This window comes from Cryptomeria japonica, chromosome 6 (assembly GCF_030272615.1).
Source record: "Cryptomeria japonica chromosome 6, Sugi_1.0, whole genome shotgun sequence".
Taxonomy (NCBI): Eukaryota; Viridiplantae; Streptophyta; class Pinopsida; order Cupressales; family Cupressaceae; genus Cryptomeria; species Cryptomeria japonica.
In genome coordinates, this window is record NC_081410.1 from 509,183,533 (window position 1) to 509,327,711 (window position 144,179).

Sequence of the window (144,179 nt, forward strand, 5' to 3'; positions counted from 1 at the left end):
TAAAATTGACCATAAAACAATTCAATACCCATAAATTTAACCCCATTCATAGTTCTAATGGCGATCACCTTCATTGTGGATTCAGTTGGAATAACTATGCTGCTCCAGCTTGATAAACTGGAGGGCCATGGTGGACCTGTTAAATCCATGGCGGCCACCGTAGATGCTTTTGGGTGGACCACTCGGTAAAAGTGTGGCGGACTCATAGTGACAATGCCGATCCTGCGAGAGATCTGGTGCTGTCGCCCACTTGGGTCACTATAAATCTCTCATGATTAAGGAGCTCCTTACCAATTGTTATAAAGAGAGCTACTGATAATCATGACATGAAAATGAAAGAGATTGACAACCTACAAAAATATTTTGGCGACTTCTGCCAATATATGCCACCTTGAATGGAAACTGGTCGACCTGTAAAAGGCGCACCGGTTACATCCATCGCGTAAATTCTGTGTTAGTTTTATTTTAACTGAAGTGATGTGATTCTCATGTAATGTATACGTGACGTGCCTCTTATCCTTCTGAACTTTTTTTTAGTGCGCAAATCTTTCCTGTGCCAGCAACATTTGTGGTGATCTTTTGTATTGTTCGATCCACTATAAAGTTAAGTTGCAAAACATATCAAGAAATCACTCAGTAATTATTATTTTTTATTCTTCCTCCCATTCTTCCACATTTCCAAAATATTTAGGTAGTCCTAACATGTAATCCACCATGCAGTTTGTATGGAGGAGAAACTTTGTGCGTCTTCTACTTCTTTTTCATGCGTCAGCATATCTATAGCAATAATAAAAATCTTACATCTACCATCGTGGCCATTATGGCCTTTATATTGAATGACTTTAAATGGAGGTAAAAGGTCTTTTTATCTCTTTTGGTAGTTTGTTCAAGAATTTTGACATAGATATGAATGTTTTTCATGATCTAAAAATAATTTACTATAAAAAAATCTATTTAAAATAGAATAAAATTTATGGAAGATTTGTAAGTCTTATCGTAAATTAGTTATTTAATGATAGTGGAGCTATAGAAAAAAATTCTTATACAAATCAATGAGCAGAGGTATATGCAACTATATTTAATCTTTGTCAGTACAAATATAATATATAATTATAAAATATATCATAGACAAGGTGTAATAGACAAGGTGTACATGAAGAAAATATCCTCTTCAAAAGAAAGACCTATTGTAAGTAATTTTGATACAATAACAATACCTATAAATAAATATTACTAATTACATCCCTAAGTACCAATAAATAGATGAAAAAAAATACAAATTATAAATGGTTCTACACAACTACGAACAAATTATATGACCTCAAAATATAACAAATTATAATGTCTAGGTGGTTTCGGTATTCATGCAATATTTCAAATTTCCCTATAGTTTACCACATTGTTAGAAATTGTCATAATTGACCACTTAACTTTGGTGCCTATTTTGTTCACTTTCTCAATTCAAAGATACTTCACGACATGCATCCTGAGGCTACTATAATGTTGATCAAGATCCCCATATAACACACCTATTATCATGCTATTACTTGGTATCATACAATGGTTTCACTTTTGAGAACTTATTTCAAACTTTATTTCAACCATTAGATTGTACTAAATATAAGATGATGTCTACATGTAAGAGAGTATACTCTTGACATATACATTGATATGGTGAACTCTTGAAATTAATCCTCTACAATGACGACTACCAAACTTCATGTACCAAGATCCATCTTCTAAGATTGAAACGTAGATTCTCTAGGAAATTTGGTAGTTTATTAGTGTCCTAAGGGAGAGGCTACCACATGTAATATAGGGTCCTCATTTAAATCATTCATAACATTCTATGGAGGTGCACATTTTATCACTTTAGGAGAAAATATAGGAGTCCTCCATTCAATTGAGTGCAACATGTAAATGGGGTTGATGTGGAGTTAATTCAACTTTACTCACTACAATAGATGTAGCTACAAAATTTAATGAAGATTTCCCTTGATAGAAGGGGATAATATTAGGTTGCTATTATGTTTGTAATTGCCTGTCATTTTAGCCACTATGACTACATCGAGGTGGTTGTATATTTGGTGTGTCAAGATTGTAGTTTGGGGCTTGGAGCCTTCACTACATTAGTTGACCTTCAAATGATTCCCTTGGGTTCTTATAAAGTGGTGCTAGGTATATATTGGCTTGACACTCATCAAGTTAAGATAGATTATTATCAAAAGGCAATTGAGTATGTGGACAATCATGGTGTTGAAGGTAAAGGCTTAAGAGTGTATAGACATATTTATCTTTGCATGATTGTAAAGTGTGCATCTTATGTCGTGTATAGAGAAGGGGAATAATTTGGTACTATTTAATTTAGCTATATAATAGACTATGGACTAGGGATTAACCTTAATAATCACCATATTCTTAAATTTTTTTATAAATATCTCTCTATTATAATTAGTTTGGATTCCATCTTAGCAATGTCTATTCCAATAATTCTAATGGAAACTAACAAATTTGAAATATAAACACAATCTTTGCCAATCATATCTTAAATAATAACTATTAATTACACTTAATAGTGTGTATGTGAAAAGTAGACCTTTCTGTATCTAGAATACACAACACTTCAATTAAGTCATTACATATATGGCTAGACAAATATATGCATGAATAATAAAACCATTACAAATCGACCCATTGCCTTCTAAAAGATGCAAGTATAAGATTGCTCTCAGATTTCTATAAGTAATACCAATGACTAGACTACAACAAGATGAAGGATTTAATCTATATGAGCATGATATTAAGCTAAATGGATGCAAGATGAATGAAAGATTCAAGCAATATGGCGTAACTAATATGCAATATCTCAATGCAAATTCTCAATGAATTTAGAGAAAAAACAACATAATAACAATATCTTCTCCAGGGTTTTTGAATGAGAGATGAGAGCATGAATTTATAGAAAATTCAGAAAGAAACAAATGGCTGAGATCAAATGATGATGAGCGGTCAATATTTTCCAAGAGGAAGCACAATCGAGGTGAATTGATGTGATTGGATGCTTTTCTCAGTTTTTAAGGAAATTGAACTAAAATTAAGATTAAATCAGGAAAAAACTGATTTATTCTCTGTTTCATTCAATTTTAATATTTAATTGTTTTAATTTCTTTCTTTGAGATTATTTATCAATTTTTAATTCGTTTTTCAAGATTATATCCAATTGATTTCTTTTCTCAATTTTTAATTCTTTTTTTTTTCAAATCAATTCCTCTTTTTGATGATTTAATGGCAATTGATTTATTTAATTAAATATGCAAAAGATATTTAATTAAAATAAATAAGATACTTTTTCAAAAAATGATTTACTTGGGATGATCAATTAATTAAATAAATATTTAATTAATATTGGTTCATTAATTTTCCATGTGACATTGATGATTTTAGAAACTAATTGTGTGCTCAAGATTTATTTAATTGCATTTGGTTAGGATCTTGGTGATGGAATTGAGATTAGGGGCTCATGGTTTAGATTACCATTTTTAGGGTATTACATTTGCCCCTCTTTGAATTAATGTGCGAGTAGTGCATTGGTTCAAAGAAAATTTGATGTCTATGAAATACTAGTTATGAACTTGATTGATCACGAACTAGATAAAGAACGAGGTATTCAACTTGTTTTTAAGTGATGAAACTAAACAGAGTTGATTAAAGAGAAACCGATCCCGAACTTGATTGAACTAGGACCGATGAAGAGAAAAGATACCAAACTTGAACTTGATTGATCAAGAAGGGGATCTTACTGATCTAGAACTTGATTGAACTAGACACAGTGAGGGAAGAGAAAACCAATCTTGAACTTGATTGATTAAGATACGATGAGCGAAGATAAATTGTCCAGCTTGATTCAATGTGATGAAAATGAACACCTGCTTAGATTGAGTGTGTGATCAAAGATACTCTTTAAACCCTTGATTGAGTTTAAACGAATAATTAGCTTGATGAAAAGTGATGAAGCTGATTAACGTTAAGAGACTGATTCAGACAAAGACAACATCAACTTGATATGAAGCGATAAAATTGACATTCCCCTAGAGATTGATTTGATGAAGCTTAGCTGCTCGACTTGTAATGAAGATTTTTGAAAGAAATTCTTGACTTTGAGGTCATGAGTATACCCCTTCGGGAGCGAAATCAAAAGATAGCGAGGGTACATGATTATAGGCAATTTCTTTAGCAATGATAATGATTTGAGCACGAATGTGATTCAGAGGAATATTAAAAAATTTAGTCTTGATTGATGAGAAATTGAGCGCAAAGTTGATTTGTAGAATAAAATTGAGATTCCGCATTGATTCATTAGAAAATGAGCGCAAAATAGATTTGTGAATTAAAATTGAGATGTAGTGTCGATTCATTAGAAAATGAGCTCAAATTGAAGAAAAAAAGAGCTCAAATTGAATAAAGAATGAGCTTTTGATGAAAAGCGCTAAGTGGTCCAGATTTTAGAAATTGACTAGAAAAATGATCTCAGATTTTGATTTCAATCCCAAAAATGGAATCAGGTCGAGCAAATTAGCTAAGGGTACAATTTTCATGTCCATTGGAGCAAGTTGAAAAATAAGGGTTTTGGCTATATATGGGGTAAAGGTGTCATTTTCAATTCATTTTAACCCTCCAAGTTTGAAAATTCAAAAAGCCTTCTGCGAAGAAAAATGGTCCTTCTGATCCAAGAGCATCGATTCCAATGCCAGAGATGTCATAAACGACCTTGAAACTATGAGCCAATGGTAAGTGATCAATCTTAAGCTTGTTATTCATTTCAATTTTGAATTTTTTTGTTGATTTTTTCATGTTTCGGCATGTAGAAGTCAGTTTTCATAATTTTGTCATGTGAGACAGGATCCTGTCTCATATGACAAACTAATTAAGTCTATTTTGTCGTTTAAACCCACTAGTTTTGTCATCTCATATCTACCCTTGTATTATACGAGCTTGTTCAAAATATACCATTTTGCCATTTAAGGGCTTGTTTTGTGTCTTATCAGAGTCTTTTGTCGTCCTATACCCATTCCTGACTCGTACGAGTTTCTGCCTCGGTGATGTTTTATCGTTTGAAAAACAGTGAGCATTTTTTGAAGGTGTAAACTTGAAATTGTGATTTTGCAGTTGATGTAGTTAGATGTGCATAATGTTTTGCTATGCTTTGAGGCTATCTGATGATCTTTTGTTTGATTTTTGCAAGTTCGATTGCCCCATGTGTTATTCGGATGTGCATATACACTGACCATGACATTATTTTGTCAGTTATCAGATATAGACTGGGCACATATTTATGCATGCAGATTGACTCATCTTCTCAGGTTACTTGATATCCATGTGAATCACGATATGCTTACTACATTAGTGGAGAGGTTCCATTCAAAGCATAATACCTTTCATTTGCCAGTTGGGGAGATGACCATCACTCCTGAGGATGTATACATGATTCTTCATATTCCTTTTGTTGGGGATAAGGTAGATTATGTTTCAACACAGTGTCCTGGACTTCTAGCCCTGAGGCAAGTATTTCATGATGCAGACCTTCTGACACAGTCCATCAAATGGGATGAGATGATGACTAGATATAGTGAGGACTTTCCACTGGCTTGCGTCTTGGCAAGTTTCATCGGTTGTTTTCTTATGCCAGACTGGGGACAACAAGGGTTTTTATGTGGATGGGGCAGGATGTTGCAGAGACTGGTTGAGCACCCCTAGAGATTAGGATGGGGTTCATGTATATTGTCACACATGTATCATGAGATGCATGATATCGTCTACTGGGAGGGGAACAGTATGGTTGTTGGAGTGTTGATTTTATAGGTATGGGCATGGGAGCATCTCCCAGTATGCAGATTGATTGTCTATGAGGCCAGACATCCACATCAGCCCATTATTTATAGATATGCTGGATATGTGACATAGCCCCATCTAGGAAAGACAAATTATTGGAGGTGACAGCTGGACAATCTTATAGTTGTCATGTGGAGACCTTATAGGGGTCTAGAGCCTTGGGATGATTGGAGAGCTATGCGCAGAGACCTATTCATGACCTGACCTCTTATTGGTAGATCAACATCAGTAGTCGATAATTTTGTTGTTACTCGAGTGATGAGGCAGTATGGAAGACCTTAGGGGATCTTGTAGGAGTTTACTGCATACGCGCATTATGCAGATGAGGAGAGGCGGGGATGGGGACCGAGGCTATCATACGCCTTGGTCATGCAAGAGATGACTGGGTTACATTGGCTTAGGTGGGATTACCTAGATGATGTTGCAAATGTGAGGGTATTGCCTCAGTATAGGGATTGGCTCCAGCAACATCCTTTCCCAAGATTTATGGATCTGGCTAAGCAGGCACCTCGCATAGAGGAGGTAGAGGATGATGCCCTCACATAGGGGCAGGGACATGGATAGAGGTAGGGACAGAGAGCTAAGGCTCCAAGGTGGGCAAGTGGTGATCCTAGCACTAGCAGTAGTAGGGTACCAACTGGTGGTAGGCAGCAATAGAGAGGAGAGGGTGGATCCCTAGGTGTTTTTGGGGTGAGACTTAGCAGAGTGAGAGTAGTAGAGGGTGGTGGAGAGGAGGAGAGAGAAATTCCAAGACATGTTCGATAGAGGAGAGAGAAGTAGGGGGAGCTGGAGGTGGATATGGAGGAGGTGATGAAGGAGGAGATGGAGGCAGAGAGCCTGCAAGGGACCAGGGGGCTGACACAGCGTGGTCGATGAGAGCACACCTAGCCAATTTTCAGTCATAGCTGACAGTGGCATAGACAAATTTGGTGGAGTGAGACCGATATCTAGTAGAGCTTAGAGTAGAGAGGGATCGTCAGTTAGTTGAGCTCAGAGCTAAGCATGATCGCTAGGGCACAGCAATGAGGGTAGAGCGAGATGCTCTTCAGGAGGAGGTTCTCCATCAGATGAGTCTGGCAGCCTATTAGGTTGCGGCTTATAGTATGGCAGTTCTAGTAGCGTAGCAGGTTGTACCGTATTCATAGTATATGGATCGATCAGAGGGAGCTTGGGCACCTAGGCTGGATCTAGGTCAGCAGGCTCCACCTCCTCCACCACCTGGCAATGAGGGAGAGGCAAAGAGCTAGATCTTTTTCTGTAGCTCTTAGATTTTTTTTGTAGACACACCCATTTTTGTGTAGCCCTTACGATTCTTGGTCTGATGGGAGTTTGTATATGTCAGTTGACACTATTTTGTACCCTGAGACTTGATCATTATATATACGAGATCTTGATTTGACTTCATTGTACTTGTGTCAATTGAGTTATGAGATGTTTTTCTATATGATTTATTCTATATGTATGCATTTCCTTGGAGTATGGATGTATGTAATGCAAATGAATATGTATGTTTATTTTTGTTTCTTTTTTCATGCAAATAAATGATGAAAATGAGTAATGAGGAGAATGAGTAACTAGTAATGCAAATTTGTTTCATTTTTCAATACAATAAGATGAATGCAAATGAATGATAGTGAATGTACGAATCAATATAAAATGCTTATGTATGCAGCTAAACATCTTAATACACAAGTACTTGATTAGAGAAATGGTGAAGAAGAGACCACTTAGCTAAGAAATGATGAAGCTTCCAACACTCATTCAGGAGATAAAGAGATCATTTGTTACCATACTGAAATCAATCTAAATTCAAAAAATGCAAAATGAAATGCAAAATGAGATGCAAAATGAGATGCAACTGAAACCTAGTCACTCGATTGGGAAAGCTTAATTTTCATCATTGAGCGTTAACAAACATAGCAGGCAAAATAGAGTTCCTTCCTTTTCATATGAAATATTAATTATCTTGTCTGCAATGACCCTTTTTTTGTTCATATCCTTGGACAGATTTCATAGGGACCTGGATTGCATGATAAATAAATTCTCTTAAAATAGAAAAAGAAATGATTTGAACCTCCCTTTAGCATACAAATAAGTGAAGTCGAGGTATGTGTGGCGATTTCACCTTGATGTGAAGGCACTTATCATAGACACCTAGCTGATTAGATGTTTCTAGATCATCAGAATCATTCCTACAAGTAGAAAACAAAGAAAAGTATGATGCCCCCAATCCTTGCTCCTCTTAGTAAAGATAGACTTCCTTAAGTTACTCAGAGGGATAATAATCGAAAACCAATATAAAAGACAACACACAAATAAAATTTCATCCATATCTCAAACTATTTACTGATTGTTTTTAGTAATGTTGGTTTGTTTGTGTACTTACTAATAAAACTCTTCAGTGGTAAGGAGACAGGTGACTGACTTAGAGTGGATGACCAGGTTTCACTAACGTAAAGTTGACTTGGTTGATACTGCTTAGGACATGTAATATGCTCTGTTGATTAACCTAAGACTAGGACATTGATCAGTTTCAAGCCATGAGGTTTCTAAAAGAACCAAGATGTCACAAAAGTGACTATAAGATATGTACAAGTGAAAACAGAAATGCATGAAAGCGGGAATGCCAACGTTGCATTGATAGATGGAACGCTTGAGTACAAGAGGCGCCTGTTTGCCAAGTTTTCACCTGCTTGGCAGAGATTCATTTTTTTATTTTTTTACCAAGGTTCCTGTTTACCAAGTTTTCACCAAGGCATTTTCTCTCTTTTTCCTTTTTTTTTTCTTTGTTTTTTTTTTGGACTTCTTCAAGACTTTTTTTTATTTTTAAGATTTCTTCAGGACTTTTTCTGATTTTTAGGATTTTTTCAGGACATTTTGGTTGTATAGGCTACTAGAGTAGAGAATATTTAAGTGAAGAATTTCTTTAGGTGGATGGTGTTGATCAGTTCACGGAGTTGTTCTCCTTCCAATGTTGAGAGTTGATAGGTACCAAAGCCAAAGATTACAATAACGATGTGGGGACCCAACTAGTTGGGTTCAAACTTCCCTTTGTTGTCTCGAAACTGTTGATTCTTAGGATTTTCTCTTTGAACAAGGTCACCAACCTGAAATTATCATTGTCAAACCTTTTTGTTATAACCTCTAGACATTATCTTTTGATATGCTCTTAGATGATCAGATGCCACTTCCTGATGTTCATCCAATAATTCAAGTTCTTGCAATCTAGATATTCTGTAGTCTTCATTAGTAACAAGACCCTACAAAGAAACTCTTAGAGATGGTATTTCCACTTAAATAGGTAATACTACTTTGGACCCATACACCAAAGAAAAAGGTGTAGCCCCAGTAGGTGTTCTGATACTTGTTCTATAAGCCCACAGGGTAGGATTGAGTTGCAGATGCCAATCCTTTCCAGATTTATTGACTGTTCTGTGTAAGATAGTCAATAGATTCTTGTTAGATGCTTCAGCTTTTCCATTACCTTTAGGGTAGTACACAAATGACTAGAGTTGTTTTATTTTGAATTTTTCACAGAGTTCATTTAGATCTTTGTTCTTGAACTATCCTCCATTGTCAGTTATGATGGATGAAGGTATACCATACCTGTAGATGATATACTTAAGGATGAACATAGATACTTGTTTATCGGTTGCTTTGATGAGCAGAACTGCTTCTACCCACTTAGTGAAGTACTCAGTGGCAGTTATAATAAACTTGTGTCTATTAGATGATGCAGGATATATTTGGCCAATTAGATCAAACACCCACTGTTGAAAGGTCCAATGTGTAACAAAGGGTATGAGCTCCCTTGCTGGAGTGTGTATAAGGTGCCCATGCAGCTGACACTTTTCACAGGTTTTAGCAAATTTTATAGCTTCTTTCTCCATGTCTGGCCAGTAGTAGCTAGCCCTTAGTAGTTTTCATGCTAAAATTAGACTGTTCAAATGGGATCTAAGAAAAGTACTATCCAAACCTTGCCTAAATAGGTTGTTAGCAATGATGACATACCATGACACATTTTAGATGAGGTTTCTTTTTTCATTTCAAGAAAGATTAGCAGGGACAACGTGGTCACGCAGGTAAGAGTAAATGTGGATATAGCGAGATGAGTCATGTCCAATAATATAACAGACCATCTAGGACTCAGAAGAGTCATAGGAAAGATAATGTAACTCTTCCACCAGGAATTCAAAGCAAAAATTAGATTCTTGTAGCTGTGGTATAGATGCCAAGGTGGCCACTACATCCGCTGCTCTGTTTGTTGATTTGGGGATCTGTTGGAATGAGACAAAGGTAAAGTATTTCTTGAGATCATCCACCATTCTCTTATAAGGCATCAATTTCTCATCTCTTATCTAATATAGATCACTGATCTGGCTGATAATGAGTTGATAATCTCCATAGATGTGTAATTCAACAATCTTCCACTCGATGGCCAGCTTGATCCCATTTACCAACACTTCATATTCTGCAATGTTGTTTATGCAAGGGAAGAGAATTTTGTAAGCTTTTGGGATTGAATATTTTTGAGGAGTAACAAAAAGTATTCCGGCACCAAAACCATGTTGAGTGAAAGACCCATCAAAGAACATCTTCCATGATTGTTGAATAAGGTGCATGATTGATTCATCCAGAAATTCTATATGCAAAGGTTGATTGTCTTCAAGTGGAGCATCAACAAGTTGGTGCAATAACTTGTCCTTTGATGGCTTTACGTTCCACATATTCAATATCAAATTTCGTAAGAACCATGACACATTTAGCCAGTCTACCTATAAGCATTGCTTTGCTGAGAAGATATTTGAGTTGATCAATCTTAGCCACCAACTTAATAGAGTTTGCTAACATGTAGTGTCATAAGCATGATTTTTCTATTATAGTGTAGTTGATTTCATAAGACACCAATGTTCTGTTGATGAAATATATAGCTCTCTCTTTTTTATTTTCATCTTGTTGTGCCAGAAGTTCCCCCAATGATGAATTAGTGGCTGATATATATAAGATCAATGGTTTACCCTCAATTGGTGGCATCAATATGGGTGGAATAGAAAGATACTCTTTGATTTTTTTATATGTTGTTCACAATATTCATCCCAGTTGTATTGAACTCCTTTCCTTAATACCTTTGTGAAGGGTTGAGCTTTGTCTGCTAGCTGAGATATAAAGCGCCTTATTGAATGAAGACGTCCTTGTAAAGTTCTCATTTGACTGAGATTCTTGGGCAGAGGCATTTCCAATATAGCTTGGACCTTTTTAGGGTCAACCTCAATTTCTTTCTTTGAAATTATGTAACCAAGCAATTTACTAGATGTCACTCCAAATGCAGACTTTTTTGGATTTAGCTAGAGTTTCAATTTTTTCATTTTGTCTAGTATAGGGCCTAGCTCTTGAATATGTGTCGATCTCTTCATAGTGTTTACTAAAGTTTCATCAACATAATCTTCCATATTCTTATGCATCATATCATGAAAGATAGTAGTTACCACTCTTTGGTAAGTTTCTTCTGCATTGTTTAGCTTGAATGGCATGACATTCTAGCAAAAGGTTCCCCATGCACATGCGAAACCTATCTTTTCTTGATCGCCAAGAGCTATTTTGATCTGATTATAGCCAGAGAATACATCCATTAGTGAGTACATCTCATACCTAGCAGTCATATCAACTATCATATCAATGTTTGGTAATGGAAAGTCATCCTTCGGACAAGCTTTGTTGAGATCTTTGAAATTTGTGCAAACTCTAATAGATTTATCTTCTTTTGATATAGGTACTATGTTTGATATCTATTCTGCATAGTCTATAGCTCTGATAAATCCATCTTTTAGCAATATTTCTAGCTCATCCTTGACTAGTAGTGCCACATGAGGATGCATCTTACGGATTTTTTGCTTGACTGGTTTAACTCCTGGTGTAATAGAGAGATGATGCATGATGAGATAAGGATCTAGTCTCAGCATATCGGAGTATGTCCATGCAAAGTTGATCTTCTTTTCTGAAAAGAGGTGAGTGAAATATTTCAATTCTTTTGTTGATAATGATTGAGCTATATGAATGATGTGTGGTGTCTCTTGACTCCCAATGTTCACTAGTTGAGTTGGCTCGATCAATAAAGAAGACCTCTCCTGGAAATGACTTGGCTGTATATCAAGTATCTCACCTTCAGGTGCCTTAGAGAGGTTTTCACCCTTAGGTACATCCTTTATTTTTACTATTTTTGATTCTGACACTGCCACAATGTGGTTTTTGCCATCAGATTTCTTATTTTTATTTTATTGATTTTTGTGAATAAGATACTTGATGTCTGTTTCAGTCATGTTCTTTCTTTTCTCACTGGTGGAAGAGTTCATTGGTTCCACTGCATTAAGATAGCAAGATAGTGTGTAGTCATTGGTGAAGGTGGGTATATTCAAAGGATGGTTATAAAGAGTACAGTCAATTAGTTTAGGATGTATTAAAGATAAGGTTTTAATAGGTTCAAGGGAGTTCACAGTACTATCATCATGACTTCGAACCAACCAATCAAGTTCCAAAAGACTACCTTACATATGTGTCTCAAGACCAGGAAGAGTTACAACATGATTATTGAAATTCATGTTAGTATTTATAGAACCTAATCCAACCGACCTACTTCTAGCATCATCACCTACTTCAAATTGGACTACATACCATGGTGTGATAGTAACAGGGTCAACAGACATCATCTCAACATTCATGATAGAGTAGTCATAATGCATTGTTGAATAGTTGTTGTTATAAATAGAGCTTTTTTCTGAGTTATCAGAGTCATAAGATAAAGTTTTTGACTTGTCTTCAAGTGGTTTAGTAAAAGTATATATAGTATCAATACCTACATCTTTGATGCTGCAAGTTCCTTCGTGATTTGGTTTATTGATCACTTGTATTTGACACACTTGTGGACATAACCTTGATGGTTGTGTTAATCCCTATTGTCCTTTCCATTAAGCTTCTTCTAGATTGATAACTGGTCCTGCTTTTGTAGCTTCTAATTCTTCTTTTTTAGTTCCATACTTGATTTGTCCTATCTCATTAGAGGGAGAGTTAGTAGGTGAAGAAATTGCTTGTGTCCTTTCTTCCTCCAGCTATCGTTAATAGTTTTCTTGTCTTTTTAGTCTGATTTATTCTATTTCCCTTTGCATTTTTAAGCGTATCATCTTTTCTACATCATCTGTGATATCACTAGATTCTTCAAGGCTTTCTATAGTAGATGTATCTGAGAGGTGGTCTGGACCCCATTCATCCTCATTTAAATCATTTTCTGAATCATCTACTTGCTGTCTGCCAGATTATGTGACCGGAATGTTCAGTGGTGCAAACAAGTCTCTGATTCTATATACTTCTTCTCTCATATCCTCTGGGACTTCTACTTCCTATGGTATTATAGCTGATACAATCAAAACTTGATTACCATTTGTTTCCTCTCTCTAGGTTGGCAATTCTTCTTGTTCATTATTGCACTCTTCCTGAGTTTGTTGAGTATTAATTTTTTGTGATATTAAAGGTAGTACCTTTTTCTTCCACTTAAGTTGATTGTGAGACATGTGTTTCTGATTTGATGACTTTCTTGGATCGTATCCCAGTCCAGCTTTATCATTTACAGACTTATTTTGTAACTTAATAGTTTCAACAATACCTTCTTAACGCTTGCCTAGAGGACGAATACCTAAATATCCCATGCATTGAAGCATCTTATAGCCTAGACCATATTGTGTTGGGGAAATCTCACAATGTCGCATTTCTTTCTTTGCACTATCTTCTTTGAAAATTCATTTGAGAGCAGCATCCTCTTCTATTTCATCTACAAGGGAAGTAGAGGATTGTATAAAAAGACCATTATAAATGAATTCTGGAGTTAAAATTTGTGGCTTCATAACCTCTGATGGTTTTCCCAACTGCCTTGGTGATGGAGGAAGAGACATTAGTGAGAATACATGCTCTATCTTGTAGCCATCCATGTCGGTGTTTGTGATTTTCAATTTCTTTTTTAAATCTTTCAGCAAAGACTCTGAACTTTTAGCTGTAGAGGCTGCTCTATTATGAGGAACAAAAGCATCAACACTCTACATTAATGCATTGCAGGTATAGCTTGTATCAGTAGGAATACTAACTTCAACTCCATTATAAGGAAATTTCAAGCACTGATGATACATAGATGGCACTGCTTTCATTTTGTGAGTCCATGGCCTGCCTAGTAAGATGTTGTATGAAAGAGGAAGGTCAAGGACCTGAAAGATGACATCTATTTCCACAGGTCCTACCCTGATTGGTAATAGTACCAGACCCTTAGAAGTTCTTTCTTCTTCATCATAAGCTTTGATTGTTTTTTTCTTTATTGGATCAATAACATTTTCAGAAAATCCCAGCTGTGTTAGTAGATTGTAGGTACAGATATTCAACCCAGCGCCTCCATCTATCAAAATGTGTTAACTCAGTGTTTATGGATCATAGCTTCAATGTGTAATGACTGGTTATGCGGGTGATTCAACGAGTTATCATCTTCTTCAGAGGAAAAAAGGCAATGAGGCAAAGTCAGGTGACCCACCGTAGATTGAAACTGATCGACATCTAAATCTTTAGGGACACTAGTGGTGAGCAAAGCCTTGTTTGACAATACTATAACTAGGAGAAGATGATGAAGCTAGTTGTTTTCATTTGGCTGTGATTGTGTATGTTTGTCTGTTTGAAGGAGTTGGTAGGTTTGATGTTATTTGAGCGAAAGTTGAGGAACTAGCTCCTTGGAGAGTAACGTTCTTTTGAGCACGAGTCACGATATTAGCAGTTTGTGCTTTATTTTGTTTATCTTTGATTATGATCACATTGCAATATTCAGGTTGGGAAGATTCAATCATGTTTATCACGTTTTCCTTGTTAATGTAGGTATAATTGACTCTAGCACCTCCCTTGGATTTTGACGAATCTCCTTGTTCATAGGTTGGTAAGGGATCTTTAAAGGCCTTATGATCAGCATTAGTCACGTGATTTCCAACAATGATTTTTCTAGCGTCGATGAAATCTTGAATTTTATGGTAGAGTTTCATGCAGTTGTTTGTGTTATGTCCCTTGTTCCGATGGTAGTCATAGTATTCATTTTCTCTCCACCATTTAAGTTTAATTTCTAGATCATATGGTCTAGAATTGTCTGGCAATGATTTCACATCATTTGCCAATAAAGTTTTAAAAGATCATTCATATGATTCATCTAGAGTAGTAAAATCATGCTTAGGCTTTGAAATCCAAGGTTTCTCTTTAAACCATTCTCTTGCATTCTTTGAAGGACTTTCTGTTGCAACTTCAACTGTTCCGAGTGCTTGCATGCCACTAGCCAAGTTAAATATTGTGGATTTTGTTTTTTCTTTAGCAGTATCTACCACTCCATCATTAACAGTGTTTCTATTGTTATCTTTTTCGTATTTCTAGTATTTGCTCTTTTCTTTAGAACTAGAACCTTGTGATTTTTCTTTCCAAAGTGATATATCTCCCTTTTTATAGGCACATCTTCCATTTGGAGGGCATTATCTACCATTTTTTTGAATGAAGGATGTACTTGCATATGGACATTGTATTTCAATTCAGGGATTAAGTTGCTGACAAAGATATCCATCTTCTCAAGATCTGGAATAGTCTATGAATATCTAGAGAACGTCTTTCTCCATCGTTGGAGAAAAGTGAGAAAGGGCTCTCATGTCCTTTGTTTGGTATTGCAAAGCTCTATCATAGTGACTGGGTGAAAAATCTTTTAGGAGTGTTACTATAGAAATAGCTGGATTAATTCTTCAAAAGTTATTATTCCTATAGGTAGACTTGAGAACCATTCCATAGCTTGCCCCCCTAAACTTCTTGGTAAAAGGCGCATGAGATACGTTTGGTCATGCATGAACTCCATAAATAAAGCACAAAATTTTCTAATATGATCTTGAGGATCTGTATTCCCATCATATTTATCAAACTTAGGCATTTATACTTTTGAGGGAAATGAAGGCATGTAAAGGTTTTTGTCAAATGGGAATGGGCATATTGTGTCCAGAGAATATTGTTTTGGTGATTTATCCTTGTTTTTCAGTTATGTGACCTCAATTCGTAACGCTTGTAATTGTTTGTTTACCATTCCTAATGGCATCTCTTCTACTTTAGTGATGAGGGTCTCCACATTATAGCTAGTAGGAAGTTTAGCACCTTGTTTTGCTAGTTCTAGAAAATAGTCTTCTTTTTCTCTAACCATGATAACCATCATCATTTTTCAGAAATCTTTATCCTTTTGACATTTATGTATCTGAATCTCTGGAGGTTCAGAGGCTTCAGATTCACTTGATGAGGACTCATTGTCAGTGGCATGATTATTGAGGTTGTCATAAGTATCTCATTTACTATCTTGTCTTTCTTGCCTTTCTCCAAACTGGTATTTGTGACGATGATGGTTTATTTGAGATGAGATTTTCTACAAAGAATGGATTTTCATTTGATGAAAAGGGTGTTCCTTTTCCTGTGTCTATTTTGCTATGAGAACTTCTGGTTTGAATAGGCATTTATAACTGATGGGACCAAGAGCGAGATGTGTTGTAAAAGTCAAGATCAAATTGTAGCTAGTTGTTCATTTAACGTAGTGATTGAGTGAAGTAACTAAGATTTGGTTTGGTTTCAGGAATGATCTATCCTATGTAAGATGTTATCTAAGTTAACTTAGGTTTGATAAGATGTTATTTGAACTAGCTGAGAGATGATCGACAAAATCGTGCAATGCAATGACATGGGTACACTATCAAGATTGTTTATGCTCAGGAGGATGATAACCAGTTTTAGGCTCACTATAGGCTAGTTTAGGCAAGTTTGACTGTTCTGGATTGGCAAAATCAAAGATTCATATGACAAGTTTTACAGGGCCAGATGACAGTATGATATCTTGAGGAAAATGACAATACTATGTTGTACGAGTTGCTACCTAGTACCATACGATAGATGGGTATATCTAGAATGATAGGCTGTTCAGTGCAAAAATTTATTGTATGACACATGATGGAGGCTCAAATGACAATTCTCAGAACCTAACGATAGACAATCAGGGCTCATGCGATACTGAATGGAGGATGAAACGATAGACTGTTAGGATTTATAGAATATCGTATGACACAGAATATGAAGCAAGACGATAAATCAGAAGACCTATATGACTGTGTCTGGACAGAGGTTAAATTCTAAGTTTTTAATGATTGATTATGACCAGTTTTGAGGTAGACTAGTTTTTGACACTAACAAAGTTTATCACTGAGTTACTTGGTATTGTTTTCTCCATTTTTGGTATTCTATTTTTAATTTCAGGAATGAAAACATAGAAAACACGTAATATGAATAATAATTCCAATCACAATATGCAAACCCTATGGAAGTGGTCTCAGAGAAGAAAAAATTTGCTTTCTGATGTACACACCCAATAGCTAATCAGAATACTTCCGCTGAGTCTCACACAATGGATTCTCAACGTCATATTAGCCGACTACAAACGCTAATGGGGGCACAATATGGCAAGTGTCTTGGGAGAGTTATTATCTCTCTTGCACAAAGATTATCAACCTTTAGGAGGTGAATCAGGTAGCTTCTAATTTGAATTAGAACTAGTAAGGGGTCTGTTTGGTGCGTCGAGATATAAACTCAATTAAGAGGTCTCCTAGCCTTGAAAACCAAGGTTTAATAAACCCAAAGGTATAGAGTAGAGATATTCCCGAGCACTGTCGTTGACTTGATTTTAATCAAATCACGTTTATTTTATAGTGGGTTGGAGTACTTGGAGTTTAGCCATTCCCACTTGTGTCATTCCCCTCTCACCAGTCGTAATGGCTATAGAGTTGTTAGCTCCTCGGGAGGGCAGGCCCGCTAAAGATGTACAAATCTCAAAATTAAATAAAATGCCTCAAGGGTCTGGATTTTTTATTGTCTATATAGACAAGAGCATACTCTCCTACCTCTCAGATTTTTCTTAAAACATGAAATACAGATTTGTTCTTTAACCAGATAGCAAGCTAGGTGCCTAAAAAATGAATTTAATGAATACACAATGTTTGGTCCATTTTCTTTAGGCAACCTGCAAAAACAACATATCAGTAGTCATGTTGTTTTTATTCTTTGACAGGCATATGTTTGATTGATAAATTATTTGACAAGTGTCTCACATGAAACTGGTTAGGCTGTAAAAATATCAGGCAGACAAAATACAATTCAGGGTTAGTGTCAATGTAATCAAAATCGAACATAAAACTTGAAGACCAAAACTAGCTTTAACCTATCAGAATATAGAATCGTACCACAATTCTCACAGAAGAAAATGATAAAAGCCTTTTATCATTTGAGTTAGAACTTATCATGAAATGATAGAGTACAAAACCTAATATTCAGAGCAGAAATTCATAAGATTCCATTTCCTGATTCATACAATAAAACAAAGCTTTTGACAAAATCTCGTACGATGTAGTGATAACACTCGTACGATATTTAGCAGCGATTGTACGAATGAGACCTGTAGGATAGAAAAAGTAATTTGAGGCTAAAAAGAGTAGTCTTCTACCCCATGGTGGGTGCCAAAAATGTGTGTGTGAAAAGTGGACTCGTCTGTATCTGGAATACACAAAACTTCAATTAATTCATTACATGTATGGTTAGATAGATATAAGCATGAATAATAAAACCATTACAAATCAACCCATTGTCTTCTAAAAGATGCAAGTATAAGATTGCTCTTAGATTTGTATAAGCAATACCAGTGACTAGACTACACCAAGATGAAGGATTTAAATGATATTAAGCTAAATGGATGCAAGATGGATGAATGATTCAATCAATATGAATTCAAGCAATATGGAGTAACTAATATGCAATATCTCAATGCAAATACTCAATGAACTTAGAGAAAAAACAACATAATAACAATATCTTCTGTAGGATTTCTGAATGAGAGATGAGAGCCTGAATTTATAGAAAATTCAGAAAGAAACCAATGGCTGAGATCAAATGATGATGGGCGGTCAAGATTTTCCAAGAGGAAGCACAATCCAGGTGAATTGATGTGATTGGATGCTTTTCTCAGTTTTAAAGGAAATTGAACTAAAATTAAGATAAAATCAGGAAAAAACTGATTTATTCTCTATTTAATTCAATTTTAATATTTTCTTGTTTTAATTGCTTTATTTGAGATTATTTATCAATTTTTTATTCTTTTTTTTTCAAATTAATTCCTCTTTTTGATGATTTAATGGCAATTGATTTATTTAATTAAATATGGAAAAGATATTTAATTAAAATAAATAAGATACTTGTTTAAAAAATGATTTACTTGGAATGATCAATTAATTAAATAAATATTTAATTAATATTGGTTGATTAATTTACCATGTGACATTGATGATTTTAGAAATTAATTGTGTGCTCAAGATTTATTTAATTGCCTTTGGTTAGGACCTTGGTGATGGAATCGAGATTAGGGGCTCATGGTTTAGATGATCATTTTTAGGGTATTAGAAATAGCACACATAATTAACTTGACAATCACACATATTTTCATAAAATTAATCAAATTGTTTGCATCAACTTATATTGATATAATTTTAAATTGTATAGCTAATAGGCCTTTTATGAATATCATTACATAGAAACAAACAAAATCAATTGAAACTATTAAATTTTTCTATCACTCCCTAAATCTCTATCGCTCCTTAAAGCTCGAACAAACTCCCTTAGTGAGAATACCTCAGGAACAAAAAGGTTTTTTCCCTCTGATCCTAGTAACCACTAAGTTTCCATCTACCAATAATAGTCTTCTATTGGTTTTATTTGACTATGTGAAAGGATTGGCTATGAGGTTTTGTATGGCTTTGAAAAAACAATAATCTTTACATATTTGATTACATGTATTGTGGATTTCTTTTATGGAGTTTTTATTAAAAAAAATCAGCTTTATATGTGAATGGCCAAGAGATGGAAGGACTGAATACAAATGTGGGTGGCAACCAAAGTTATTGCAACATTTTACATATCCTCCAATATTTTTTAATAGAAGAGCATCCAAGTTTGACATGGACTTTTTGGCTCTTTGTACTAAGGAACCATCCTCCTCAATTCTAAAACTAAATATAAATAAATAATTTTAGGTTTACTATAATCTATTTAACATAGGTTGTGTTAAACCATTTGTGTGCTTTGTTACACCATTTTGAGTCCACATTCCCATGAATAATTAATTTGAAAGAGGTAATACAAACGAATATTAGAAAACCTAAAAAACTATAAATCATATATATTTAATGAACTTTGATTTATTATTATTGTAGACACCTAAAATTGTACTGTCTAATTAAATAAATATCTTTATTTATATAATTATTTTAAGCCTAATTCTTCTATTAATTAAATAAATCTTTATTTATTTAATTAATTAATTTATCCTCTTCTAGCCTTATCTCTCATTTAAATAAATAGATTTATTTATTTAAATTATCCTTTTCCTAAATTAAATAAATACTTTTATTTATTTAATTCATCCCATTTCTTCTATTAATTAAATAAATTTTTATTTATTGAATTAATTCATTAACCTTTTCTACCCATGACACATGTCATTCATCTCTTAATTCCTACAATACCTACCCTCTCATTATTTTCTTATTTCCTTTACCTACCCTCTAATCATAGCCGACCATTTATCTTTTACACCTCTCAATCTTATCCCTCTATTTCTTATTGTGTCTTATATATAAGGAGATGCTTCCTTCATTATCAAACCCCCGATGATTCTAACATTCGAACTTTCATATGTGATCAAGCCTACTTGCAACCACATTTTCTTTCTTTGTTGAGCTCTTGTGCACATATAAAATCTGAGAGTAAATATATCAAGAAAGATCAATGGAGATAGGAAGAATGGAGATCCAAACCCTATTGGACATGTGATGGTATAATCTTTGTGATTTCATTTGATTTGCATTGTCTTAGGTAATTTTCATATGTTATGGTGGATCTTTGTTGTTGTTAGGCTAGGGTTTTGTGGTTGAATTCATTTAATCTTTCAATATTGTTGTTTCCATTTTTACCATAAATATTTTGGCACACCTGGTGGGACTCTTGTCCCTTTTACATTTAACATATTTCGTTGCAGATTTTGTGTTTTTGATGTTGTAGATCTGACATTTCTGACAATATTTTGACATTTTTACATTTGCGCATTTTGAGATCGTGTTTTTGCTTTTCTACCACGTCTCTAATATCTGGAATCATGTTTGTGTCTTTGACATTATTTTACTTTTTTTCAGATTATAGGGTCGCATTTGTGTTAGATTTAACCGTGTTTGTGTTTCAGCTTTTTGCAATTCAATTTTTGATCCAATTTTTAAGGTTTTATTTCGTCATTCGAATTTCAGATCTAGTTTATTTTGAGCTAACATCTTGTGATCTAGCTAATGAAATTGGTGCATCTTGTCTTGAAAGCAGAATCATTTTGTCGAAGGCCTGTATTTCACAAAGTCTTTTGGATCTAAAATTTACCTAACTTGTGTGCTTGCAGGAAGGGGTGATCATTTGAGACAATCCAAACTACTAAAAAATCTTTGTTGCAGGATCTTGACAAGGATTTTCTTTTGATCTTTATTGTGTTCCTTGTTTTCATAGATTATCAAACACTTCAATTGGTGGAATTAAATTGAACTAGTGTCTTTTGTGTCTTGAGCAATAGGCTCTTTTTGTTTAATCTCTAAAGGGCCTGTCTCCCTGTGTGATCATTAGGACTACTAGTGAGTAGAGAATGACCCAAGTGGTAGCGAGGAAAGCCCACCTCTTCCAAACCACTATAAACAAATGTATCCATGGTGAAAGCCATGGGTAACATGTGTTGATTAGTTCATACCAACACTATGTCTCCACATAAACCCGTTTGATCAAATTTATTTGATCAGTTGTAGGGAGTAACCCCAACTGGCTGGGAGCCTTCTGTACTTATAGAGCTGAAAGCGTCGCATGTATGGCCACACGAGCAGATGCCCTTACTAGCACCTTTTTGTTGTAGAAAGCCAAAATCCTTCTAGTTGTTGGGTCAGGAGGTCTGACCTCTGGAGTGACCCATACACATACGGTTCTTAGTAGAGATATAAAGTTTTCCACAGGGAGTTTTCATGGGGACTGATGCTTGGCTGCCCCAGAGAAGTGAGTGTCGAGGGTGGAGCTAGTGGGCTCAAACATCTAAGTATCCACTCTGAATAGCGTAGCCTTGGGGAAAAACCCATGTAGGATCAACAACTATCATCCTGGTCAACCATAAGAATTGTGCTTGTCTTCTTTTGAACAATCAAACATTCAAGATCAAACATAAAAAATATTGTGTCTTTTGTGTCTTAAAGTGTATACAAAACAATTTTACATCAAACAACACACTTCTCTTTGAGTCAATTTTGAGTCTAAACACTTGCAAACATTGAATCTTCATCAACATTGTGTCCTCTTGTCATGGAAAACAGTGTTAAAAATTCAGATTGGGTCACAACAAACAACTTCACAAATTGGAAAAATTGCATTCAATTTTCAGAAACATGTCTGTGTCTGACATAATCATGTCTATGTCATCTAGCTGCCTCTGTGAAGGGAAGAAATGCGTTTATGCTCTCTTAAGCAACATTGCATTTACAAAATCTTAGAAAGGAGTCTGTGTCTAACAGAAACACATCTGTGCCATTTAACCGCGTCTATGAAGTATACAAGCACGTATGTGTTCAAAATTGGAAAAAATTTACAGTCCAACAAACAAGAGCAGTCATTTTCAAACTTATTGAGATTCCTAGGCTATTTCTCTGAGTTTTCATCTTGAATTCAACCTACCTTTGGGTCTCACAAAGTTCATCATCACTTTACACCTTACATTACATTTACATTTACATTTGTCTAAACTTGAGTCAAAAGGTCACTTGCTTGTCCTCATCTTACTTTGTCAACACACTATATACAACAACATTTTGCTAAGTGGTCCCTCATCAAGGTCGATCACCTTTGGGTCTCGTTTAGTCTTACTTAGAGTCAAGGTTAACTTACCTCATCAAAAGAAACTATCATCTCTTTGGAAGCCGCACCTAATCTACTACATACATATTTGGTCTTACACTTTAGACATTGCAAGTAAACTTCAGATTCATTTACATTCCATCCAACTCTTGGTCTTCCATACTATTTCCATTTTCATATAGTCTCACATATATTGGTCAAGACCTAGTTCATGGTTGAAACCCATTCACAAAAATCTAGGAGAGAAGCTAAAGAGGCTCAAGTGTCCGCAAACATGAGTGCCTATGAATATGACAATGATATCTTTTTCAATTCTGATCATACCACATTACTTGACATGGACACTTATAGAAACATTCACAATATTGAGAGCATAGATAATAAAAACAACAATGATACACACAATGACAATATGGACAACTTTTTCGTACATCCAGCAGAAGTGGAAGACTCCATTATGGATCCCCGTTTCAATCAATTGATTGGGGAAATAATGAGGAGAGATAGACAATATTTCCTACAAGTCATGGAGCAAAGTGGAGCCAAGATACCTCATGATTTTGATATGTCTCAAATAATGGAACATCGACCTTTGCAACAACCTCACCTTAGCATGGATCAAAGGAGGCCTAATAGTGGAGGTAATAGAGGACCACATATGGTGCTCAAATCACCATAATATTTGTTTCAAAACCTGAGGTCCCATACACACATGGTCAAGCATATGATACTCACCTTCGCAGACCATCATGGAAGTCTTCTACAGAAAAATATACTCAATCACATACCAATGCTAAGGACCAACCATCAAACCAATTGGATATCAAAAGGCATGATCAAAATTTGGACACAAGGAAACTCTACGTCAAATTTGGGGGCAACACATTAGAACAAACTCATGACATACCTGTAGAGTATGGTATACATGGACAAAATAGATATTCCATTCCTCATTATGACTCTATACCAAGTGGTCCATATACGCAGCACCACTATAGACCTCCTCCATATGAACATGTGTATGATCAATATCATCCATATATGCAGTATGCTCCTTCTCCACCTGGTACCTCAAGCATGGGATATGGTCCAAGAAGTCGATCTCCACCTAACAACAATTTGGAGTAGCAAATTAAGGACTTACAAAAGAAAATGGAGGACATAAATACACCAAAGCCAACTTACACAATTAGAGACATATGTCCCTATCCATTTGACAAAAGTATTCCAATGCCTCAATTTCCTACACACTTTGTGACACCTAAGTTTGATAAGTATAGAGGAAAAGGAGATCCTAAGGCACGTATAAGACATTTTCTCACAGCTTGCATTGAGGTAGTTACAGAAGAGACATATTTGATGAGATTATTCCCACAGAGCTTAGGTGATCAAGCTATGGAATGGTTCTCCCAACTCCCACCTAGAATTAAGTCATGGGGTGACTTAGTAGAGGCATTTATCCAATATTTCTCATACAACATATAGACAGACATATCAGTCACTGCCTTGTGCAACACCAAGCAAAAGGATGGAGAGTCTTTTTCATCATTTTTACAAAGATGGAGGAATTTAGCCAACAGATGCTCTTGTGAAATTTGACCAAAAAAAATGGTATAAATGTTCACCTAGATGTTAAAAAAGACATTGGTTATGACCTAAGAAAATCTTGTTTGTCCACCTTCAAGGCTATCATTGAAAAAGGCTTAGCAATAGAGAACGTCTTAATTGAACAAGGAGTAATTAAGATATTCAAGGAAAACAAAGAGGACTTCAAAGGAAAACACAAGCCAAGATTTTGGAATAAAAACAAAAACACAGTCAATGATGGTGTTGTTGATGCCAATACAGTACAACCCAAAATTGTTTTCTCTGGAGCAAGTTCTACAAACAATCAAGTGAATACTCAAATAACTTCCAAATCATGAAGGAAGTACACCCCATTGGGAGAACCACTAGAATTAGTTTTCAAAAAGCTAGTAGCAAACAAAATAATAACAATTCTAGATCTGCCTCCATATAAGCCAAAGGTTAAACCAAATTGGTGGAATGATGATGAGTATTGTGAATTTTATAAAATCAAGGGTCATAAAACAAGAAATTGTCATCGGCTGAAGAACATCATACAAGATCTTATTGATAGAGGTGACATTGAGATTGAAGGACATTCATCCAATCAAGAACATGAAATGTTTAAAGAACCATTCCCAAACATGACAAGGGAAAAGCTAAAGCCACAGATGACCAGACCAACTATGATTCAACTGTCAATCACATTTCAATGGACAATTATGTTTCTACCATTATCATCAAGGACAAAACACCTGAGAATTGTACCCAAAGACCCAAGATTGTCCTAAAATACATTGGATCTTCTTCTGAACCTACCTGTGAATGCAATGTTACAACTCATTGAGGTAAATTCACTTTGCAAGGTGCTCCAGCTAAAAACACTGCTTCCTCATCAACCAAACCTGAGTATGACCTTGTAGAATAGTTAGGGAAGACACCCATGTTTATCTCCATCCTTGAACTTTTATGCATATCCCCTGCACAGAAAGCCATTCTTGAAAAATCTTTGAGAGACACTTTCGTCCCTACTGATCTGAACATGGACTAGTTTCAAGCTATGGTGGGATACCTTTCCATTCCACACTCCCTTACATTCACAGAAGCTGATGATGCCTCTGTGAGCCAGCCACATAATGCACCTTTACACATTGAAGCCTTCCTACACAAACATTGAATAAAATGAGTCCTGATAGATGGAAGAGATGGTCTCAATATATGTACTTTGAACACAATAATACAATTGGGATATTCGGATAAAGTTGTGAATGATACAAACAAAATTACCATCAAAGAATATGATGATGAAGAGCATTCATCCAAAGGCACAATCACCTTGCCTCTCAGAGTTGGGCCAGTTACAAAGGATGTGGTTTGTCAAGTCCTAGACCTGGATCTCACATACAATATATTGCTAGGACATCCATGGATTCATGAAATGAGGGCAGTCCCATCTACATACCACCAATGCATTAAGTTTCCTCACAATGGATTTGAAATAATAGTTAATGGTGATCCTAATCCATTTATATACTGCAATAACTTGAGACCAAAAATTGAGACAATCATTCCAAGTAATAGAGAAGATGTCCCTTCTTTTGCATACATTGACCTTAAATCATTAAAACCTTCGACATGAAAATAAGGTGAGCTTAAAGGGAAATATCAGGACAAAGGCATGGGTGAATACACTTTGAATCAAACCATGTGCTTACAATAAGTTATGAGTTCACCAAAAGAATATGGACGACCACATTCTTCTAAACGGGTATCAATCATTACACTCAAATGGGATCCTACTATTTTCCAAAAGTGGGGTGAAATGGAAGAAGAAGACTTATACAAAATGCTTTACAAGGACCCTGAAAATGGTACACAGGATCACATTAGCATACCATGTGAAAAATATGGCAAAGGATTCAAGATCCTACAAAAGTTTGGGTATGATGGTAAAATTCCTCTTGGCTTAAGGAAGGAAGGTATCCTTCAACCTTTGCAACCAGAATTGAAAATTAAAAAGGAGCTCTCAAAAGGACTTGGTTTCATTTCTTCTAGGGTAAATACTTGAAAGACAGAAGAAGCATTACAAACAAAGGCTTCCAAATATCAACAAGAGAACCGTTATTCCACCAACTCCAATGAATGAGAATGGGGTTCGGAAAAATCCTCCAGTGACTATGAACTCATCGAGACATTCAAAGAACTAGATGAACCCACAAAAGAAGAAGAATTTTATAGAAAATTCAAAGTTGGTCAAGAAACAACCCCTGAGGATCCCACATAGTCTTTACCTCTAGGTTCTAGGTCGAAATCACGATGGACGAGGACACCAATTCCGGAATGCGCTACTAGTGATGACAATTTGGATTCGTTCATGATCGAGATAGATGAGGAGAGTGCCAATGATGACCTCGACAACTACCTTGACATACCTGAATATAACTGCATCTTCACCCTTAGTCCCGTTGACTTTGAAAACATTGAAGGCCTACCCCTTGTTCACCACCAACTTATTGACTGGGACCATGAAGGACCTATATAGTTCGACACATTCCAAAATGATGAAGCCTTTATTGACTATCTAGGCATAAGAGATGATCTTCTGCCTAGGGACCATAATGTAGGATACACTATAGAGCTCAACAACATGGCATATTTTGGTGAGAGTGTTGGGCCTTCTAGTCGCAAAAATATAAAAATAAAAACAAATCATGGGTCTTATGGTGACAACCACATTGTGGCATTGTATGACCCCAAAAGAGTAAAAAGAAAGGATGTATCTGAGGGTGAAAAACTCTCCGAGGCACCCGAAGATGGAAGGCTCGATATTCTCCTGGCATCATATGAATAAAACTCATCTATGTTAGTAGAGGAGACCATCAAAACAAACATTGGTACAAAAGAAATTCCACATAACATATTTCTGGCACAATCTCTGACAAAGACGGAAAGACCAAAGTTCATAAGTTTCTTCACAAAGCGACAAATCAATTTTGCATGGTCACATGCTGATATGCCTGGACTAGATCCGGATTTAGTAATGCATCATTTGACAGTTAAACTGGGGGCAAAACTAGGAAAACAAAAATTAAGAAAGATGCATCCACAAGTGCATTATTAGTCAAAGTGGAGCTTGAAAAATTATTGGATGTTGGATTCATACGCCCAATTGATTATCCTGAATGGATCTCCAACTTAGTACCTCTTAATAAACCAGATCATAGCATCAGAATATGCACAAATTTTAGAGAAATCAACAAAGCTTATCGTAAGGATGATTTTCCATTGCTAAATATTGACCTGATCGTAGATCTCACAGCAGGTCATGTGATGTTATCTTTGATGGATGGGTTCTCTGGCTATAATCAAATAAAAATTGCATCTGAGGATCAACACAAAACAACATTTACTTGTCCCTAGGGAACTTTCTGCTTGAATGTCATGCCCTTCAGACTAAAGAATGTAGGTGGTACATATCAAAGAGCCATGACTACTATCTTTCATGATCTCATGCATGTTACTATGGAAGATTATGTTGATGACCTCTTGGGTAAATTAATAGATAGAGATACACATTTGGACATAATTTCAGTTGTTTTTGATCGGTTCAAAAAATACAAAGTAAGATTAAACCCTAAGAAATGTGTCTTTGGAGTAACCTCTAGGAATCTCTTGGGATTCATTGTCTCAAAAAGAGGAATTGAAGCCAATCCAGCAAAAGTCAAGGCAATCCTAGAGATGCAACCACCAAGAAATATCAATCAACTTTGATCTTTGCAAGGGAGACTCCAATCCATACGAAGATTCATAGCACAACTTGTAGATAAATGTCATCCTTTTAAACACTTGCTACATAAAAACATCAAATTCAAGGGGGATGATAACTGTAAATAGGCTTTTCAGATACTCAGAGATTATCTTCTAAATCCACCTGTCCTGATGCCACCAATTCTAGAACAACCCCTATTACTATACATATCTGCTACTTCAATAGCATTGGGGGCACTCTTAGCACAACAAGATGTTGAGGGTAAAGAAAATGTAGTCTACTATATTAGTTGTACTTTGGCAGGCTATGAGCTAAGCTACACACCAATTGTGCGTGCATGTCTCATTGTGGTCTTTGCTTCACAGAAATTATGACACTACATGCTAACTCATAAACTAAGTTGGTTGCAAGGATTGATCCATTGAAATACCTTCTCAATAAAGAAATGCTTACTGGTCTATTAACCAAATGGGTGATGCTCTTGAGTGAATTAGACATTGAATATGTGGACATAAAAGCAATAAAAGGACAAGCTATCACAGATCAATTAGCAGATTCTCCTATGATAGATGATGCTTCTCTAGCTTCAGAATTTCTAGATGAATCCATCTTGACAGTATCACACACAAAGCCTTGGCAACTATACTTTGACAGCTCATACACATAGCATGGTGCAGGAGCTGGCATCCTCTTCATTACACCTCAAGGGGATTCCATACCAAAATCACATCGATTATCATTTTCTTGCACTAATAACATAGCAAAATATGAGGCATTAACAATTGCATTATGGATTACAGTTTAGTGGAAGATCCAGGAACTTCATGTTTTTGGAGACTCTCAACTTGTAATTTGTCAAGCAATGAATGACAACGAAACAAAGGATGGAAAACTAATGTCTTACAAAAGAATGGTGGATGACTGGAAACAACATTTCACGAAGATAAACTTTGAGCAGAGACCAATAGAATAGAATCGAGCTGCAGATGCCATAGCTGCTATTGCTTCACTGATCGATCTACCATAGAATGAAACTCGCTATGAGTTCTTGGTAAATAACCTTTTGGTTCCCTCATATGAGATCACTCCTATTGAGATGATATGTGTCATTGGTCCTGATTCCTAGTTATATGGTTCCATTTTCACATAGCTTCGTAATAATACCCTTCCTCCTAACTTATCCAACAACCAACATCGCACTTTCATTTGCCAATCTTCTCGATACGTCATTTTAGCCAATATTCTATATCATCGAGGTCTAGATGGAACTCTTCTTAGATGTTTAGAAAGGGACGAAGCTCAGATTGTGTTACATGAAGTTCATGAAGGGACATGTGGTCCACATTCTAGTGGTCCTACCTTAGCCAAGAAACTCATCAAGACTGGATATTACTTGCCCAATATGGAATAAGACTCATATCAGTTTGTCAAGAAATGTAAGCAATGTCAACTCCATGGAGACCTCATTCATACGCCAACACAAGAACTTCAACCGATTGTGACTCCTTGTCTGTTTTGCCAGTGGAGACTCGATCTCATAGGCAAGATTCACCTTCCTTCCTCCAATGGCCATAAATTCATCATCACTGCCATAGAGTATTTCACAAAATGGATTGAAGGCGTGCCTCTTACACAAGTCACTAGAAAACAGATTGCTACATTCATTCTCAACTACATCATTTATCGATACGGTATTCCTACTTCCATCATCATTGATAACGGTCGTCCCTTCAAAAATTAGGATGTTCGTGAACTTTGTGATCGCTTCCATATTACCCATCGTTTATCCACGCCCTATTACCCCCAAGGTAATGGTCAAGATGAGGCGTCTAATAAAACCATTCTTAAAATCCTAAAAAAGACAGTCAATGACGTTGGCCACAATTGGTATATCCAACTTAATCCCACACTTTGGGCTTACTGCATAAGCATCCGCACACGTATAGGAGCCAAACCTTATTTACTTATCTATGATGCTGAAGCTATCTTGCCTATTGAGGTTGAGTTACCATCTTGATGAGTCTCTTTACAAAACATTATTAGTGATGAAGACTACAGGGTCTCTCGCTTGGAAGAACTAGAACTACTGGATGAACAAAGACAAACTATTTTTAATCATCTCAAGGCTTGTAAAAAAAGAATGAGTCGTAGTTACAATCATAAAGTCAAGCCCCACATATTTGAGGTGGGTGACTTAGTTCTCAGAGAAAATCCTAAAAATTAGCAAGACAGAGAGAAGAAGGGCGAGTTCGAACCAAATTGGCTTGGTCCTTCCATCATTACAACAACCTATGGATCTGGTGCATATCAGCTTTCAACTCCAGATGGTGAACCTTTGGAGAATCCTATCAACAACATGCACCTTTGCAGGTTTTACACATATCTCTTCAAAGTATCCTAATTCAAAAATACAAAAAAAAAATAATACAAAAAAAAATCATAAAAATAAAAAATTGTTCCTTGGTGAAACTCTAGCAAACAGGTACCTTGTGACACAAAAAAATTAAAAAATAAAAAAAAGTAAAGAAAAAACATTCATCCAATGGTGAAAACCACTTTGGTGGCACCTTGGGAGAGTACCATGGTGAAAATTGGGTCACCGGCACCATGCGTAGAGACATTGCTCCTCCTTCCTTCAGGATTCACTTTCATCCTTTCACTTTGCACACACTCAAAACCTATCCATCCACAATAAACTTACCTATTCCCATCATGGCTTCTTATTGATCTAGCTAAGATTGGTTAGCCATTCATAAACTTGCTTTTGCACCCTTCCATCCATAATGAATCAGCTCCTATCTATGGCTAAGTCAAATCCTACATCTAGGGATGGGTGTGGAACTAAGAGCATCACACATTCTGAGGAGTACAATTTCTTCCACTTTTCTTCTATCTATCCACACACAATCCACAATAAAGAAACATTTGCATCACCAATCCACAATTAAGTTCCATCTTCTCCACAATAAAGTATCAGTTTCATGGATTCAGTCAGTTTTAGATGAGACACAACAACAACAATGGGCTTCAACAAATCTAATCTTTCAAGAGACTCAGACAACATTATGGTTTAGTGCTATCTATCATTTTGTGAAAGTGAACATTGTGACAACAATCAAATAGAATTATACAAGTGACAAGAGACACTAAACTTGAGGACTACAGTGAATGTTGGTGTTGAGTCTTGGTTTTCTTTTGATTTAATCTTTTGGTGACATGTCTTTTAGCTTTTCCAGGATGTCTTTGACTAGAGATTTTATCTCCAGGATGTCTTTGACTAGAAAGGCAAGGATGGGGTATCGTCACCTATTTTTCTTTGTTGTCTGTGGATTGTCTCTTAGTAATGCTATGACTTATCCAAGGATATAAGGACACTGTGAGTCTAGTATGAAATGGGTCATTCCTTGTTTGCAACTGTCTTATCTCCATGCAAACAGGTACAATGACTTTCTGGGTTGAACATATATCTAGATTGTCATAACCTATTTTCTATAATAAAGCTCAATGATGATAACGCACAAGAATCTCTTTCAATTTCATATGTTCTATCTTCCATCTCCCTTTCTTTATTGACCTCCATCGTCCTTCCTGACTTTGTGTAGCCTTCTATCACATGACTGAGTATAATGACACACCAAAAATATTTGCATTTCATGTAGTTTGCACCTACATTATCACAGATGAAGCATTTCATACATACATATAGATATCACAATTGCATCACATCCTGCACACAACACATATTAGCACATTTTACATTTTTCATCATGTAAATAATTATTTGCATCATCATATCCATCTGCATTTCACACATTCTCATTCATGTATGCATAACATATTAAAACATAAAAGAACAAAAATATTGCATTTCCTAATGTACATATTTTGCATCCATATAATAAGCATCACATAGAAACATGCATCATAAGACACATAGAAACATCTCATCACATAGGTACACATGCATATAGCTGTTGCAAGGATAAATCTCATATATATAGTCATAAGTGTCCTAATACAATGATGTCAAAATCATATGGCTACAATCACCCGAAGGTGTCATCATACAAAATGGTACAAAACTGATACATAGGGAGCCCTCTAAGATTATGATGAACTCCCTCCCTTGGAGCCGACTGGAATCGATGGAGACTGAGCCCTGGAAGGACCTACCACAGGATCATCTCTCTTGTCCCCTCTATTTGGTGGTGGTGGAGGACCCATAACCCCACCACTGGACACCTGTCTCCTATCTCTCCCTCTAGTGGTCGTCGCAGTCCGTGATGGTCTACAGAAGCTCTGAGCTTGCTACTTTGATGGCACTGCTCCATAGTGTAGGTCTCTCTAGTAGCCTATCTCCTCCTCAGCCCACAAAACATAGGCGTATCTAGCTCTTGTGTCCTCTGCTACTTGCCTCCCTACCCTCAGTGTTGTCTTAGCCTCTATATAGCATTGAATAGCCTAATCCCTCTCTCACTCAGTATCCCTCAGCTGTCTCCAAATCCTGGATCTCACCTGCCTATCCCTAGCAGATCTCCCTCAAATCTAGTAACTCATCCTCCTCCTCTCCACCCTCACCATGTCCCTATACCTATGGCTACTCATTTGACTTCTCTTGTGGCTACCTCTGCCCTTTTCCCTATCCCTGTACCTGTCTAGGAACCTATGTTGCTAGCACCTGTAAAGGTAGTCCACCTCTACCCCTCACTATGTGAGCCTGTCAAGCCTATCTCTCCTCTCTACCCTCTCTCTCCTTGGAGCCACTCTCCTCTCTCCTACTGCACCCCCCCTCCTCTATTGGCCTCTACCTCTGCCATCTGGATCTGTCAGCTATGGAAATAGATGCTCTGCCCAATATGTGGTATACTCTGCATCCATCCCTGCATCCTCTATGTCTGGCCACATATCCCAAGGCAAAGGATTCATCTCCACCAGTTGTGTCATTTCCTGATCATAAGACAATAATGGATCTAAGTGCGTATGATCTCTCACCATCCGCACATACATCCCTGACCCTCGTGGCATCTGTTGTATCCTATCGAACTGCCTGCCCACCCTATCCACCAACTGCCTATCAAGAACATATGGCATTCGCCCAATCAGATACCTACTCCTAAACACATATGGCCTCTCCATTGCATCATCCTTCCACTCCTCACAATCTTGGTACGACATCCATATGACACTATCTATCTTGTCAATCACTCGATGCCAATACTTTAGTCTCCCAATCTACGATTGAGACGTAATCATGTCATACAAATGTACAAAATTGCGTTTGTGGCCCCTACCTCTAAAATGAATCAATTGTGTAACAGACAGATGCTCATATGCCCACACCTGCAACAAGGTCACTCTGTATTCCAAACCTATTGATCCATGCTATACAAACTGATGTAGCTCATAGTAAAAGTGTGCTAGCAGACATGGTCCCCATGCAAACTTGGTGTGCTCTATCACCAATGTCTCCAGTGTACTCCCCCATCCCACTGCCAATGCTTATGTTGCCTTGTCTGGATAGAGGAACCCACTGATAACTCCTACCAATACCACCAGTAGCAGCAATCCTATTTATGTCATGGTATCCCAAGCCACATGTCCAGCCCTCATCTCCAGTCCTAGATCATGGAACACTCGTCTTAGTGCATCCCTGTCTCTGTCTCGATCATAAGGAACCAACTCCCCATCGATTGTTATCTGTAGTATCCTATACACATCCTCCAAGGTGACTGTCATCTCACCTATTGGCAAATGAAAAGTACAAGTCTTTGAGTGCCATCTCTTAGCTAATGCAGTCAGCAATCCCATGTTCGCTCGAAAGTCAAGCACATACAAAATATGTCGCAGTCCCATAGCCTAAATTGTTGCTCTCTCCTCGATGCCAGATTTTCTCACAAACTCTAAGTCGATGGGAATATCTCCCGTGACTCTACCATAGGTAGGTCTTCCTATAGTCAAGCCAATCAACTGTGTCAGGTGGCATTCCCTTTTCATCACAAAATGCTTCTTTTTATCCTAATGCTTATGACACTCTATCCTAGCGGCATTCCCTGTTCATCACAAAATGTTGCTTTTTATCATAGTGCTTATACCACTCTATCCTAGTGGCACTCCCTATTCATCACAAAGTGCTACTCTTTTTAGTACTCCTTGTTCATCACAAAGTACTACATTTTTGCACTCCCTGTTCATCACAAAGTGTTTCTCTTTTTAGTACTCCCTATTCATCACAAAGTACTATGTTTTGGCATTCCTTGTTCATTACAAAGTGCCTTGATCTATCCTATCCTAGGGCCTGTGCTTGATTGTATCCTCTTGAGTAGTTTCTTGATTGGCAACGTATGTTCTATCACCAAATTGTCAATCCTAGCCCTATTTGCTATCCTAGTCTTCCCTAGAGGACTTGCTTGAGTGTATCCTCTTAGTAGCTTATCCAATCGACAACGTATGTTCATCACAAAACTATTGATTTGGCCTAGAAGACATAAACATGCCTTCATGACATAAACACGCTTACAAACTACATAAACGCACCCATACTGCATAGATGTGCCTGTACAACACAGACACACTCACATCTGACACTGATTCTATTACATTCATAGACATGTCTGGCACAAACACAGATGCGCCTATCCTACCTAGACACGCCTGGCACCAACATAGATGTGACTTATCCTTTTTCCCCCTGCTTAACATATCTATAATGCATTTATTTCTCTACCTACCATGCATTTATGACAACATTTAATGCAACAAAGTACAAGGAGGTTTTGTGGTACTCACCAGCTCTCCTGCCTCTGCTGGCCTCTAAAATTGATGAATGCGATCGAATCTATGAACCAATGCCATCATTGCTAACTGTTACTGCTCTCTTCTCTCTCTGCACTCTGATCTCTTGGATGTGTGGATGACAATGAGGACGATTTCCCCTCATGGTCTATCTTATAGACTGCCCTAGCCCTAGTTTCCTGAGTCGGTCTTCTTTATCCCGTGACTCTGTCACTCTATCTGATCAGTCATTTCTAGCCTTTCTTTCTTATTGAGATATTGTCTACCATCTTTTCAGACATTTTCATCCAATCTCTTGAGGGGCCATATCATTCCCATCTTGGGGCAACTTTGTATCAATTCATCTATCTTCTTTGAAACAATGCGACAAGCTGCATTGTCTCAAAGAGGGGCAAAATGTAGACACCTAAAATTGTCCTGTCTAATTAAATAAATATCTTTATTTATTTCGTTATTGTAAGCCTAATTCTTCTATTAATTAAATAAATCTTTATTTATTTAACTAATTCATTTATCCTCTTCTAGCATTATTTCTCATTTAAATAAATACATTTATTTATTTAATTTATTCTTTTCTTAAACTAAATAAATACTTTTATTTATTTAATTGATCCCATTTCTTCTATTAATTAAATAAATCTTTATTTATTTAATTAATTCATTAACCTTTTCTACCCATGACACATGTCATTCATCTCTTAATTCCTACACTACCTACCCTCTCATTATTTTCTTATTTCCTTTACCTACCCTCTAATCATAGCCGACCATTTATATTTTACACCTATCAACCATATCCCTCCATTTCTTATTGTCTTCTATATAAGGAGATTCTTCCTTCATTATCAAACCCCGGATGATTCTAGCATTCAAACTTTCATATGTGATCAAGCCTACTTGCAACCATATTTTCGTTCTTTGTTGAACTCTTGTGCACATATAAAATCTGAGAGCAAATATATCAGGCAAGATCAATGGAGATAGGAAGAATGGAGATCGAAACCCTATTGGTCATGTGATGGTATAATCTTTGTGATTTCATTTGATTTGTATTGTGTTAGGTAATCTTCATATGTTATGGTGGACATTTGTTGTTGTTAGACTAGGGTTTTGTGGTTGAATTCATTTAGTCTTTCAATATTGTTGTTTCCATTTTTACCATAAACAATTATTATTCATAAAAATAGGTTTTCAAACAATACTTTGATTTGTTTTGATGACCCATTTCTACTCTTTCATAAAATGGGTTTCACAATGTACTCATCAGTGAATTTCATAGCTATTAAACATCAACAAAAATAATTTATTTACAAATCCAAAGTGTGTACAAAGGAACATTTGCCTTAACATGCATGCACATTTGTATTTTAATGTATACACATGTAATTTTGATTGCACCTTATTAACATATTATCGTCATTATAAAATAATAGATCATTCTATTGTTTGATAGGAAAACATATTAGATTTAAGAAAAATAAATCATGTATGGATATTTTGTATATATGTCTATTTAAAATTAAATAAAGTGTCAATTTAATTCCTGGTATTCATGTATAAAACTTTGATCATGTGAGCCATGTTGTTTCTGCTGGCCATTACCGTGCAGCTCACCTTTAGGTAAAGGAATATGCCCTACACCCTCCCTCACCTCAATACCATCTTGATTGTTTTTTTTCTAATGAGGAACCTGCTAGAAGCTCTAGGCACTTGGCCTTCCTGCATGTGCATGCCCCTATTGTAAACAATAATATTCTCTTATTGGCCAGTAAGCGAATATTATGGGAAACAAATACCATCGAGATTTTTCTCACATCGGGTTTCCTCATTAAAAATACTGTGTTATGGTGTGTCTCTTATGTTGTGGTTATTGCTCTTATTTAATGCATTATTTTTGGTTTACCGATACACAGTTTTGATATGCTTTTCATTCTATAAGTTAAGAAATTTATTATACTAGTCAGATACTAATTCACCCCCCCCTCTCAGTATCTTTGGGAATCTTAACAATTGGTATCAAAGCTTGGTCCTCTATTTTCAAAATCCTAACAACTTGAGGAAGATCTTGACATCGGTAAAGATGGAAAACTTGAGAAAGCAATTGGAAATAGCTCTTTCAGACTATGATGCAGAAAAAGTGAAGAATATCAAACTTGAGGATGATCTGAAGGTTGCACAGGATATTATTCGAGGACTTCAAGAAAATTTCACTATAGCAAGGAATAAGAGAAGAGAACTTTATGAAAAGATGCAAAATGATGAAGATGAAAAAGAAACTCTTAATGATTTGGTAAACAAACTGAGACAAGAAAATAGTACAATGAAGAATGAGATGCAAGATATGACTATGAGATTTTGTAAAGAAACTGAAAAATCGGAAGAAGAATGAAGAGGACTTGGTTAGAAGACTAAATGATGCTGGAAATGAAAACACAAGACTTAGTCATGAAAATGATATGTTAAAGACAGATTTGATGCATACACAAAATGACAAAACTAAACTCATGAGATAAAAAGGAATCTTGGAGAGTGAACTAACTGCTGCAAATCAACACAAGGAAAAATTCAAGAAAAGTTCAAAAGAACTTGATGATATGCTAAAGAATCATAAACCAAATGGTGATGCAAATGGCCTTGGATTTGAAGTTAGTGAAAGCTCTGGTACTGTAAATAATCATGATCATAGTAAACTGGTAAGACAACCTAATGCTTACAAATTTAATGGAAAATGCTTTAATTGTAACAAGTATGGTCATAGAGTAAATCAGTGTAGATCTAGAAATTATCAGAACACTAATACACCCATTGGTCAATGTTCTAAATGCAACAAAGTTGGTCATAATTCAGAAAATTGCAAAATGCATGTAAGATATTATGTTTGTGGAAGATTTGGACATCTATCTAATCAATGCAGAACACAAACCGGCATAGGATATGGGAAAGCTATTCAAAAAAAAAATGTGACTTGTTATGCTTGTAACAAGATTGGACATATTGCTAATTTTTTTAGAAGCAAGACACCACCAACAAATAACAAAGGACCCAACTTGAAAGGTAAAGAAAAGGTTGAAGAGGTAAAGCAAGAATTCTCAAAATAATGGATCAGAAATTCAGATCAAAATGTTGATGGGAATACTCCTCCACCGATAGAACAGAGTAACACTCCACCAACAGGAGACTCTTCATCTAACTAAATGAAAATCCTTCGGGGGTTTAGCAACAAATTGAAAAACATGCTAATATAACCTCGGTTGATGGTGAGAAGTTGAATTACTTCTTTACCGACAGATGAGTTAAGTTGTGACTTAACTAGAAAACATTAAATGTGGTAGTTGGAGAAAATAACATTATAAAGTAAATGTTTTGGCTCTTTTTCATTCATCGAGCATTCAAATCTTCAAGAGTGTGAAAATTCCCGAGAAAAGGCATCCTTAGCGAAAAAGTGAAGCAGTTCATCCAAGCACTCATCCCTAAGGAAGATTGAAGTATTTATAACTATGGCTTCCTCATCCACACCTAAATTTATTGCAAACCCTACTGTGATTGAAGCTATCAAGCGCTCTAGATCCATATTCAAACTTGCTCCCGAAATAGTAAAGAAAGATGATACCCTAGGTGCATTTTCTCAAATTCCTAAAGGAGTAGTATATGTTCAAGATCCTAGGATATACATACATTGTCATATAGAGGAATTAGGAGATGATGAAATCAAGAACATGTATAGGACTGTGATTTGTAATAAATCTGGAAATATCAAACCAGAACATAAGATAGTGGAAACCCAAGGTTTTACTGAAATCCTTAGTGTCCCAGATTTTCCCAAGGATGTTATAAGGATTGTGCTAAGCAGAGTGCATGGCGAATTCTTTTGGTTGGATTCAATTCATAAGATCACCAAAGAAGCAGTTAAGGAAGTAATAGGGTTACCTTCCACCGATAGCAGGCCTGACAAAACTGAAAAGGTCTCCAATGACATAGTAATGGACCTAACCGATGCAACATTTGATAAGAGATCACTTAGAATCAATGATGTGAAGGACATAAATGTCAGATTTGTCAGTATGATTTTAGGCCACAAGGCCACACATGCAAATAGGTTAAACTCAATATCTATCCTATGTATTAAAAGTGCATATGACATGGTAAATGATAATGCTAGAATAGATGTGTGTGAATGGCTTAAATATGAATTAATAGACAATCAGAAGAAGATAAAAGGAGATAAGAAAGGAACCTTTCGATTTAGAAATTTGCTTGTATGTTTAATGTTATACATTACTAAACAAGTACCCGATATTGGTAGGAGAGATTTTGGTGTTTACATATCGGTAGGAAAGCAACTTTTGGACACATTAAACAACATGGGAGATAAAAGGGAGAAAAACATAAATGAACATTTTTAGTTACTAAAAGCTCGAATGAAGACTAGAACAAGACTGTCACAGGCAATTGTGGATAAATATCAAAATAAAATATGTTTTTGTAATTAAGAAAGATGAAATATGGATGGAGGCAGTTGTGCCTAGAATTATCTAGGTAACTGAAATGGGATATGAAACAAATGATAACATCATTGAAACTTATGCAAAAGCCCTCCTTGAAGCACCAAAGTACCCCTTTGAGAAAGCCTTTGGAAATGCAGAAACAATTGAGAGTGGTATTCAGTCACACAAAAGAGTTAAGAAAGTTGAGCAAACAGTGAGGAAGGGAACTAGACAAGCTAAAGCTATTAAGGAAGATGTATTGAAGCAAATTGGTATTAAGGAAAGTGAGTGGGAAGGACTTCAACTGGAAACTCATCTTGCACCGATTGCAACTTCTTTTGAAAGTGATATACCGACAGTATTCAAAAGGTAGAAAGGAAAAGAAAACCCTCACTGGTATGCTCACCCACACCTAGGAGAACAAGGCAAAAGCAACAGGCAGTAAGGCCTCTAGTTAAGAAGTTGACTCCGAAGAAAAAGAAGGTAAAACAAGACATTGCTCCACTGGATAAACTCCTTAGTGAAATAACAGAGGATGGAAAGTTGAAAAAAAAAATTAGCAAACTGTATAACACACTTTCCACTGATGACAAAGAAAGCATAGAAAATAGTGTAATTTTACACTTGGATATTTACAAGAAGTTTTTGATGGAAATTGTTGATGAAATACCCACTGATCTTTACAGAAGACTTGAAGCTAGAAGGGTAGCTATTGTTGAGCTAGATAAGAAAATAAAAATTGAAAAATTACTTGCAGTTCACCCAGTGAAGTCACCTGAAGAGATTGATCAATTAATCAGTGAGGCCAACCGAATAGTATTTTCAACTAGTCACTGACATGTAGCACTGATGGGAGGAAGAATGAATGAAATTTCAGAAGAGACTGCGAACCAATGGGACATATTCTTTGTTGAAAAGGATAAATAAGAAGAACTCAAAAGACCCAAGACTATTAGAGTATATCAAAAGGATGGGGATAAGAGGAAAGGCAAGGAAGGTGGACCTCCGAACCTAAAAATAACTGATAACTTACCCCCACCTCTTTCTGATACTCCACTGGTAGAAATAGTTGACACACAACCGGCTATAGAGAGTATGGAGACTCCTCTAGAGGATACAAATCCCGAGTCAGAAGTTTTGTATACCATGAATATTGATACACAAGAGGTGAATATTGTGGTAGATAAAAAACCACTGAGGATAAGAAGAAAGATGTGGCTACTGAGCCACTGGTTGCAGATGTGGAAATTAATGTTAGCATAGAGACAAAGAAAATGGCAGAGGACTCTTCTGAGAAACAATCAAAGAAACTGAAAATTAATAGTGCAGAAGCAAATACACAAAAACTGGAAGTACATTCAGAGACTACATCTGAGGCACTAGAACAGAAATAGGTTGAGATTCAAATAGAGACAGTGCCACTAGCAACAATTGAAAAGCCTAAACCTTTACTAGTAGAAATGCAAACACAAACTGACCTACTAGAGGTCAAGACAAGCAAAGTTACAACTACAATGGATAGCACGAAAATTGTGAAAATAGTTGGACAGACATCTGGTACTTCAATGACAGAATTTGGACCAATGAACATGACAGAGGTATTATTGGATTCTATTAAGAAGATCACTAAATGTAGTGCACAAGCCTATAAGGCTATTGATGACACAATTCCTATTCTTAAATTGATAGCACCCAAGTGCATTGTGGATAATAAACATTCTTTAGGTCAATTAGACACATTGTCCAAATACATCACCGGTAACATTTTGACAGTTGATCAGATAAATGAGGATACATTTAGGGAGAGAATGATTAAGGAGAAAGACAAATTCTTTGAGGAAATAGTGAAGAAGAATAAGGAAAAAATAGAAGCCTTATTACCAGCACTAGGAGAAATAATTTTGGATTTCAAGAAACTGTACAGAGACACCTGCAAAATAAATATTTTGATAGAGAACATCGATTCGGAGATCAGCAAAGCTCAAGAAGACACTAACAATATTACTGACAATTTAATAGGATCATCAAATTCATTTTCGGAAATTGATAAGATCATTGCAGATCTTGAAGAGAAAACTGAGAAGTTGGAAAAGGACAAAGAGAAGATAAAGGATAAGGCAAAGAACTTAAAATGCAAACTAGGTCCTAAACTAGATTACCTCATTTCTTTGAGAAAAGAAATTTTTGAGGCTCTGGTTCCCACACTTAAGACACTAGAAGAGAAAATGTACATACTAGCGGATACAGTTGAGAGAACAGAAGCGACATTAAAGGATAGTAAAAGATTCAGCAATAGTCAAAACTTGGTATTGGCAGATCTTTTCCAGATTGTAACCCCTCAGTTACAAGGATCTAGGTAGGAACCACACTCCACTGACAGTGAATGACAACCTTTGTCATTGATGTCAAAGGGGGAGTAGTGAGATGAGAAAAATGATTAGAACAAAGACATCATCCACTCAGGGGGAGCATACATTTTTCACAACACAGTTTTGGTAAGATGTTTTGGCAGATTCTTTTTGGACAATATTTTTTGGACACTTTTTGATTTTTCTCATGAGTCTTGCCATCAATGCCAAAGGGGGAGATTTTTAGCAAATGCATACTCCAATAAGAAATTATAGGTGATTTAAGGTATTGTCATTGATGGCAACCTTACAATCCTATGATATAGGCAGATAGTGGCACTGACAAACTCAAAACTGGCATACAGATCACCACCACAAAAAAGATTGATCACCGACACCATAGCCGTCAGGAATTTTGTTTAAATGTATTTTGTATTTAATTGTAAAATCTTTTGTAAGCAGACTTGGTGGATTGTAACATGACTCATATATGTATGAGATCATTGTAAATCATTTATAATGGAGAAGAAGATGGAAGGATAAATGCAGAACTAATATGCGAATTGTAAGGCAGATATAGGATAAGGGTTTATGTATGTAGCAGAGTTTAAACTGGTACTAAATCTAGCATAGTAGATGCTGACCTAAAGTAGTACAAGACATTGGATTAGTATAATCAATTTTGTAAGTCAATGTGACTTCCTTTTGTAATTGAGAAGTGAGCTCTAGGCACCCTGCCTTCCTGCATGTGCAGGCCCCTATTGTAAATAGTAATATTCTCTTATTGGCCAGTAAGCGAATATTGTGGGTCACAAATCCCACCAAGGTTTTTCCCACATCGGGTTTCCTCATTAAAAATATTGTGTTATGGTGTGTCTCTTATGTTGTGGTTATTACTCTTATTTACTGCATTATTTTTGGTTTACCGGTACACAGTTTTGATATGCTTTTCAATCTATAAGTTAAGAAATTTATTATGCCGGGTACTGATTCACCCCCCCTCTTAGTATCTTTGGGAATCCTAATAGTATTCTCATTGATGGACCATGGTCTTATGGAAGTAACAATTTCCTTTATTTGTGCAAATGGAAATCTAGTCTAGACCCATGGAAGGATTTAGGAGCACCTGTTCCTACTTGGATTGGCCTCCTTGGTTTACCCTTGGAGTTATGAAATTTGGGGGTTTTTAAGGGGATTGTGAACTCCTTTGGGAAGTTCTTGGTTGTGTACCATATTACACAATATAAATATAGACCACTCTCTGCTAGGATTTGTGTTAATGTGGCCATAAACACGGTGTTGACGACTAAAGTGATGCTCCTATCAAGACTTGGTGCTTGGGTCCACCCTATTGAGTATGAAAATACCAAAGCCATCTGTCAAACCTGTAGAAGATATGGGCATCTAAGCTTAGCTTGTAAGAAATGGTTTGGGACAAAGTAGAAGCCTCCGATAGCTCCTTTAATTCCTCTTGATGAGAATCAAAAGACTCATTTATTGTCAGGTTGTGGATTCTCTTTCTGATCTTAAACCTTATGCCTGAGAGATTGAGAGCAACTTGGCCCGAGAAAAGAAAAAAATTGATGATTTGATGAACTCATCCTCTAATGGTTCTTGGATACTGGATGTGAACCACAAGCCTCCTCTTTGTTTCCAAACGAGAGGCAAGGAGGGTGATGTGGCTTTGGATGTAGATATGGTGATTTACCTAGGTCAAAACCTTGTTCCAAATATGGGTTCATCTTTTGTTGGTGATGGTGAAGTGGTTTCTGATAGGGATTTAGGATGCTTAATCCCTGACAAAGAGAATATTAATACGAAGAATCTGATTTTGACCCCAAAGGAGAGGAGGGGTGTGACATTTGTTAATCTAAAAGAAAACCTATAGATCCTAGGATCTTTATCTACCCCCCCGCCTTGCAAATCAAGGAAGTTTTTCTTAAATCAGAAAAGTGATTATTTAGATTGGTCTCACGTGAATAATAATAACAAAAAGAAAAATAAAGTGGATGTTGGTGGGGACAATAAAGTGTTAAGACCATCATAGATGGATTCAAGAACTAAGAATGCAACACGTGAAGTTGCAAATGGAAGACAAAGAACCTTACATGGTCTCTCTGAGAATAGGAAAAAGAAGAAATAACTCCATCCCATCCTTTGGGATGCATGTTGTACTCAAGGTTGAGTAGATCCTTAGCTCTATTTTTTTTATGAAGATTCTTTCCTAGAATGTGAGGGGCTTGAATAGCCCTATAAAGAAATACATGTTAAAGTGCATTCTGATGTGGATTTGAGTAATTAGAAAAAAATTGATTCCCTCTCTTTGTGTGATAGTTCTGATACTTAATATAAGTATAGATCCAATAGCCAACAAGATGAGAGGGGGGGGGGTGAATCATACAAACTTAATCCTCCATAAAGACATCAGATTCAACCTCAGTAACATATATATCAGTCATATATCCAAAACTGTCAAACATACAAACTCAAAAGCATATGAACAATATAAACCTCATAACACTAGATTTAACGTGGAAACCCAAATAGGGAAAAACCACTGTGGGATTTCAGACCCACTAAGAAATATACTCTTCTAGAGTATGCTTGGTTAAAAGCAAATCATGTTAAAGATTACAAACACATTGCTAGATGTGACCCGGTTAAGGGATTTCCCTCAGATCTATTAGGATCTTCACTTTGTTAGAAGTGACCTTGTCAAAGGATTTCAAACACTCAATCAGAATGTCACCTTGCTAGTGGATTTACATATAAGACTATTAAGTCCACTGGGTTAAGAGATTTTCTGTCACTTTCACAAAAATAACAGTAAAAAAAATCTATCTGCAACTTCACATCTAAAATGCTAAAGCATATTCTTATTTGTTCAATACAATCTAGACATAGAACGAATCTTGTCTATCTGCTGGGCTTCTATACTCTGTTATTCTAATAGGTCTTCAAGCTTCTATGCTTGGTAATCACTATGTAGCATCCCTATGCATACACTTGCCCACATACATTGTTTATCAACAGTTTCCTATTTATAAACAATTAGGTAACCACTTAATCTCCTTGATCACATTTCCCATGATCAATCATAGCCATCAGATCTTCAATCTTGCCCAAGTTCAATGCATCTTTTGATTTGAAAATGTTTTACCCCGCCTTCGAATTTGTATAATAGTCTTGGAACTTGTGCCAGGGTATTGCGGTTCAATCTGACCTGTAGATCTTCATGCTGACTTTTCATTTCCTTAGATTCGTTAACAAACTTCTTCCATGGCTTACCAATCATTTGATCCGTTCCAGCTCATCAGTATCCTTCATTAAATACCACATGTAAACATTTAATGCTTTCTATTATAGCTCGGTTACAACTCGGTAACAACTCAGTGAATAGTAAACTTCACTCGGTAGACATTCCGCCTTCATTAACCGATAGTGATAATGTTAGGGTTTACTGACTAGGTTCTTTGCTTGATAACATAGTATAGTATTAACATTTACATTTTACAACATATGTATGATGTTAAAATTATCTAAAACATCATGATCTCATCATTGTCTGACTCGGTAGTAGTTGCCCATTGAATACCTTATTCATCCCCTTATTCATCATATTCTTTCCTATGTCTTTTACCAACATCTTTATAATCTTCATATCATACTTCTCAAGATATGGCAACATCATACTAAATTAGAAAATCAATTTCTTGACATCAATGACAAAATAATAATATCAAGATAGTAAAACATCTTTAATCAGTTATATCCATAATCATCAACAACCTTCTCAATATCCTTAAGAAATGCCAACAATCTTTCATTGTCTGTTATAATGCGATATTGCCAACAATCTCCCCCATTGGCATTGATGGAAAAACCAATTGATTTGACCTTAATAGATTCAGATTGCTATGATTCTGAAATGCTGAAATGCTCTCCCCAATACATTAGACTTCTCCTGTTTTCTCACTCTTCTTTCCAATCTGTAGTCTGTTGAGTTTTCTCCTATATTGGTCTTCTCCCCCTTCATAGGTATTCTCTCCCTTTGACAACAATGCCAAAAAAGAAAAGAACTAAAACATAATTTCTTTCTGTAAGAAGTGATTTCCTGCTATTGTGTATCAACTGAGTCTTGGTCAGAGCTTTTGTCTTTAATTCTTGTTCCCTATAATATTTCTGTATTATTTCCAATATTAATTCCAGTACACTTTTAGAAAACATCCTAAAGTGTATAAATCAGCATCAACTCTCAAAAGATATTCAATAGAGTCATCAGATTGATGCTTTCACCGAACTCGGTCAGTGAGTAGAAGATAGGGGTAGGACCCCTAACTTGCTTCTGAGATACTCAAAAGTGTCCTTTGGTAGTGGCTCGGTGAAGATATCTACTATTTGCTCCTTTGTGCTAACATACTCCAACACCACTTTCTTCTCATGAGCTTCTTCTCTAAGATAATGATATTTGATAGATATGTGCTTTGTCTTAGACTGCATAATGGGATTCTTTGAAATGTTAATGGCACTAGTATTGTCACAGAATATAGTTACTGGCTCGGTAACTTTCTCATTTATACCTTCCAACAATTGTTTGATCCATGCAATGTTGGTACAATTCAATGTTGTAGCAATGTATTCAGATTCTACTATTGACTGTGAAACACATCCTTGTTTCTTGCTAAGCCAACTCACTAGTCTTTCTCCTAAAAAGAAAGCTCCACCACTTGTGCTTTTTCTATCATCAATGCTGCCTACCCAACCAGCATCAGTATAAACTTTTAAATCAAAATCATTTCCTTTCTGATATACTAAGCCATAATCCTCTGTGCCTTTCAAGTATCTAAAAATTCTTTTGATTGTTGTCATGTGTGTTTCCTTAGGATCTGCAGAGAATCTTGCAACTATACCTACTGCATGTGTTATGTCTGGTCTGTTGTGAACAACATATTGTAGTTTTCCAATCATGGTTCGATAGAGTGTCTCATCAACAGATGCAGATTCATCATTCTTAGATAATTTAAAGTTGGTAATCATATGAGTACTTACTGGTTTTGAATCATCCATTCCAAATTTCTTCAAGATTTCCTTTATGTACTTGGATTGAGTAATGAAAATCTCATTTTTCATTTGTAGTATCTGTAGACCTATAAAATACTTTATCTCACGGATTAATGACATCTCAAGTTCTTTGCTCATTTCATTTCCAAAGTTCTTACATAAAGAGTCATTTCCACAAAATATAATATCATCAACAAATATGGTTGAGATCAGTATTCCATTTTCATCATTCTTCATGTATATGTTGTTGTTCTCACTTGTCCTTATAAAACCAATCTTAATCAAATAAGAGTGCAATCTTTCATACCATGCTCTTGGTGCTTGTTTCAAACCATATAAAGCTTTGTTCAACTTACATACCTAATCTTTATTATTGTTTTCAACAAATCCTTCAAGTTGTTCAATGAAAACTTCTTCTTCTAATATTCCATTTAGAAATGTAGATTTGACATCCATTTGATATACCTTGAAGTTATTGAAAGCAACATAGGCCAACAATGTTCTTACTCCTTCAAGTCTAGCAACAGGTGCAAAAGTTTCACCATAATCAATTCCTTCTTCTTGTGCATAACCTTTGCAAACTAATCTTGCTTTGTTTCAAATGACTTCACCCTTTTCATTTAGCTTGTTTCTAAAAATCCACTTTGTATCGGTTACATTTTTGTCCTTCGGTCTTGGGATTAGTGTCCATGTGTCATTCTTCTTGATTTGATCAATCTCTTCTATCATAGCATTTACCCAATCTTCACTGTTAAATGCCTCTTTTACTATTCTTGGTTCAAATTCTGATATCAAACATGTGTTATGCCTCAGTTTGTTCCTTGTCATCACTGGATCATCCTTATCTCCTATAATCTGAATTGGTACATGATGTCTTCTGACATAATTGGCTAATATAGGCTCGGTAGGCTCTGTATGACCTTCTTCATCACTCAGTAACTGGATATTCTCTTCACTTTCTTCAATAGTTTTCAGTAGGACTTCTCGGTTGCACATAGACAAATTCATCATAGTCTTCTGGTTCCTTGGAATTTCCTTCATCATTTCTTTCTGCAAATTCATCAATTTTCACATTTGCACTTTCTACTATTTTGTTAGATGATTTGATTAGACATTTAAATGCTTTTCTTCTAGAAGAATAACCTAGAAATGTTCCTTCTTCACTTTTATGATCAAACTTGCCATTTCTATCATCTTTATGAACATAGCATCTACTTCCAAAGATTTTAAAATAACTAACATTAGGTTTCTTATCATACCAGATCTCATATGGTGTCTTCAAAGTACCTTTCTTCAATTGAACTCGGTTCAAGGTGTAAACAGCTGTGCTTATTGCTTCTCTCCAGAATGTTTGTGGCACCTTCTTTTCAATCATCAATGTTCTAGCACAATCCACAATAGATCTGTTTCTTCTTTCAGCTATTCCATTCTGCTATGGAGTTCTCGGTGCAGAGACTTGTCTTTTAATACCATGATCATTGCAGAATAAGTTGAATTCATCAGATGTGAACTCTCCTCCTCTATCTGATCTAAGACATTTCAATTGTCTTCCTATTTCATTTTCAACTCTTGCCTTGTACCATTTAAACATTTGAAAAGCTTCTGATTTTTCTTTTAAAAACATTACTGACATCATCCTTGAATAGTCATCCACAAATAATATGAAATACTTATCACCATAATAACTTTGAACTTTCATAGGACCACAAAGATCAGTGTGCACTAGATCTAAAATTCCCTTACAAGTGTAAGACTTACTTGTAAAGCTTGATCTTGTCATCTTACCCATCTGGCATCCTCGGCACATAGCATTCTCAGGTTTTTCAAGACTCGGTAGACCTCTTACTCTGTGCTTCTTACTTATTTTGATCAAATTATCAAAATTTACATGACAAAACCTCTTATGCCATAGCCAGGTATCATCAATCTTTACATACAAACACTTATTCCGAGTTGAGTCAAGGTGAAATGTATTACCTTTTGTTTGTGTCCTGGTAGCAGCTAACTTTTCATTCTTGTCATGAATTTTGACAATTCCTTTCTGAAATTCTATTCGGTAACCTGTGTTGTTTAGCTGTGCTACACTCAACAAATTGTATTTCAAACCTTCAACCCAATAAACATCATTTCATTTTGCATTATCATGAAGTGTTATAGATCCTTTACCTTTTACCGGACATGGTGCATCATTACCAAATCTAACATAGCCTCCACCATAATCTTCTAACATAACAAACTTGTGTTTATCTCCTGTCATATGATGTGAGCATTCACTATCTATAATCCAAGAATCATTAGTGTTTATGTGAGATATTAGGGCTTTTTCTTCATACCTTTCTTCATCTGATCTATCCTTGATAGCCACATAAACTACTTCCTCTGTATCAGTCTCATCTGATTTATCATTGTTAGATTCCTCATCAACTATTAAGCATGTCTTTCTATCTCTTCTTCTAAAGTCTTGATGTCCGCTGTAATGGTTATCTTTCTGTCTGTCATCTCGGTAATCTCTCTTTTCAGTAAAATCTTTGTCAGGATAGTTAGAAGCCATATGTCCTATCTTATCACAATTGAAACATTTCAAAGGTAGTTTTCCTTTATACTTACCTTTGCCTCTTGGTAACCTTTTGGCTAATAGTGCTTCAAACTCTTCTTGCTTTCTGATTTCCTCATATAGTTTGTGTACTTCTTCCATGTTCTTTTGAAATCTTTCACTTGCTCCACTGTGATCTCCTTCAGAGTACTTATACTTTCTTTCACTGTAATCATTAGATTCATCAAGATGAAAAGAACTAAATGCAGATTCAACTTTATTTATCGAAGATCCACTTTTATAAAAATTACTTAACTCAAATGCATGTAGCTTACCAATAGTAGCATCCAAGGAAACTAGCATATTAGGTATAGACCTTAATTCATTGATTGTAGAGACTCGGATTGCATAAGCTGGTAGAAGGGTTCTTAACAACTTACTTGTTGTATCATTTTCTTTAATAGTTCCACCTGCTCCTTTAATTTGATTGGCAATCTCCTTTAGTCTTGTACAGTACTGAGTTATGTTCTCACATTCATTCATCCTCATAGATTCAAGTTGTCCTCTCAGACTGTCTACTTTTTCTCTTTGAACATGTTCATCTCCTCCATATACTGATATGAGCTTATCCCACAATGCCTTTGCATCATTGCAGCCTTCTAGATCATTAAACTCTGAATCAGTCAATGCAGATGTTATTTCAATCATTGCTTGAATATGTTCTTGCTTTGCCTTTATCTCTTCCATAGTCAGTGGATAGGTGCTCGATGTGACAAAATCATTCTCTAGATAGTATACATCATATTCTCCAACTCCTGATAGATGTAGCTTCATCCTTTTTTTCCATGTAGAGAAACTTGACTTGTTCAGCTTTGGTGCATCCCTCTTATACATCTTTGGATCTTTAACTCAAGTGCCTTTAAACTTTCCTTCCGGAGTCCAAAGCTTTGATACGAATTGATAGTTCTGATACTTATATAAGTATAGATCCAATAGCCAACAAGATGAAAGGGGGGTGGGTGAATCATACAAACTTAATCATCCATAAAGACATCAGATTCACCCTTTGTAACATATATATCAGTCATATATCCAAAATTGTCAAACATATAAACTCAAAAGCATATGAACAATATAAATCTCATAACACCAAATTTAACATGGAAACCACTATGGGATTTTGGACCCACTAAGAAATATACTCTTCTAGAGTATGCTCAGTTAAAAGCAAATCCTGTTAAAGATTACAAACACATTGCTAGATGTGACCCGGTTAAGGGATTTCCCTCAGATATGTTAGGATCTTCACTTTGTTAGAAGTGACCTTGTCAAAGGATTTCAAACACTCAATTAGAATGTCACCTTGCTAGAGGATTTACATATAAGATTGTTAAGTCCATTGGGTTAAGAGATTTTTCATCACTTTCACAAAATAGCAGTAATAAAAATCTATCTACAACTTCACATCTAAAATGCTAAAGCAAATTCTTATTTGTTCAATATAATCTAGATATAGAACGAATCTTGTCTATCTGTTGGGCTTCTATACTCTGTTATTCTAACAGATCTTCAAGCTTCTGTGCTTGGTAATCACTATGTAGCATCCCTGTGCATACACTTGCCCGCATACATTGTTTATCAATAGTTTCCTATGTATAAACAATTAGGTAACCGCTTAATCTCCTTGATCACATTTCCCATGATCAATCATAGCCATTAGATTTTCAATCTTGTTTGAGGTTCAATGCATCTTTCGATCTGAAAACATTTTACCCCACCTTCGAATTTGTATAATAGTCTTGGAACTTGTGCCAGGGTATTGCGGTTCAATCTGAGCTGTAGATCTTCATGCCGACTTTTCATTTCCTTAGATTTGTTAACAAACTTCTTCCATGGCTTACCAATCATTTGATCCACTCCAGCTCATCAACTTCCTTCATTAAATACTGCATGTAAACATTTAATGCTTTCTATTATAGCTCGATTACAACTCGGTAACAACTCGGTGAATACTAAACTTCACTCGGTAGACATTCCGCCTTCATTAACCGATAGCGATAACCTTAGGGTTTACTGACTAGGTTCTTTGCTTGATAACATAGTATAGTATTAACCTTTACATTTTACAACATATGTATGATGTTAAAACAATCTAAAACATCATGATCTCATCATTGTCTGACTCGATAGTAGTTTCCCATTGAATACCTTATTCATCCCCTTATTCATCATATTCTCTCCTGTGTCTTTTACTGACATCTTTATAATCTTCATATCATACTTCTCAAGATATGGCAACATCATACTGAATTAGAAAATCATTTCTTGACATCAATGACAAAATAATAATATCAAGATAGTAAAACATCTTTAATCAGTTATATCCATAATCATCAACAACCTTCTCAATATCCTTAAGAAATGCCAACAATCTTTCATTGTCTGTTATAATGCGATATTGCCAACAATCTGTGTGCCCTCCCTAGATCTAGGTCAGAACATAGTGCAATCGTTCTCTCCTTGGAAGAGACCACAAGGAAAAAATTCTACCCCTCTAGATATGAGATCATGTTGTCTCTACACCCGAATTTTAGACCATTGGTGGAACATCCCTATCAATGGTATCTCTATGTACAGTGTGGCCCAAGAAAATTAAATTCCAAGGGAAAACTTTAAAGGGTAGAACTGTTACTCTTTTGGGAATATCTTTGAGAAAAATAAAGCTATTACAACTCACCTAGACATTATACAGAAGAAAATAGAAGATAGTTGTGCTTCTTAGGAAAATTTTATGGAGCAGATCATGCTAAGAGATCAATGGTTTAGATTAAATAATAAATAAGAGGTCTTTTCGGAAATAAAATTCAAGGATACAATGGCTTATTGAAGGAGATAAAAATACCAAATTCTTCCATAAATCTACAATGAAGCATAGGAGTAGGAACATGATAAGATAGCTTTAGAAGGAAGATGGATCATTTACAGAAGATGAGAAAGAGATGCCTAAGATGTTTCTTAAATTATTTAGATAGCATATATCTCTAATATCCAAACTCGATTTGAAGGCCCTTGTGGCTTGCTTGAAATGATCCCAAAAATCATTACCGAGGAGGACTCAAGGTCTTTGCTAAATGTCAGGGTGTCCCTTCAAGAGGTCAAAGATGTAGTTTTTCCTTTGGTGTGTTCAAGACCCCAGGCCATGATGGGTTCCCTACCACTTTCTTCCAAGAGTATTGGGATGTCATTGGTATGGACATCTTCAATGGTGTGAAGGAATTCTTCAAGTCTAGTAAACTCCTCAACCAAGTTAACTCTACCTTCATGGCTTTAATTTCTAAAAATGATAATGTTGTTTCCTTAAAGGACTTTAGACCTATTAGCCTATGTAGCACTATGTATAAAATTACATCAAAAGTTATTGTTAATAGGCTCAAAGCTATGCTGGATAAAATGATCTCTTTCAATTAAAAAGGCTTTCACCAACGAATATACATTATCGATGCGATTATTGCTTGTCGTGAACTTGTTTACTCTATGGATAAAAAAAAAATATCATGTATGGATTTTAAATTAGATATCACTAAAGCCTATGATAGAGTTTCTTGGAACTTTCTTTTTGAAGTGTTTAAAAATTTTGGATTCAAGGATAAATTCCTGAAGATGATAGTTCAACGTGTCATGACTCCTAAGTTTTCCTGTTCTAATAAATGGTTCTCCTAGTGGTTATTTTTCTTGTGGAAGAGTTCTTTACCAAGGTGACCCTCTATCCTCATATTCATTCACTATTGTTGTTGATGTCTTGGGAAGAAATATTGAAAAACTTAGAAGGAAAGGAAGTCTAAGAGGTGTAAAAGCTACCTCAAACTATGCATCCTATACCACATCAATAGTTCACGGATGATACCATCATCTTTGGTGAATCCTACATCTCAAAGGCCAAATGATGGAAGGTGATTTTAGACAATAATGCTAAGATTTCAGGGTAGCATATAAAATATGTAAAGAGTAAGCTATTCTCCATGAATGTTGGTAATAACCTTCATGTTAAAATCACTACAGTCCTATTTTATTAGATTGCTGCTTTACTGAATTCTTATCTTGGATTACGTCTTCTCTCTAAGTCCCCCTCTACCCTTTTTTGGAATGGTATCATTGAAAGGTTTCAAAAGAAGTTAGCGGGATGGAAGGGAAAACTCCTTAGTCTTGCGAGATAAATTCAGCTAGTCAAATTATGCCTTCAAAATATTCATGTTTACTACCTCTCCCTCTTCAAGATGATAGGATAGAAAAAATCCTTTTTTTTTTGTATGGATGGAGACTGAAGAGAAAACCAAACTTTTCGCTGTGGCCTAGGATAAAGTATGTTGCTCTATTAATGCTAGTGGGCTTGGCATAAGAAAAAACAAGTCCTTCAATACGACCTTAATCTCCAAAATTGGTTGGCAACTAGTAGAAGGGAAAAAGAACTACACAAGTATCATTAGTGCTAAATAACTATATAATACTAGAAGTTGCTACTTTCTTAGCAAGAGAGAATCACCCTCAGGCTCATGCATAGGAAATAATGTCTCTAAAACTAAATCTATTCTCAAAAAATGTGGAAAAGGGTTAGTAGGGAATGAAAAAAGAATTAGATTATGGGATGATGTTTGGATTAAGGACTCAACTCTTTCAAAATTACCTCAATTCAATAAAATCAAGAAAATTCTCATCAAAAGTTGTGGTAAATTTGTTCGTGATTATATTATATGTTAGGGGGACAAAGCTAGCTGGAAAATATAGGATAAAAAGGTGCTTAGAAATGGGGATATCCCAGTCCACCTTTGTGGTCAATTGGTGAAATAGGCTCAATCATTGAATACTTATTTAGGTGATTGTTCATTCTCTTTGAATTTCAATGATGAATGGATTTGGTGACCTCAAACCCCTCTAGAGCCTTCTCAATTAAGTCAATCTACCATGTCATTGTGGATGATCCAAAACACAACTTCTTCTTAAAAAAAATTGGATTAGAGATGTTTTACCCAAGGTTAATTACTTTTGGTGGGCTACTGCTCATGGAAGAATTTTGATGATTGATGATCTAAATCGAAGAGGGTTCTCATTGGTTAATAGATGCATCCTATTCTACAAAGACCTTGAAAGCATTAACCATTTGTTTCTACACTGCTAATTTTCCAAGGAAATTTGGGATGAGATGCTTGCACATCTAGGAATCTGTTGGACCCTCCTAGATAATATGAAAGACTTTACTGAATAATGGTCCCATAGCCCTTTTACCCACCCAATTATCAGAAACCCATGGCTTCAAATTTGCCCTTTTATGCCTTGGAATTTATGCAAGGAAATGATTAATAGGGTGTTTAGAGATGAAGCCCAGAGTAGCAAGGTATTATTTAATGTCATTAAGCAATGGGTAAAGGAGAATATAATGTGACTCAATCATAGAATTCTAAGGTGATGCCAAAGCTAATTGACCTCAGATTAAAGCAGATATGGGGAGCTAACCATAGTCTTGTCAGAATGAATTGACATAATATGATCCTAAGAAAGAACTGCACCTGGATTCCTCTGGAGTCTGAAGGTTGGCTATAGTGCAATTTTGATGGCTATTCAAAAGAGATCCCTAGTTTATTAGGGGCAAGTAATATTATAAGATACCACAAAGGGTTTATGATAGAATGTTACTATGAAAATTTGGGAAAAGGATCAAATAACAAAGCTGAGGCAATGGCGGCCTGATAGGGTCTGTCATGCCTCCATTACCACAATGGCAAAAATGTTATTCTTGAAGGAGATTCAAAAAGTGTTTTGAATTACCTCTATGGTAATGGAAATGTTCCCTTAGAGATAAACTACATTATTAGGAACTGCAGAAGGATATTGGGCCTCTTTTGTAAAATCAAAATCCAACATACTTATAGGGAAGGAAACTACGTGGCAGATGAGGCTTCCAATTAGGGCTTAACTAAAAAAGAATGGTGTTACTTTAATTATATCAAGAGCTCATTTGGATTATAAAATATCCTGGCAAAGGAACAAGTAAAACCCTTCCTATTTGACTTGGTCAATTATTTGGGGACTTAATAGCACCATGGGTGCTTCCATCCTTATTCATTAATATGCATGCTAAGAATTTTCCAATTCAAATATTTCGCTTGATGACTTATAAGAAGGTGACTAGGATTTTGATTGGATGGATGATTTGGGTGATGTGTTCGATGCCCAATAGGTTAATTAGTGATGTGGATGTTATTAATTCAAATTATATAGCTACACATACGGTTCCTTTTCCGTCTTGCCTTACTTTAATGAATATAGATGGAAAAATCATTCGATGGAAAGGTGATAGGCTTGTTAATCAATGTGGCATAATTTACCATAATGTGAATGGGATGCTAACATGTGTGGATAGAAAAATCTATCAAGCCAAAAATAGAATTATAAATGAATATCTTTTAACGGACAAGACAACATCTAAAATTTGTAGTTTTTTTTCCAGTTGCTTTCATACTTTTTGTTTCTACACTGTGAAGAATCCTACTGATATGGGGGGCCCTTTGAAGAGAACAAAGCCAAGGAGTTGCAAAGAACTACAAAAGAATGGAGAGGTTTGGGAACTCTTTCACAAAGTCGGCATGACTTCTCTTTTTTTACCATGAAAGATTACAATAAGGATTTATCAGCAAGGTTCTGCAATTCTTACCAGTATGGAGAAGTGACTATTGGTTGCATCTCCTTTGTGGTATTGCCAGAGCTTATAGCTGAGGTGACAAGGTTGCAGAATGAAGGGGAGAAAGTGGAAAGGTGAAGGTACGAAGATTACAAATGCTACATGAAAAAATTCTTCAAGAAAGGTGAGCAACCGATCGTGGTTCAAAATGGGTATGGTCATTTTGTTTTCCCTAAGCCCTAGTCTATAGCTATATTTCACCTTAGAGGACCGTTATACTTTGGTGCATGGTTACCATTTCCCCATTTTGAATCATATTTGGCATGGAGATAGGACTAATTTACCCTATTTTCTTTTTACTTCCCTGGAGTCTAGCATTCCTAATGGAGCCAATCCTCTACTACATCAAGGGCTAATCTATATCATGTACATGTATGCTTTTGGCCACTCCCCTAAGCGCAGACATCTGATCTCCCTGCCTAGTAATGCTAAACCTAATGATGAAATTTGTGGGTCCTTTGTAAAAAATGAGTTAATTGAAACCAATCCCCTGTGTTTGCCTGATAGTAGTCCTCTAACCAAATTGAAGGGAAATAAACCTCAGGTTGAACATAATATGGAATCCCTTGAGGTTGCTCTGCTAAAAACCAACCTAGATAAGACAAAATCATAAACCCCTAAAAATAGCTCTATAAAAGCCCAAAAGCTTGAAAATGACTCTACTAAGAAAAGCATTACCATTAACCTTGACTTGCAGGGCTCGAAGAAAGAAGAAGAGAGATAAAATTACTCCTTTACTTATATAATTTTATTTTTCATAAGAAAAAAACTTGAAATTGTTACCACAAATATAACTAACTTTATTATTTGGTATCAGCATCATATGATGGTTAATTTGTGGTGTTGTTGTTCTTGCCATCAAGGTTCAAATCCCGTTAGTGGTGCTATTGTTGAATTTTTGAATGGGGATGAGGTCCTTTTTTTGTGACCTCACTGATTCATAGCTACGACTTCATAAAAACAAAAAATATTACTCTGATTAAAGATATTAGTTTTTCACAATCCATAAAGTTGCTTGATGCAAAAAAATGCACACTATCTTGTCTAGAAATAGTAGCAAGGAACTAGCTCCGATCTTTAATAAAATTGTCAACTCTTTAACCACTTTGAACATTTATTGTATTTCACTACCTATTTCCTACAAAAATTATACAATTAAATTTCTACCTATTTATTGATAATGTTACTATTTTTTATTATACAAATTAGAGAAAAAGATTGATTCCACTATTTAAAAAACAAAATTGAATAAACATATAATTGAGACAACAATCAATACATAGATTTAGAATTGATGAGCTTGGATGGATAATATAACTAAATAAATGTTTGAATTTATATAAAACAAACTGACACTTAACTCTAAATTTTATCACGATTTTATCTCTAAAATTGATCACAATATTTTCTAGCTAATGTTACTAATTTACTAATGGGTTATAAATGATTAGATGAGCATCTATATCTCACCATTTTTTCTATCTTGCAAGACTCATTGTTGTATGTTTAGGGATATGAACCCCACTTCTAGCTTTGAACCATATATGTTGAAAAGATGTACATAGATATTGATGTTCACAACATGAGTTAGCTGGATGTAAATAATAAACTACATAGAAGTAGTGATGGCAAATGAAAGCATTCAAGAGTTTGTTACCCAAGAAGTTTTCTCATTTTGTCAAATCCCTATTATTTATTGAACAATTCAATACAGATGGTCAAATACAAATAAATATACAATCATGCCTAAGATGTTGATTAATACTCTTAATAAAATACTATTCTCTAATAAATGCTTCTTCAACCATAATTCTCTAATACTATTCTCTAATAAATGCTTCTTGAACTATAATTCTGTCATACCTATAAAATTGACCATAAAACAATTCAATACCCATAAATTTAACCCCATTCATAGTTCTAATGGCGATCACCTTCGTTGTGGATTCAGTTGGAATAACTATGCTGCTCCAGCTTGATAAACTGGAGGGCCATGGTGGACCTGTTAAATCCATGGCGGCCACCGTAGATGCTTTTGGGTGGACCACTCGGTAAAAGTGTGGCGGACTCATAGTGACAATGCCGATCCTGCGAGAGATCCGGTGCTGTCGCCCACTTGGGTCACTATAAATCTCTCATGATTAAGGAGCTCCTTACCAATTGTTATAAAGAGAGCTACTGATAATCATGACATGAAAATGAAAGAGATTGACAACCTACAAAAATATTTTGGCGACTTCTGCCAATATATGCCACCTTGAATGGAAACTGGTCGACCTGTAAAAGGCGCACCGGTTACATCCATCGCGTAAATTCTGTGTTAGTTTTATTTTAACTGAAGTGATGTGATTCTCATGTAATGTATACGTGACGTGCCTCTTATCCTTTTGAACTTTTTTTTAGTGCGCAAATCTTTCCTCTGCCAGCAACATTTGTGGTGATCTTTTGTATTGTTCGATCCACTATAAAGTTAAGTTGCAAAACATATCAAGAAATCACTCAGTAATTATTATTTTTTATTCTTCCTCCCATTCTTCCACATTTCCAAAATATTTAGGTAGTCCTAACATGTAATCCACCATGCAGTTTGTATGGAGGAGAAACTTTGTGCGTCTTCTACTTCTTTTTCATGCGTCACCATATCTATAGCAACAATAAAAATCTTACATCCACCATCGTGGCCATTATGGCCTTTATATTGAATGACTTTAAATGGAGGTAAAAGGTCTTTTTATCTCTTTTGGTAGTTTGTTCAAGAATTTTGACATAGATATGAATGTTTTTCATGATCTAAAAATAATTTACTATAAAAAAATCTATTTAAAATAGAATAAAATTTATGGAAGATTTGTAAGTCTTATCGTAAATTAGTTATTTAATGATAGTGGAGCTATAGAAAAAAATTCTTATACAAATCAATGAGCAGAGGTATATGCAACTATATTTAATCTTTGTCAGTACAAATATAATATATAATTATAAAGAATATCATAGACAAGGTGTACATGAAGAAAATATCCTCTTCAAAAGAAAGACCTATTGTAAGTAATTATGATACAATAACAATACCTATAAATAAATATTACTAATTACATCCCTAAGTACCAATAAATAGATGAAAAAAAATACAAATTATAAATGGTTCTACACAACTACGAACAAATTATATGACCTCAAAATATAACAAATTCTAATGTCTAGGTGGTTCCGGTATTCATGCAATATTTCAAAATTCCCTATAGTTTACCACATTGTCATAAATTGTCATAATTGACCACTTAACTTTGGTGCCTATTTTATTCGCTTTCTCAATTCAAAGATACTTCACGACATGCATCCCGAGGCTACTATAATGTTGATCAAGATCCCCATATAACACACCTATTATCATGCTATTACTTGGTATCATACAATGGTTTCACCTTTGAGAACTTATTTCAAACTTTATTTCAACCATTAGATTGTACTAAATATAAGATGATGTCTACATGTAAGAGAGTATACTCTTGACATATACATTGATATGGTGAACTCTTGAAATGAATCCTCTACAGTGACCACTACCAAAGTTCATGTACCAAGATCCATCTTCTAAGATTGAAATATAGATTCTCTGGGAAATTTGGTAGTGTATTAGTGTTCTAAGGGAGAGGCTACCACATGTAATATAGGGTCCTCATTTAAATCATTCATAACATTCTATGGAGGTGCACATTTTATCACTTTAGGAGAAAATATAGGAGTCCTCCATTCAATTGAGTGCAACATGTAAATGGGGTTGATGTGGAGTTAATTCAACTTGACTCACTACAATAGATGTAGCTGCAAAATTTAATGAAGATTTCCCTTGATAGAAGGGGATAATATTAGGTTGTTGTTATGTTTGTAATTGCCAGTCATTTTAGCCACTATGACTACACCAAGGTGGTTGTATATTTGGTGTGTCAAGATTGTAGTTTGGGGCTTGGAGCCTTCACTACATTAGTTGACCTTCAAATGATTCGCTTGGGTTCTTATAAAGTGGTGGTGGGTATATATTGGCTTGACACTCATCAAGATAAGATAGATTATTATGAAAAGGCAATTGAGTATGTAGACAATCATGGTGTTGAAGGTAAAGGCTTAAGAGTGTATAGACATATTTATCTTTGCATGATTGTAAAGTGTGCATCTTATGTCGTGTATAGAGAAGGGGAATAATTTGCTACTATTTAATTTAGCTATACAATAGACTATGGACTAGGGATTAACCTTAATAATCACCATATTCTTAAATTTTTTTATAAATTTCTCTCTATTATAATTAGTTTGGAATCCATCTTCGCAATGTCTATTACAATAATTCTAATGGAAACTAACAAATTTGAAATATAAACACAATCTTTGCCAATCATATCTAAAATAATAACTATTAATTATACTTAATAACACACATAATCAATTTGAAAATCACACACATTTTTGAAAAATTAATCAAATTATTTGTATCAACTTATATTGATATAGTTCTAATTTGTATAGCTAATAGGCCTTTTATGAATATCATTACATAGAAACAAACAAAATCAAATGAAACTATTGAACCTTTCTATCACTCCCTAAATCTCCATTGTTCCTTAAACCTCTAACACACTCCCTTAGTGAGAATACCTCAAGAACAAAAAGGGTTTTGCCCTTTGATTCTAGTAACCACTAAGTTTTCATCCACTAATAATAGTCTTCTATTGGTTTTCTTTGACTATGTGAAAGGATTTGCTATGAGGATTTGCAAGGCTTTGAAACAATAATAATCTTTACATATTGATTACATGTATTGTTGTTTTCTTTTATGGAGATTTAATTATTAAAATATTATCTTTATATGTAAATAGCCAGGAGATGGAAGGATTGAATACAAATTTGGGTGGCAACCAAAGTTATTGCAACATTTTATATATCCTCCATTAGTTTTTAATAGCAGAGCATCCAAATTTGACATGGATTTTTAGGTTCTTTGTAGTAAAGAACCATCCTCAATTCTGAAAATAAATATAAATAAATAATTTTAGGTTTACTATAATCTTTTTAACATAGGTTATGTTAAACCATTTGTGTGCTTTGTTTCACTATTTTGAGTGCACATTCCCATGAACAATTAATTTGAAAGAAGTAATACAAACGAATGTTAGAAAACCTTAAAAAACTATAAATAATATATATTAATGAATTGATTTATTATTATTATTCATAAATAGGTTTTCAGGCCATACTTTAATTTATTTTGATAACCCATTTCTACTCTTTCATATAATGTGTTTCACAATGTACTCATCAGTGAATTTCATAACTATTAATTGTCAACAAAAATAATTTATTTACAAATCCAAAGTGTGTACAAAGTAACATTTACCTTAGCATGCACGTACATTTATATTTTAATGTATACACATGTAATTTTGATTGCAACTTATTAACTTATTATCATCATTATAAAATAATAGACCTTTCTATTGTTTCGTAGGAAAACATGTTAGATTTAAGAAAAAAAAATCATGTATGGATATTTTGTATATGTGTCTATTTAAAATTAAATATAGAGTCAATTTATTTCCTAGTATTCATGTTTACAACTTTGATCATGTGGACCCTGTTGCTTCTGCTGGCCATTCTCGTGCAACTGACCCTTAGGTTGAGGACCTACACCCTCCCTTACCTCAATACCATCTAAATTCCTTTTTCACTGATGAGGTAGTAGATTCGTGGATAAACTTCTTGGTGGAAGCCATATTAGAATGGGTAAATCACCCGACCTTGCATCTCCCCATGTGGAATGTGTGGTTAAAGATCAATAAGTGGAGATTTCAGATGTGCTGCTCAATACGATGATTGCTGAGTTCAACGTTTCCCTCGTTGGTAAGTTTCTATCCTTTCATCCTACCATAGATCAGGTCAGGAAATGGGAAGTGGCTAGATGGAAACTAAAAGGAAGTATGACAATTAATGATATGGCAAACGGTATCTTCCTCTTCAGCTTTGTTAGCCAAGAGGACATGGTTAGTATTCTCACTGATGGGCCATGGTCTTATGGAAGTAAAAATTCCTTTATTTGTGCAAATGGAAACCTAGTCTGGACCCATCGAAATATTTAGGAGCAGTTGCTCCTACTTGGATTGGTCTCTTTGGTTTACCCTTGAAGTTCTAGAATTTGGGGTTTTTAAGGGGATTGTGAACTCCTTTGGGAAGTTCTTGGCTATAGACCATATTACACAATATAAATATAGACTACTCTCTGCTAGGATTGTGTTAATGTGGCCATAAACATAGTGCTTCTGACTAAAGTGGTGCTCCTATCAAGACTAGGTTCTTGGGTGCAACCTATTGAGTATAAAAATGCCAAAGCCTTCTGTCAAACCTGCAGAAGATATGGGCATCTAAGCTTAGCCTGTAAGAAATGGTTTGGAACAAAGAAACAACCTCCCATAGCTAGACTTCAATTCCTCTTGATGAGAATCAAAAGACTCTCATTTCTTGTTAGGTTGTGCATCTTCCTTCTGATCCTAAACCTTTTGCCTCGGAGATTGAGAACAACTTGTCTAGAGACAAGAAAAAAAAGTTGATGATTTGAGGAACTTGTCCTCTAATGGTGCTTAGATACTGGATGTAAACCAAAAGCCTCCTATTTGTATGAAGATGGGAGGCAAAGAGGGTGATGTTGCTTCGGGTGTAGATATGGTGATTGACCTAGGTCAAAACCCTATTCCAAATATGGGTTCATCTTCTATTGGTGATGGCCAGGTGGTTTCTTTTAGGGATTTAGGATGCTTAATCCCTAAAAAAGAAGAATATTAATACGGAGAATCTAATTTTGATCCCAAAGGAGAAGAGGGGTGTGGGATTTGTTAATCTAAAAGAAAACTTACAAATCCTAGGGTTTTCATCTTCGCCCCCCACCTTGCAAATCAAGGAAGTTTTTCTCAGATGTGAAAAGTGATGATTTAGATTGGAATAAAGTGAATACTAAGAACAAAAAAAATAGATAGTGGATGTTGGTGGGCACAATAAAGTTGGAAGACCATCGTAGATGGGTTCAAGAACCAAGGATGCAGCACGTGAAGTTGTAGATGGAAGAGAGAGGACCTTATATGGTCTCTCTAAGAATAGGAAAAAGAAGAAATAACTTCATCTCATCCTTTGGGATGCCTATTCTACTCAAGGTTGAGTATATCCTTAGATCCTTTTTTTTATGAAGATTCTTTTCTAGAATGTCAGGGGCATGAATAGCCCTATGAAGCAATACATGTTAATGTTCACTTTGATGGAAAAAAAAGTTGAAACTCTCTTGATACAAGAATCCAAAATGAGATTTGATGTTTTCCTCAATGTTGGCAAGTCTTTTTGGCCATCAACTACCTTTCTAGCTAGAGATGCTAATGGGGCATCTGGAGCTATTGCTAATTTATGGAACCCAACTTCCTTTGATGGCACTCTAATTCACTCGGCTAAGAATTGTCTCATAATTAGATGAAGGACCTCAGTTTCCACCTTGAATGGTATCACATAAATTTTTATGCCCCTAATGGTAGAGCTCCTCTGGACAGCTTATGGTCATCTCTAGCAAGTTTCATCATGAACTCTATTGTGTCCTAGTTGATGGTTGAAGATTTTAACTCTCCTTTGTACCCTTCAAGAGAAATCAGGTGGTATTAAATATTATTTAGATAGTATGAATGATTTGGTAGACTTTATATCTATTATTGATATGATGGATATTCATCTTACTAGTTCTAAATTTATTTGGTCAAATAGAGAATCTGGTCAAAATCTCATTCAATTCAAACTAGATAGGATCCTCGTTTTGAGTAATTGAATTTTTTTTATTACCTCTACTTATGTGCCCTCCCTAGATCTGGCTTAGATCATAGTGCAATCCTTGTCTCCTTGGAAGAGACCACAAGGAAAAAAATTCTACCCCTTAAGATATGAGATCATGTGGTCTCTACCCTCGAATTTCAAAGCATTGGTGGAATAATGGTGGAATGTCCCTATCAATGGCACCTCTATGTACTTTTTTCCCAAAAAACTTAAAATTCTAAAGGCAAATGTTAAAGGGTGGAACCATTACTCTTTTGGGAATATCTTTGAGCAAAAAAAATCTATTACAGCTAACCTAGAGATTATACAAAAGAAAATAGAAGATAATTGTGCTTCTCAAGAAGATTGCATGGAAGAGATCATGCTAAGAGATCAATGGTTTAGATTAAATAAGAAAGAAGAGGTATTTTTGGAAACAAAAGTCAAGGACACAATGTCTTACTGAAGGAGATAAAAAAAGACAAATTCTTCCATCAATCTACAATGAAGCATAGGAGTAGGAACATGATAAGACAACTTCAGAAGGAAGATGGATCGTTTACAAAAGATGAGAAAGAGATGGTTGAGATGTTTTTTAACTTCCTTAGCTAGCATATCTCTAATAGCCAAAGTCATTTTCAATACCCTTGTGGATTTCTTAAAAAGAATCTCGAAAGTCATTACTAAGGAGGACTTGGGTAAAAGCATAAATCTATGTCACACTTTAATAAAGGATATGGCCAATGCTGATTCAACTTTTTAAATTCAATCAATAAAAAGTGAAATATATATTTGGAATTTTGACATGATGTAAACTAATAAAATGTATATTTTTTCGTGTATCTTATGTTTGTAATTTTAAAAAAATTATTTGAATATACTTTCTTATAAAGTATACACTATAATATAGTTGCTAATAAAATACTGAAATTGAAGTTACACGACGGATCACACTTTATATAGTAAATTTTACCCTTTTTTCTTCAAATTTTTTGTGCATATTGATAACTTGAAACTTTAGTGCAAAAATATATTTTTAAGTATTTTTTATGTATATATATATTTTCCAATAAATTTAAAAAGTTGTGTGTACTGAAATATAACTCTTTCCATTTGGCATCACCTTTTTTCCTAATTATTTATCCAAATTAGAAAATAATTATAGAGTTTTTTCTCTAGTGTTTTTATTTTTTTCAAAAATTTTAAATAAATTTAATTATTTTTCCTTGACAAGCTAATAACCTTATATTTTAGTGTTGATGACCTACTTTCAATAAAAATAAAATATTTTTACATTTCAAAAGAAATATTATATATAAGAGTAGGAGTTGTTGAAACATCGAGTTTAAAAAAAAAAAAAAAAGTGGTAATTAGACCCAAAGTTGTATAAAATATACATTTAGTATATTTCAATTGGAAAAGTCATGTTCCAAATATAGGATAGTTATAATGAATCTCTATAGAGTGTATGTTTGACTAAAATTAATTTTTATTTAGAATTATTTAAATTCACTTGTGCTGATAAGTTGGCCTGAAATGTGACATAGTTTTGTCTTTTTACCCCTTGTCTTTGCTAAATTCTAGGATGTCCCTTCAAGAGGTCAAAGATGCAGTGTTTTACTTTGGTGCATTCAAGGCCCCGAGCCATGACGGGTTCCCCCTGACTTTCTTCCTAGAGTACTGGTATGTCATTGGTATGGACATCTTCAATATTGTGAAGGGCTTCTTCAAGTCTAGTATACTCCTCAACCAAGTTCACTCTACCTTCATTTCTTTAATTCCTAAAATGATAATGTTGCTTCCGTAAGGACTTTAGACCTATTAGCCTATGCAACACTCTATATAAAATTATATCAAAAGTTATGGTTAAAAGGCTCATAGCTATGCTGATAAAATGATCTCTTTCAATCAAAAAGGCTATGTCAAAGGAAGACACATTGTGGATGCAGTTATTACAAGTCATGAACTTGTAAAATATATGGATAACAACAAAATGCCATGCATGGCTTCTAAATTAGATATCTCTAAAGACTACGATAGAGTTTCCTAGAACTTTCTTTTTGAAGTGTTAAAAATGTTTGGATTGAAGGATAAATTCCTAAAGATGATAATTCAATGTGTCATGCCTGCTAATTTTTTGTTCTAATAAATGGTTCTCCTAGCGGTTATTTTTCTTGTGGAAGAGTTCTTCACCAAGGTGACCCACTATCTCCATATTTATTCATTATTGTTGTTGAAGTCCTGGGAAGAAATATTGAAAAACATAATGGGAAAGGAATTTTAAGAGGTGTAAAATCTGCCTCAACTATGGATCCTATATCACACCAAAAGTACGTAGATGATACCATCATCTTTGGTGAAGCCTATGTATCTAGGAGGCCAAATACTGGAAGGTGATTTTGGACAATTATGCTATAATTTTAGGGTAGCATATAAACTATGAAAAGAGTAAACTATTCCTCATGAATGTTGGCTATAACCTTTAGGCTAAAATCACTAAAGTCTTGACTTCTCAGACTACTACTTTACCGAATTATTATCTTGGATTACCTCTTATCTCTATGTCCCCCTCTACCCTTTCCTAGAACAGTATCATTGAAAGGTTTCAGAATAATTTAGTGGGATGGAAGGGAAAACTCCTTAGTCTTGCAGGAAAAAATCACCTAGTCAAATCATGCCTTCAAAATATTCTTGTTTACTACCTCTCCCTCTTCAAGATGTCAGGATGTGTTGTTGATAGGATAGAAAAAATCCAAAACTATTTCCTATGGATGGAGACTAAAGAAAAAACCAAACTTTTCCTTGTGGCCTAGGATAAAGTGTGTTTCTCTATTAATGCTAGTGGGCTTCACATAAGAACAATCAATTCCTTCAATAGGGCCTTAATATCCAAAATTGGTTGGAAGTTGGTAGAAAGGAAAAAGTATTGGACATTTATCATTAGTGCTAAATACTTCAGTAATACTAGAAGTTGCTACTTTCTCAATTAGAGAGAATTACCCTTGAGCTCATGCATATGGAATAATGTCTCTAAAACTAAATCTACTCTCAAAAAATATGGAAAAAGACTAGTAGGGAATGGAAAAAGAAGTAGATTCTGGGATGACATTTAGATTAAGGACTCAACTCTTTCAAAATTACCTCAATTTAGTAAAATCAAGTAGATTGTCATCAAAAGCTATGGTAAATTTGTTCATGATTATATATTATATGGTAGGGGTACAAAGCTAGCTGGCAAATCTTGGATGAAGATGTGCTTGGAAATGGGGATATCCTAATCCACCTTCATGATCAATTGGTGAAAGAGGCTCAGTCATTGAATACTTCTTAGGTGATTTCTCCTTCTCTTCATGTTTTAATTATGAATGGATTTGGTGGTCAAACCCCTCTGGTGCCTTCTCAATTAAGTTAATCTACCACATCATTGTGGATGATCCAAAAGACAACTTCTGCTGGTGCAAAAATTGGATTAGAGGTGTTTTACCCAAGGTTAATTTATTCTGGTGGGCTATTGCTCATGGAAGAATTTTGATGATTAATAATCTAAATCAAAGAGGGTTCTCATTCGTTAACAGATGTGTCCTATGCTACAAATACCTTGAAAGAATTAACCATTTGTTTCTGCACTATGAATTTTCTAAGGAAATTTGGGATGAGATGGGTGTAGATCTAGGAATCTGCTGGACCCTCACAAAGAATATGAAAGACTTTATTGAATAATGATCCCAAATCCCTTTTACCTACCCAATCATCAAAAATCAATGGCTTCAAATTCCCCCTTTTATGGCTTGGAATTTATGGAAGGAAAGGAATAATAGGATGTTTAGAGATTAAGCCCAGAGTAGTAAGGTATTATTTCATGTCATTAAGCAACAGGTAAAGGAAAATACAAATGTGACTCAATTGTAGAATTCCAAGGTGATGCCAAGCCTAATTGACCTTAGATTAAAGTAGATATGAGGAGTTAACCATAGTCTTCTCAAAATGAATTGACACAATATGATCCTAAGAAAGAACTAAACTTGGATTCCTCTAGAGTCTGAAGGCTAGCTAAAGTGAAATTTTGATGGTTGTTCTAAAGGGAAACCTAGCTTATCAGAGGCAGGAGGCATTATAAGAGATTGTAAAGGCTTTATGATAGAAGGTTACTGTGCATATTTGGTAAAAGGATCGAATAATAGAGCTGAGGCAATGGTGGCCTAATAGGGTCTCTCATGCCTCCATTACCACAATGGAAAAAATGTTATTCTTGAAGGAGATTCAAAACTTTCTATTAATTGCCTCAATGATAATGCAAATGTTCCCTTGGAGATAAAGGGAATTATTTGGAAATGCAGAAGGATATTGGACCTCTTTAGTAAATCAAAATCCAACATAATTACAAGGAAGGAAACTACATGGTAGATGAGGCTACGAATCAAGGCTTAACCAAAAAAGACTGGTGTTACTTTAATTATATCAAGAGCACAGATGGATTAAAAAATATCCTAGAAAAGGAATAGGTAAAGTCCTTCCTATTTGACTTGGTTAATTATTTGGGGACTTAATGGTGCCATGGCTACTTCAATCCTTATTCATTAATATGCATGCCAATAATTTTCCAATTTAAATTTTTCCCCTGATGACTTATAAGAAGGTGACTAGGATGGCGATTGGATGGATGATTTGGGTGATGTGTTGGATGCCCAGTAGGAGAATTAGTGATGTGGATGTTATTAATTAAAATTATATAGCTAGAGGTACGATGTCTTTTCTATCTAGCCTTACTTTATCTAATAAAGATGGCAAAATCATTCGATGGAAAGGTGACGAACTTGCTAATCAATGTGGCTTAATTTCCCATAATGTGAATGGGATGCTCACAACTATGAATAGAAAAATCTATTAAGTCAAAAATAGCCTTTTAAATGAATATCTTTTAACAAACAGGACAACTTCTAAAATTTAAAGTTTGTTTTCTAGTCGCTTTCATACATTATGTTTTTGCACTGGGAATAATCCTACTGATATGGGGGGGCCTTTGAAGAGAATAAAGCTGAAGAGTTGCAAATAATTGTATAATAATGAAGAGGTCTAGGACCTCTTTCACAAAGAAGGCATGACTTCTTTTTTTTGTTACCATCAGGTTACAATAGGGCTTTATCGGCAAGGTTCTGTAATTCTTGGCAGAATGGAGAAGTGACTATTGGTCATGTCTCCTTTGTAGTGTCACCGGAGCTTATAGATGAGGTGACAAGGTTGCAGAATGAAGGGGAGAAAGTGGAAAGGTGAAGCTACAAATATTACAAATGCTACATGAAGAATTTCTTCAAGAAAGGTGAGCAACCGGTTGTGGTTCAAAATGGGTATGGTCGTTCTATTTTCCCTAAGCCCTATTCTATAGTTAGCTACTTTGTTATGAAATATTTCACCTTAGAGGACAATTATACTTTGGTGCATGGTTACCATATCCCCATTTTGAATCATATTTGGCATAGAGATAGGATTAATTTACCCTATTTTGCTTTTACTTCCCTAGAGTCTAGCATTTCTAATGGAGCCAACCATCTGCTGCATCAAGGGCTAATCTATATCATGTATAAGTATTCTTTTTACCACTCCCCTAACTGTAGTCATTTGTTCTCCCTTCCTAGTAATGTTGAGCCTATTGATGAAATTTGTGGGTCCTCTGTCAAAATTGAGTTAATTGAAAGCAATCCCTTACGTTCGCCTAACATCACTCCTCTGACCAAATTGAAGCGAAAGAAACCTCGGGTTGAAAAGAATATAGAATCCCTTGAGGTTGCTCTACTCAAAATCAACTCAGAGAAGAGAAAATTGGAAACTACCCAAAATAACCCTATAAAGGCTAGAAAGCTTGAAAATGACTCCACTAAGAAAAGCATTACCTTTAACCTTGACTTACAAGACTCAAAGAAAGAAGAGGAGAGATAAAATGAAAAGGAGAAGAAGGAGAGGAGCTTTGGGGAAAGAAGGTTACCTCTGCTACTGGATAAGGATAAAAAGGTTCAAATTGAACCTAAAGTGACTACTTATGAATTGGCAGAAGAATTTAACCCAGAAGATGTTGATGAATCCTGAAATGAGGATACAAAGGATGAGGAGTTTCATGTAGAAGAAGAAGAACAAGAGGAACACTATAAGGAGGAGATGGATGCAAGGACTGATTCCTCGGAGGACATGAAATATTCTTACCCTATCTCCTTGTCTCTTAACTCTCAAGAGGATGTTGAAATGATGTCCTATTCTCAAGAGTTGCCTTCAAATAAGAAAAACAATAAGAACCTGCAAAATTAGATAATGTAGCTACAGGTGAGGGTTATCAACTTGGAAGAGAAAATTGAAGAATACAAGCAACATTATAATCAAATGGGTGGCTCTTTCTTATCTATATGTGCCATCAAATATGGCATAATGAGAAAGGTTGCCATGGGGTTCATTTCTGGGCAGAGCCAGATTTAAAAGAAGGCCAAGAAGCTTCTAAAGAAAGAGAAACTAGACGAGGAGAATGAGGAGAAAGAGACCACTCCTATGGAGATTTGGAATAACCATGTGCATAGGCTGAAGCGCAGCTAGAATCTAATTAAGAATGATTAAGTAGTTTAGTTTTTTTATGTTTTTTGCTTATCTCTGCTATAGTTAGTAGTAGCTGCTTTAAGTATTATCTAAGGAATCAGGCTGCATTCCATAATCATGAGACTTTTATTATTATTGGTTACTTTGTTAAGTGTTTTGACTCTTTATATCATCTTACTACTAGAAATATGTTAGGTAGATGCTGGTTATCTCAAAATAGTATGTTTAGTTACAGAGACATGATGATTTTTGACTAGTTTTGAGAGTGGATGGATGTGATCCTTTTGTTGGCTCTTTGATACTAGAACTTTTGTTACTGCTCTCTGTTTTTGTTGCTTTTTAGGATTCGGGGCCTTCTCCCTGCTAATATAATATAAAACATTGAATTAAAATTATAGTAAGATACTTTTCTATGTTATTATTAACATTCATATCTATGACACACTTTCTAAATCCTGTTGGCAATTTGGAGGAATTGATTATGTGTTGCATTGTTGTTTCTCATTGATGGAAACATTGGCAACACCTATTGTACTAGCTGCTTTGGTTGGTTACCAGTATCTGGTTGGATTGGATCATTATGATCCGGTATGCTCTAGTATGTTTCGGTTATGGAATTGGCTTATTCATGTTCATGTTCAGTCAGTTGGTTTTGATCAAGTGATCGGATGCTATCTTGTATGTTGGTAATCTTGGTTTGTTGTTATGACGAGGGTTTCACCAATAGAGATTTGTTGAAGATATTTGATGATATGCATAAGTACTGTTGGTGCAGCTTCTAGTGGAGATTCAAGATACTGATGGTGATCATGTTCAAGACTTGGTTGATTGGGATCATTGCTTTAGCATGTGTGGACCTAATTTGGGTCTCAGTTTATCTAGGTTATGGACTAGCTTAATGTAACTTATGGATTGGACCTCTCTATGAATTTTCAGGATGTCTTATGGGTTGTATATTATTTGTTTGGTCTTTGGCCGACATATTTTATAATTATGTAATTGTATTATTGTCTGGTGGCCGACCTAATTGTTTATGGTTGAGGGTTTGTATATTTGTGATGTAGGATCACATTGTAGATCATCATGGGAATGGGATATGGATGTAATGAGCGAATAATGTAATAATCATTCAAGCAGAGGATTTGGTCGATCATTGATGATCGAGTTGGTTTATGTAAGAGGATTTAGTTCTCCGGTATTGAGCTTAATTAGAACTGTACCCAGGCATAAGAGATGCTATCTTTGCAGTTAATTTATTTCTTCGGATTGTAGTGTGGATTTCTATGTAGTTAGTGAGACTCCTTTTTTGATGAGTAGTGTGTTCTACACTATTGGCCTTCCTGCATGTGCACCAGTAGGAAACTCATCTGACAACTAAGGTATTTGCCTTAGCAAGCAGCAAATTGATGACAGATCTTGCATTGCCCCTTGTAGTAGTCTAAAATCTCATTTCAGATCTTTGGGAGTTAGTTTGGAGGGTAATCGACAAATATTTGTCAGATCTTGGATCTAGTTTTGTTTACCACATATAGATGTTATAACAATATGTTGAAGAGAATTGTGGAGAGTGCTAATGTCAAGGTGGATGAGTTGAATAGAAGTCAAATCAGAGTTTATGAGAAAGAACTGGTAGTGGAAATGATCATAACTGAACCGATAACACCTTTACCCGAACAAAATGTTGAACCAGTTACTCTGGTAGTATTAGAAAATTCAACAGTATCTGAAGAATTAGGAAGATGAACAGAGTTAGAAGACTCCTAGGTATGTGTGATTAAATCGTTGTGGATAAGAATAATGGAGTAATGACAAGAAGAAGATTGACATCTAGTGAGGTATGTTTAATTTCTCAAGTTGAACCGATATCAGTAATTGAAGCATGTAAAGATGAATGTTGGTTGAAAGCTATGGAAGAAGAATTAGATCAGATAGAAAATAATAATACATGGACTTCAGTTCTCTAATCTAAAAATAAGAATGTTATTGGAACAAAATGGGTTTTTAGGAGTAAATTGAATAAAGATGGTCAAGTTGTAAGGAATAAAGCTAGATTAGTTTGTAAAGGATATTCTCAAAATGAAGGAATTGATTATGGTGAAACTTTTGCACCTATACCTAGGATTGAAGTTGTAAGATTATTTCTTGTCTATGTTGCACATAAGAACTACAAGGTTTATTTGATGGATGTTAGTTGTGAATTTTTGAATGGGGATCTTGATGAGGAAGTTTATATTGAGAAAATTGATGGTTTTTCACTTTTAGATGATAAAAACAAGGTTTGTCGATTAAAGAAAGCTTTATATGGATTAAAGCAGACACCTAGAGCTTGGTATGCAAGGTTATATAAATATCTTTTGAAGCTTGGTTTTACTAAATTTAATGTTGACAGTAATCTATATTATAAGGTCACTGATGACGATATACTGATTATTGATTTTTTTGTTGATGACATCATTTTTGGACGTGAAGATAAGTTGTGCATAGAATTTTCTAAGAATATGGAGAAATATTTTGAAATGTCTATGATTGGGGAAATGAATTTTTTTTTAGGTTTGTAGATTACTTAGACTGATAAAGGTATTTTCATCTTTCAAACTAAGTATGCTAAGTAATTGTTGAAGAAATTTGGCATGGAAGATTCTAAACTGGTAAGTACTCCTATGGTTACAAGTGAGAAAATTACAAGGAAAGATGAATATGCATTGGTAAATCCTACAAGATACAAGTCTAGGATTGGAGGTCTTTTTTATTTGACTCAGACTAGGCGTGACATAATGAATGTTGTTTGTATTGCATCAAGATATCAGAGTGATCCTAGAGAAAATCATGAGAGTGTGGTGAAAAGAATTTTTATATACTTGCAAGGTACATCTGAATATTGTTTGTGGTACCCTAATTATGATGACTTTAATTTATGTGCATATACAGATGCAGATTGGGTTGCAGATATTGATGACCGAGAAAGTACTTCCAGTGCAACTTTCTTTCTTGGAAAGAAGTTGGTTTCATGGATCAGCAAGAAACAATCATGTACTTCTTTATCTACTACTAAAGCTGAGTATGTTGCTACTACTACTAACTGTATAGAAGTTCTATGGATAAAGTAAATGTTGAGGGATATTAAAGTGAATTGCAATGGACTGGTAGTTATCACTGTGATAACTCTGCTATTATTGAAATATCAAAGAATTCAGTATTTCACTATAAGACAAAGCACATATCTATCAAGTATAACATTTTGAAGGAGAAGGTGGAAAAAAATGAAGTTAGAATGGTTTATGCGAACACTAAAGAGCAGATTGTAGATATTTTCATGCCTAAAGAATCATTTGAGTAGTTGAGAGACAGATTAGGAGTTTCTGCCCCTTTGATAGAAAATAGATGGATGTTATTCAACATCAGTCTAGTATGCATTATCAGGGATATCATTCATTTCAGAATTGATTTGGGGATACTACTGCTCAGGGTGAGTAGTTAGCTTTGTGATTCACTGGTTTATGATTTTGCTTTCTTGCATTGATGTCAAAGGGGGGGAGATATTAATGTGAAAAACATAAGGAGTTATATACATTAGCGGGAGAGATACTTATGTGTAATACAAATCTTGACAAAGATAATCTAAGGGGGAGATTATTGGAGGAAAAAAATTTCAAATTGGTTGTATCCCGTTTGGGGAATTTGGTTCAGGTCTATGGATGGTTATCTGGTACAGAGATATTTTGTTTAGAACTTCATTGTCATATCATGTTGTGGGAGATTGTTGGCTATCTTCCATTGGGGGAGACTTGTTTGGCATTTCTTGGCACTTGGATGTTTTTCACATCTAGTGTTGCCATCAATGCCAAAGGGGGAGATTGTTGGCAATTTGGAGGAATTGATTATGTGTTGCACTGTTGTTTGTCATTGATGGCAACACTGGCAATACCAATTGTACTAGCTACTTTGGCTAGTTACCAGTATGTGGTTGGTCCTAATAGGATGTTTGGTTTCTAGTTGGATTGGATCATTATGATCAGGTATTCTCTAGTATGTTTGGGTTATGGAATTGGCTTATTGATGTTCATGTTCAATCAGTTGGTTTTGATCAAGTGATCGGATGCTATCTTGTATGTTCGTAATCTTGGTTTGTTGTTCTGACAAGGGTTTCATTGGTAGAGATTTGTTGAAGATATTTGATGATATGCATAAGTACTGTTGGTGCAGCTTCTAGTGGAGATTCGGGATGCTGATGGTGATCATGTTCGAGACTTGGTTGATTGGGATAATTGCTTTAGCGTGTGTGGACCCAATTTGCATCGCGCTTTATCTAGGTTATGGACTAGCTTAATGTAACGTATGGATTGGACCTCTCTATGAATTTCCAGGATGTCTTATGGGTTGTATATTATTTGTTTGGTCTTTGGCCGACATATTTTATAATTATGTAATTGTATTATTGTCTAGTGGCTGACCTGATTGTTTATGGTTTTATAATTATGTAATTGTATTATTGTCTGGTGGCCGACCTGATTGTTTATGGTTAAGGGTTTGTATATTTGTGATGTAGGATCTCATTGTAGATCATCATGAGAATGGGATATGGATGTAATGAGCAAATAATGTAATAATCATTCAAGAAGAGGATTTGGTCGATCATTGGTGATCTATTTGGGTGTATGTAAGAGGATTTAGTCCTTGGGTATTGAGCTTAACTATAACTGTACTCAGGCATAGGAGATGCTATCTTTGCAGGTCACTCATTTCTTCAGATTGTAGTTTGGATTTGTATGTAATCAGTGAGACTCCTTGTTTTATGAGCAGTGTGCTCTAGGCTGTTGGCCTTCCCACAAGTGTAGACCCCTCATCTGTAATCACATACTTACTACAGAAATATTATCCAACTGTGGGTAGGCTTCCCACCATTATTTTTCCCTTTACCATGTTTTCCACGTACAAATCTTGGTGTCATGTGGATGATATTTATTCTCTGATTATTGTTTATGCTTAATTGGTTTATGCATTTTGGTATTGATCCTTTGGGTTCCGGTATTAAATTTTTAATTTCTTAAGGTTCCGGTAATCTAGTGACAATTGATTCCCCTCCCCCGCCCTCTTAGTTTTCTTCTAGGTTTATGAACTCTCTAACAAATCCTACTCTCATTTTCTTGATTTTCTTCATAAAAATAATGATGGCAAACTATAGGAATTGCATTACACTATGCTCATCTTTTATTATGATGAACTTCTTTTGGGGAAACTAGAAATAATTTGAGGTAGATTATAATATATATATGATTGATCAATGATAATTATTTATTACAAGTATATACACACAATATCTACCAACTAAAACACTAAATTTAGATGAAAACTTTTAGGGGCATCTAGAATATTTAATTACCAAGCCTAAATAAGAACTGAGATGGCGAATTCCACTCAATGGTAATGGATTCATTTTACAAACTTGGAATGGATTTGCTACACATAATTCTATAAGACCTTTTTTTTTCTTGGGTTATTTTTCTTTTCTTGTATAACACCATATCAAAGAAATATTAATATCTCAATGACACTAATGCTTCACGCAAACAATTCGCATAAACAAATCATACACAACCATCCATATGCCAATGAAGGTTCTCACCTCGTAACAACAGGGATTTCTCAAAAGCCCACCCTTGAAAATAAGGTTTCTCAATAATCAAAGATACAATACAATATTTTTAGTTAACACTCAAGTTACAAATGTAAAATCCCTCCCAAGGTCATACATCAATTTTTTTTAATCTGACACAAGATTCAACATAATGGGATGAATTATTTCTCATTCACAAAACCCCACATAAATACACACACACAATCAATCACATAAGAAAAATCCAACTACAAGATAAGGATTGCATACAACATCAAAACTAATTAAGAAACTATTTATAGACAACATCCTACCCCCAAGACATTTTCATACTAGGGATTTTTTTAATGAAGCTTACCATGTCCCTCAAATCCTTTCACAATCCCTTCCTAATCTCTTAAGAAGTAAAATATAAAAACCTCCCAAAAATAAGATATTTAAAAATTATAGCTTGAATCACTTGATTCAGGACGTGATAGATTTGACACACCCATTCCTTACTCATAACACACTCTCCCTTAAGGGTCAAGCTGCCATCAACATTATAAATCCCATGTATCAAATTACTCCTAATGTTGTTTGTAAATCATTCATAAGGGATGAGGGATTCACCATCACTAGTGAATATTTTTACCATCTAGATTTTACCATCACTAAATAAGATAAAATGGTATGGTAACTAAATTTTCATCAAGAGTTGGTAACTAATATATTATGAAGTGATTTTCTATTTATTGAGAGGGAATATTGAAGGATAAGGTTGTTATTGGTGCTCAACTTCCTAAGAAGGTTTTTATGAGGTTATTATTTTAATTTTTCGGCAGCTATTATTAAAGACAAAACTACTTGGGGTTATAAATAGTTACCAAATTATTGAAACGTTATAAACAACTAAGTGTCCAAATAAAGTAGGTGAGTAAATTAGTTGTAACCTACTTTATCCTATGCATTCAATGCTTGCATTTATGTATGGGATGCATTGTATTTTTTAACCAACTTGGATGCCCAATTAAGGAGCTGAAAATGTTATATAAATAAGGCATAAGGTGGTAGTGTGTGTTTGAGATTGTTAAGAGTGATAAAATTATATTTACATTTGTTGAAAGATTGAATATTGAAGAGGGGAAAGGGAATATTATATGTAATCTCTTTTTGAAGATAATAAAAATATAATTCTCTCTTCTTGGTAAAGTTTTTATGTGAAGAAAATATTTACAAAAAATAGTGTTGTGTGTTTAATTTACCATAATGATAAGTCATTATTGTTAATTCTCATTTAAAATTCATATGGTTAACATTTATATTTCTAATTTACAGTAGATTTTAGATTTCATTTATTTTTTTCACCTTTAGTTTTATAAAATTTGGTATTAGAACCTAGCTAGTTCTATTTATTGAGGAGTAGAACAATGTTTTTTGGAGATGTATTGGGATAATCTATATTTTGCATATTTGTGTTGATATCATGGCTACAAATTCTTCTTGTATGGACATTAAAAAGTTCAATGGAATAGATTATGATTTGTAGAAGGTGAAAAGGGAAAGTATCCTTGAGGAACGAGATCAATGGGTGGATATAACAAGTGAAAAGAAACTTGTGGGCTTGACTAATCATGCTTAGGAGAAGATGAACAAAAATGCACGAGGTATAATTAGATTGTGTCTTTTTTATTCTTTTCTCCTAAATGTGTCAAATCAAAAGATGACATAGACTTTGTGGAATATTATAGGTAAGACCTACCAATCCAAAATCGTCATAAACAAACTCTACTTGAAGTGAAAACTAATTTCTAAAAAAATGAAAGAAGGTGACACAATAGTTGAGAATTTAAATTATTTTAATTTTATTTTGCTTCAACTAGCATCTACAAATTTAATGGTTGAAGAAGAGGATAAGTCTATCATGCTTCTTTGTTCTTTACCTAAGTCATGTGAAATTAAACATTCTTTCTATCACTACTAACCTTGAAGATCCAAATATGGATGTGCTTGTTGCAACTTTGTTGACATGGGAAATGAGGAGAAAGGGTATGGATAGTTCAAATGATGCTTTTAATGTTAGGGGAAGGCCTAAGGAATTATGGTCTAAAGGAGATGGGAATGGATGAACAAGTCTAAACATAGATCTAAACCTCCATGTAAAAGGAATAGAGTTATATGTTGGAACTATGAAATGAGAGGACATTTAAAAAGGAATGCAAGAACCCCAAAAAATAGTTTGTTTCCTTTTGGAAATCCTCAAACTCACATGATGAAGATTTGGTTTCCTCTCTTCATATTATGACTAATGAACTTTTACTAATTGATTTAGAAAGCTCATACCATATGAATCCTAATAAGGAGTGGTTTTCCAAATATGAGAAATATTAAGGAGAAATATATTTTGCTGATAACTCTTTATATCCTAATATTGAAAGACGTAAGATTTAGTTGTGTTTTAGTGATGGGAAGATAAAATCTCTTTTAAGTATTTTTCATATTCTAGGTTTAGAAAGAAGTTTTATTTCAATTTCTATGTTGATTTATTTGCAATTGTATGTAACATTTGACAAGCATTAAGTTGCATGTGTTAGTTAGGATCTTTTAAGAAAAAAATATTCTCTCTATATTATCTAGTTAGTTGGTTAGTTTTCTTTATGGTATTTTAGCGGACATTATACAAGAATACATACACACAAACCAAGGTATTACTATAATAGCCTCATAAGCCTCTAAAACACCCAAAACAAATTGAAAGAGATCATAGGCTAGAACCTCAAAAGAAAGGCACACATGTATAACTTAGCATCACCAAAAAGAAGGCCATATCATAACAAGATATTGATATATCCAAAATGTAAATGGGAGAAGCATTATACTTTCCACCCAAGAATAGTCCTACTCTTGGAAGCCTGCAAAATCAAGTATAGAGCACACCTATTTCATGATCCTATACACAAATCAAACACACAAGAATGACCATTTGACTCTCTCCAAGTCTAGGGCACATAATCACAATTATTGCTAGCCACCATAGAAACTATGCCAGTAACCAACAACATGATCTAAAGTAGCATCAATAACTCTAAACGTCTTACTTAGGAACCACTACCAATGTTAGGAAACTCCATATAGCCATCGACTCAACCAAGAATATCATCCCAAATTACTAAAAAGGACAAAAAAAAAAAAAAAAAACTCATCCTGAGCATGCCTCACCTCCCAAAAAAAAAAAGAAAAAAGCCTCATTTCCTGAACATCATTGTATAATAGTGAGGATTTCCTTAGCACACCTGCTTCTCTTTGAGAAACTAGAGACAACATAGGGGTTCTTAGAAGCATGAACTCTCACAAATTGGAACACTAGATTGAGGAGGCTCAATGACCCCAAAACACAAGCTCTCTATAGTCCACTCACAGTGTAATAATCAATCCTTCTTCTACTGGAAAAGCACTAGGGCAGCATAAGGTGAATGTGAGGGATGTAAATAACTAGCTTCCACTAGATCCACTAGTTGTCTTTTTAGCTCTTGCATTTCAGGTGCAGAAAGTCTGTAAGGAGGGTGTGCAGGTGGACTCACTCCAGACTCCAACTCAATGTGATGATCAACATAACGCCGAGGAGGAAGGTCCTCGGGTAAGTGGTATGGTAAGACATATTTATACACCTTGAGTATATCCTTAGCAGCATTCTAGTCAAAAGACGTCACCTCCCCTTCATCATCCCATTCACTAAGTAGAGTGACCAAAAAACTGTTTGTCAGAGTTCTTACGAGTTGCACGGCCAAAAGTCAGAGCACTTACAATGCAGTTTGCTTGAGCAACTTTAACAGTGTTGACCATCCTAAGCTTGTGCAAATCCTTGAAGATCACAAAGACTAAGTATGGAGAAACGACTGCACAAGATTTCCTTATGAAATCCTTCCCCAGAATGAGGTTGAAGTCGACCATGTCTATAACAACGAAATTCACTGGGCCTTGCCACACACCAGCTCTTATCACTACTCCATAAATATGTCCATAGCACTTATGAGCAAGTCCATTCACTGATTTGAAAGACCTAGTCCCTTCTTTAATTGGCAGCTTAACAGATTTTGCTTTCTTAACCAAAATATAGTTATGGGTGGCTCTTGTGTCAACCATAGTCAGAACTTTTGCACCACTAAAGAAAGATTCGACAAATAAAAACTCATGTTGAGCTGATGAGTTAGAAATAATACTTTAAGAGGCAACTCGCACACTACATTCAACATCTGGAGGATTCTGACTTCAGGTATGACTTCATCCTAGGCAAGAGCAGCATTCACACGCTCTCTTTCTAGACATTCTCTAACCCAGTGATCCAGAGGACCATGTCAAATGAAATAGTTGTTCTCCTTCTTTGCCTTTTCTTTTGGTGCAGGATGATCTACTTTCTGAGAAGGCCCATTCTGTTTCCTAGATCCATTATTTTGATTCTTTTTAGAGTACAGTGCATTGTGGGACTCTTAGTTCTTTGCATAGAAGTTATTATTCTTATCTCCACCATCGGACTTGAAACCCCCAAGGTCCTTCATAGAATCACCTTTGTAATAAAGTAGGTGCTTTGCAGCAGCAATGGATTGCACCAAAGTTTGCACGTTCTGTCTCCACAGTTCGGTCTATGCCCACTGCTGAAGGTTTTGCATGAATAGGTAAAGCTTCTCAAAATTAGATAACTTCAGAGCCTCCAGATCCAGCATTTGAAAAGCGCGTACATAGTCTTGGATCTTTGCCATGTGCTTAATCTCAGCAAATTGACCTCGAACAACCCAATCAAAGCTGCAAGGATGAAATTGCTTTTGCTAAGTGAAATTGCTAAGACTTTATATCCACCATGATCTTTCTGGTAGTCTTGTCTACCACTAAGGGGGCGAGTGCACCAAGATGGGGGACCAAAAAGGTGTCAAATGTTTTTGGCCCCCATCATGTCCTTTGGCACATGCCAAATAAGATGTGCGTTGACACGTGCCAAATAGGATTGGCATGCCGAAACTAAGTTTTGGGCATGAAAAATCTATTTGGCGCGCGCCAAATAGCATGCACACCAAATAAAGCGAGCACCAAGTTTGGCATGCGCCAAATACATTTGCATTTTGGCAAGTGCATTTTAATTTGAAAATTGTGATTTATCCTTCTCTTCCCACTTCTTTCTCTCTGAAAATATACATAAAATATACTTTAAGTTATATTTTATGTATATATTGTCACGATTCTTGAGAGTGGTTCTAGATCTCTAGGAGTTTAAATGAAGACTCTAGTTTTTAGAGTATTCATATAAATTTCAGATAGTCAAATTTTAGTAATCAACATTCTCTCTCTTCTCTATCCTTCTCTTTCGCTATATTCCCCCCTCTCTCTATTCCCCAACCCCTCTCTCTCTCTCTCTCAATTATCTACATCTCTTTCCCTCCCTCCCTCTCTTGAACTTGGGATTTCTCTACCTCTAGTCTCTCCCTCAACCCCCCCCTCCTCTCTCTCTCTCTCTCTCTCTCTCTCTCTCTCTCTCTCTCTCTCCATCGCTCTCTTCACCTCTCTCTCTTTCTCCCTCTCTATGGTTGATGTAAATAAAGGAAAATACTATGAAGGGAGAGAGAGAGAGAGGGGGGTCAATGGAAAGAAAGGAAAATACTAAGGATAGAGATATCCCAAGTGTGTGTGTGAGAGAGAGAGAGATAAATTGGGAGAGATGGAGGGAGGAAGGGAGGAGTTGATAGAAAGAGAGAGATATCCAAGGGAGAGAGAGATTAAGTGAGAGAGGGAGGGAGGGGTTGAAGAAAAGAGAGAGCCCAAGTGAGAGAAATGGAGGGAGGGAGGTAGGGGTTGATGAAAAGAGAGGGAGAGAACTGAGAGAGGGAGAGACTTGAGAGAGAGAGAGAGAGAGAGAGAGAGAGAGAGAGAGAGAGGAATGGGTTGATGGAGAGAGAGGGAGACTAATTGAGGGAGATAGAGGTAGGAAGGTAGCCCAGATTGATGGAAAGAGAGGGATATACTAGGAAGAGAGCCTAAGTGAGAGAGGGGGAAAGAGAGAGAGGGAGGAAGGTAGGGGTTGATAAAAAGAGGGATATACTTGAGAGAGAGAGAGACATCCCTATATTCCTCCCTCCCTTTCTCTCACATGATCTCTCTATATCTCTCGTCTCTTCTTCTCTTTCCATCAACCTCTCTTTCTATCAACCCTTCCTCCCCCCCTCTCTCTCACTTGAGCTCTCTCTCTAGTCTCTTACTCATTTTCCATCCCTTCCTTCCTCTCACTTAGGCTCTATCTCTCTCTGTTAGATTAAGCTTGGGAGGGAGAGAGGGGAAGAGAGGAAGTGATACTTGAGAGAGAAAGAGAGGGTGGGAGGGAGAGATACTTGAGAGAGAAATAAAGAGTGTTAGAGGGAAAGAGAGATATAATTGAGAGAAAGAGAAAGGGAGAGAAGGAGAGAGGGAAAGAATGTGAGAGAGAGATACTTGAGAGAGGGGGAGGGAAATAATGGGAAGGAGAGAGGAAGAAGAAAAACTCGAGAGAATAGGAAAGAGAGAGAGAGAGAGAGAGAGAGAGAGAGAGAGAGAGAGAGAGAGAGAGAGAGAGAGAGAGAAGGGGAGAAAAGGGGAGAGAGAGAGATCTAGATAGAGGGTGAGAGGGAGAGATAATCTATAGAGAAATAGAAAGTGGATAGGAGGGAGAGAGGGAAAGAGAGAGATAGTTGAGAAATTGAGAAAGGGAGGGGCTGGTAGAGAATGGAAGAGAGAGACACTAGAGAGAGAGAGAGAGACCTAAGACATGGAGGGAGGGATGGTGAGAGAGAGATACCTAAGAGGCAAAGGGAGTGATGGTGAGAGAGGGAGAAAGAGAGAGTGAGAGATAGAGAGATCTTGAGTGAGAAGGAGGAAGGGATGGAATGATACTAAGAGACTAGAGAGAGAGGTGAAGAGAGGGAGAGAGGCAGAAAGAGAGATGACGATGAGAAAGGGAGAGAGGGAGAGAATGGTAGAGATATACACCTAAGACAAGAGGTGAGTGAGATAGACAGATAGAGGCTGAGAGTGAGAGATACAATAAATAAAGAATGGGAGAGAAACAGATATGGAAAGAGAGTTAGAGAGGGAGAGAATGGGAGGGAGACAGGGAAAGAGAGTTATAAGGAAAGAGAGAGAGACTTAGAGAAAAAGAGAAAGTTAGAGGGAGGGAGAGAGGGAGAGAGAGGGAGAGGGAGAGAAAAGGGAGAGGGGTACACCATAGAGAGGAGGAGATTGAGACAGAGAGATAGCGATTGAGAGAGAGGGAGACTTAAAAGAGATAGAATGGTAGAGAAAGAGAGAGTGAAAGAGAGTTAAATAGAGAAATAGAGAGAAAGGGAGAGAGGGACTGAGATGAATAGATGGAATCTAAAGTTAGAGGGAAAGAGAGACAAAATGGAAGAGAGAGATAGAGAGATAAAGGCTGAGGGAGAGAGACTTGAGAGAAAGAGAAAGGGAGCAGGAGGGAGAGAGAAAGAGAGATAGAGGGAAACAAAGAGAGAGTTGAGACAGGAAGAGAAGGGGAGGGGGATGGAGAGGGAGATACTCAAGAGAGGGAGAGAAAGAGAGATATCAAGTGAAAGAGATGGATAGACCAAAGAGAGAGTGTGTGAGGGAGATGGGAAAGAGAGGGAGAGATACCTGAGAGGGAAAGAAGTAGAGAGGGAGAGACCTAAGAGAAAGAGACAAGAGTTAGGAAGAGAGAGGATGAATTGTGCAGGGTACCTTACACTCCAAGAATGCAATTTTGGTTTTTAAGTTTTTATGTTGTCTTTCATGATGTAATAATGGACCAACCATCTCGGACTCAGTAGAGCCATGGTTGAGTTGTCTAAGATTTTGGTTGTGTCATTTGTGTTCAGGATTCTATCAGCCTAGGAGGCTGTAATGCTAATGTTGATCACAGGAGTAATACTCTAGATCTTTTTCATCCTATAATAGGGGTCTATTGTATTCTGTTTAGTTCTTCTAGGATGCTTGAGGGCCTTTAGGAGTCTTGGAATGCACTTGAATGCAAAGTTGTGTCTCAAGTGACAAAAAAATGTAAAAGTTGTTGAGGAACATTTTGCAACATTTTGCAATAGTTTCATTTTTGGATGTTGGTGTTGAAAATTTGGTTCAACCAACTAAATCAGGGGCATATAAGCCAAAAACAACTTCATTGTACGGGTTAGAGGATTTGGAGTGCAAGAGCATGTTTTTGTTGCAAGAAGAAATCTTGTCTTTTCACTGTTTTGATAGTTTTTCCTTTGTTTCATTGCATTGTATGGTCCAATCTATAATTGACTGTAGAATATCATTATTGGGCGTGAGTTTTTGTTTAATAATCTTTCCAGAAAGGTAGATTAGCAATTTTATTTGTTTTTGGTTGCAGGGATCTAGTTCGTTCTCTGTGACTAGGTGCAAAACCCTTACAATGTAGGGTTTAAGAGGAAAATGGCTCTAACTTGAGCATCCATTCATGGCTCTAGTTGAAATAAAATGGAATGCTAGGTTAGGTTTCATACATAAATTTAGAGTAGGTGTTTTGGTTTTTATGGGCCTTTGTGTTGATTGTGCAATGATTCCCTAGGCTCACAACTACGAGTTAGTGAGTTAGGACAGTAGGAGATGTGCATTTTAAGAGCACACAAGGATTGGTGGAGCCAAAACTGAGACATGATTGGATATCCCTATGAATTTCCTTAAATAATCATTGATTGATTTATATAGGTGATTTGACTGGTGAAGCTTTCCAAAGCCATCTTTTCAAGTCACCTGGGTAGGTCTAAACCCTTGAAAATAGGACAGCTTTTGGTTCCCACATGTGTACAGAAAACCCAGATGCAAATATTTAGTATTGTTTGTAACTCTGAAAAGGGTACTCAAATCTAAAATTTATTTGTTGCCTTGTGTGGAAAAATCTCAAACCAAGTCTTGAAAACCGCCTAAGGAGGGCTAATTATATTAGGCCTATTTGGAGCCGGTAGAGACCAAGTGAGGTTAAGAAAGCTTGGTGATGGGTTTGAAGGTGTTCAAACCACTAAAGGACATAAAATAAATTATGTAAATGTATTTTTCCCACCTAGAACAAGTTGGTGTGTTGTGATCCTTTGCAGATGTTGTTGGAGCCTTAGGAGTGGTGTTGGGGATTGAGGTGGAAGCCTCAACAGGAGGTGTTGATTGTCTAAGATCAATGGCTATACCTTGGAGAAAATACAATGTGGATCAGACCTTCAATGTCTAAATATAAAAACCCCTACCAAGTGCCATTGGATGGGCTTGAGGAGTTAGAGGGTTGAGTAGGACAAGTAAACCAAGAAGGTGACTACGATTAGCTCCAAGACTCTCTACATCAAAGTGGTATTAAAGCCACCCTTTGAAACATTGGTGTATGTTAGACTATGAAGAATTAGAAGAAATTTAAATGCTTCCAAAGGCTATGACTCCAAAAACCATTTGACAGATGGTGGCAGAGATGATAGAAGGATCTGGAGGGAAGTAAAGGATCTAGAGATGCTAAGAAGGAGAAGGGGAAGGCTAAGATAGAATGGGGAGATGAGATAGATTAAGAAGTGGAAGATGGGGAGGAACAAGTAGCAGTAGCAATGCCTCAATACCAAAAGCTATTCTTGGATGCAGTCAAATCAATCTCCAAGGATAATTTGGATGGATTACCCACTATGCAGAAAATCTCAAAGGAGAAGAGTTGCTAGATTGGATAGAGGCCGTAAATAATTGTTTTGATTATATGGAGGTATCAAAGGAGAAAAGAGTAAATTTCACCCAATCAAGATTGTGGGGATCGGCTCTAGTTTGGGGGAACATGATGCAAGAAGAAAGGGTACAAGAAGGTAAGAAGAAGATAACTTCATGGGAGCGTATGAAGATAAGGCTTAAGGCTCAATTCCTACCAGGGGATTATGAAGTCCAAATTCACAAGAGATTACAAAATTTGAAAAAGAGGGAGCTAGATGTCAATGCATACACTGAGGAATTCCACAAACTTAGTTTAGGGCTAGGAAGCAAGATAATGAAGTGGATAAATTGGCCAGGTACATGAATGGACAGACAAATTATACAAGATGAAATAAGCATCCTCACACAATACACTGTCCATAAGTGTTTTTAGTTGGCATTAAGGGTAGAGGAAATGATCAAGAGGAGAAGTGAACAAAATCAGAAGCATAGAGGTGGTAAAAACTTCAGAGGTATAGGAACCTTTGGTAGAGGGAAAATGCTTCAAGAAATGAAGAGCCTTAAAACCAAGAAGGAAGTGGGCACTCACAAAGAGGAACATTTAGAGGATCCTTTAGAGGAAGGAGAAATTTTAGGGGCATATTTGGAAACTCAGGAAGAGGTAATACAATCTTCACTGGTAGGTATTATCACTACAATCAAGTTGGACATACCATGAGTAGGTGCCTGGGAAAAGCCTCAAGTTCAACAAGATCATACATGGGTGAAAGAAGGAAACTATTAGTGCAAGAGGAGGATACTTAGAGTGTGACTTCTCCAATTAGTAAGGCAGGGCCAATGATAGATGGATAAAATCTGATGATGACAAGAACAATGCTCAAGATACCCCAAGCTCAAGAGCCACCACAAAGGAAAATATTATTTAGGACCACTTGTAGGTCACATGGGAAAATTTGTAAGGTGATTGTGGATTCAAGTTCCACTGAGAACATTGTCTCAGTTGAAATGGTGGATAAACTCAAACTGAAAAGATTGCCTCACCTCACTCCTTACAAGCTATCATGGCTCAACCGGGGTCAACATGTCTTAGTTAATGAACACGCATGGGTGGACTTTGAAATTATTGAGTATAAAGACAAACTAATATGTGACATATTGCCAATGGATGCTTTCCATCTACTTTTGGGTCATCCATGGCAATGTGATGTGAAAGCTTGTCATGATGGAGAAAATAATAGTTATCTAATCACCAAGAATGGTAAGAAGTACCAAATGGATCCATTACCTGATCCAAAGGAGGAAAAGCAAGTAGGATCAAATGTGATGTTGATGAGAGGTAAAGAGTTCCTTAAGGTGTTAAAGAAAGAAGGTCATCAGGGCCATGCTATAATGTTGGAGCCTAAAGATGAAGCTAAGGAAGATCCAATGAGTCAAGTGCCTCAAGAAGTGCAAGGGTTATTAAAGCAATATTCAAAAGTTATAGGAGATGATATGTTTGATTCTTTTCCCCCAATGAGATGTAAATCATCAAATAGACTTGATACTAGGGGCAAATCTGCCTAACAAAACTCCTTATAAAATGACACCTAGTCAAAATGAAGAGATTGCCAAACAAGTGCAAGAACTCTTAGACAAATGGTTTATCAAAAAGTGTTTGAGTCCATATGTTGTACCTACTATGCTAGTGCCTAAAAAAGGAGGAAAATGGAGGATGTTCACTGACCCAAGAGAAATCAATAAGCTCACTATAAGATACCGGTTTTCCATGCCAAGGATTGAGGACCTATTGGACAATCTAGGTGGAGAAAGCCACTTCACAAAGGTGGACTTGAAGTCTGGTTATCATCATATAAGAATCAGACCTAGTGATGACTGGAAGATAGCCTTTAGAACCAATGCAGGCCCATATGAGTGGTTGGTGATACCTTTTGGTCTCAGTAATGCACCTAGTACCTTCCAAAGACTCATGAATGAACTCTTAGTTGAGTTTATTGGTAAATTTGTTATAGTGTATCTTGATGAGATTTTGGTCTTCAGCAGGTCCAAGGAGGAACACCTCAAGCATGTGGAGATGGTCTTGAAGAAGTTGAAGGAGGCTCAACTCAAAATCGACCTTGAAAAATGTGATTTTTTTAATATAGTTAGTTTACCTTGGTTTTGTCATTTCACAAGGTTGTTTAAAGATGAATCCAAGTAAAGTAGAAGCAATACTTAATTGGCCTACGCCTAGGGGCATAAGTGATGTTAGAAGTTTTCATAGAATGGCATCTTTTTATAGGAAGTTTGTGAGAAACTTTAGCCATATTTGTGCTCCTATACTCAACACCATTAAAGGAGGGATTATATGTCACTTTAAGTGGACAAAGGAAGCCAATAAGGGGTTTGAAATATTGAAATCTAAGATAGCAGAGCTGCCAACCCTTAGATTACCTAATTTCAATTAGTTGTTTACAGTAGAATGTAATGCTAGCCAAAGGGCAATACAGGAAGTTTTAAGCCAAGAAGGTCATCCTAGAGCATTCTTCTCAAAGAAGTTAAATGAAGCTAAGCAAAGATACTCCACATATGACTTGGAGTTGCATGCCATGGTGCAAGCATTGAAGAAGTGGTGTCATTACTTCCTGCCCAAAGAGTTTGTAGTTTTCATTGACAACCACACCCTTAGTTTCCTTAATGGGAAAGAAAAGTTGAATCAAAGACACCTAAAGTGGGTTGAATATCTACAATCCTACACCTTCACTATCAAGCACAAAAAGGGCACTACAAACAAGGTAGCAGATGCATTAAGTAGGAGAGTCATGACTATACAGGAGATACAATTGTAAAGTGTGGGATTGAATGAGTTGAAAGACCTTTACAAGGATGATAAGGATTTTGCAGAGATATATGTTGTTTGTACTGATTTTTCTAACACTTCACATGTCTCTTATTCAGAATATATGATACAAGAGGGTTTTATGTTCAAAGGACATATTCTTTTCATACCCCAATGTTCTACAAGACAAACTATTATCTAGGAAAAGCATCAAGGAGGTCTAGGAGGTCATTTTGGCATCGATAAAACTTTGGAGAAGGTTAGTAGGTTTTACCATTGGCCCATGTTGCAATGATAAGTGAGAAGATTTGTAGAACAATGTGCAATCTATCAAAGAGAAAAGGGTTCATCAAGTAATGCAAGTCTATACCAACCTTTGGTCATACCTCAAAGGCCTTGGAAATGTTTGAGCATGGATTTTGTGTTAGGCTTACCAAGAACACCAAGGGGATTTGATAGTGTGTATGTAGTGGTAGATAGGTTCAGCAAAGTGGCATATTTTATACCTTGCAAAAGAACCATTGATGCCACCTATATTGCAGGCCTCTTCTTCAAAGAGATAGTCAGAATTTATGATCTTCCAATCAACATACTTAGTGATAGAGATGTGAAGTTCATAAGCCACTTTTGGAGGAAACTTTGGAGAAAGTTGGGCACTAAATTATCCTTTTCATCTACCTATCATCCTCAATTAGATGATCAGATAGAGGTAGTCAATAGATCATTGGGTAATCTACTAATGCCTTACAAAACAACATATGCAAACTTAGGATTTGGTACTCGGTCAAGCAGAATATGCATACAATGACTCAGTTAACCGAAGCATAGGTAAAATTCCCTTTGAGATAGTGTATGTATTTCATCCTAGGGGAATATTAGAGCTCAGAGATCTTAGTTCTATGGCACCTAAGAGGGCACAAGGTGAGAATTTTGCAGAAGGTATCAAAGAAGTGTGTGATAAGATAAGGCAAGCCTTACAACAAAAGTCTAAGAAATATAAGGTGAATGCTAATAAAACAAGAAGTAATTTGCAATTTAAAGTTGGAGAGAGTATTATCATACCTAAGGAAGGAGAGACTTCCAAAAGGGTAGCCTACCAAGCTAATGATGAATAAAATTGGACCTCTCAAGGTGGTACACAAATATGGACAGAATGCATATGAAGTTGAACTCCCTCCCACCTTGGGTATTTCTCCTATCTTTAATGTGTGTGATCTCTATCCATACAAGGGATAATCACAAACACATTAGTTGGATACCTCATCATAGAGTAATGAAGATCAGGTGAGAGATCTGCCACCAAGCCAAGCGGTCAAGTTGGAGAGTATCTTGGACACCAAGGTGATAAAGAAGATAAGGAAAGGAGTTTACAAGAATTATCTTGTAAAGTGGGAAGGGTTACCTGAATCAGATGCTATGTTGATGTAGGAAGAAAATATAGTTCAGCATGGTGTGGATATTGCAGACCTCTTAACTCAAGGGACTTGAGTTCTTTGTCCCAGGGGAGTATGGTGCAGGGCACCTGACACTCCAAGCATGAAATTTTGGTTTCTTTTAAGTTTTTTTGTTTTGTTTCATGATGTAATAATGGACCAACCATTTGGGACTCTATAGAGCCATGGTTAAGTTGTCCAAGGTTTTGGTTATGTCATTTGTGTTAAGGATGCTATCAGCCTAGGAGGTTGTAATGCTAAGATTGATCACAAGAGTAGTATTCTAGATATTTTTCATCATGTAATAGGTGTCTATTGTATTTTGTTTAGGTCTTATAGGATTCTTGAGGCCCTTTAGGAGCCTTGGAATGCACTTGAATGAAAAGTTGCATCTCAAGTGACAAAAAAATGTAAAAGTTGTTGAGCAACATTTTGCAATATTTTGCAAAAGTTCCATTTTTGGATGTTGGCATTTAAAAGTTGGTTCAACCAACTAAATAAAGTGCATATAAGCCAAAAAAAACTTCATTTTATGGGTTATAGGATCTGGAATGCAACAGCAAGTTTTTGTTGTAAGAAGAAATCTTGTCTTTTCACCATTTTGATAGTTTTTCCTTTGTTTCATTGCATTGTACAATTCAGTAAGGAATTGAATATAGAATATCATTGTTGGGCATGAGTTTTTTTAATAATCTTTCCATCAAGGTATATTATCAATTTTGTTTGTGTTTGGTTGCAGGGATCTAGTTCATTCTCTATGACTAGGTGCAAAACCCTTACAAAGTAGTGTTTAAGAGAAAAATGGCTCTAACTTGAGCATCCATTGATGGAACTAGTTGAAATAAAATGGAATGTTAGGTTAGGGTCTATACATAATTTTAGAGTAGGTTTTTTGGTTTTTGTAGGCCTTTGTCTTGATTGTGCAACGATGCCCTAGGCTCACAACTAGGAGTTGGTGAGTTAGGATAGCAGGATATGTGTGTTTTAAGAGCACATATGGATTGGTGGAGACAAAAATGAGACATGGTTGGATAGCCCTATTAATTTAATTAAATAATCCTTAATTGATTTATGCAGGTGATTTGATTGATGAAGTTTTCCAAAGCCATCTTTACAAGTCACTCGGGTAGGTCTAAACCCTTGAAAATAGGATAGTTTTGGTTCCCACATGTGCATAGGAAACCCGGATGCAAATATTTAGTATTGTTTGTAACTCTGAAAAGGGTACTCAAATTTGAAATTTATTTGTGGTCTTGTGTGGAAAAATCTCAAACCAAGTCTTGAAAACCACCTAAGGAGGGCTAATTGTATTAGGACTATTTGGAGTTGGTAGAGACCAAGTGAAGTTAAGAACACTTGGTGATGGGTTTGAAGGTTCTAAAACCACTAAATGAAATCAAAGACATTATGTTAATGTATTTTTTCGACCTAGAACAAGTTGGTGTGTTGTGATCCTTTGCAGAGGTTGTTGGAGCATTAGGAGTGGTGTTGGGGATTGAGGTGGAAGCCTCAACAGGAGTTGTTGATTGTCTAAGATTAGTGGCTATACCTTAGAGGCAAGACAACATGGATCAAACCTTGGAGGTCTAAATAGAAAAACCCCTACAAAGAGCCATTGGATGGGCTTGAGGAGTTAGAGGGTTGAGTAAGACAAGTAAACCAAGAAGTTGACTAGGATTAGCTCCAAGACTCTCTGCATCAAGGAATACAACCCGAAGAGACTAGAGAGACAATTCTAATATGAGCATGTTGATTTTTGAAATTTGATTAAGTTTGAAATTTATATGAATACTCTAAAAACTAGAATCTACATTATAGCTCCTAGAGATCTGGAACCACTCTCAAACATCTTGACAATATATACATAAAATATAACTTAAAGTATAAGTCACATTTCTATTTGTATTCAGAGAGAGAAAACTTTATGCATTCAAAGATGAAAAAATTGCATGAAATAAATTTGGCATGCACCTTGTTTGGCGCACGCCAAATATTGTGTGCACCAAATGATTTTTAATTTTTTTTCATTTAGGTCAAGCCAAATTTCGCTTGCACCAAATGTGTTGCCTTGGAAAATACCAAGCCAAAGACTTGGCTTTGCCTTGGGCATCCAACCCAAAGGCTTGGATTCCCTTCTCAAGCATGAGATGTGTTTACCAGCAAATATTAAAAAATTTATAACTTTTTTCTTCATGCTCTCCATCAGGTTTGCACGTGTTCCAATGTAATTCAAGAAAAACCCATACAATCATCAAGCTCTCTCTTAGCTATCCAACCATATATTTTTTTTTTCAAATTTTGATAATGTTAAGGTCTTCATCAATAATTTCTTTTGTTATTGTGTTTGATTTTTGTCAAAAACCAATTCCCCTACTTTCTAATTTTTTATTAGTTTTCACTAATTTTGGAAGGAGAAAGCTCAAATCTCTATGTTTTAGGACGTGTCCACTTCATAAATTCATAAAAAATCAAATATTAATTAAAAAATTAGCCAAAAAATCCTGAGTAAACTTCAATGTGTTAGCTAATTTCTCACTGGAGCGATTTGCAAAATTCTTTAAAAAGTTGACATTTTAGGGGCACCACATTTCGTGCTATGTTATTTATTTTTTAAAAAATAGGACCAATAAATGTGGTGCCTCTTTTTGAAACCCTTAATCTCCTCCATTTTCAAAACAAAATAGTAGTTTAGAAAATAGATTCAAAGCACTTCAACTTTTGTTCTTGTTCTATCTTCAAATTTTAAGTGTGCCTATCTTCAATTTCTCGTCAAAGTTCAGAATTTGTTGATTTCAAAAAAAAAAAAGTGGCATATTAAGACCCCTTTTTGGTCCCCCATCTTTGTGCACTTACCCAAGGCTCTCCTCAAAAGCTTCACACCATCTGTGAGGAGGGCGACTTCTTTCTTCACTTTTTCTTCATCAGAGATCCCAAACATATTTGATAATAACTCTTAAACATCCCAAAAGATTTTTTCAAGGGCCTTGTCATCTCACTTTCCATTGTATGGTTCAACTAAAAATGCAAGTTTTGAGGATCCCTATGCACCAACCCATGTAAGAAAAGTGTGATGTAAAGTCTGACCATCTTTGAGGAATTGGACTTCCTCTCACAACCAAGAAATTTCTTCCAAAGCATCATTGGCTTTGTCTATGATGTCATTGTAACTAGATTCAAGATTTGTTATGCAATTATCTAGATCTACCATCTCTAGGGTCTGCACACACTTTTGAAACTCACGGACGATGGAGTGTAAGGGACTAGTTGTCCCCAACATTCCTAACAATTCCCACATATTTTAGAAGCTTGTCCACACATATTGAAGGAGTGCACAATGGCTCCTTGAGTTAAGTCTTGACTTGTCCTGACCAAAAATGGATGAAGGAGGATCAACAACTTGGATGTAGAGCTTGGATTGCTTTCCCAACCTAAGTGGAACCACTACTTAGTGATTTGTGGAAAGTTGTCACCTTTAATGTGGCCCGACCCATTTATTGGACAAGGCGAGTTGGATGAGTGCTAGGATCCACCTTCTGATGGGATGGCATGACTCATCCACTCAGCAGCACACCATGGCTGCATGATGGCCCCGACAAGAATGTTGATCATGCAGAGTGCTACACCCTTCATGAAGCTTCTTGTGAGGTTTAATAAAATATGTGTTGCCTTAGCATTATTCATTCAGTGTTCATTTTGGTATGCTTTATGAGTGATCTTTTTATGTTAGGATAACTAGTGAAAAAATGAGAGGGGGGGGGTGACTCAGTTGTTAACAGGTTATATTAATTAATCCACTTAATAACCTTTAACCGGATCACATAAACATTAAGTACCGAGATAGAAAAAATAGATATCGGTAAGCAATGAAACTTAACAATAAAGAAGATAATCAACACAATGCAACCATACCACATAACACCATGATTTGTACATGGAAAATTTAGAAAGGGAAAATTCACAATGGGAAGCCTACCCACAGTCAGATGATACTTCTGCAAAAAGTAGGTGATATATTAAGGAGCTTGCAAATGCAGGAAGGCACAGTTCCTAGAGCATACTGCTTATTACAAAAGAGTCTCACTCACTACAAAGAGGTAACAACCATCTCAAGATAAATGGACAGCAATCCAATAGAGTGAACTATCAAAGATAGCATCTACCATGCCTGATTATAGTCTTGGTTAAGCTCAATACTAGAGGCCTTTGACCTCTTCCTTAATCCCAATTCGATTACCTATGATCGACCAAATCTCCTTTGCATATTGTATTACATCCCAAGACCATGACACATATTCCCCATGATCTACAATGAGATCTTACATCATTTTATATCAACCCTAAGGCCTAAACCAATTAGGTCGGCCACCTAAAAGATATTACAATAAGATCATTACATAAATCCATATTACAATGATATGCCATGTCGGCTTAAGACCAAAACAACGATAACCAATCAATACAACTTCCCAAAACATCCCGGTAACGTGTAGAGTACACGTTAACATGATACTGGTCCATAACCTAGATAGGTACTGGACCTATTCTAGGTCCACCATGCCAAAGCAATGTCTTCAAGCAATTTAAGCATGATCAAAGAACATCTTCAGCATCCTAAAATCCATATAGAAGCCACACCAACACTGTTAGGTCCGGGAGACAATTGAGAGGGGGGGGTGAATCAGTTGTCTAATAAATTGAAACCAAAAACTAATTAACCAGCTTAATGCTTAATATCGGTAAACTAGTTAAGTATGCCGGTAGACAATGTTAATAGTAAATTGCTATACCGATAAGGATTAATGCATGAAACATAAACATAAAGTCATCCACAACACATGACACCAATATTTGTACATGGAAACCCTGTAAGAGGAAAAATCACGGTGGGAAACCTTACCCACAATCAGATGATACTACTGTAGATAGTAAGTGTACATAAATGGGGTCTACACATGCAGAAAGGCCAATAGCCTAGAGCTCACTGCTCAATCACAAAATTGGAGTCACACTGACTATAGTTGGATGGTTAAATCCAATAAGAATGTACTGCACAAAATAGCATCTTCATATGCTGGATTCAGCACCGGTGTAATATTGATATGCTTTCACAAAAACCTAACTTCACCTTCAAATGATGTCTTCATGTATATCCCTGCTTGATCTTGCATATACCTTCACTTAATTCTTTTTCGCATTCCACACTTGATCTTACAAATAAGATCTTACATTTATACCATACCCTAAGACCAATTTTAGTAGGTCGGCTCTACAAGATATTACAATAAAAGATTTTACAAACAATATAATATCCGATGCAATAACCAATTAAACATGTCATCTTAATGCATTTACAACAAGAATAAATCATCTCCATAGTGTGCCATGCTGACCTGGAAAAGATAAACCTACCGGTGTAACCCTAGATAACCTGGACCTATTTGCCAGTAAAAGCAAATATGCAAATATGAATATGCCAATGATTAATTCTTCAAAACAAAGTGTCCACATGATGTCTTTGACATTACCAAGTGTCTTCCATATCATTCTAGGTACCGGTGAACAATATATCCTGCTGGTGAACCATATACCAATAACTGTTGCACAGTTTACTTGCTTGCCGGTGAATGTTACCGGATCTTCAGAGTAGGTGTTGACATCAATGAGAAAACCATACCAAAATACCAACAATCTCCCCCTTTGGCATTGATGGCAACAGAAGATGGAAAAACCATCAAAGTGCCAAAACAGAAATGCCAAATACAAAAACCAACAATCTTCATTTCTCCCCCTGGGAGTAACATGTGTTTATCCAAGGATTTATTTTCAATACCAATCCCTCCTTAAATGTGTTTTTCAAAATCTCTCCCCAAAAAGATAGTGTGTTTTTCCATAGATATCTCTCCCCCTTCGACATCAAATGCCAAAGTCACAAAAGTCAAGTTCATACAAAATACCAACTACTCCCCCTGAGAAGTAGCTTCCTCATCAAATACCAAAATAAAAGATTTGTCTTTTTAATTATGCCGGTTGATGACAATCATCAACTGTCTAAGTCTCTACCAGTGGTGGTATGACTCCAAGCTTATCTCTGAGATACTCAAAAGTCTCCTTAGGCAAAGGTTTTGTGAAAATATCTGCAAGTTGTTCTTTAGTATTAAGATAAACTAGTTTTATCTCCTTTTCCTCAACTTTTTCCCTTAGAAAATTCAGTTTGATAGAAACATGTTTTGTTTTAGAATATAATACCGGATTCTTAGATATATTAATTGCTGCAGTGTTATCACAGTATGTATTAATGGGTTCCTTGCATTTTACCTTTATGTCTTTCAACATTTGCTTAAGCCACAATACCTGTGTACAGTTAGTTGTTGTTGCAACATATTCTGATTCTGCTATTGATAAAGATGTACAACTCTGTTTCTTACTCAACCAAGAAACTAATCTCTTTCCAAGAAAGAATGCTCCTCCAGTGGTGCTTTTCTATCATCTACATCTCCTACCCAATTTGCATCTATGTATGCACATAGATCAAAATTTTCATCTTTAGGATACCATAATCCAAGATTTGTTGTGCCTTGTAAGTACCAGAAAATCCTTTTTACTACTGATTCATGATTTTCGATAGGATTACTCTGAAATCTAGAAACAATACATACTGCATTCATAATATTAGGCCTGGTTTGTGTCAAATACAGTAAACCTCCTATCATAGATTTGTATCTAGTTGGATTAATAGGTGTAGATTCATCCCTTTGAGATAATTTGTCATTTGTAGTCATAGGTGTGCTTACCGGTTTAGAGTTCTCCATCCCAAATTTCTTTAGTAATTCTTTCAAGTACTTGGATTGACTCAAAAATATACCTTTATCAGTCTGAGAAATCTGCAAACCTAAAAAGAATTTTATTTCTCCAATCATAGACATTTCAAATTCTTGCTACATTTCAAGAGAAAATTCCTTACATAATCCATCTTTTCCTCCAAAGATTATATCATCAACAAATACTTCAATAATCAAGATGTCATCATTAGTTATTTTGTAATATAAATTGTTATCTGCATTTCCTTTAGTAAAACCAATCTTTAAAAGATACTTATCCAACCTTGCATACCAAGCTCTTGGGGCTTGTTTCAATCCATACAGAGCTTTTCTTAACCTGCAAACCATATCATTGTCATTTGTCAAAGAAAATCCATCAAGTTGTTCAATATATACTTCTTCTTCAAGATCTCCATTCAAAAATGCACATTTAATGTCCATTTGATAAACTTTGTAGTCCTTGTGAGCTGCAAAAGCCAAGAATAATCTAATTGCCTCAATTCTAGCTACCGGTGCAAAGGTTTCATTGTAATCAACTCCTTCTTTCTGAGAATATCCCTTACACACTAGTCTTGCTTTATTTCTAACAACCTTACCATCTTCATTAAGTTTGTTTCTAAATACCCATTTAGTTCCAATTACATTTTTATCTTTAGGCCGGGGAACTAATCTCCAAGTATTATTTTTCTCAATTTGTCCTAATTCTTCTTCCATAGCTTTAATCCAAAATTTATCTTCACATGCCTCATTGATAGATGATGGTTCAATTTGAGAAATAAGACATACCTCTTCATTTGCCAATCTTCCTCTTGTCATAACTCCTTTAAATTTGTTTCCAATTATCTGATCTTCAGAATGATTCAATCTTACATACCGGGGTGTCTTAGTTTGTTGTTCTTCAATTATTATGGAATCTTCTGATGATACCGGGGTAGCTGGATCTTCCTGTACCGGTGGATTTAGTATAGGTTCATTTGTCACAATTTCTATTGCCGGTTCAAAGTCTATATATCTTGAAGTTCCTCTGAATTGTTCATCAATCTTTACATTTGTCCTCTCAACAATTTTCTGCAAGCTTTTATTAAAACATCTATATGCCTTGCTCTTAGATGAATAACCAAGAAATACTCCTTCATCACTTCTAGGATCAAATTTGCCATATACTCATCTCTTCTAATATAACATTTACTTCCAAAAATTTTGAAATACTTAAGAGTAGGAGTAGTACCAAAAAATGCCAAACAAGTTTCCCATTGTGGAAGACAACCAACAATCTCTTGAATATCAATAACTCTCCCCTTGTGAATAATATCTTTGTAAATTTCTGAATTTATTTTTCACATTACTATCTCTCCCCCTTTGACATCAATACCAAAAATCTGACACAAATATCAAAGCAAGAATATAAACCTTTGAATCTCAAAGCTAACTACTCTCCCTGAGCAGTAGCACCACTCATCAGTGTTGGAATGAATAATATCTCTCATAATGCATGTACGACTGATGACAAACTCCATCAATCAAGTCTCTGTTAGAGGGTAGAAACCCCTAACCTATCTCTCAAATATTCAAATGATTCCTTAGATAATGGTTTAATGAATATATCTGCAATTTGTTCTTTAGTGTTCACATAGACCAATTTGACTTTCTTTCCTTCTACCTTGTCCTTTAGAAAGTTATACTTTATTGATATATGCTTAGTCTTAGAGTGAAATACCAGATTCTTAGACATGTCAATAGCTGTAGAGTTAGATCATAGTAGATAACTATCGGTTCACTACAATTTATCTTGATATCCTTCAACATTTGCTTCACCCACAAGACTTGAGTGCAATTAGTTGTTGCTGCAACATACTCAACTTCTGTAGTAGATAAAGAAATGCATGACTGTTAATTGTTGATCCATGAAACCAATTTCTTTCCAAGAAAGAAAGATCCACCAGAAGTGCTCTTCCTGTCATCAGTATCTCCTACCCAATCTAAATCTGTATATGCACATAAAGTGAAATCATCATTTCTACAATACCATAAGCCATATTCTGTTGTTCCATGCAAATACCGGAATATCCTCTTTACTACACATTCATTATTCTCTTTATGATTATTTTGATATCTTGAAACAATACTTACTGCATTCATAATATCTAGTCTAGTCTGCGTTAAATATAACAGACCACCAATCATAGACTTATACCTTGTTGGATTTACCGATGTAGAAGTATCCTTGATAGATGATTTCACTTGTCACCATAAGAGTACTTACCACTTTAGAATTATCCATACCAGATTTCTTCAACAATTCCTTCAGATACTTAGTTTGATAGATAAAAATGCCTTTGTCAATTTGAATAATTTGCAAACCTAAGAAAAATCTCATCTCATCAATCATGGACATTTCAAATTCATTTTTCATATTATTAGAAAATTCCATGCACAATTTATCTTCTCCTCCAAAAATGATATCATCAACAAATACCTCAATAATCAAAATATCATCATCAGTGATCTTATAATATAAATTACTATCAACATTGCCTTTAGTAAAATGAAGCTTTAAAAGATATTTATCCAACCTTGCATACCAAGCTCTAGGAGCTTGTTTCAATCCATATAAATCTTTCTTCAATCTGCAAACCATATCTTTATCATCTGTCAGTGAAAATACATTAGGTTGATCAATTTATACTTCTTCCTCAAGTTCACCATTCAAAAATGCACATTTAACATCCATTTGATAAACCTTATAGTTCTTATAAGCTATATAGGCAAGAAATAGTCTAATAGCTTCAATTATAGCTACAGGTGCAAATGTTTCACCATAATCAATTCCTTCCATTTGAGAATATCCTTTACAAACCAATCTATCCTTCATTCTTACAACTTGACCATCCTCATTCAGTTTATTCCTAAAAACCCATTTAGTTCCAATAACATTCTTATTTTTAGACAGGGGAACTAAAGTCCAAGTCTCATTTTTCTCTATCTGATCTAATTCATCTTCCATAGCCTTTAACCAATGTTCATCTTTACAAGCTTCAATAAAAAATGTTGGTTCAATTTGAGAAATAAGACATACCTCTTCATTTGTCAATCTTCTTCTTGTCATAACTCCCTTGTTCCTATCTCCAATGATTTGATCTTCAAAATGATTTAATCTTACATACCTTGGTGTCTTCTGAACTTTAGGTTCACTGCTTTGATCATCGGTCACAATTGAACTTTCTAATTGTACTGGTGTAACTATCTCAGTTTCCTGTACCAGTTGGGGAATTGTTGATTCAGTTATGATCATTTCCACTATCGGTTCCTTGTCATATAATATAGATTGATTTATGTATTTCTCATCGACTTTCACGTTAGTGCTCTCCACAATTTTCTGCAATCTTTTGTTTTAACATCTATATGCTTTTCTTTGAATTGAATAAGCAAGAAATATCCCTTCATCACATCTAGGATCAAAATTCCCAATTGAATCATCTCTTTTGATATATAATTTACTTGTAAAAATTCAAAAATATTTAACAGTAGGTGTATGTCCAAACCATAACTCATAATGGGTCTTACTAGTTTCACCTTTGATGTGAACTCTGTTGAATGTGTAGACTAATGTACTCACTGCTTCTCTCCAGTAGATGTGAGGCAATTTGTCTTCCATCATCATAGATCTTATTGCATCCAAAATGGTTATTGTAGCGTCCTAAAATTGCGACACTTGCAATTTCGACTGCATTTCGGTCTTCACGATGGCGACGCAACACGAAACCTGAATGGAGACCCCGAAACTTGTCCACGACACCAAAAACTGCATTTTCAAGCACCCTGGCCTAAACCTCCTTTGCACCCTGCTGTCCTTGGAGGTGGGACCAGAGCGCCCAGCGCCTTGGTCCTTCAGGACCAGGGCGCCCAGCGTCCTGGTCCCCCAGGACCATGGCGCCCAGCGCCCTGGTCCCTGGGTCCTATTTTGGGCCCGGTCTCTTTTGGACTTCGGGTCTTTATGTTTGCAAATTGGAAAATTATCTTTCCTGGTCGGCCTAAGGTCAGGAAAATCAGTCTATTAACCCTAATTGGCAAGTATATAAACTACATTTTCCTCTCCCATTTGGGTAGGAAAAAAAAAGGAAGAAGGTCATATGTGTACAAGCGTGGAAACTATACTCAAGCATTCAAGCATTCAAGCATTCCTTCAAGCAATTGATCATTTCAAGTCTCCATTCAAGGCTAAGTGTTGCATTCAAGACAGGGATTCAACCATTGAAGAGGAGATCACTTGCAACATGTATACCTTCGCACATAAGGATACAAACATCCTTACAACAAGGTATTAGTACTTGTTTTACATTACAGACATTTACATTTACAGCATTGCTCATTTCTTGGTTAATTCCAAAACCGGGGTTTGACCTAAAGGCAAACCCCTAATCCCTAACCCCCCAATCGTCTTCGCTTTTCTGTGTGTAGGTTGTAGGTACGTGGCTGAAATTGAAGATCTGGAATCCTTGTGCAGAGACGAACAGATCCCCCTTCGTTTCGCGGATTTTTTGGAGGACCGTGGCGCTCGGGCGCCATCGTCCCGACAACTTTTGCTCAAATGTGCAGGACAGCACCGTATCGACATTTTACTACTAATTCTAGGTCCGCAGCTTCATCCTATATCCCTATCTCAGTTTATAAGCGAATCTTTCTCACTTTCTATGCATTCCTAGCTTAATTCTTCTATGCACATTCTTTACAAAAGAGGGTAGCCTTGCTGTCATAACCCTTGAAACTCATTTAGCATCCAATCTTGCATTGCGTGGGATTGGATCTTGTGGGTTTCAACCCCTCTTTTGAATGTAAAACCTCTCCCCTAAGTGAAAACCATCAACCCTAGTGAATCTCCCTTCTCTCTCCTTGGAGTTGGAAGAGGGGAGAGCAACTAGGGTTCGATCGTGATTTTCCGCTTTACATTTTGGTGAACCCGACGTGACCATCCTTTCTGATTATTCATAGTTAGATCTGAAAATTTGATTCCTTGATTACATTTCCATGTTTGATCTTTTGCAAAATTTTAGAGGTTAATTGCATAAAAACCCTAAATTTTCTTTTTAGTAATTAAGCTTGTGAAATGTCTAAATGTTAATGCTTGTTTCAGATCTACCCTTCTATTACAAATTATCAATTCATATCTATGCTTTAATTTTGAAAATTAAGTGGTTAAGTGTCAAAACCCTAATTTTTGAAACCCTCTTGATTCAACCTTTGTCCGACAATTTCACTGATCAAAACATCTCCAAATCATCTGTAACTTTGGATTCCGCAATAAAATCACAATATCTTTCATCCCTGAAAATTTGGAAAAAAGTTGCGAGGACCGTGTGCACTCCGAGCGCCATCGTCCCTGACATTTTTTCTGAAATTTCAGGAGTGAGATCTTACTGTATTTTCCTGCTAAAATCCAGAATTTTGGCTGATTTTATCAATTTTAACACTTTCAAAATTAAAGTCAAAGTTGGTCTAGGGATTGCTTGGATTAACGCTTCTAATCATTTAAAAATTGTTGAAATTGAAATTTGTGTCAAAATTGTGTTTCTTACTATCCTAAATCTGAAAAGTGTGTTGGCATTCATTCGAAATTTCAGTGCTTTATTCAAATTCTTGCAATTTGTGACTTTTGAAATTAAGTGCTTAATTACAACAACTTCAATTTATGCTTTCAAAATTGAATTTTGCGTGAAATTGAGTCAACTTTTGAATTTCAAAACTTGCATTGCTTTCGGTATTCCCTCTAAAATCATAAAATTCAAAATTTCAGTTTCCCTCTCTTTTTCAAAATTCAAATTTTTGCATTTTTCGACAATCTTGGTAGGGTTCAATTTCGAGATTGCAACTTTATTTTGGCCTATCTACAGATCATAAAACCACTCAATTTTTTCAGATTAGCTCCAAAATCATCATAACTTTCATCCCTGCAAATTTCGAAAAAAGTTGCCGGGACCGTGTGCACTCCGAAGCACCACGGTCCCTGACATTTTTTCTGAAATTTCGGGAGATTGTCCTGATTGTATTTAACAGCTTAAATCTGGAAGATTGGCTGATTTTACTGAAAATTGCTACCTCTAAATTCAAAACTTTCTCTCTCTCTCTAGTGCATGAGTTTTACAACAATAAGCCCTACTTACACTATTCCCGTTAGACGAAGCCATAGAATTAAGTCTTTCCGAGGTTTAACTACTGAGGAGATGGAACCTAATTTGAATAGCCTTTTTAACGAGGACATGGGTAATTCCTCTAATCCTCCTAATGATGAAGAAGCTCTCCATGAGGTTTCTGAAGAACAACTTTCAAAATTGGATAACCAATTTGACGATTTTCGACAATGGATGTCTCAAGAATACGTTGATAGTCAAGCTCTTCCTTTAATTGAGGGTCTAAAATGTATGCTTCAAAGTGATAAGAAAGGAATTGATATTTTGCGTGGTATTGCACACATTATGGATTCGAATGTGATGCCTATGAAGAGTTGTGCTGAAAATTTGGGTTATACACAACCTCCTACTCAAGTCAATCATTCTATTCCTTTGATGACTTCTATTGCTAGCATACCTACCTTTACATCAAACATAATGGCTACTTCTATACAAGACATTCCCCCTATGATCACCAGTCATGGGGGCAATCCCTCTTCTTCAATTAACCCTCTTCCTTCATTTAATCCAACTTCTTCATTCATTCCTTCAATGAGTGTTCCTATTACATCTCCACAAATGAACATGACGCAAGGGGGCAATTCATTTAACCATTCCATTCCTCCTTGTAGTGTTCCTCTTGTCCAATCATCTCCTATGACTAACTATCATAGAGTCCCACCACCTTACTCTTTACCTTCTTTCAATAACATAACACCTCCATCTCAATCTAACACATCTAATATGAACTCTTCGACTGAAGTGACCATTAACAATCTTGCACAAACTGTCTGTTCTTTACAGCAACAAATTGCCTCTATGAATCAATCTAAGTTTAGTGTGCCCACATTTGATGTTGCGAGCCCACTTTCTCTTGACATTGTTCGAGCTATCCCTCCTAAACATGTTGAAATCCCGCATTTGGAGCTTTATAATGGTAAAGGTGATCCTCTAACACATGTTAAGACTTTTCAAACAATATGTACTGATTTTGCTTATGACCAAAGGTTGCTTGCAAAACTGTTCACTAGAACATTAAGAGACAAAGCCCTACAATGGTATTGCTCGTTGCCTTCTTATTCTATTACTTCTTTCGAACAACTTGCAAATGCTTTCATTCAACAATTTCAAAACAATATAAGTCCTAAAGTTACTTTGATTGATTTAATGCATTGTAAACAAGGTGTTAAAGAAAAAGTGACTGATTTCATTGGTAGATATAAGCATTTGTATGCTCAAATTTCTTTTCCAGTGCCTGACAATGATATTCAAAGAATCTTTATTTCTAATTTACAAAAAGATATTCAAGACAAACTTCTATTTTCTGAGTTTACTTCTTTCCAACAGTTGTGTGCAACTCTTCACAATTATCAACTAACTGTGAGTCAAATGGAACAATCACATCCTATGGCTCCGAGTGATAAGGGTGATAGCAGTCAACAACCATTTGGAAGTTTAAACCGAACAGAGATTCCATCAAATTCAATGAAAACATCATCAACAACAATGTGAATGCAGCATCAGGTGTGCCTCCTATTTCTAAATTTTTCAAGAAAGAAAGAGAGTATACTCCTTTGAATGAATCATTGCATAGTATTATGAATAAGTTATTGGAACAAAATGTGCTTACTCTTCCTCCTATAAGACAAATTGATCCTGCAAAGATTACTTCACCTTATTTTGATAACAAATCTTTTTGTCAATTTCATCGTCAACCTGGGCATGATACTGAAAAATGTTTTGCTTTAAAGGGTAAAATTCAAGATTTGATTGATAATAATACTATCTCTGTTTCTGGAGTGAATGATAAAGGCAATACATCTGTAGCTCCTCCTAACCAAAATCTTCAGATTTTCACTGATCCATTACCTTCTCATACCTCTAATGCGATTGAGACTAATGATTCCTCTCTTTCATCTGATGGTCTTGTGTCTATGACTCCGAATGTGATTAACTTTGTAGAGCAGCAAGAAAACCCTAAAGAACCTTCCATCACATTTGATTCCAGTGAAACCATTAGGGCACCTGATGGTCCTTTATACATAGTTGCAAAAGTCAAGAATACACCTTGCCGTGGAGTGCTTATTGATCCTTCGTGCATGGTTAATGTTATTACTGAAGAATTTCTTTTTACTTTGCAATTGAATCAAGTGATTTATGACAAAACAGATGTGATTGTGAAACTATTTGATGCATTTTATTCTCCTGCAATTGGTTCTATTACATTGCCTATTGAGGTCCATAACAAATCCCTTGATGTGAACTTTACTATTATTCCATCTTCCGAACAATTTCATGTGAAGCTTGGCTATCCTTGGCTATCTTCCATGAAAGCTATTGCTTCTCCTATTCATAAGTGTTTGAAATTTCCCCATAATGGTGAAGTTGTTACTATCAATCATAGTCTCTTTAAACCAGCTGAAAGAACTTCTAGCATTCCTATTGATTACTTTTGGCCTAAACAATTCCAATCTCTTCCTCCGTGAAGTGATCATCTTTTCAAATCTTATCAAAAGTGGAAAACAGATATGATCCTATCTCTAAGTGAACCTAGAACACCCAAACTTGATATTCCTATCATTCTTGAGAAGGAAGTTCTTCCTTTGAAAGATAAAACTAATGTCTTTCCTCAAGAAGATTCCCAACCCATCCCTATGGATGTGACTATGTCTATATCTAATAAACTTCCTAAAAGTAGACCTATCCCTCCTCGTCATGATGGACTTGGTCTCCTTCCTAAACCAAAAATTCCTCCTTTATATGGAGCAGTTCCTCCTCCTTCCTTTTATAGAGAGAAGAGACCTTCTTCTTCTCCTATTATCCAGCCTAAGAGACCACAACCTAAACACCCAAGTGATAAGGATGAGAACATTCCTCCTCCTCAATCTTCTCAACTTCCTACTAAGACTAGACGAAATCGTTCGGCACGTGAACGCCGATGAAAGCGTCGTCTTAGAGCTCAGGCAGCTGCTTCTCAAACTTTGCAATCTCCAAAAACACCTTCAACAAGCATTATTCCATTTTCTCCAAAATCTCCTAAACATAAGATGCATGATGGTCTTGATCCTGTGCAAATTAAAGACCCTATTTTTATAAATCTTGATGATGCTATAGATGAAAATGTTATTCATGATGAAAATGTTACTTCTCTTGCTTCTGATAGTGAATATGAACTTGTTGATATTGATAACCATTTATCTAATAAATTTTCTAAAGCACTTATCCTAGCTCCTAGACAAGAACACCGCGGCTTGGGATATGAACATAGCCCTTATTTGGATCTTGTGATAGCTCCATCTGCTGTGTTGAATGTTCCTCCTCTAGCGTGTTCCCTGCCTTCCCAAAACATTGATCAGCAAGATCGGGGGGTAGATGACGTGCTAGACTAGTTACATTAGCATAGCAGATTCTCTCCTCCTCTCTTTCGTTACTTCTTCTATATGTTATTCTCATTCTTCTATTTGTTGTCCTTAGTGTTGTCTACTTGAGGACGATGCAAAACATTGAGATCTCTTTTGGTCTCTCTCATGTTGACTCAAAAGACACATGTGTTCCCTTCTTCTAGGTGACCTTCCTTGATTGGGGAATGAAGAACGATTATGCATACATACATATGATATACATGAATTATCATACAGCATACTGACCCCGAGGAAAGCGAAGTCACCTTGTGCTTTGTGTTTTGTGTTTATTATCCTTGGGCTTATCTCACACTTGGGGGCTAAATCCTTGTGATAACGTGCTCCTTTCTCATTTCTTATATGTATCACTACCTTAAAGCAATCACCCCTGGTGAGGCATGTGCGATCGCTTTAACATAGGGGGGCATACATCCCGTCCATATCTTTTCAAGATACTTGAAAATTTCTTCACAAATTTAGCTTTGCCTTGAAAAATTTTTATATCTTTCTTGCATGACTCATAGTGAGGGAACCTTACTACTGATAGTCATGGTTCTCCCTCGTGATCTTCCATTTTACTTTGTCAATCGAAGTCGTAAGATCCTTAGTCCACTGGGGGCTTGGTGTATCTTGCCTCCTTGACGTGGTGAAAGTCTTTCAATATTGTTTCCTTGTACTTTACCGGAAGTATGAGCATACATACTCCGGCTAAAGTGGGGGCTAAATGTAGCATCCTAAAATTGTGACACTTGCAATTTCGACTGCATTTCGGTCTTCACGATGGCGACGCAACACAGAACCTGAATGGAGACCCCGAAACTTGTCCACGACACCAAAAACTGCATTTTCAAGCACCCTGGCCTGAACCTCCTTTGCACCCTGCTGTCCTGGGAGGTGGGACCAGAGCGCCCAGCGCCCTGGTCCTTCAGGACCAGGGCGCCCAGTGCCCTGGTCCTTCAGGACCAGGGCGCCCAGTGCCCTGGTCCCCCAAGACCATGGCACCCAGCGCCCTGGTCCCTGGGTCCTATTTTGGGCCCGGTCTCTTTTGGACTTTGGGTCTTTATGTTTGCAAATTGGAAAATTATCTTTCTTGGTCGGCCTAAGGTCAGGAAAATCAGTCTATTAACCCTAATTGGCAAGTATATAAACTACATTTTCCTCTCCCATTTGGGTAGGAAAAAAAAAGGAAGAAGGTCATATGTGTACAAGCGTGGAAACTATACTCAAGCATTCAAGCATTCAAGCATTCCTTCAAGCAATTGATCATTTCAAGTCTCCATTCAAGGCTAAGTGTTGCATTCAAGACAAGGATTCAACCATTGAAGAGGAGATCACTTACAACATCTATACCTTCACACATAAGGATACAAACATCCTTACAACAAGGTATTAGTACTTGTTTTACATTACAGACATTTACATTTACAGCATTGCTCATTTCTTGGTTAATTCCAAAACCGGGGTTTGACCTAAAGGCAAACCCCTAATCCCTAACCCCCCAATCGTCTTCGCCTTTCTGTGTGTAGGTTGCAGGTATGCGGCTGAAATTGAAGATCTGGAATCCTTGTGCAGAGACAAACAGATCCCCCTTCGTTTCGTGGATTTTTTGGAGGACCGTGGCGCTCGGGCGCCATCGTCCCGACAAATTTTGCTCAAATTTGCAGGACAGCGCCGTATCGACATTTTACTGCTAATTCCAGGTCCGCAGCTTCATCCTATATCCCTATCTCAGTTTATAAGTGAATCTTTCTCACTTTCTATGCATTCCTAGCTTAATTCTTCTATGCACATTCTTTACAAAAGAGGGTAGCCTTGCTGTCATAACCCTTGAAACTCATTTAGCATCCAATCTTGCATTGCATGGGATTGGATCTTGTGGGTTTCAACCCCTCTTTTGAATGTAAAGCCTCTCCCCTAAGTGAAAACCATCAACCCTAGTGAATCTCCCTTCTCTCTCCTTGGAGTTGGAAGAGGGGAGAGCAACTAGGGTTCGATCACGATTTTCCGCTTTACAGTTATGTTCTTTCTTTCCACTACTCCATTCGATTAAGGAGTCCGAGGTGCAGATAATTATCTCTTAATTCCATTTGTCTCACAATAGCTGTTAAATTTATGAGAAGTGAACTCGCTGCCTTGATCTGATATTAGACATTTGATTTTGAATCCAGTTTGTGTTTCAATCTTTGCTTTAAAGATCTTTAATTTCTCAAAGGCTTCAGATTTCTCCCTAAAAAAAGTCACCCACATCATCCTAGAATAGTCATGAATAATCAGCATGAAATACCTATCACCTTGAAAGCTTCTAGTCCTTGCAAGACCACATAAGTCAGTGTGAATCAAATCAAGTACATCATTAGATTTATCATGTATGCTCTTAAAAGAAGTTCTAACTTTCTTTCCCAACTGGCAATCCTTACATATCAAATTATGAGGCTTCATAATTCTAGGTATATCTCTAACTGCCTTAGTTGAATTGATCTTAACAATACAATCAAATTAACATGACACAACCTCTTGTGCCATAACCAACTCTCATCAATATGAGCAATCAAACATGTCTTATTACCAATGTTCAAGTTAAAGATATTACCTCCAGTCTGAAGACCAGTTGCAATCTCCAAACCAGTCTTGTTAATGATTTTGCATTTTCTATCTTTAAACTGAAGTTGGAAACCCTTGTCCACCAAATGACCAACACTCAAAACATTATAATTTAAACCTTCTACATAATAGACATTATCAGTATTATTCTTGCTATATAAAGAAATAATACCTCTACCTTTGATTATACATGCTTTTTCATCTCCAAATCTGACTTGACTGCCATTGTATTCTTCCAGGATAGAAATTTCTTTTATCTCCAGTCATATAATGTGAGCATCCACTATCAATTACCCATTCATCCTCATCTTCAAATTTTGCTCCCAGGGCCTTTTCTTTATTCATGATAGCTGGTTCTGGTTCATCTTCCTTTAAAGCATAGAACACCCATTCCTTTCCATTGCTGGATCCACTAGCAGAGTCATCGCTTACTCCTTCCTCATCCACTATGTAGAATTGTTTACTTTTCTTGAATCTATATTTGTTCTAGTTAGGCTTAAATGATTTCTTAACTCTTTCTTCAAATCTTGTATTCCTTTTAGGACATCTAGATGCAAAATGACCAGTCCTATTACATGCAAAACATTTAAAAGGTTCTTTTCCTTTATACTTACTTCCTGTCAGTCCTTTAGGTACTCTTCTAGAAAATAAGGCTTCAAGTTGCTCAAATTCTTCATCTTCTTTCATCATATCTTTCAATTATTTTGCATATAAGTCTTTTCAATCACTTTTGCCGGTAGATGATGATGCATGAAAAGAAGGTTTAGATTTTGCAACTCTAGAAGATCCAAATTCTTCAAGCTTAAAAGTAGATAGTTTCCCAATCAAAATGCCTGATAACTAAAGTGTTTGCCATTGTTCTCAACTCATTAATTGTAGTTTCCATCATCTTGTAAGTTGGTGGAAGGGCTCTCAAGACTTTGGAAACTATTTCATCTTCACTCAGAGATCCTCCACAACATTGTATTCTCATAACAATCTCATTTACTCTTTCCACAAATACAGCAATTCTTTCATTATCTTCCATCTTTAAGTTTTCATATCTTACCCGGTAACCATCAAGTTTAGCAATTTTGACAATAGGATCGCCTTCATTCAGAGTTTGAAATTTATCCCACATAACCTTTGCCAATGATTTATCAACCAATCCCATGATTTGTTGATCAGTAAGTGCATACAAGAGGGCTTCTCTATCTCTACAATCATTTTCAATATTCTTGTCCAGGTCTGCAGGAGCATGATTGCCGGATGTCAGATCATAAGGTGTGTATCCTTTCTCAGTGCTCTCCCAAATATCCTTCCCCAGACATCTAAGATGAGTCTCCATTTGAATTTTCCATATCCCATAATTTGTTCCATCAACCTTAGGGATTTCTCATTTGAAAATAGTTCCCGACGGATTTGAAGTGTTAATTGCCATAGGATCTACGTCAAGTAGTTAAGCTTTTGCAAAAGAGGACAAAGCTCTGATACCAATTGTTAAGATAACCGGTGAAAAAATGAGAGGGGGGGTGAATCAGTTCTTAACAGATTATATCAATTAATCCACTTAATAACCTTTAACCGGATCACATAAACATTAAGTACCAGAATAAAAGAAATAGATACTCGTAAGCAATGAAACTTAACAATAAAGCCTATAATCAACACAATACAACCATACCACATAACACCATGATTTGTACATGGAAAAATCGAAAAGGGAAAAACCACGGTGGGAAGCCTACCCACAGTCAGATGATATTTCTGTAGAAAGTATGTGATACAATGAGGGGCCCGCACATGCAAAAAGGCACACTGCCTAAAGCATACTGCTCATTACAAAAGTGTCTCACTGACTATAGAGAGGTAATAACCATCTCAAGATAAATGGACAACAATCCAATAGAGTGAATTGCTAGAGATAGCATCTACCATGCCTGATTACAATCCCGGTTAAGCTCAATACCGAAGGACTTTGACCTCTTCCTTAATCCCAATTTGATCACCTATGATTGACCAAATGTCCTTCGCATATGATATTATATTCCAAGACCATGACACATATTCCTCATGATCTACAATGAGATCTGACATCATTTTATACCAGCCCTAAGGCCTAAAGCAATTAGGTCGGCCACCTAAAAGATATTACAATAAGATCATTACATAAACCCATATTACAATGATATGCCATGTCGGCTTAAGACCAAAACAACAATAACCAATCCATAGAACATCCCAAAACATCCCGGTAACATGTAGAGTACACGTTAACATGATACTGGTCCATAACCTAGATAGGTACCAGACCTATTTTGGGTCCACCATGCCAAAGAAATGTCTTCAAGCAGCTGAAGCATGATCAAATAACATCTTCAGCATCCTGAAATCCATCTAGAAGTCGCACCAATGCCACTTATGCATCCTATCAAGATTCCTCAGTGAAAGCTCTTCCGGTTAAACCTTAAACCAATGCCGGTATGGGTTTACAAGAGTGTGTGATAACATCCAATTACCAAGTCAATATCAACTAACAAAAACATGCTCTAGAAGCATGTAACACATAAAATCAAACATACTCCATAGATCCAAACATGCCAGAAGTGTCCAATAGGTAGTCCCTTCTGCCGGTAACACTAGATCTTCTACTGGTAACCAACCATAATAGCTAGTGTTGACATCAATGACAAAACATCAATGCATCACATAATCAATTCATCCATAATGCCAACATTTTATGCGAGTGTAATTCTAGTGCGAGTTGCCTGATAGTGAGTTCTTAGGATTTTTAATCAAGATGACTTCCTACTCAGGAGAAGTAGGCTAAGACTTGACACCATGGGGTGAATAATTTATAGTGTGTGTAGCTGGTAAGCACTTTTAGCTAAGACCAAGTTTCCAAGCATTTCAGAGAGTAGGCTTTGTAGTTTTCATTGCTCTGGAAATGTATGAAGTACTCTTTGGCCCTGAATTCTTGTTGTTTGAATCTTTTGTGCATTTCTTAACTTCTTGTGTTGGTTAATCATTTTAGTGCATTATTGAATTTCTTAGTCCGTAAAGCATTCTTAGCGTGTAAAATCTTTAAGGAGTCTGTTGTATAATTTTGTACTCTGCAAATTTGGTTAGGCGTAGAGGACTTGATGATGTCCTTTGATCGTCCCTGGGATGAGTTGAGTTGTGAATTTGTGCTGAAGGCGGGTTGTGTTACACAACCCTCTTATATTTGGTATCAGAGTGCTTAAGTGGCTTTGCATTGGATTTTCTCGAAAAGATGTTTCCTATGGAAGATCAATAATATAAGCACGAAGAAGAGGAAGATCCTGACCACGAGATTTCTGAAGGAGTGTGTTCTAGCCGAGGAGGTCAAACACACCAACCTAAGACTCGAACCTTGGTCCATGAGCTTGAGAATCATGTGCAGACCCTGAAAGTGGTAGATTTGGATAATTGTATAACAAATCCCGAATCTAGTTATAGTGACATCATAGACAATGCTAATGATGCTTTGGAAGAAATTTCTTGTTTGTGAGAGGAAGTCCAATTCCTCAAAGATGGTCAAGCTTTACATCACACTTTTCTTACACAGACAGGTGCGTAGGGTTCCTCAAAACCTACATTGCTAGTTGAGTCATACGACAGAATGTGGGATGACAATGCTCTTGACATCTTCTTTTGAGATGTTGAAGAGTTATTCTCAAATATGTCACGGCTATCTGATGAAGCGCGAGTGAAGAAAACAACCACTCTCCTCACAAGTGGTGTGAACCTTTGGTGGAGAGACTTACCTATAGACAAGGTTGTCGACAAGATCATGTTGGATATAAAGTCTTGGAAAGATTTAAAGTCCACTCTACAAAAGAAATTTCATCTTGGCAACTCTGATTAGGTTGTTCAAGCAAGATCCGAGACTATGTACGCGCTTTCTAAACATTGGATCTAGAGGCTCCGAAGTTATCTAATTTTGAGAAACTTTACTTGTTGATGTGAAACCTTTAGTAGTGGGTGCATACCGAAGTGTGAAAACAAAACGTGCAAACTTTGGTGGAAGCCATTACTGCTATAGAGCACCTACTCGATTACAAAGCTGATGTTGCAAAGGGTTTTGGGGGTTTCAAGTCGAATACTAGAGATAAGCGTAAGAACTTCTGCTCAAAGAACCAAGAGGTCGCAACGCACCGTACTCCAAAAAGAAGTAAAATAATGGAGCTAAGAAACAGATTGGGCCTTCTCAAAAATCCCACATCATGATCTTATATTTATTAAAGCAAAATAATGGGCTTGCAATGATTTATGATCTAGTGTGTATCAATGCTCTCTCTTTCATTCCTCTCATGAACTCATGGCGTTGCTATTGACATTTCATGGATGATTTGTGGTTTTCTCTTCTATGTGATCGCTTGTATTAGTGAAGAGAGATGAGAAAGATGAGGAGTGAGGGGCAAAATCACAAGGACTATAAGATATCACTAGTTTTGAGGAACCAAGCCCCAATAGTAGGATCTTAACTCAAACATGTGCAAGAGCACACAAAACAAGACAGACAAAAAGATAAACAAAGACATGGAGCTGAAATAAGTTATTCAGCTCCATGTCTTTAATAGGATATCTCTTGCGTACGACGTGGCTAAAGACGTTTTGTACTCAGCATCTTGGGGTAAGACTGTGAAGGTCTGGAGAATATCCAATCTCAAGTGTATGGAGACCATTGTTGCACACAACGAAGCCGTTAATGCTCTCGCCATCACCCCGGACAGGTTGCTTTACAGTGGGTCGGATGACTGCACAGTGAAAATGTGGGGCAGCAGGCGCACAAGGCTCATTTTGATGAGAAGGTTTCGGATGCAGTACTCTTCTGTGAAGGCCCTGGCGCTTAGTGTGGACAGGTGTTCTCTGTATATGGGGTCAAAAAATGGGTGTATTACTATGTGGGATAAGGGGAAGGGGAAGGGACAAGTAATGTAGCATTCTTGCTTCCTTCGAGGCCATCGACATGCTGTTCTTTGCCTCTCTGTTATGGGAAAAAATTTGATGTTTAGTGGGTCCGCGGATGGCACAATTCGAGTTTGGATGAAGCCTGTGCTGTCTTGTCTCGCAGTTCTTCAAGGGTATGGAAACCTTGTGAAATGCATCGCTGCCATTAGAGAGGATGGATATAAATGCCTTGTATTTAGTGGAAGCCCTGATGGAGTAATCATGGTGTGGTGCGTTAGGATCGACATTGTTGCTCCTCTTGAGGACATGCAGGATTATTCTCGACTGTATAAGGGTTAGGGGTTGTAGGTTCTCATTTGAAATAAACAAAGTTAAGTGGAAATAGTTCTGCTATGCCTCCTGAACCGCAGTATTGCTGCTTTCTAAATTTTGAATTAAAAAAAAAGGGGATTTGTTGTACTAATTGTTAAAGTGGTTGAATTGATCTTATCTTTCTTTTAAAAGGGATTTAAATTTTTTTACTTTTGGTTGGAGATATTCTAAAGGTCAAGGTTTGAGGGGTATCCGTTTAGTCAAAATTTATGGTTATGGTGTCTGGACCTCACACTCAACAAGAATTGATCCCTCGAGGGCTCATTTAGAATAATAATAAAGTTGAATTTTTAAGTAGTAATTTAATTAATATAGATATTTTAAATATAGTTATTTAAAAAATGTGGAGAAATATTAATTTGGAGTTATTTTATTTTAATTTATTATATATAAACACACAAATATTATATGTTGCTTATTTTAAAAATATACATTATTTATTAAATATTAATATTTTGACAAGTAAATTAAAAGAAGAATATTTGTTAATATGCTCACATCATTATATTTCAATCATTGTTATCATTATAGAATGTCAATAATTATTAATTGTTTTAATTATTTTGAAGTTGTTAATTAAATTTTAATACTCTCAATTCAAAGAGTTAAATACTAGTAATCATTTAACATTAAAATATAAAGAATAAATAATTTATATTATTTTAAGTTTTTCTTTCAAAATATTGAAATCTTAGCTAAAAATTGTAATTACAATAATAAAATCAATAATTTTATTAAATTTATAGTTATACTTAATCATGAATACAGACTCGAAATAATGATTCAATTTATTCAATTATTAGGATGTAAGAAATTGAAACATATCTTGTAATCAAGTTAATGCATGAGAGCATTAAAGATATCATGACCCAAGACATAAGGGAAAAGAGTATGGGTATGTGATTTTCCTCGTTAAATTTTTTTCTTACTTTGTTTTGCATTCAAACTAATATGAGGATGTATGCCAAAGTGAAATTAAGTACTCAACATAGTAATAAAATGATTGGATCACTCAAAAGATACAATGGTCATGTGTACTTTTTTCACCATTAACACACCTCTTATGAACTTTAAGGTACATATGACAAATTTTGAGCATTTAAAAATGAGCTTACTTTCAATTATTAAAACTACCTTTAGGAAAGTAAAGAAAAAGTTGAAAAATATTATGGCTTTAACTAAGTAAACATGGTTCAACCAAATAGATTATAACATATTACATTAGAATTAACTATAAATATTAATGTTTAACTAAATGTATTATTCAAATTCATACTAGTAACCCTTTCCTAAAGTCTAATTTTAAATTAGGAATGAAACTTGATATAATAAAACAAGATTTTTAACAAAATAGATGAATAGCGAAAATAACATGATATAGAGAAATTTGAAAATAGCGTTTTGATTTAAAATATGAATAATTTAGAAAATAGGACACCTAGGATGTAAGTTTTAAGACCTCTTCTTGGGATTCTAGTGTTGTGTGAGAATTTTCACATGATGTACCATCATTTTATACGAATAAAAATATTCAAACAAAACAATATAGTTGGGACAAGCAAAAAAATCAACAAATATTTTGAAAGTACAAAAATGATAGAAATAAGAGAGTTAAATCTACTAAAACCACCATTATACTCAAAGGATAAAAGGAAATTAAAAATACGATGAAATAGAGGTTTTAAGGAAGATATCATCAAATGTGTATTACAACAAAGAGCATTTTTTATAAACCTACTATTGGAGTTGAGGAAAGATCAACTCTACAACTCCCAAAGATCACCTGCATGTAAGCATGTCATAGAAGGAGAGAAGCAAAAAAGTTGTGGAGGCCAAAATTCAGAGATCTAGAAAAGAGGAGTCACATTGATTGTGCAACAAGAATGCAATTCAATAATTACTGATGCTCTGCAAAAGAAGGAATGTTAGAAAAACTTGTCGTGAGGCAACACACACACATGAAAAACACAAGAAACAAAGAGTTAGTGTTAATCAACTAAAGATTATTCTAAACAGGCATATCAAGAGAGACACTATAAACACAATAGAGCATTTAACAATGAAAACAAATGCAACAAGGCATCTCCAAATGCCTTCCACCATGCTTGTAGCTCTTCCTCCCTTGTTCCTCTCCTCTCCAAGTTTCCAAATGAGTGTAGCTCTCAGTAGTTGTTTGCACTATGGATGTCTTATGGAGATTTAAGATTGAAATGCTTTAAACTATGCTATGCAAGTGTAAAACAAACTAATTATGATATGCTATGAAATGAACTAAGATTTATTTTAGTCCAAAATGACAAAATATTAGTAGTTTATTCTAAAATACTCTTCTCTAAAATTGGCTATAAATTAAATGCATACAAGTTTTTTAGGATTTGGATCATGAAGAAATGAGCTTTATTTATACAAAAATGGAGCAATGGATGGCTGAGATTGAGTAATCTCAACAAGGGTTAGGATTGAAGGGTTTAAGATCCATGTGAGGACTTTCAACCCAATCCTAGGACGAAAAATCTCAACAAGAGATGGATTGAGAGGAGAGGGAATAAGCATTAAATGCTTGACATGACCTGAGGGTTAACTTGGGAGGTAAGGTTAATGTCGAGTTGAGTGAATAAATTCATTATTCAAGGAATAATAGTTTTATCCAATGGATAAACTCTTGTGCAAGAGTTAGTGAGGATAACCATGGTCAAAGCAATAAATGCTTGAAGAGACACATGGGTTACATGAGGGTTGAGTTAGAGGTCAAAGTCCCTAACCATGCATGCAAGTGGATTTAACCATAAATGGTTATGTAAGAGCCATTAATGGTCACATAAGAGCCATTTCTGGTTTGGAAGATTTTAGAGGTTAGATTGTTGAACACATAAAGCATTAAATGCTTTTCAAAGACTTTGAGGGCTTTGAGAAGTGACTTCAAGTTGCTTAGGAATGTGACAATATTTAGGGGATGGATTAGGCTAATTAGGAAGGGGTTAGAAGAGTCTAGAAGGGGATTTAGGATTGTAAGTGGGTTTGGTGAGTGAGGGAAAATAGGATTTTTATTAAAATAAAATTCATTTATTTCAACAAATAGGTGCAACTTGCATTTTTAGGAGAATGCAAGTGGGGGGGGGGGGGATTTAATGATTTAAATAAATGTTTTAATTATTTATTTAAAAGAGGAAAGGGGATTAAATTAAATAAATAGGATTTATTCATTTAATTGATTGTGAATTTGGTTTAATGAATGAATTAAAATAAATTAAATAATTTATTTAATTAATAGGAGAATGTTTGACGATGAATTAATTAAATGTTAATTTAATTAAGTTAGGGCTAGTGGGTTTTTAATCAAATAAATAGCAAATATTCATTTAATTAAATTGGATAGATTTATGTGACTACATTTGCCCCTCTTTGAGACAGTGCGGTTTATCGCATCGTTTCAAAGAAAGAAAAATATGTTTGAAGATATATGCCCCATAAATGTTAATTTAATGGGTGGCATGCCCCCTTCAGAGATGGGCCGAAAATTTCAAAAAATCGAGCGATCTCTCGAAAAAGAATGAAAATTGGCAGGCAGGTAGAAGAGAAGAATTTAGCAATATCAATGAAAGAATAGAAGAAATTGGAGATAAAATGGAGAAATGGGAGGCACAGGAAGTTCACGGGGACCACGGTGGTCAGTGGGGTAAAATTAGGTTTAGTGCGAAGGGTATATATGGGGGTGAAGTGGGAAAAATAGGGTCATTTGCATTCATCTCCACAATGATTCAGAGCTCTGATAGTGACTTCTTTGAAAGAGTGAGCAACAGTCACGATGTCGGTACCGATAGCAGATCATTGGCTAGAGTAGGTTCGGTGATTCCAGCGGCCAGATGACTACGGACCAGTGGTATGTAAATTTGAAATTTTTCTTTTCACGCATTTTTTATGTCTTTTTTTAAGTGTCCAAGTTGAGTCAAAACAATAGCACTAAAACTGTGTTTTGGCGTTGTTGTCAATTAAACTATCACTATTGTGTCGCTATAGGGCCATTGCATAGTGGTTTTAGCGCTTTTGCAATTTGTAGCACAGTTGAGTTGTTTTGTTAGCGATGATGTAGTTTTAGCGCTATCGAGTCCTTTTTGTAGCACTAGTGCTGTTAAATGGCTCTATTGCGTAGTTGTTCGAGCACTATTGTTTGTTTAGCGCTAGTGTGTAGTTGTTGTAGCACGATTGTTAGGAGAGTAGTGTAGTTGTTAGAAAAGTAGCGCTATTGTCAGAAAAATAGATGCCCTAGTGTTTTAGAAAAAGAATCTCCTGATGCCAATGATGGATGGATGGAGAGGTTAGTTGGTTTGAACCATAGCAGCCCCATTGAGACTTAGTTCATTAGGATAAATGCTTGTTGTAGTCTAGGTGTGTCATGATTGCTTACCTATTGAGACCCAAAGATACTTGATCAAAGTACGTGTTGATAGTATAGGTTTAAACTTAAGAAATTTTGAAACAAAGCAACTGATGATGATGGTTGATGTGCATGTGTAGAAGGATTTTCGCATCTTACAGATGCGCGAGAAGTATCCAACCACATAGCAATTAAGAGATGGTCTTACAAAGGCTGTGATTGATTTCATTGTAGAGACATGCTTGTACGATGTGATGTATATGCCCGTGATTCGGACAAATTACGGTTTGATGACAACATTGGTAGAGCGGTGGCATAGTGAGACTTGTACATTTCACCTAGATATGGGGGAGATGACTGTGACACTGGAGGATGTGTGATAGATCTTACACATCCCTATTCAAGGGGATCTTGTGACATATGACCAAGCATGGGGGACAACGGTTGTGCAACGGTTTTTTTTATGAGGATGTGTTTATTCACGATGGCTTAGTAGCGTGGGAGGATATAGCTGCATTATATGAGCCACTACCAGCTATATTATCAGGGATTGTTGGGGGCCTGCTATGCCTGGATCGACGATCTCATGGACTAGTTGTGGGTTGGGGCTAGGTTATAGAGTAGATGATGAATGAGGGGACCCACTTTGCATGGGGAGCGTGCATTCCATTGCAACTATATCGGGAGTTGCATGAGGTGGTATACCGAGAGACGATCTCACTAGGAGTTGGGATCACTCTATTGCATATCTAGGCATGGGAGCACCTACTGGTGACCTGACCTGTTAGTCTGAGATTTAGGGTAGTGGATCAGCCCTATGTGTATATGTATGGCGATATGATGAGTCAGCCCCACCTGGGGAAGTTAGAGTGGTAGTGGTAGGCATTAGATGATTTGGATGTAGTGATCTGGATGCCCTATATTGAGTGCAAGCCCTGGGATGATGATGCAGAGGCCTTGCCTTATGTATTTATGACACGGTACTTGATTGGTAGGATAACCTATAATGTGGAGAGATAGGTACCCGGTAGAGTGTTGAGGCAGTTTAGACGGAGGCAGGGATTGTCGGGTGGTACGGGAGAGGTTCCAGTGGGGGCTAGTGTTACCTTATGATCAGGCCCTAGTAGAGTTCCACACGCTACAAGCGAGACCATGGAATATGAGGCTTGAGATTATGGATGGAAGGGTGACGGAGGTGTATACACAGTATATTATAGCACATCCTATTCCACGCATATTGGATCTGGCAGAGCGGATTCCATCCTTTGAGGAGGATAGGAGACCAAGATGGAGGAGAGGGGATCAAGGAGATATAGTAGGGGGATGAGGGAGAGGTGAGGGATGAGGTGATGGAGGAGGAGGAGTTGGAGGTGATGGAGGAGGGGATGGTGGAGGAGAGGATGGAGGAGGAGGAGGTGAGGGTGGTGGATTTGGAGGTGGTGGTGGATTTAGAGGTGGAGGTGGTTGAGGTGGATGGTTACAACGGAGAGGGAGAGGTGGGGTAGCCATTGCGACTGTAATAGGGGCCTTTGATGCAGGGAGGAGTTTGATTAGGTGGTAGGGATATGGAGGAGGGAGAGGCACCTATGGATACGGGAGAGGGAGCCGCTTGAGGAGGAGATGGAGATGGAGATCTTTGGGATCAGATGATATTATTTTTGCAGAGTCGGGTGGAGGATATGGAGGTAGAGGTTGTAGCTAGAGATGTTTAGATGTTTGCATGGGAGTCAGAGTTGATTGTAGTGCTACGGGAGAGGGATCAGGCAGTTGATAGGGTGATCCACCTACAGAAGAGAGTTCAGGCCTTGGAGGGAGTACAAGGACATGGGTCATCAACTGATTCATTGGTGAGGGAGTTACGGAGGGCAGGTGGAGAGGTTGATTATTGGTGAGGTCTATATGAGCAGGCGGTGCCATCTAGTCAGCAAGCACTGAGCTATTCACAGATGCATCAGGAGAGATCAGAGAGGTCTTAGAGGATGCAGAGCAGTGGTGGTGTGATGGGTCCTCCACGACGAGGTAGTGCAGGTGGTGTAGGAGGTAGTGGGGGAGCAGGTGGTGATGGTGATGGTGGTGGGGGTGATGGTGGTGCAGCATCTGGCTAGAGTGGCATTTGAGAGAGCTTTTATGTATTTTATTACATTGTCATTTTGGACTGTGTCTTGGATGGTTCTTGGTAGCCGATATTTTTGACATCATTGTACTCTAATACATTTTTTTTTTTGCGAGATGATATAATGTGATATATGAGGAGATCCCATATTTTGTGATTATATGTATTTTGATGATATGTATGGATTTATGTAGGATGATGATTTACGATTTATGCTTAGATGGATGTTTTATGTGCTTAGATATATGTATGTGTTTATGAGATGATTTTTATATGCATGTTTTATGTTGATTTCTATGTTGTCGATATGCATGTTTTATGAATGTGATACTAACATGTGGATGTAGGTTTAATATATGCATGATTCATTGGTGTAATGCTTTATGTATGTAATGCATGATTATGATGTATGCCTAATGAAATGATGCTAGCGATGATATAGATAGTACTTGTGTTTTATGTTGGTGTAATGATGATATGCAGTTGTGTTTGATTATGATGAAATGAAATGAATCGAATGGTATATGTATGTAAAATAAATAAACAAATGTAAAGTACAAATGTTTATGTCATGATTTCTAACTAAGTGCATACATGAAATGTATAAATGGTGAGACAAATGGTTTTGTTATGATCTAAATGTTATAAAATATGACTAAGTGAAATGATAATGTGATGATAATGCAACTAAGGGGTAATGAACAACTGCACCCTAATGTAATTAAAAAAGAATAATGAATGCATCATAATGAATCCCAAATGAAATCTTTGTAAGATGAAATGAATGAGTATAAGAATATACATGAATAGATAGATGAATTCACTTAACTAATGGATAGATAAATAAATGCATGCAACTAAAGGAATCTAAACAAATGTATGGTAAACAAGCTTAAATGATGGTGAATGATGATTTTAACAAGACATCTAACTATACCTAGATGACTAAATGAATGCACAGTAATGGTTAATAATGGTAGTAAATGTAATGGTGAGAAATTTATACAAATGAATCTAAATGTCATGATTTTGCAATGATGAAATGATGCTAAGTAAATGATAATGAACTATATGTATGTAACTGCAACTAAATGATATTGAATGTATTTAAATGAAGACCTAAAAATGAAGTTAATAAATCTATATGCAAGTACATGATAATGAACTAGGTGTGTTTTAAATGCAACTAAACGTAATGAAATGATGATGCTATGTGTTCATGAGAGATGAATGCAAGGTTGGTTAGACTTTGCATGATGCACTAATGATGTATCAGAGAACTCTGTCGTGAATGTATCCAAGACCAAATAATTTCTCATATTTAAACTTTGTTCACACTTGCTTATAAAAACCATAAATATAAATAATGAATGATCAAATTGGTGGGTGATATGCAACAAAATGCAATATAAGCAGATGAGATGAAATGATGATCCATAGTGCTTTTTTTTCATAATTGAGCAAGGCTAGTATCAATCTTGGATGAGGCAGTAGGAACCAAGTTTGGAGCATTGTACTTGGAAGCAAGCAGCATAAATAAATAAAGAATATGGACCCTCCATAATGGTTCATGCTCATATGGTTGGGGTATACGTTGTAGTCAGCAAGCCATAGTGATCTATGATTGTATTTCGCATAAGATCGGGTAGCTTAGTGAACTTCCCACGTAGACACCATTAGTACATGCCCCAGAACTTCATTGGAATAAGCCACAGAAGATAGTCAAACAATGCTTAGTAACCATCCTAGCTACTCTAATCACTTGTGGATATCCCGGAGTAGCATAGGAACTTGATATAAATGAATAAATAATGAACAAACTGACCAAGTACTTGATAGCTTAAACATAATTTTCTTGTCAAAGAAAAATGTTATCTTGTCTTTGTTCTGGTAAGGAAGGATGCATCCGTGTTTAAGGTAGTTGTGTGTCGATGTTGATTGTTCAATCAATGTGATAAGTGGTCATCATTTGAGTAGCTCAAAATGTTTGTTTGGTGTCTACTTGGATGCGTATGTACAAGGTGTTGCCATGTTTTTGATTGATTTTTTATATTTTTTTATGTTTTTTGAACTTTGTGAGTGTTTTTTAATGTTTTTGGTATTTTGTGAGATAGTTTTGAATGATTTTGGTATTTTGTGAGACAGTTTTGAATGTTTTTGGTATTTTGTGAGATAGTTTTGAATGAAGAACTTAATGAATTGCAAGTAATGCAAAATCCACTTCCATCAAATAGGTTAAGGGGATTTCCCCCAATTTAGACATGACTATGAAAAAGTGGGATGTAAGATGCATGAAGTACTATCCTTGATTGTAGTCAATAACAAGCCATGGTTTGACTGTTGGATGAGTGGATGCAATGAATGTGACCGCAACAAGTCTGAGAGACAATGGATCCATAGCCTTTACGAGTGGCACCTATTTGCCAGGTTTTTACCATCATACTTACCCAAGGTGCCACTGGAGTAGCTATTCACCATTTGGATGCATGATTTTTCTTTACTATTTTGATTTTTTTTTTTTTTTCTTCAGGAGATTTATCTAAATATTTTTGGTGTTTTTCTAATATGTATGGGAGCCTGATTCTCTATACAACTGATGTATGAAACTGTTAGAGGTGCATGTTGTTGATCAGATCTGCTAGCGGTTCTCCTTCTGAAGTAGCCAACAATATGTCCTGGACCCAAATACAATAGTGATAACATATGGACCCAGCCAGTTTGATTCAAACTTTCCCTGATGTTCTTTGTTTGGTTGGTTACAAGGATTCTCTCGAAGAACAAGATCACCTACCTCAAATGTGCAAGGTCTAACTTGATGATTGTAGCTTTTGCTCATGCGATGCTGATAGGATTTGAGGTGGTTGTATGCAACTTGTCACTTTTTATCAAATAGTTCTAAATCTTGAAGACATGATACTCTGTATGCTTCATCATCTATCAAATTATGCAATGAAACTTGTAGAGATGGTATCTCAACCTCAATAGGAAGGATGGCTTCTGTGCCATACACTAGTGAGTAGGGAGTTGCGCATGTAAGAGTTCTAATGCTAGTTAGATACACCCATAGTGTTGGATTTAATTGAACATGCCAATCATGGCCAACATCATTGATTATCTTCTTGAGGATTCTCAATATGTTCTTGTTCGATGCTTCGGACTGACCATTTCCTTGTGGGTAATAGGGAGTGGAAAAGCAGTCTTGATTCTTGAATGGGAGTCAATTGTCTATGATGATGGACATGGGTACTATCAGATTATGTAATTAAGGATGAATGAGGTGATTTGCTTGTCGGTGACTTGGGTAAGTGGAACAGCTTCGATCCACTTTGTGAAGTATTCAGTGGCGATAATAATGAATTTGTGGTTGTTGGATGAAGATGGATGAATTTTATCCACAAGGTCTAGTCACTATTGACAAAAGGGCCATGGTGTTGTGATTGGTTGCAATTCCTATGATGGTGCATGTATCAAGTCTCCATGAACTTGGCATTTCTTGCATTTTCTGACAAAATAGTAGGAGTCTTTTTCCATGGATAACCAATAGTATCCAGGGTGCATGATCTTCTTTTCCAAGGAAGGACTGCTTGAGTGAGTCCACAAATTCCTTCATATACCTCTTCCAAGGCCTTTGTTATCTCATCTTGTTCCGAACATTGAAGGAGAGTACCATCAAAACTACGTCAGTATAGGGTTTCAGCAATGATGGTATATCAAGCAATTTGGTGAATGAAGGTTTTGCATTGGTTATTTGATTGGTTAGGAGGAAGTATGCGATCATGTAGATAGGTGTAGAACTCACCATACCATGGGGATTCAGAACTGACAAGGCAACATATCATCTTAGATTCAGGGATATCATAAGCAGGAATCCAAAGTTGTTCTACAAAGAACTCATATCGTGTTGAATACTGTGGAAGATCTAGTAGAGATGCGATGGTAGCCATAGCATCAGCAGCTCGATTCTGATCTCGAGGTATATGCTCAAAGGTGATAGTTGTAAATGATGCCTTTAAATTGTCTACCATTTGCTTGTACGGCATGAGTTTATCATCCTTGGTGTGATATTCATTGGTTACTTGTCAGATGACCAGTTGGGAGTCACCATATACCTGTAGCTCTTTTAGTTTCCATTGTATGGCTAGTCTGAGTCCTGTGATCAAGGCCTCATATTCTGCTATGCTTTTTGTACATGGAAAAGTTAGCCTGTAAGACTTCGGGATGTTGTCACCTTGAGGTGTGATAAACAAAATGCCTACCCCCGAGCCATGCCTAGTATATGAACCATCAAAGTATAATTTTCACGGTTGTGCTACTGTTATCATGAAGATCTCTTCATCTGGAAAGTTAGAAACAAGAGGATGATCACCTATGAGGGGTGCATTGGCCAGCTGATCTGCAATAACTTGCCTCTTGATAGCCTTACGGTCCACATACTTGATGTAAAATTCACTTACAATCATCACCCATTTGGCCAATCGGCCAATCAATGCTGCTTTGCTGAGTAAGTACTTTAGTGGATCAATCTTTTCAATGAGTTGCACTTTATGTGTTAACAGGTACTGCCTCAGTTTAGTGGTTGCCAAGATTATTTCTAGGCAAGCTCACTCAATGGGTGTGTAATTGAGTTCATATCTGACCAATGGGTGAGAGATGTATTAAACAACACACTCTTTCCTTTTTGCATTGTGTTGAGCCAGCTGTACTCCCAATGCTATATTAGTTTTTGAAATATAGAGCAACAGAGGCCTACTTGGATCTGGTGGGATCAACAATGGTGTATTCATGAGATAGTCCTTAAACATTTGGAATGCATGTTGGCATCTGGCATCCCATTGAAAGTGAATGTTTTTATGTAACAGGTGTGTAAAGGGGTGGCACTTATCTACTAGTTGTGCAATGAATCTTCGGTTGGATTGTAGCCACCCTTGTAATGTCCTTAGCTGATTCATATTCTTTGGAGGTGACATGTCCATGATTTCTTTGACCTTTGTAGGATTGACCTCAATGCCTTTGCTTGAGACAATGTATCCTAGAAGCTTCCTTGAGGTTTCTCCAAAGATACATTTCTTTGGGTTGAGTCGGACATGATATTGTTCCAGTCTGTCAAAGATTTTCTCTAATATTTCCAGATGACTTCCTCATGTTAATGATTTTGCCAGTAAGTCGTCAACATAATCTTCCATTATGGTATGCATCGTATCATGAAAAATGGTGGTCATTGCTCTTTGATATGTTGCCCCTGCATTCTTTAGACCAAAAGGCATTAGATTCCAACAGTATGTTCCCCATGGACATGTGAATGTCGTCTTATGTTGATCCTCTAGTGAGATCTTTATCTGGTTGTACCCTGCAAATCCATCAATGAGAGAGAGAATGGCATGTCCTGCGGTTAGGTCTACGATCATGTCAATGATTGGTAGGGGAAGTCATCTTTAGGACATGCCTTATTTAGATCTTTGAAGTCAGTATAGATACAAATGCCCCCATTTGGTTTGCTGACAGGTACAATGTTGGATATCCAATTTGCATAATCAATTGGTCTAATAAAATCAACATCTAGGATTTTATTAAGTTCTAGTTTGACTAGTACCGCAATCTAGGGGTGCATCTTGCAAATCTTCTGTTTGACAAGCTTTTCTCCTTTTGCTATGGTGAAGTGATGCATGACTAAATCAGGATCAAGACCAAGCATGTCTGCATATGACCATGCAAATTTGATATGACACTTTTGGAAGAATTGTACAAACTTAGGTTGTTCCTTTGGAGTTAAAAGAGGTGCCAGATGTATGTGGTGAGGAGTTTCAGGAGTCCCCACATTGAATTCTTTTGTTTCCTTAATAAGGATCGTTGATCGTTCTTGATTTGTAGTAGAGGGGAGGATGTCAAACCTTTCATTCTCAAGCGCCTCAGAGAGGTTTTCATCATTGGATACACTCTTTCTTTTTACTCTTTTGGGATCAAATAGTGCCATAGTGTGGTTTTCACTGGAAGATCCATGTTTTATTGTTATATTTTTGCAATTGAAATGTTTGGCATCTGCCCCAAAGTATGTTGCACTATTAAGTTCAATGGTGAATCCAGCTTTGTGATCCCCGCTTGGTATGTTATCCCGTAGTTCTAAAAAGTCCATGATCACCTCATCGTTTTAAAAATGGTCAAGGCATGGGGGATTAAACTGGTTCCATTCGATGAGTTCAGGATGGATAATGGGCATTACCTCATCGATCAGGTTAAGTTCATAAGATGTCAGTTAGGGTTAAGACGTTGTTGTGAAGGTCGTTGATGGTACTCTCCCTATCATAATCAGGCGTAGGATGTGATGTAGGGTCTGTGGAAGGTGTTTCCAGTTTAGGAACCCAAGAGGTTTTAATCTGTGCTTCTCCATAAACAAGGATTTATTTGTGAGGTGGAGGTGGTGATGTGTCTTCCTCAGCTAAAGTATTGAGATGTACATGTTAGGATTCACACAGATACTGAGAGGGGGGGGGGTGAATTAGTATCTAACCGGTTAATAGATTTTCTTTAACTTGAAAAATGTAGAGCATATTAATACTGTGTACTGATAAGCAAAAAGTAATGCAATAAACAGAGATAAAAACAACCACATGAAAAACACACCATAACACAAGGATTTAACGAGGGAACCCGGTGTGAGAAAAACCTCAATGGGATTTGTGACCCACAATATTCACTTACTAGCCAATAAGAGAATATTACTGCTATAAGAGGGGCCTGCACATGCAGGAAGGCCAATTGCCTAGAGCTCACTGCTCAAATACAAAATAGGAAGTCTCACTGACTTAGAAAATGGATTATATAAATCCAATATCTTGTACTGCTTCAAAATAGCATCTATAATTCTAGATCCAGTACCAGTTTCTGCTCTGCTTCTAACATAAACCCTTAACCTATAATTCACATAATAGGTCTGCCTTATTTCGCCTAATTACATTCCTCTTCCTTACTTACAAATGTTCTACAATGATCTCTCTTTTATAAGACTCATTTTACAACTTGTCAAGTCGGCTTACAATGATTTTACAAATAATAAATAAAATATATTCCAACAAAAATCCTATCGGCCTCTGTACCGGTATGCTACCTTTCACTGCCGGTACCGGTGATCTAAGTGTCGGTGTAGAGTCTGATCTTGCTAGTGCTAGTGGAATGTCTTGCCGGTGTCATAGGATTGTAAAGTTTCCATCAATGACAAAACCTTCAATCACCTACAATGTCTCATTGGAGTGTGCATATGGCAACAATCTCCCCCTTTAGCATTGATGGCAACACTCATGAGAAAATTTCAAAAGTGTATCCAAAACTTGTGATCCAAAAATGTGTACCAAAAATATATGAGCTCCGCCTGAGTAGATAAGTCTTTTGCAGATTATTTTCTCATACTACTACTCGCCCTTTGGCATCAATGACAAAGATTGTCAAGGTGTCAATAGAGTTGTAGTTTTTCTGTCTCAACTTTGTAACTGGGTGGTTACAATTTGAAAAAGATCCGCCAAAACCAAATTTATGCTTTCCATAAACTTCTTACTATCTTTTATTGTTGCCTCTATTCTTTGAACTGTACTGGTGAGGTGCTGCATATGCTCTGCTGGTGTTTTCTATCCTTATACTAATGCCTTAGATATTTCCTTTCACAAGGATGCTAGATAGTCCAGTCTTGGACTTAGTCTTAGTCTCATAATTTTAGCCTTGTTTATTATCCTCTCCTTTTCTCTATCTAGCTTCAGTAGTTCTGCCTCAAAACTAGTTACCTTTTGCTCAAAAACTGATAATGTATCAGGTGAATTAACAAAATTGTCTGCAAGTTTATTTATTTCTTCTTGTACCTTGCTCATTTTCTTATCTATGTCAACTGTTAAAAAGTTTATCTTGCAAGTATCTCTGTATAGAGTTTTGAATTCCTTCAATATGTTACATAGTTCCGGTAGAAGTGTGTCAAATTCCCTAGTACACTTCTTTATTTGATTCTCAAAGAATTTATGTTTTTCAATTTCCAACCTATCTTTGAATGCGTGTTCCTTTATCTGTTCAACTATCACTATGTTGTCAGTAATGTACTTCGACAAAGTGTCAAGTTGACTTAAAGAATCCTTATTATTTATGTTGCATTTAGGAGCTATCATCCTTAAAATTGGGATTGTGTCATCTATAGCTTTATAAGCTTGTGAACTACAATCGGTTATTTTCTTCAAAGAATCTAAAAGAACTTCAGTTACATTGGTTGATTTATAGCCTACAAAGGAGGAACCAATATTCTGAATTCCATCGGTGGAGGAAGTAACCATGCTTGTAGTGACCTCTGGTAGGTCAGTCTGTGTTTCCATTTCTTTAAGCAAGGGTTTTTGTTTCTCTCCTATTGCCGATGGCACTATTTCCACATGAACCTGTTGCTGTTCTAGATCCTGTTGCTCTACTTGTTTCTCTATCTGTGTCTCTATCTTCCCATCTGTCAGTTTACCTTTAGTGTTATCAGTGTTGTCAGCTACCGGTGGCTCACTAGCCATGTCAGTTTTATTAGTTGTGTCTGTGTCTATCACAATGTTGACCTTTTGAGTGTCAACATCCACTATGTATAGTACCTCGGGATTAGGATTAGTATCCTCTTGTGATACATCCATACTTTCATCTATCGGTTGGTCTTCTGCTGTTGTTACCAGTGGAATAATCAGAGGCGGTGGGGATAGGTTATCTTTTATTTTGATACTAGGAGGTCCACCAACCTTTCCTTTACCCTTATCTTTGTCTTTCTGATAGACTTTGATAGGCTTGGGGTTCCTGTATTCTTCCTTCTTTTCTTTCTCCACAAGGAATATATCCCATCCATTTTCTGTTTCTTCTGTTACCTCATTTACTCTTCCTGCCATTAGTGTAATATGTTAGTGTGCAGTAGAGAATATTGACTGATTGGCCTTTGTAATTAGATCATCTATTTCTTTTGGAGAGTTGACTGGGTAGACAACAAGTAATTTTTCAATTTTGATTTTCTTGTCAAGCTCTACAAGAGATTGTCTTCTTGCTTCCAGTCTCTTGAATAATTCATCTGGTAGTTCATCTACAACTTGCATCAAAAACTTCTTATAGATATCCAGGTGTAAAATGACACTTTTTTCAACTTGCTCTTTCTCATCTGCTGATAGTGTATCATATAATTTTTCTATGTTCTTGAGATTTCCTTCTTCTATGATTTCATCCAATAATTTGTCAATTGGAGAAATATTTTGTTGAGTCCTTTTCTTCTTAGGTGTTATCTTTTTCTTTGGGGTTGTCTTCTTTACCGGAGACCTCACTACCTGTTATTTTTGTCTAGTTCTTCTAGGCGAGGGTGTGGATACCGGTGAAGGTTGTCTTTGCCTTACAACTCTTTTAAATTCAGCTGGCTTGTCACTCTCTGAAGAAGTTGCTACCGGTGACAGGTGAGTTTCTGGTTATTGTTCCTATAACTCATCTTCAGGGATACTGGTTTGTTTCAGTACATCTTCTTTTATAGCCTTAGCCTACCTTGAACCTCTTCTCACAGTTGCTTCTACTTTCTTTACTCTCTTCTTAGATTGAATTTGGCTTTCAATGGTCTCAGCACTACCAAATACTTCTTCCTTAGGTTCATTTGGTGCTTCTAGAGGAGCTTTTACATATGTTTCAATGATGTGGTCATCAGTCTCATAGCCCATTTTAGTAACCCAAATTGTTCTTGGGATAACTACTTCCATCCAGATCTCATCCTTTTTAATCACAAAACATATATCATCCTTGTATTTGTTAACAATTACTTATGATAGTCTGATTCTTTTGTTCATTCTGGCCTTTAGTGCTTGAAAATACTCATTGATATTCTTTTCCTTGTTTTCACCCATGTTGTTAAATAAGTCTGATAATTGTTTTCTGGCCGGTATGTCAAAGATTCTTGTTGCCTATACCGGGCACCTATTTGGTTATATGTAGCATTAAGCATACAAGTAAATTATCAAATCTAAAAGTTTCTTTCTTATCCTTCTTGATCTTCCCTAAATTGTCAATCAATTCATCCTTTATCCATTCACATACATCAATTTTCACATTTTCTTTTACCATATCGTGTGCACTTTTTATGCATAAACTGGAAACTGAGTTAAGTCTGTTTGCATGTGTTGCTTTGTATCCTAAAATCATGCTAACAAATCTCACATTTATGTCAGTCACATCATCAACCCTTAGAGACCTTATATCAAATGTTGCACCAGTTAGGTTCATTACCAAGTCATTTGAGACCTTTATTTTGTCTAGTCGGCTATCGGTGGAGGGTAACCCTATTACAGCTTTCACCGCTTCCTTGGTAATTTTATGGATTGAATCTAACCAAAAGAATGCACCATGTACTCTGCTCAATACTATCCTAATAACTTCCTTGGGGAAATCCAGAATGCTGAGAATTTCTATGAATCCTAGGGTTTCAATAATTTGGTGTTCAGGTTTTACTTTATCGGAATCATCACAGATAAAAGATTTGTACATATTCTTGATTTCTTCATCTCCTAATTCTTCTATATGGCAATGGATATAGATTCTAGGGCCTTCTGCATACACAACTCCTTTTGCAATTTGGGAAAAAGCACCTACATTGTCATCCTTTTTAGCTATCTTGGGAACTAGTTGAAATACAAGCCTGGGGTGTTTGATTACCTCGACTACAGTAGGGTTTTCTATGAATTTAGGTGCAAAGGAGGATGCCATGATCATAAATACCTTTTTCTGCCTTAGGAAGAATTGATTGCTAAAGTGCCTTGCCTCTTTGCTCGAAATGCCTTAGCTCTGGAGATTTCATGCTCTTCGAATGTTTGAATGCTCGGTGAAGTGAAATGGAGCCAAAAACATTAATTTATAATGTCAATTTGTCAACTACCACATTTAATGCTTGTCGGTTAAGTAATCACTTAACTTTGTCTGCTGGTATAGAAGTAATTTCAACTTCTCACCATCAACTGAGGGAATAATAGCATATGCCTCATTGATTGCAAAACCTTCAAGGAAATTTCTTCAATTTGATGAAGAGTCTCCTGCTGGTGGAGTGCTACTCTGTTCTGCCGGTGGAGTGTTTCTTGGTTCTACCGGTGGAGTAGTATTCCTATCCACATTCAGTTCTAATTTCCCGATCCATTGTTTTGAAAATTATTTCTTAACTTCTTCAACCTTTTCTTTTCCTTTCAAACTAGGACCTTTGTTGTTTGCCGATGATCCTTTACTTCTACAAAATCTAGCAATATGCCCAATTTTGTTACATGCATAGCAAGTCACATTATTCTTCTGAATAGCTTTGTCGTAACCTATGTTGGTTTGTGTTCTGCATTGATTAGATAGGTGTCCAAATCTTCCACAAACATAACATTTTACATTCATTCTACAATTCTCAGAGTTATGACCAACTTTGTTGCATTTTGAACATTGACCGGTGGGGGTGTTGATATTTTGATAATTTCTAGATCTATATTGATTTTCTCTATGACCATACTTGTTACAGTTAAAGCATTTTCCATTAAATTTATAAGCAGTATGTTGTCTTACCGGTTTGTTATGATCCTGTGTGTTTGCAGTACCGAAGCTTTCACCAACTTCAAAGCCAATTCCACAAGTGTCACCTTTAGGTTTTTGATTCTTCAGCAAGTTACCAAGTTCTTCTGAGCTTTTCTTGAATTTCTCTTTATGTTGATTTGTAGTATCTAGTTCTCTTTCTAAGACTTCTTTCTGCCTCATCAATTCATTGGAGTCATTCTGAGTGTGCATCAGATCTGTCTTCAATAAATCATTTTCATAACTGAGTCTTGTGTTTTCATTTGCAGCATCACTTAGTCTTGTAGTCAAATATTCTTCATTCTTCTTTCTATCTTCAATTTCTTTACAAAATCTCATAGTCATATCATGCATCTCATTCTTTGTTGTCATGTTCTCTTGTTTCAGCTTGTTTATCATATCATTAAGAGTTTCTTTTTCATCATTCTCATTTTGCATCTTTTCACAAAGTTCTCTTCTCTTGTTTCTTGAAATAGTAAGATTTTCTCGAAGTGCTTGAATAATATCCTGAGAAGCCTTTAGATCATCTTTAAGTTTGATATTTTTCAATTTTTCTGCATCATAGTCTGAGAGAGCTCCTTCAAGTTGCTTCATCAAATTTTCCATCTCTACTAGTGTCAAGATCTTCCTCAAGCTATTAGGCTTCTGAAAATAGAGGACCAAGCTCTGATACCAATTGTTAGGATTCCCACAGATACTGAGAAGGGGGGCTAAATCAATATCTAACTAGTTAATAGATTTTCTTAACTTGAAACATGTAGAGCATATTAATACTGTGTATCAATAAGTAGAAAGTAATGCAATAAACAGAGATAAAAACAACCACATAAAAAACACACCATAACACAAAGATTTAACGAGGAAACATGGTGTGGAAAAAACCTCGGTGGGATTTGTGACCCACAATATTCACTTATTAGCCAATAAGAGAATATTACTGCTAGAAGAGGGGCCTGCACATGTAGGAAGGCCAACTGCCTAGAGCTCACTGCTCAAATACAAAATAGAAAGTCTTACTGACTTACAAAATCGATTATATAAATCCAATGTCTTGTACTACTTCAAAATAGCATCTATAATGCCAGGTCTAGTACTAGTTTCTGCTCTACTTCTAACATAAACCCTTAACCTATAATTCGCATAATAGGTCTACCTTATTTCGCCTAATTACATTCCTCTTCCTTACTTACAAATGTTCTACAATGATCTATCTTATATAAGATTCATTTTACAACTTGCCAAGTAGACTTACAATGATTTTACAAATAATAAACAAAATATATTACAACAAAAATCTTGTCAGCCTCTGTACTGGTATGCTACCTTTCACTATCGGTACCTGTGATCTGAGTGTCAGTGTAGAGTCTGATCTTGCTAGTGTTGGTGGAATGTCTTGCCAGTGTCATAGGATTATAAGGTTTCCATCAATGACAAAACCTTCAATCACCTACAATGTCTCATTGGAGTGTGCATATGCCAACAGTACAGAATAGAATTCCCACTCATGTGAATCGATCTTTGAGTCGCTTTCCAATATCCAATTACTATACCAAACCAGGATATCATTTGAGTTAAACACTATAGGTGTGATTGGTTGATGTACCTTTGTAGATGGAATGATTGGTGCTAAAGGAAGGATTATTGGGATCAATGAATCTGATACTGGGAGTATCGACATTCTTGAATCTGCTGCTTCTGATGGAATTGTCAGTGTTGTCGATGTTGTTGGGGGTGTTAATACTGCTAATGGTGTTATTGATGTAGTTGTTGTCTCTCATTGGGTTGTTGGCTTACTTGGTGGGATGATTGGTGTTGTGGCTGGTAGTGTTGGGATTGTTAGCCGCATTGGGGCAATTGGTGTGGTTCTTGGTGTTGCTGATATAATCAAGGGTGGCCTCTTTAGAGTATTAGGTTGATATAGAGGTTTGTTGGGTTTCCCTTTGAATATGAGCTTAGGAAGAATCTCTTTTTGAAATCCTAATCTAGTGTTATCTATAGGCTTTAATTCCAGCTGCATCGGCTCATGTCGTCCTTTCTTGCAAGGTCCCAATGCAATCTAACCATCATAGCCCATTTTTTCCATAATGAGAAGGCCCTTTCCATATTGATCTATGGGAAGCTTAGCTTATGGGATGTCTGTGGTGATAGGATCTTTATAGATTCATTCTGCTAATTCCTCATCTCTAGTCTCTTCTTCTTGACTCTTTCCAAAGATAAAAGGTGCCAAAGGGCATGCTGGCTTGACCAGTGGTGTTTGAAGGAACCTTTGAGGCTTACCGTGAGTTCTAGGGGAAGTTGATAGTTGCCCAACACAAAAGAGTTGGCTTAGATTGTACTCCCCAGGACCTTCCTCTGCCATTTTCATCTTTAGCTTCTCTTGTTTGGGTGTAGTGGTGTTTGAACTGGAAAGAGAGGCTGGACTTACATATGGTGTGGATGGGATAGCTAACTATTGTTGGGAATGGTAATCTTTGGTGATGGTTAATATTGTGACAATATGCAAAGGGATTTGCATCACCCAGGATTGTAATTTTTGCACCATTATGAGGATACTTGATACTTTGGTGGTAGGTGGATGGAATGACTTGCATGACGTGTATCAAAGGTCTTCCTAACAATAAATTATATGATGGGGGAAGGTCCAGAACTTGACATATGATGTGTTTCACCACTGGACCCACTCGGATTGGTAACACAACTGCTCCTTTGGATGAACTCTCTGCATCATCATAGGCTTTTATAGTTATCTTTTTGTAGGGATCCACTGATTCAACTGCATATCCTAATGTTGTGACCAATTGTAATGTACAGATATTTAGGCTTGCTCCATTATCAATCAAGACTCGCTTGATTCTGTGTTAGTTGATAAATCCTTCAATATGAAGTGAGGCATTATGAGGTTGTTGGAAGGATGTATTGTCACTTTCAGAGAAAGTGAGACATGGTGATGACCACAAACTACCACCCATAGTTGGAAATTGATCTGTATTTAAGTTGGCAGGGACCGATGCCTCTTGGAGAGCTTGATCCAAGATTATTTTATGAGATGGGGATAGGGGCAATAGCTCTAAGATGTATATAAGTACAGGCATGGTATCTAACTATTCACCAAGGTTATACTACTTTGGGATTGAGGTTGTACTTTGTGGAGATGCTTTAATGGTGATCTTGTCGCGACATGTAACAACATTGCAGGTAGGGATTGGATCTTTGATGGTAATGGTTGCAATTTGTTCGTTGGCATCATATAGGTGATTCATAGTGTAATTATAGGTGGCTCGCGTATAATCAGTTGTATCTGTGTTTCGCCCTGAAGTGGAAGGACCCCTTTGATCTTGTGATGGAAGTGGATTCTTAAATATAAGATGATCATTATTTGTGGTTTTTGGGTCATTTCCTTCAATTTAAATCTCTCTTCGATCAATAAGATCGTGAACAAGATCTTTCAATCTATGACAATTACTTATTTTATGCCCTTTCCCTTGATGGAATTCGCAATGTTCATTATCCCTCCACCATGAAGGTTTGACCCAAGGTTCGTAATTAGATGTCTTTAGTAAGTTTACTAGATTTGAAGAAACCAACTAACGTAACATTGTTTCAATAGGTTCCCCTAAGGGAGTGTATGTATGTTTTAGGTTATAATTTTGGTGGCATTGTCTTGGTTCTTCTTGCAGTATATTGTGTCCTTGATTTGGGGGAGCAATCATGTTATTCTTAGGAGGAGGGTTTTGCCTCATAAATTGGACCATAGATTGTGCACTTTTGATAGTCCTTACATCTACAACCCCGTCATTGACGATTTTTTTGTTTTTATTCCAGAAGTTAGGTTTACCACTGTTGAAGCGTGGGCAAGGTCTGTCTTTTGGTTCATTGTATATCTTGATAAGCCCCTTTTTGATGAGGGATCATTTGCATTTTAATCCTTGGCTGATCATGTCATTAAAGGACTCTGTGCCTTTTATGTCTAGATGGAATTCCATTTCATTGTTCAAGTTAGAAATAAATAATTCCACTAGTTCTCATTTAGGTAACTAAAGAGAACGTCTGCTAGACATTTGTCGCCATCGTTGCAAGAAAGCTAAAAATAGGAACCCTGGTTTTTGCTTGGTGTTACACAGACCTGCCATGGTTACATCACATTCAATGTTTTTGATTAAGTAAAAATAGGTTTTAAGGGACCCAAAACCCGATTACATTACGAAAGATGAGCAAGAAAGAGATGAAACAAAACAGCTGCAAAAGACGAGCACAAAAACTAGCAACTAAGAAAAAGACAGCAAGAAGCCAACAAGAAAACTTTAATACACTCCTCAGCATTCTGAACCAAGAGCATCATCACCTTGGCTGCTTCCTTTAGATCATTGCTTTCCTATCTTAGCTAGCTATCTTTCATTTTGGTCTCCATCCCAGTAGTTTTCTACCTTGTTCTATGCCTAGGAATCTGGTGGGTGGAGCTGGAAGTTGGTACATCTTCAATGATTACCAGATTCTTATCCTAATTTTTCTTTTCCAAATGATCCACCAAAGAATTCATGTTCTATGATGAAACTTTTAGGACCTAGAGACTATGGTTCAATAAGCTTTTTAGAGCCTTCTCGATGCAGGCAACCCGGGTGTTGATGTTGTCTTTATCCTCCTTGGCCTGTTCTTTCAAAATTTTGATAACATCCTCCAGGTGTTTCAAATCCCCTTTAATCAGGTCTTTTTCCAGCCAATCCTCCATCTCAATTTCCTCCTCAGCTTCACAGGTTTTCATCTCATCATTCTTTTTCCCAGAGTTTGTATCCTTAACGAGCTTATTTATCTTGTTTTCCAGATCCCTCTATTTACTTTGCATACTAGTAATGTTGTTGACAATCCATTTCTGGAAGTTGAAGGACTCCAAAGTACAGTTACGGGTAGTATTAAAGATAGTGTTCACAGAATCCCTACCCTATTTAGTGCCCACAGAGTTAGGATTGTCATCCTCCTTAGAATTCAGAGCAACATTCCTACTATCCGAGCCCATAGGGTTAGAGTGAGGGTTTTCAGAGTTACCCTCTTCATCCTCTTCACCAATGTTCTCATCCTTTTCATACTCCATTTATGTTTCAATATCCTTTTCCTTTTCCTCCTCCACATCATAGTGCACCTTTGTTTCCACATTATCTATATCAGCTCTCCTTTTTTTGTGGGTAGGGGCATTAGGCTTATCCTCTTCCGAATCAAAATCTTTGCAACTCTCAGAGATATGAGCATTAGTGTTCAGGGGATCATCTTTGGTAGCCCTAGCCTTGTCCTTTAGATGTTCATAAATGAGAAATATGAGCCCCTAATGGGCTATATGGTAAGAGTTAGGCTTTTTAGCATGATCAGCTAGACTCTCATTCAGAGAGGATGCTAAATAAAAAGGCAGGGATATTTTAGCCCCATGACGGAAGTGGTTCAGAATTGCAAAGTGATAGTTATAGATTTTAGTAAATCTACCGTCAATAGTGACATCCTCCATTACAACCCTTAAAATGTTTTGCCAAAAGGGCTTTACTTGCTGGGGAATATAGTAGGAGATGTTGTCTTTCTTCACAAGCTTTCCCTTCTCATCCTCCGATTTTGGGAAGTTTTTGAACGCTTCAGTTGTGTGCTTCCGATCTCTATAAAATTTAGTACCCTCCTTTTGAAGACCCGTGACCTCTGCAACTAGGTTCTCATCAATTTACCATATCTCCCCGAACAAGGTGACTCTATTGTTACTCCAACCTCTGGCAAAACCATGTGACACATAATTTCTACTTCCGTGAAGCTTTTCCATATAGTTAGTAAAACCATATCTGTGAAGCCTTCTCTAGACTTTTTGTTCACTCTTCCAGTTTTCGCATCTTGGGGGCTCATTCCTGTTTAAGTTACCACCCATTTTGAGCTCCAAATAGAAATACCCATAGCTATAATTCTCAATCCACAGATGAAACCCCAAATCCTTGTAATTTTTGGATTTACAGAACAAAGACTCTTTCATTGTTTTGAAACTTATGTTTATGACCGCACAAACCTAGCATTTATTATTATAATCTTCCTCACTCATATGATCATGGAAATGATGCCAAAAAGCACTCCTTAACTGATAGTTAATCCACCCCCAAAATCTGTCTTTGGAATTCGTTACCCAAAATATAATCATGATTTTAACTTGACCCATTGATATGATCAAAATATAATTGCTCTTTAACCTCCCTTTTACAATGAGTTTCTCCAATATATTTAACATCATTCTCTAAATTGACCCCTTCATTTGCTAAGAGATCCACTACCTTATTGCCTTCTCTTAGAGTATGAGTTATGCTAATACTAACATAGTTATTTAACAAATTTTTAGCACTTTTAACTAAGTTAGTAATATTTCAAGAGATAGAGCTTGTACCTTTGAGGGCTTGGATGATGTTTAAGGAGTCCCCTTCGAGCCAGATTTTTTTAAATTTGAATCCCTAAGCAAGCTGGAAGCTTTTTAACATGGCCAGAGATTCACCCATGTGATTATTTTGGACCCCAAAAGGAGAAGCAAAAGCTACAATGCAGACTCCTTGAGTATTTCTGATAACGCCTCCACCACTCGACTTCCAAAGGTTGCCCTTAGCCACCCCATCGAAATTCACCTTTATACAATCATGATCATGAAAATGCCAAACAATATTATCTCTCCTATTCCTATTGTCAGATCTGCAGACTTTATGTATTAGGTTCCATTAAGTGAGGATATATTTTTCCATATCATTCATATCAGTAACAAACCATTGCTTATTATTCTTGTGAAGAATATTGATGTTCTCTTTTATAGCCCTGTAGATTTTTTCAAAAACCACCTGAGAGTTACACCTAGCTTCCCTAAATATTTTGTTATTTCTTTCTTTCCAAATGCCCCAACAACTCATAAGGAGGGTCAAAGACTAAAGGTTCTTGATAAGTTGGCATTTGGTGGGGAAATTCCATTGCCAGATAATATCCTTGATACTCTTGTTCATAACCCAATTAACTTTTCATTTCTCCCACATCTTACACCAGATTTCCCAAGTAAAGGAGCAGTGAAAAAAGAGATGATCAACTGATTCTTCCTCTTTCTTGCATAGCTCGCATCTATTAGGGAATTTGAAACCTCTTCAGACCAAATTGTCAAGAGTAAGGGTACTATTATGAGAAGCAAGCCAAAAGAAAATATTGACTTTAGGGATCAGAATACTATTCCAAACTTTACTCCAAATGGGATTACTGGTCTGAGAAAAAGTGTTTTTGTAGGCTGAAGCAACCATAAATTCACCTCTAGGATTACTTTTCTAGAGAAAAATATCATCATAGTCTTTGTTAGGGGAAAAGGACAGCGGCTCCTTTTGGAGTAAGGAAAATCCAGAATGTATAACATCAAGCCTCATCCATTTGTCCTTCTTCCAGTAGTCACACACCATAAGCCCAAACCTCCTTTTACATTCCTCAATAACTTGACTGCTGCCTTGATCATAAAGAGCTTCATTGTTCATCCAAGGGCCCTCCCAAAACCTTATTTTGTCGCCTTTTCCAAGGACCCATCCAACTCCAGCTTTGGCCACTTTTATGGATTTGATAATACTATTCCAAATGAAGGATCCAACAGGAATGTCTTCAGAATTAAGGACCCCCTAGATTGGCTGATTCTGAATATATTTATCAAACCATATTTGATTCCAATCTTTCTTGGTATCATAAGCTCTCCATAATTGTTTTACTAGAAGAGCTTTGTTAAAGGTTTTAGAGCTTTAATCCCCAACCCTCCTTTGTTCTTTGGTCTACAAAATTTTTCCCAAGAAACCAAGGATATCCTCTTTTTTTCTTCAACTCCTGACCATAGAAATCTCTTCTGGATTCTTTCAAATGCTTCAGCAAATTTAGCCGGTATACCAAATAAGCCGAGGGCATAAATAGGGAGGTTCTAGAGTGTAGCTTGAAGGAGCTGCAATTTCCCAGCCTGGGATTGTATATGGTGAAAATGGATAAGAATAATAACAATATTGAAAGGCTAAATGAATTCAACCACAAAACCCTAGCCTAACAACAACAAAGATCCACCATAACATATGAAGATTACCTAAGACAATGCAAATCAAATGAAATCACAAAGATTATACCATCACATGTCCAATAGGGTTTTGATCTCCATTCTTCCTATCTCCATTGATCTTGCTTGATATATTTGCTCTCAGATTTTATATCCACAAGAGCTCAACAAAGAATGGAATGTGGTTGTAAGTAGGATCGTAGTGTAGTCAAGTGCATAAAAGATGATTAGAATGCATAGAACGATTAGGGTTTGATAATGAAGGAAGCATCTCCTTATATAGAAGACACAATATGAAATGGAGGGATAAGATTGAGAGGTGTAAAAGGAGGTCGGCTATGATTAGAGGGTAGGTAAAAGAAATAATAAAATAATGAAACGGGTAGGTAGTGTATGAATTAAGAGATGAATGACATGTGTCATGGGTAGAAAAGGTTAATGAATTAATTAAATAAATAAAGATTTATTTAATTAATAGAAGAAGTGGGATCAATTAAATAAATAAAATATTTATTTAATTTAGGAAAAGGATAATTTAAATAAATAAATGTATTTATTTAAATGAGAAATAAGACTAGAAGAGGATAAATGAATTAATTAAATAAATAAAGATTTATTTAATTAATAGAAGAATTAGGCTAAAGTAATTAAATAAATAAAATATTTATTTAATTAGACATGACAATTTTGGGTGTCTACATTTTGCCCCTCTTTGAGATAATGTGGCTTGTCGCGTTGTTTCAAAGAAGATAAGATGAACTGATACAGAGTTCCCCAGGATGGGAATGATATGCCCCCTCGAGAGATTGGATGAAAATGTCTGGAAAGATTGCAGACAATCTCTCGATAAGAAAGAAAGGCTAGAATGGACTGACCGGATAAAGTGACAGAGTCACGGGATAATGAAGACTGACTCAGGAGATGAGGGCTAAGGCTAAGGTAGGCTATAAGATAGACCACGGGGGAAAATACATCCTCATTGTCATCTACACATCCACGAGAGCAGATTGTAGAGCGAAAAAAGAACAGCAGCAGTTAGCAGCGATGGCTTTCATTCATAGATTCGACCGCATTCGCCGATTTTAGAGGCCAGCAGAGGTAGGAGAGCCAGTAAGTACCATCAAACCTCCTCGTACTTTGATGCATTTAATTTTGTCATTAATGCATGCTAGATAGGGCAATAAATGCGCTTAGACTAGGGTCCAAAAAGTGTCCAAAAATGGCCAGGCGCATCTGTGTTGGTGCCAAGTGCGTCTATGCTCGCGAGGCGCATCTGTGTCAAATGCGATCGTGTTTGTGATGGTCAGTTGCATTTGTGCCAAAAAGGCACGTCTATTTCGCCCAGGCGCATCTGTGCAGAGCATAGGCACATCTATGTGAATCAGGCATGTCTGTGTTTTTCAGGCGTGTCTGTGTAGTCTGAAAGCGCATTTATGTCAGGTAAGCGCGTTTGTGTGAAATTTTGTCTTCGAGGGCAAATTGGCAGTTCTGTGATGAACATACACTGTAGATTGGATAAGCTACTGAGAGGATACACTCAAGCAGGTCCTCTAGGGAAGATTAGGATATATCTAGGCACTTTGTGATGAACAGTGAGTACCAAGATAGAGTACTTTGTGATGAACAGGGAGTACTAAAATATGAGCAGCACTTTGTGATGAACAGGGAGTGCAAATGTGAGTAACACTTTGTGATGAACAGGGAGTGTTACACACGTAGTACTTTGTGATGAATAGGGAGTACTACTAGGATAAGAGCAACACTTTGTGATGAACAGTGAGTGTCACTAGGATAGATAGCCATATGCATTTAGATAAAAAGTAGCATTTTGTGATAAATAGTGAATGCCACGATGACTGACATGATTGATTTGCTTGACTGCAGGAGTATTTGCTGATGCTGGAGTCACAGGAGAGATTCCTGTCTACTTAGAGGTTGCGACCTGAGTTGACAGCCGAGGAGCGAGTTGCTATTGAGGAGATGGGACTGAGACATGTTCTGTATGTGCTTGAGTTTTGGGTGAACATGGGACTGTTGACTGCGCTGGCGGAGAGATGGCACTCTGAGATCTGTACGTTTCATTTGTCGATGGGTGACATGACAGTCACCCTTGAGGATGTATATAGGATTTTGTGGATACCAATCGATGGGGAGTTGATTCCGTACGATCGAGACAGAGACAGGGATGCCCTTAGATGAGTGTTCTAGGATCCGGGACTGGAGATGAGGGTGGGACATGTGGCATGGGATACCATGACATGGACAGGATTAGCACTACCAACAGTGTTGGCAGGAGTTATCAGTGGGTTCCTCTGTCCGAATAGGGTGACACGAGGGGTGGCTACAGAGGACATAGGGGCCAGGAGAGATGATCTTGGGGTAGGTCCTTCTAGGGCTCAGACTCTGTCGAGGCTAGCCGGCTCAGAGGGAGGGAGTTCATCATAGCCGTAGAGGGCTCCCTATGTATCAATTTTGTACCATTTTTGTATGATGATGTAGACACTTGCGGGTGATTGTAGCCATATGATTTTGACATCATTGTATCATGACACTTTATATATATATATATGAGATGATTCATCTTTGCGGCAGCTATATGCATGTGTACCTATGTGATGAGATGTTCTTATGTGATGCTTATGATATGGATGCAAATATGTACATGATGAAATGCAATATTTGTTCTTTTATGTTTTAGATGTGTATGCCAATGCAAATGTGAATGTATGTAATGCAAATGAATATGATAATGCAAATGTAAATTGTGCTAGCAGGTGTTGTGTGCAGGATGTGATGTAGTTGTGATATCTATATGTATGTATAAAATGCTTATATGTGGTAATGCAGGTGCAACTACATGAAATGCAAATATTTTTGGTTTGTCATTATACTCAGTCATGTGATAGCAGGCTACGTGGACTCGAGAAGGACGATGGAAGGCAATCAAGAAAGGGGGATGAAAGATAGAAGATATGAAAGTGAAAGAGCTTCTTGTGCATTATCATCATTGAGCTTTATTATGGCAAGTAGGCTATGACAATCGAGGCATATGTTCAACCCAAAAAGTCACTGTACCTGTTTGCATGGAGATAAGACAGTCACAAACAAGGAATGCCCGAGTTCATACTAGACTCTCAATGTCCTCATATCCTTGGACAAGTCATAGCATTACTAAGAGACAATCCACAGACAGCAAATACAAATAGGTGGTGATACCCCATCCTCGCCTTTCTAGTCAAAGACATCCTGGAGATAGAATCTCTAGTCTAAGACATCTCGGAAAAGCTAAAAGACATGTCACCAAAAGATAAAATCAAAAGAAAACCATGACTCGACACCAACATCCACTGTAGCCCTCAAGTTTAGTGTCTCTTGTCACTTGTATAAGTCTTATTTGATTGTGGTCACAATGTTTACTTTCACAAAAAGGATAGATAGCACTGAACCATATGTTGTCTGAGTTTGTTGAAAGATTTGATTTGTTGAAGCCCATTGTTGCTATTGTGTCTCATCTGAAACTGACTGAATCCATGAAACTGATACTTTATTGCAAAGAAGACGGAACTTTATTGCGGATTGTGCACTGATAGACTGAAGAAAGCTAGAAGAAACTGTACTCCTCAAAACATGTGA

General features: G+C 36.3%; 1 protein-coding gene across 1 annotated transcript; it reads left to right on the forward strand.

Moving 5' to 3' along the window:
• The first annotated feature begins 58,144 nt into the window (after nt 1-58,144).
• Nucleotides 58,145-114,407, forward strand: LOC131052817 (protein JINGUBANG-like). Its single transcript, XM_059222118.1, has 3 exons — nt 58,145-58,272; nt 113,738-114,021; nt 114,118-114,407. The coding sequence occupies exons 1-3, from the start codon at nt 58,145-58,147 to the stop codon at nt 114,405-114,407; spliced, it is 702 nt and encodes a 233-aa protein (XP_059078101.1).
• The last annotated feature ends 29,772 nt before the right edge of the window (nt 114,408-144,179 follow it).

Coding starts and splice junctions, on each gene's coding strand:
- LOC131052817 (XM_059222118.1), top strand. CDS start 58,145: ATGGCGATCACCTTCGTTGTGGATTCAGTTGGAATAACTATGCTGCTC. Junction 58,273..113,737: donor GCTTTTGGGTGGACCACTCG/GTAAAAGTGTGG, acceptor TGTCTTTAATAG/GATATCTCTTGCGTACGACG. Junction 114,022..114,117: donor GGCGCTTAGTGTGGACAGGT/GTTCTCTGTATA, acceptor GCTTCCTTCGAG/GCCATCGACATGCTGTTCTT.